At 34.3% G+C, this 110,000-nt stretch overlaps 1 protein-coding gene, 1 long non-coding RNA gene and 1 pseudogene across 6 annotated transcripts; 2 read left to right on the top strand and 1 right to left on the bottom strand.

Annotated features, from left to right (window-relative positions):
* The first annotated feature begins 24,371 nt into the window (after positions 1-24,371).
* Positions 24,372-51,083, top strand: LOC148309912 (nephrin-like). Of its 4 annotated transcripts, XM_088259228.1 has the most exons (15): positions 24,372-24,676; positions 36,012-36,162; positions 36,246-36,601; positions 38,674-39,069; positions 39,449-39,559; positions 39,656-39,847; positions 42,076-42,227; positions 42,603-42,792; positions 42,987-43,117; positions 43,879-44,038; positions 45,200-45,802; positions 46,515-46,655; positions 48,625-48,717; positions 48,800-48,915; positions 49,767-51,083. In XM_088259228.1, the coding sequence occupies exons 3-15, from the start codon at positions 36,511-36,513 to the stop codon at positions 49,836-49,838; spliced, it is 2,448 nt and encodes an 815-aa protein (XP_088115354.1). In that variant the 5' UTR covers positions 24,372-24,676; positions 36,012-36,162; positions 36,246-36,510; the 3' UTR covers positions 49,839-51,083. The 4 variants fall into 4 exon arrangements, with proteins under 4 accessions (XP_088115354.1, XP_088115355.1, XP_088115356.1 ...); XM_088259229.1 differs by lacking the exon at positions 36,012-36,162 and having other exon boundaries at positions 24,372-24,475; XM_088259230.1 differs by lacking the exon at positions 36,012-36,162 and having other exon boundaries at positions 24,372-24,481.
* Positions 51,084-60,114: 9,031 nt separating this feature from the next.
* LOC148309911 (protein PET100 homolog, mitochondrial pseudogene) lies at positions 60,115-61,125 on the bottom strand (annotated as a pseudogene). Its single transcript, XR_015837461.1, has 2 exons — positions 60,985-61,125; positions 60,115-60,472 (listed from the first exon to the last, which is right to left on the bottom strand). The product of XR_015837461.1 is annotated as a protein PET100 homolog, mitochondrial pseudogene (transcript).
* Positions 61,126-63,569: 2,444 nt separating this feature from the next.
* Positions 63,570-88,533, top strand: LOC148309910 (uncharacterized). Its single transcript, XR_015837464.1, has 5 exons — positions 63,570-63,784; positions 72,231-72,352; positions 84,249-84,536; positions 86,094-86,172; positions 88,357-88,533. It is a non-coding gene; the product is annotated as an uncharacterized LOC148309910 (long non-coding RNA).
* The last annotated feature ends 21,467 nt before the right edge of the window (positions 88,534-110,000 follow it).

Below are 110,000 nucleotides of genomic sequence, written 5' to 3'. Positions count from 1 at the left end.
CTCTAATGAGACGAAAGGAGTTGCAATGATGTTCTTTACAATAAATTCCATCGAATTTTCAAATCATTTCAAATCCTAAGCGTTATAAGAGAGGTACTTGTTAATAAAATAAGAGCGGGTATTTGATTCAGGTTCATCAGTAATCGATGTTGTAAAACACTCTTCATATTTAGAATATTTGTCACTCTATTTTATATCCCATACATAAATTATTATTGATAAAACGGAAATATATAATATAACTTTATTGACCCTCTCTTCTTTACTATAATGAGGACAATAATCATTAGTTAATTGACGTAACAAGTTTGTTGCTAATAAATAATAACCTTAATAATATAAGTTAATGGTCCTTAAATGTTGTTTTCTATAACGATTTGTTTAAATGCGTAAAAGTACATTTACATTTTTCAATTTAAAAACTTTATTTAAATTATGTATGGAATAATTTGATTGAAATTAGGTATATTTTTAATATCCTACAAATTTTAAAGTTAAAAGAGTTGTCAATTCAAAGGAAAAAGATTCATTAAAATTGATAAACTTGTATTTTTTATTCGATACATTTTTTAAAAATAATCATAAAAAATACTATGTCATTCTATCAGTTACGTAAAGTAATGATGAATTAAATAACCAATATCAAAGCGTGACAACTAGAAAACTAAATTCAATATTCGTTGATTTCTCTCGAAATCACTTCAAATGATGTCTAATATTTTTTAAATTAAATTGTTTTTGTCGGGAAAAAGGTTTAATGTCACAGGGATCAGGATGAGTAAATTAGGAAGGGTTAAAGTAGATACCAACTGAGCTCTTTATTCAATAAAAATTATTCTTTATACAGACGAAATATTTCACTCGGCTCCGGCCATTTGTAACAAGATTACAAACCATAATGCGCGTTACTTCTAGCAGTACCTACAGTTTTAATTAATTATAATATTTATTTATTGTTTCACCTGAAATTCCAATTCTAAATGGATATCTGAACCTTTGGGCTCCGGAGATGTCGGTGTCGATCATATTCTATATTAAATAATAACTATTATCTGCATGTATTTGCGAGTGGCTGTATCTATTTGACAAAGGTTCCACAGGACATCGCGTCACGTGTAGGGGGTGGGGGTGTGGAGGACTGAGGGCGGAGGGCAGAGGGCGGAGGGCACGCAGGTGTCGTCTCAACGCTCCGATCGTAAACCGGTTTTTATAAACCTGTTATACGCGACAAGATTGTTTATGTATCCCCTCGCTAGGTCGCGTGCTTCTCGAGGATGAAAGGAAATGGTGAAAATCTTCCCGAAGTCTAATTAAAATATTACCCTCGTATCTCCTCATTCCTCACTTCATGACGCAACGAGGAAGACTATCGGTTGAGATCATTTTCCCCATAAGAACAAACGAACGTTTGTTACAATCAATATTATATATTTAGGATGCAAATGAGTCGATGGTCGAAAAGGTTCCTATCCGGTATGTACAATGGAAGTGGAAGAGGAACACTCACTCAGTGTCTGGTGATTTTTAAGAACCTTACTCTAAATGTGAATCGAGATTTCCCCAGTTGACCCCTCTTTCTCCGGTGCTACCCTCTTTCTATTCTCAGACCCCTCCTTGCCATAACTGAGTGTTGACAATTTTGTGGACCAATTAGGTTGCGGAAACTGAAATATAAATATTAATACTCGGAAATTGGGAGAAAGTAACCTATCTAGACCATAAGCTCCCTAGTTATGAATAAGAGCTACAGATTTCTTTATACGACATAATATGTAGATTTATAAAAGATAGTAAGTGAAGGGGTGTACTTTTTGCTAAGTCTAGATGAATAATATTTATTTACGAAATACGTAGCATAATTCTTTTGAATTATTGTACTAACAGATATGTAATATATATATATATATATATATATATATATATATATATATATATATATATATATATATATATATATGTGTACATATATATATATATATATATATATATATATATATATATATATATATATATATATATATAATATATATATATATATATATATATATATATATATATATATATATATATATATATATATATATATATATATATATATATATATATATATGTACATATGATTTTCTTTATTGAAGGGCTGAATATAAACTGAAGCATAAATAATTATCTGCACTGTAAGTGAAGAGGGGTGAGGGTAAGTTAGACCCGAAAATTAAAGCATCTGTATGTTTCAAAACAAGTCGTAAAAATAAATATAACTCAAGTGGTAAAAAACAAGTGCTCTCAGTTACAATGACATATATGAATCCTGGTTCATTAATTCACAATGAGGAAACATTTTTTTGCCTGTGCTAAAATAAATTACCTACAGAGGAGTACCTAAATAGTATAAATCATGCTAAAATAAATTACCTACAGAGGAGTACCTAAATAGTATAAATCAGAATATTCACAAATAATCGTAGCTTTGCCAAAATAAATTTGAAAAACAATAGAATTGTAGTATAAAAATAATCACCTATTGTGAAATATATTTACAATCTTAAATCGTTTATAATAAAAACGAGTTATTTAATAAAATAATTCAATCATAATTAATTAACTGTGTTAATACCCAGTGAAAATATTTTGTTAAATAACGTTTTTGAATAATAAAATATCCTTACATTTGTAATCTAAAGGAAAAGAACCGCTTTGCCCGTGTTGGAGAGACAAAGAAACACTGAATTAATTAAGAAGTGAAAGGAGCTCATTAACCTTTAAATGAAAAGATTGTGAAGGGAGATTTCCCTTTTCTGGGCCCAAGAATCTTTCTTCTATAAATGCTGTAAGTCGATTATAGTTATTATATTTCAGAAAATCGTATATCTATGTTTAGAGTTTTTTGGTCTCGAACCGGTAAAAATTAATCATTTATTTTTAGGAGCATTGAACTATAAAAAAAGTAAAAGGACAAGTTAATTATTTTTAAAAAAAACGATGGAGTCTACAAACTAGAATGCAACGATCTAATGCAATTTAGATACGTGGGACAGACTGGACGCTATATCTTATTTTTTGTAACTGCAGACAGTTGGTAGAATTCCATATTGAATTGTTGGGTAATATATCCAAAATTAAACACGGTTTATTTGATTGAATTCTACATTTATTTATGTATATTTCAATACGTGACGCGTTTCGTCTTCTTTGGACATTATCAAACACTCAAACAGAGTATTTTGGATATATTTTCCAACAATTCAAGTTTTATCTTAACCAGATATTAAGAACACATAACTTCATTCAAAAATAAAAATAAAACAACTCTCAGTTTACCAACCACGTAAATGAAAATAACCATAAAATTTATATCTCAAATAAACCAATTCCCAATACATATTGAAAGAAAGGCCGAAAAATGAATATACTAGAACAATTAGAAATTAAAAAGTATCTTAACAATCCTATTTAAAAATAATTCATTAATAAACCAACCTTATTCTTCACCACATATTTAAATAAACTGTTGTTTTACAACATTACTTTTTATGTAAACGCTTGCACGACACGTTTCTGATAAACAAAGAATTTTCAATAACATTTCTATCTCTATGAATTCATAAAAATAGTTAATGACAATGCATTTGTGTTTATATAAATCCTCGATTATACTTTAGTCATGGATTGGAGTCAAATAATACTAACTAATTAAAATATTACCAACATTTGTCTTAAGCTATAAAAATATTAATTTTCTCACAATGCCATGTCAATAGATTTTTCCTTTCCAGAAAATGAATATAAGTATACGTACCTACATGTCCCATTACCTGTAGGTACTTCAGTCATATATTGGAGTCCAATAATACCAACCTTTTATAATAATATCAACATTTGTCTAAATGTATACAAACATTAATTGTCTCACAATGCCTTGTCAAAAAATCTTCGTTTCCCAGAAAATTAATATAAGTATACGTAGGTACCTACATGTCCCAAAAATCCATAGACACACTTGATACTCAAATAATTCTAGCATATTTTGATATTATCAACAATTGTCTAAAGGTATAAAGACATTAATTTTCTCACAATACCATGTAAAAATAATCTTCCTGTCCCATAAAATGAATATAAGTATACGTAGGTACCTACATGTCCCAAAAACCCATAGAAACACTTGATACTCAAATAATACTAACCTATATTATCAACATTTGTCTAAAGGTACAAAAACATTAATTGTCTCACAATGGCATGTCAAAAAAATCTTCCTTTCGCCGAAAATGAATATTACAAGTATCTACATACATGCCCTATAAACTATTGTTGTCCCCCGTAAATTATTACTGCACATGTTAAAACTATTACTTAAGTAGGGACTCATAGGTATAAGTGTATAGTTATATGAAGACCATCAGTCCATTTGATCTTCATATTCATTTGAAAATGCCAATGTCACAAATTTATCTTTATGTGTTATTTGACAATATAATACAATTATTTTACATAGGTACCTACTGAAAAACGCCTAAAAACACGATTTTCAATTCTTTAATGCAGCTTATTATTTTAACTAGCCAATAACAGATCACAAGCCCTGTAAATACCCATACTCCCATACTCCCATATCTTCATCTACGTTGAGGAGATGTCAAAAAATAATGTAAATAACTTTAAAGTTTATTTCTTATCAACAGAATTCATTAGTATTCTTGATATACGTGAATCCTTGTTGTTATTTAGTTTGACAATATATTTTTTTTAAATACGTTATCAGTAATACGTATTTACTTTTGTGTAATGTTTATAAAGATATCACTGATATACATCACTAAACGTGAATTAGCTTGTTAGAAGAAGAAAAAATCCTATGCATGATCCTCAGTCGAGTCTCGTCGTGTTGCCTCCTGTTCATGATAGAAGATAGATCTTTTCAAATGAAAATGATATTTTTTAAATAAAAAAAAATAAGTTGATCTTTCTTGTAAACAGCGTCAGTTTGAAGTACACGGTACACCCACAATCACTGTTGGCCGCTCAGGAGCTCGGGAGTGTGGGATGGGTGCCGGGTGCCGTGTGCCGTGTGGTGTGCGCTGTGCATTGGAAAGGTACCTACATAACTGTAAAGGGATTGCAATTCGCAAAGCTGCTCCATCGACCTCCACGTACTACAAATGTACGTTATACGCATGTAAATATTTACGAGGGTAAATACAGGATAGGTAAAACTAATAAACTGAAATATTAAAATGTATATATTTTTTCTTTTCTATTACCTATCTAAACTTAAAGGCCTCAAATAAGGGACAATTAAATTAGGTATTTTTGTCCGCCTCCGTGATGGTCAGCGTGTTTAGCTACCGTGCTGGAGGTCCCAGGTTCGATTCCCAGGAGGGGGTGAGAATAAATGCTAGTGATTTTACATTCTAATATTTATTTAATATAACTCCGGACTGGTCCCAGGAGCGCAGGAGTGATCACCTTGCCTTCATATAATTAACGATCAAGATTACATTGCGTCAGTACGATACAGTGCCCTATGCACCATTAAGTGCGGATAAGGGTTAGAATAGTTTTAATTTTGAAACAATTATTCACTTCAATCGGCCTGTTATGCCCACACATATATGAATAACTTATATTTCTTCATTTCAAATAAACCAAAAATAATAATTAAGGTTTTCAAATAGAAAATGAGCTCACAGAAACGTAGAATGCATTTCAATAGTTCAAAAATAATCAACAAAATTTTAGAAGTAAATACATAATCAGATAAAAATGTTAAAAAAAAATAAAAGTATTCATGAAGTGAGTCTTGCTTGTAAACTCTATTACAAAGAATACGCATAATATCATTTTTTATGAAAACCTCAATTGGAGCCTCGTAGGAGATGGTTGCCTTATTTGAAATGAATTCCGCTCGATAAGACCTTCGAGTAAACACCGAAATAACAAACGTCATGTGCAGCTCACACGATATAGACAAATAATAATGTCTCACATCCAAGGACACATACATTTACCCCCTGATATCTTAAAATAGACATGATGGAGCTTAATTGTTTTCAGAAGAAATTGAACGTACACCTCGGAATAGGAGCAGCCATATTCAATAAAATGTGCAGTGTCTAGGACTCAATTTCATACAAAAAGTGGAAATAGAAATGATAAGGAGAGTGTTGTACCATATTCATCAAAAACAAATTGTCGAATGGCCTGCATCTAAACAGCACTACTTTAGGTAAAAGTCTTGAAACTTTTGTCTTAACTAGAATCAAGGACGGGAAAAAGAACCCTGTAAGCACTTACATTTTTAACACTCTCCTTGCCATTCATCGTTCACTTTGTGTAAAAGAAAGTGAACGATAAATAATAAAGAGGGTGTTATTTTACTATACCACAAAGATAATAACGCTTTGAATGTACAAAATATCTTTAGAATTAAAAAAAAGATTGACATAGCTAGGAAACGTTCTGAGAATGCCGCCTAAGAAAAATAAGTCATCTTGTCTTTTTTAATTCTGAGGATTTCACCTCGGAAGACTGATAGTGACTATTGTGACTCAGTAAGCGCTGACAAAACTAGATTAACTTAAGAGGAATCTAAAGAGATGCCATGGGACATAACGGGCTTACGGTGCCCAAATGCTCCAGTTACGGAGAAAACATGGAAAGAATGAGGCAGTATGGACCTATGTATTTTTGTAACATACCATAACTCCTATCATGCGTAAAATAAATAAATTACTTTGATTTTCAGTCCACTTCTATTCATTCTTCGTCGTGTTCTTTATAGTAGGATTTATTTTAAAATAAATAAGTAATTGAGATCCATTTTATATGCGTACTTTAAATATTCAGTTTTAATTTAAAAATAACTTACAATGTAATCTTGAAATACATCCAACGAAAGAAATTGTATTAATGAAATGCAAATAAAGGATTTACCGTAAATAACAAATAACGGTTTGTGAAATTATGTGTCATTACTTACTTATAATTAAAAATCGCTACTGCAGTATTCGAAATCTCCAATAGCTGCTTATTTGCATTTAAATTAAAATCGTGGCTCTCTGCCTATTATTTACGAATTTCAACTGTCGTGTGCGTGCTAACATAATTGAAAAATATGCTAAACTAAAAAATCTACATGTGTGTTATATTGGGAAGATATTAATCCCCGTGGTTTCGGACCGCTTGAGCAATTGTTTGCGAAAATATATAAAAATATATTCCGAGTGACTCACCTTCCGTGTCCTGACAAATTTTCCGTTTAGGAGGTTCCGGTCAGCCGCCCCTGTTCCCCCTCCCCGGCCTCTCGTCCATATCCAATAATATGGTCGGACGGGTTTACGGTCGTCCCTCATCTCATTTCTGCATCTATATGGGAAACAGATTTTTGAACCGTAAAATAAATAATCAAATTTCCAGAACGAAAATTCATAGCGCCATAACACGGCGCGTCTCGAATCCAGACACCCGCTCTCCTTTGTTTCATCATACCTCTTATTTATAATTACACAAAAATAAACTTCACGCTCGAAGCGGGATTATTTTAACATGCCTCTGAATATCCACAGATAGAAGAATAAATGGAGAAAAAAAATGTTTTTGTAAATAAGTATGTAATATATTGATAATTACATAAAATAACAAATAGATGTATATTTCCATATCTGTAGGTATGATATAAATAATCATAACTATCCCAGATTATCAAATGATCGGGAGAGACTTTTTTTGTTAATTTTTTTAAAGTTACATGAAGGAAAGATAATTTTTAAACCACAAAGTTATTATTTTCAGTAATTATCTTGTATTTCCAAAATATAAGTAGGAAAATATTTACAAAAAAAACACTATTAATTACTTTCTCCTGAACTTTCGACCTTCTTTAAAAAACAACAATGATTTTTAATGTAAAAATGTACATTATTACTATTTTATTAAAATAAATTATGCATGATCTCTTATATCGTAAGATTTTTTTATCGTAATATTTTTTAAAAATCTCTTCTTTGAACTTAACTTTGATTTGAATCTTTGAATTGGTGAATCTTTTTTACTATATTTAACATATACCAACAGCAGAATTTTAATTTTTTTACATATTTGATTATAAATAAATAAAAAATACTATTATTACTGCATTTCTGATATGTACAATAGTACGGTTGTATGGAGAAAAAAATGGTCTTATTTCAACCCGACAAAAAAGAAAATAAGTGAAAAATGATATTTTTAGTAAATGTACAAAATTTGATTAACATCAAATATTATTTTTTGTCTCCGGGTCGATTATGAATATTTCTTTGTTTTAATTTTTTTTTTGAGTTATTAGAATAACCATATACTTGAGTAGAGTTTCAAAAAAAATTAACAGTCAGGGTCTCTAAAACATACTAAAATACTAATATTGAGTTTTATTTAAACCTAATAATAAAAAATTCCAAAATGTTATTTATAAAAATATTTTCATCAGACATCAGACATATTAACAATTTTAAAGTTACTGTAATGTCGCCTGACTGTTTTTCCGTGGCGATGGAGCATTTTACAATACTTGTTCCGTAAATTATTTGGGAGCATATTACCGTTACCGTTATCCAATTATTAATAGCTCGTTTATAAATATTTCCGTTATTTAATGATTTTATGGATAATGGCATTAGGTTACAGAGCTTTATTGCAAAACATTCTAAATATATTTGACAAAAGATGTTTTAAGATAGTTAAGAAGATCAGAAAGCCAACTTCATGAATAAACGAGCAATAAATCCGATCTGTGATTAGCTTAGGTTGTGGCGGTAGAATAATTATCTTAGTAAATTGTGCAGACTAGGGACAGTTTAGTCAACTGTGATGATACGATACTACATGCAGAGATAAAGAGTACATATGTAATAATATTATAAACATTTAAAAAGTAATATATAAAACAATAAGCGTTCACCAAGCTTGATTTGTTCTATGAATTGAATTTTAAAGGTGATAGGAGTTTAGTAGGTTAAAAAATAATCTTATTTGGCGATCACTACCTGTAAATACATATAACTTATTGTCATCATTTCTTTCCACAAAACCACATTCTTCAATAAAGTTGAAACTCAATCAAGCAATTTTGTTTCAAAATGATTGACAAAAATGCGTAGTTCTAATGAACTACAGCGTGTTTTAATAGATAATCTTTTTTTATAAACTGTTTAAAGTATTGGAAATAGTTTTATTAAAGACATATATTAACTGCCTTTATCAAGTTTTTTTGTTACTTCGGTAAGTTAGAATAATTTACCATTATTTTTCGGATGATATCCTTGCTTTCTATAATCGGGATATTTGTGAATAGGCTTTTTTATATCAAACGATACAAATTTGAAATGACTTGGAAATTCTTAGTCCATTAAAATGCTTAATCGTACAGAATTTTCAATTGTGTATATTAGTTGAAATGTGCTAGTGTCTTCTTCTTCTTCCTTAGCTAGGACTGCGTCCTATTATTTACCCTGAGATGTGGAAGACCAGCTATCTTTCCATCGTTTAGGTGGTCTTCCTGGATGTCTGTTACCTCTAATGCTGCTGTCTGTTTCTATTCTCACCACTCGATCCGAACTTAGTCTTCCCACGTGATTTCTTCTCTCCATCGCACAACAGATTCTTCTTATTTCAGAGTTTCATACTCTGTCGCGAAATGTTAGTCCTGCAATGAGTCGTAAAACCTTCCTTTCGGTGGTTCTAAGAATGTTTTTCGTTTTCGTGGTGTCAGCTCTTGTTGCTATGCCGTATGTCATGATATGTAATGTATAATATTTGTTACTGAGAACCTTAAACTAAAGACGTCAAATTGTTACTGGAAACTACTGATCTAATTATTTTTTATATTAACTGCTCGCTTATGATAAAGTGTTTAAGAAGAGCATTTTCAATATCTGTAACCAAATATTGAACTGCCTTTTAAATTTTAATTTGATGTTAATTTAGGTTACGTTAAATGCATTCAAAATCATTTTTAAAGTGCGATTTATTTTGATAACAATAAAAAAATAAAAATTACTAAAGGTATAAAATTATTAATTCATCCGCCTCCGTAGTGTAATGGTTAGCACGCTCGGCTACCGTTCTGGAGGTCCCGGGTTCGATTCCAAAGGGGGGTAAAATAAATGTGTTTTTTTCACTGTCATATTTATTCAATATTACCCTGGACTGGTACCTGAAGCGGAGGGCTGATCACCTTTCCTTCATGTGTAAACGATCAAGATAACACTGCGTTTATATGATGCAGTGCCCTATGCACCATAGGGGTGCGGATAAGGGTTTTATAATTATTATTATTAAAGGTATAAGGAATGCCTTAAAAACTGAAAACTTATTCCTTACCAGAGCTGATAAAGAAAACATTAGCTATTTATGGATAAAATAGATTTTGACAATTGAATTCAAGAATTTCTTCAATGCGACAAATATTCTGAAGGATTCAACAAATAAATTTAAAATTATTAAAAAACAATATTTTAGTACAAAAACAACACACAAAAATAAACACTTTTTTAGTACAATAACAACAATTAGCATATCTTATATATCCATAAGGAACATGTAATATACAATATATATATATATATATATATATATATATATATATATATATATATATATATATATATATATATATATTTATATTTATATATATATATATATATATATATATATATATATATATATATATATATATATATATATATATATATATATATATATATATATATATATTAAGTAAATTAAATTATGTACGCGTTTATGCAGGCAATGTTTATCATTCCATTCAATAAAGCCATAGGTCATCTATTCGTCTTCCTACTACAGGACATCAGAGAACACATTTGGTCCAGTGTGTCTACTCCGCCTTTTGTTTGATTATAATATATAATCATTTCTGGTTTACTAGTGTCTAGTAAAAGCTTCTTCTGTGTCGCTCTGGACGTCATCTTCACTTTCGTGGTCCGCTACTTCACTGTCGGTATCTTCACCGGGAAGCTCGTCATCATTTTGCATAAAAGCGGCCAGGATATGGTCTTCGTCCAAGTTTCTACTTCTCATCGAATTATATTTTTACCTCGATCGAGGTTCGATTAGCAACCATCGATGCGCTCTATCGAACTACTACTCTCTACTTTAAATAATGCATTAAGAAAATAATATAATATATTTGAAAGGATACAAATAAAAAATAACTATGAACCGTAAATGAATAGGGAAACGGAGAAGGACTTATTGGTAAGGAAAGCAGAATAGAGATTATGGCACTCGAGGTTGCCTATCCACACTCGTAATAGTTTGTGGACCTGCTTATAAGTAAAAAAAATAAGGGATAGTTAAATAGTCTTTATTTGACCTCCCCTGGGAATTGAACCCGGGACCTCCAGAACGGTAGCCGAGCGAGCTGACCATTACACTACGGAGGCGGACATTCACCATTGGGGTGCGGATAAGGGTTTTTTTATATTTATATTTAATAGTCTTTTCATCGAAGCCTTTCACTTCTCCTAAACGGAAATATTTATTTTAGCTAGAATATCTCGGTGATTGAGTGAATTTTGTGAAATTGTCTTGTCAACGCCAATAAAATACCGCTAGGTGCTTTTACACGTAGTTTCGCACTAGGCGCTAGATTGTATGGAAGATGGGGGGTCCACACCCTTTGTTTCTACCTCCTCACATCCGAAATCTTCCGTACAGAACAGGCCTATAAAACTTTGACGTCGCACTCAATAAAGAATGATGAATGTAGGCATCTCATCATGTAGGTCTCAATATTTGTGGTTACCTGAAATATTGAAGGAGTACCCTATGCGTTTCATTCGAAAAATATTCGTCACCAATATTCGGTTTTTGAATCGGTTTCATGATCGGTTTTTTAACGGTTTATGTTTTTAAAAGCAAATATATATTATATTCAAAATGAGGATATTTTTTGTCACAGCACCAAAAATTGAGTGATATATGTATATGAGCATATTAATGTGCACATGTTACTTGAAAAAATAAATATTTTAACGATTATTTTAAGATCGTATGTTTTTTTATGCATAGCATATACAAGTATGCTGAATAAGCTCATTTTGTATGTATATATATGTTCTACATATGTCTCTGAGGAGTGTTCCGAAGAAACATTATATTACTTTTCGATAAGAGTCTGATATATATATATATATATATATATATATATATATATATATATATATATATATATATATATATATATATATATATATATATATATATATATATATATATATATATATATATATATATATATATATATATATATATATATATATATATATATATATATATATATATATATATATATATATATATATATATATATATATATATATATATATATATATATATATATATATATATATATATATATATATATATATATATATATATATATATATATATATATATATATATATATATATATATATATATATATAACTAACTAACTAACCATCACGCCGCTTCCCCGCAGGGGTAGGCAGAGAGAATAGAGCGCCACACCACTCTGTCCTTACAAACATTCTTCGCCTCTTCCACGTTCATGCATCTCCTCATACATACCCGCCGATTGTTACGACTCCTAACCTGACCACTTTCAAGTATTTGGCATTCCTCTTCCTCTGCTTCTTTTCCCGCTAACATTCGCCTCATAAATTTGTTTAACCGTTCTTTCCTTACTCATTCGTTCTACATGTCCAAACCATCTCAACACACCTTTCTTAATTGTATCGATAATGCTTATCTCAGCTTTGCATTCCATATATATGCATTATATATATATATATATATATATATATATATATATATATATATATATATATATATATATATATATATATATATATATATATATATGTATATATATATATTCAAAAAAATTATTCCATATACGCCATAAAATTAAACGCTTTTGGCAAATGTGTTTTTTACCGTTTTATAAACTACTAGTGATTATCTGAGTACCTATCTCGTGCAATTGAGGATGGTCGGTAAATAGTCGAACCTGCGAACTTCGGTCCATGTTTTATTAATCCGGATGAAAAAATATAACAACTAATTAATTTTTTACTGGCAAGAGGTTTTCGTAACAAAAAAATAGGCTTATCGTCATCCTCGTTCTTTCTGCTGCAGCTACGAGTATTTCAGCGTAAATGGAATGTTGTAACAAGCCGAACCTGATTGCGAGCTCCGTCTCACTTTTCACTTCTCACATGATAAATGGAGTAAAGTTGGTTCCTCGTCCACTGTACTCGGAGTCTCCCACTCTCACTTCCTTCTTCACCTCCTGTTGGAACCATCGTGAAGTGACAAACTTTCGAGTAAACATCGCATGATTGATGATGATTTAAGTCCCTTATTTTCTACGAGAATCTCCGATTTTCAAGCCATTTCACCCTAATGTACTAGAAACAAAATAAAAATATGAACTCTAATCTCCAATAAATGAGAAAGTTTTTTGTTATTGTTAGTTTTACTTGAATTAGTATTTAATTCAGAGTGCAATAATAATTCTCAGGTACTTACATAGGTATAGTCATACTAAGGATTAGTCATTGTTTTCTTTGAATTTACGTCATTTATGTCATTCACGCATACTCATTTTTTGTTAATAAATAAAATAACATAAAAAAAAATATTTACATAATTATAATTAAGAATTTTAACAATGAAATAAATCTTCACCGAAATTTCTTGTGTCAAAAATATATTTTAATACATATAATATGTATTTGTTAATTTTTTTACCATTAATAAGAGATCTTTTTTGAAAAAGTCAAATGAATATAGTACTTATTTTTAAACAAACAACAGATGCATATAAATGTATACTTTAATGATCATGAACCATTACAGATACATATAACTCGCCATTCTCCTAATGTTTATTGAGGGAGTCATAAAATATTGTATCGTAAAGTATCGTAAAATATAGTAGTTTTTACTTAATTAAAATTTAGCACTCACATACACGTACTACGTAGCTTTCGTGAACGTAAATAATATAATCCAAAAATATTGTAGAAACGTTTCAATAGGGTATTGCAAATTATAAACTATGAATTGATTTAAAATAAATAAATGAGCATAGTCTATAATTAAAAGTTTTATCGAAATGAATACAATACAATAAACATATCAAAATGAATATCTTATTTAGAATAACTTTCTATAATTCTATACGGAATATATGTACATTCGTGGATTTATTACATAGAAACAAATATGTTTAAAAAAAACAAAAGCAGGAGAACTGTTCATACAGCTGGTTATACAGCTGTCAAAATTGGAGACCAGGTAGTGTTTGTATATTAGTTAAAATGGAAAAAAAAATGTAATTAATTTCTGGTTTAATAAATAAATAATTACAATATTTTATTAATTTCAAAAGTATGTACAACATCTAATATTTTCGTAAAAACTGTCAATTCGCTGTGACCTGTACTGAAACGTGATTGAAAAGATCAAGTAAGTTATTATAAATTATATAGACATTCAATCAATTAAATACTATTCGTCAGATAATTTTGAAAATAAATGGTAAAATGGAGATAAGACATAAGTCTGTCAGTTGTAAGGGTGATGGTATTTTAAATAGTGAGATTATGTTGGTCATTCTCCATTTCGATGGGAATGAGTATTGAGTCAGTGAAAAATTGATGACGTGCGTGATAATTGGTAAGATGGATTCAATGATAATGGTTGGCATAGGGATATTGATTCCATTGTACCCATTGGAATTTAACTTAACTGTTTCAGTGATGGGAATAAAAGAGTTAAAAAAAACTCCTAATTGGAGATAATTCAGATTTATCAACAAGTATTTGGACACAATCAAATTGCTCAAATTATAAGCTTATAAATTAACTGTTCAAATTATAAGCTTAAATAAAAAACCCAAGTATTTTTCCAAGCGTTTCTTAAATATGTGAATATAATTCAGGATTCGGACCTCAGATACAAATGTCTACCACAGATGTCTCCAGTGAAGTCAAGCACTGTGTTTCGAGTTTGATCAATATATCTAGAAGTTTCGAGAATTTAATATTACAGTTATCAATCATGAGTAGAATTGGTGAATGTTACATGTGAATGTTGTGTGTTAAGTGATCACTTAAACCAGCCTAAGTCGTAAGCTCTGTAAATAATCAAAAACCCAAACATTCATATTCTTCATCTACGTTGAGATGTCAAAACATAATGTAATAAAATGGTTGAGAGTTAGGTAGCAGGAGAAATTGAATGGGAGATGTTGAATTGAATTTTATAGTATCGTTTGGTAAGATAGGAGGTTTAAAAAAATGTTTGTTCAAGGCATTAAAGTCAACAAAAAATTATGCAGCATCTTTATTAGACTTAAAACAAACTTAGTGTGTTCAATAACTGCCAGGAGTCTAATGGACTGGCGTTAAGCAAGGATTTGTTAATGTAACTGCATTTGGCATTATGAAATATCTGATTACATTTATGTCTGAGAGTCCTGTAGGTTTCCCGACTTGCTGTACCAGGATGATTCTTTGCGAAGCTATGAGCTCTGTTTCGCTTGAGCATCAGATTTGTTATATTTGATGTCAACCAAAGGGTAGAAGAGTAACGCGTAACCGGATATTCACAAACCAAATTATTGAATTACACGAATATTTTCTTTTCTAAACGCTTTGCGTATTTGTTTATCTACATAATGTACTAAAATGCAAAAAAAAACCTCGCAGGTCCCGCCGGAGGGCTATTACCTAATTAGGTGAAAACTCGCCGCCAAGTGTTTACTGGAAACTTTTCCCTTCCGTTCTCTCTCTTTCTCACTCACACACTTTCTCCCTATTATCTCTTCCTATTTCTCCCGCTACAAACACCGTCTAGCGCAGTACAACCCTTTCTCTTCCTACAAACCGATATTCTAACTTCGCATATGAAAGCTGTCCACGTGTTTCAACTAGGCGGAGCGATTTTTTTTTAATTATTCATATTCGAAATCAAGTTCTTGCCAGTCTAGGACTTTTTCAAGTTTTTTGTTGTTGTTATGTTTCATATTAAAAAGATATTTGATGTTTCATGACTTGATGTAAAAAATTAAAAATATTATTTTTAAACAAAAATAATAATATAAAATATTTCGATTGTGTCTAAATACTGGTTCATAAATCTGAATTATCCAATATTTTGTAAAAAGTTAACTGGTCAAACTATAAGTTAAAACAATAAAATGAAAAGGATGTTTTCAAGCATTGCTCAATAAAAAGCTTCTTTCATCTCCTCAATAGATGTCTCTAGTGAAAGTCTAGTGATTCAAGCACTATGTTTTAAAATTGAAGCATATATATTTATATATATATATATATATATATATATATATATATATATATATATATATATATATATATATATATATATATAATATATATATATATATATATATATATATATATATATATATATATATATATATATATATATATATATATATATATATATATATATATATATATATATATATATATATATATATATATATATATATATATTGGGAGTATGCATGAATTCGTACGGAGCAAATGGTTTTGCCTAGAATTTTCTCTCGTAAATTACATGAATTACAATTTGTCCGCCTCCGTAGTGTAATGGTCAGCACACTCGGCTACCGTTCTGGAGGTCCCGGGTTCGATTCCCAAGGGGGGTAAAATAAATATAAGTGATTTTTTCACTGTAATATTTATTCAATATTACCATGGACTGCTGCCTGAAGCGGAGGGCTGATCACCCTTCCTTCATGTGTAAACGATCAAGATAACACTGCGTTTAAATGACACAGTGCCCTATGCACCATTGGGGTGCGGATAAGGGTTTTATTATTATATTATTAAATTACATGAAATTATAATAACTTTAAACATAATGAGTATCCACTCACGAGAGTCACTTGGACGTTAGGTAATTTAAAAAAAAATATTTGTGCGGTTTTCTTGGAGGGCGTTACTATTATTATTTCGAGTCATGTTAATTCATGACTATATTAATTTGAAAGTCACTATCCTTTGGTTGAAGCGTAAACAAATTTTTTTCTATTTATTTGAAAATGTCCAACTTTGAGCCAGTTTCAGTTATTTATTTCTTTGCGCTTCACTTCGGAACAGATTATCAAAAATTGGCTCGATCCGTTTTTGGCCGCCAAGCCGGAGAAGATCTTTTGAAATGGAATCCTCAAACTGCCAAAAAGATAGACAAATGTTGTGGCTTCCCATGGACAATACTTTAACATTGAATGCAAACCATTTTTTCATAATATATGCTTAATTTTAAAAATGAGTTAATGCATACTCCCAATAGAAGTTCCAAGAATTTGAGAAGTGTGGTTGTCAAACATGGGTAGAAATGGTGAATGTTACGTGTGTAAAGTGACAACACATCACTTAAATCAGCCTATTACGGCCGAAAGCCCCATAAATACCCAGAAGAAATACCCCATATTTTTCTTCATCTATGTTGAGATGTCAAAAAAATAATATGATTGTATAATCTATTGGAAGATAACTGAATTTGCCTTCACCGTTTAAATTATCTCTCACGGAACTAAAATGAGTTCTAATAAATGCATGATCAAACCATCTCATTCTTCAACTGATAGTGCTGTAACCAAAATACTATATAGTCTGAACTTCATGTTGATTTTCAAGACTTTTTCTGGGAATATACTTTCCATTTTCGACATCACACATCATTCATCAATAGTCTCATCACTGTAGTGTAAACTTGATCATTAATTACATATATGGAGGCAAGGTCAAGTGAATTTTAGTCCTGCTCTCAGATTGCTACATTTGATAAAATTATATTACGTAAGAAAATGAGCTTAAGGTTTTAGGATAAAAGAACTCAATGACAAAGATTTTTTAATTTAATTTTTACGTAATTCAATTAAGCTAATAATGTCAAATTATTATAAAACAAGACATAAACACAGTAAATTGCTGTGAGTATTTATAGACAAACATAAATATTGATAATATAAATATGAAAAAAAAACTCATTGTCAACTATATTTAAATGGTTTTCTGTAGTTATTATTATATTATATAATATAGCAATTATTATATTTGATGACGAAGCCAACTTTAAGAGCAATTCCAAAATCTTGGGTTTGATATCTTTCAATTGCTTTTAAAATAAATAAAGTTGCTTTTTTTCTGATGATGACATGTTGAATGATCGTTTTTATTTTCATCTTCCAATTTCTAGCTCTTAGAGACTTGAGAGATGCTTCTCGGTGAGGTCAATTATGTAGATTGCTAATATATATATATATATATATATATATATATATATATATATATATATATATATATATATATATATATATATATATATATATATATATATATATATATATATATATATATATATATATATATATATATATATATATATATATATATATATATATATATATATATATATATATATATATATATATATATATATATATATATATATATATATATATATATATATATATATATATATATATATATATATATATTTATATATTTATATATATATATATATATATTTATAAATAAACATTTTTTGATTTTTAATTATTTTTAACTATCCAAAATAAATTTACAAGTAAGAAGTGGTAATTTACAGCGAACCCAAGGCAAGTCGAGGATAAACTTTTACATTTGTAACATACGCGTTAGGTAACTATAACATAAATATGTGGTAGTGTGTATAGATAGCTACATGCATAACACATTGGGTTCCTACGGATAATGGGTGACATTCATCAGAAGACACGCAAACATTCCATTACATCTAATGATGGGATTAATTTGGCGAGCAAACTCTTCCACAGCCTTCCTAATCTAATAATGCTGGTGATGTTTATTGAGCATTACAAGTACTTTTGTTCCCTTACTATGCAAGTAATATAACTAATCACGCATGCTTAGTAAGTACCACCCCCCTTCTTGAATCTTAAATTATTTTTTCTGAAGAAATGTGTCCTTGAGATAGCAGCGAGCCTTAAGAAAATGAAGATTAAGTTAAGTTGGTAGATAACATACGAAATACTCTCCGCGTTATGGAAAACAGATCCCGGGCGCGGATGTGACCGAGTGGACTTTTATTGCCCGCCGCGTATTTTTGCTTTTACGTCTATTTAATACAGTTTTATACCCACCCAGTTGGGCTAACACATGGTATCATGTAAACACCGATATCATTTTTATACGGCTAGCATACATTCAATACCGAATGATACAAACAGAAAGAAAGTCATAAATATGCAATATATTATTTTATGATCTTCATTCTTGAAAACAGTCGGGGCCTCTAAAATTGATATTGCTATTGGAAAAATTATATAAATATAATACATTCTTATTTTAGTAAAACTATATTTTTCAAAGTGATGTGTTATATGACTTAATCGTTGGTCATTTGAAAACAGAATGATCAGTTTTGGTGCTGCGAATTCTTATATCTTGGAGTGGAGTGTATCTTTTGGAAAACATATGACAAAAATGAAGAAGTTTAAGGTGAATGACATTACTTTTAAATAAAAAATTAAAATGGAAAGGGATAGAACTAGTTGGCAGCATACACAAAGTTAATTTCCATTGATGGGTTTATTTTTATTATGAAGTTAATTTAACTTGAAAACGAGTTGATATTGGAAATATTTTCTTCTCACAAATATGTTTGCGCATTATTTGTAGATTTATTTTACTGATGAGTTCATTCATGCATCATTTTGATAGATTTTTTTCTGAATACTAAAACATTCCTTATTGCATTTTATTTTTTATATTTTTTGTTGTCTTCTTAACCATGTTCGCACCCTATGTGGAGCATATACACTTCGCAAACTGCTTTCAAGCTCTTCTGTTGGCCGCCAGCTTTTTTTTACTCCTTCATAGGCCCACATCTCGAAATCCAGACGAAACTGCCGACAAACTGTCAGCTGTAGAATAACTTTCAAAGAATTAAATTCACGAGGATGACAAAGAGAAACGGCGCAAGGACACAGTCTTGTCTGGCTCAAGTAGAGACTCTAAACCAATTTATGACAATATCGTCATTTTTTGTTGTACCTCTACATAATGTTATGCATGTTTTAGTTATTTTTTCATTTTTTTAATATATGCATTTAAAACAGCCTTCTTACGAACATGATTGACCCTATTTTTTTAGAGTAAATAATCGTTTTCTCGACAGATTTGCACCTTTTTTTTAATTTTATATTTTATATTAAAATAGAAACAATGTCGTAGTCTAATCCATAAACCCTCACCGCAGCGTTAAATATTTATGAATTTACAGTTGTTTTGTTTCAAAAATCGTTGTATTGAATGCCGATTTTCCTCGTACACGATGACATACATAAATGTCGATAATATACTCTGTTATTCTATAATTAAAGCTATAATTATAAAATCTAGATTTTCAGATATTTTACATCTGATATGCTTTTTTTTATCACAGAAAGAACAAGGTTCCAAATAATACTTACATATTTAAAACATTTGATATACCTCGAATATTATCTTTTGCCTCCATTCGACTTTAAATTATTAATTATTTTTTTTTTTAAGTTTTTGAGTTTTTGCAGTACGGCTAAAAAAGTTTACAAAATAAGGGTCTTTATTTTTTTCTAATTATTAGGGAACCATTTATTTATAACAATAAACATTTTGCCAAAATTCTATTAATAAAAATGTTTTTTGCATCATGCATACCATTTTTTATTTATTTATTGGAAAACCAACAGAATATTTACAGAAAATAACAATTTTGTTATTATGTTATATTTTACTGTACAATTTATAGTACTTAAATTCAAATTCAAATCATATGTTTTCAGTTAAAAGTAATCTAAAAAAATTGTCATGTACATAAGCATAACTATGTATGTATGTAATATTATAGCTTACATTTCTTAATCAAATAATCAAATACTCAAATAGACAGAAAAATATTTCTCTTAAACGTTTTAAAAGAAACGTTATTGATTTGTATTTGATTAAGCATTTCATTGCAATCAAATAGAAATCAATGACATGAAAATGCAATCAATAGAAATCAATGTGCAATGCACATGTCGTAGGCTCTATTTAAAACCGAATTTTGGTAGTACTTTGTATGCATTTTAGGGATTTTGAATGGTGTTTTGTTTCTGGTTTGTGCTACCGGAACTCTAAAATGAATAAGTGATAAATGCATTGGGCAATCCACATAATTATTTAAGATTTTATAAAGGAAAATAAGGTCAGCAGTAATTCTACGGGGTTGAAGTGTTGCAAGCTTGGGTAAATTTACAAATTCATTACTTGGAACCATCCGTTAAGAATTACAATGCGATATAAATTTTGATCGGATAGATTTGATTCGGTTAATGTATTTTTCAGTATTGAGGGCCTCAAACGGGAGATGCAAAATCTATAAAAGATAAAAATAAGAAATCAGATAAAAATTAGCAATTTGAAAGTTGCGAAAATGTGTCCCAACCGGGTTTTGCCGTGCCGAGGGCACGTTTTACAATAAAAGTTGTTTGATAAATTATTTGTGAGCTGTTTGTCAATCATGAGTCATACAATTATAGATGACGTGGCCAAATGACTTGATCTGTTTCGTATCTTACTATTTCCATTATCGTATATAAACATTTTTTTTCTAATTATTAATATTTATGTTATTTGAAGATTTTAAGGATAATGGCAGTAGGTTATGGAGATTTATTGTGAAACACTCGAAAATTCATTGAAAAAACTTCGTATTTATTTGATGGGTTTCTGCATTTTCGATTTTGGGAATCTATGAATGTTTCATATATTCTTATTATTGGTTCGTATTCTGTTTAGCTGAAGGTATTTCCTTGTAATTTATGTGAGAATGTATTAATATAAAGTACAAAAATTATTCTGGCAAAAATCCTTCTTGATTTCGAATTTATTGGTTTTTCTATTCCTTGATCTGAGTTTTTATGAAGCCTCCTCTTTCAGATTTTCTGCATAATGTGGCTGAATCTTTTGTAACAGGCTTTACTGCCCTTTCAACCGCTTGAGTGGAATTTGATTGGTACGAGTTAGACATTGAGTGTGAAATATGTTGCCTGCTGATTCGTTTCCTCAACCATTATAAATACCTACATAGGAACCGCCATCACAATTCCGTATATTTTTTCCTGGTGTATATTGATTTTGATTGGAAACAATAGGTAACTCTGTTAATTGGTTAAAATTGAATATCAGGCATTTTTCATACCTTTTGAAATAATCGCCTATTGTTTCTAAAAATGTCAAGGATTCCTATGCATTTTGCTAATAATTTGTAAAAACAGGTGTCAAACAATATTTTTAACATATACAGAAGGCATTTTATACTGTAATGGATAAAATATCACACAACAATTAACTGAAATGGCAAAATTCGTTTAATCTCTTATTTAGCATTTAAAGGTAGAATTTCAAAACCATTTTTTTTACATTTTACATTTTTTTTTATTGAATAGTAAGAATAGAAGCAATTGACTATATTTCTCCAATTAAAGAAACAACGACGTCCTCTATTTCGTTAAACGTGGATTTATTGTTAATTTTATTAGCACGTTTAAACATATGCCGATGTCACTCGGTAATTTTAATATATCTTCTGAGTTTGGTAATACAAAATATTTAAATCTCTTAAATCGACAAACATACGACACTTTTACTTTGCACGAGTACGATCTATGGCAATAATGATGAAAACGAGCGCAACGCAATTTCTCGTTTATTAGTACATAGAGCTATACTGGAAACGTGTGCAAAAAGTACTCGTACGTCTGCTAGTGTTCCTCAATTTTACTCAACTACCCTTTAAACACCCTTTAACATTGGTCTGAAATCATGACGTGTGTATGAAAAAACTAAACTGTTTAATTGCAAAGTGAAAATCACAAAAAAATCATATCAAACCGGAGACAAAGAGAGTTACCAAAATGAACTGATACTTTACACAAATTTGTATCGCTATTCTACCGATAAAATATCGCAACCTAGTGTTCGAGTGAACACCTCCGTGGACGGGTTTCAAACGCACTCTGACACGAGACAGTTACCGGCCACGTGCGCATATATTGAACCACATCTGGATACTAAATACCGCACCCAAGTTTTGTGAGGCCATCGCATCAAAAAGATGCGGTGTTGTATCGTATAATTATATGATAAGGTGATCAATAAAATGATCTCTACGAGTAATTGGATAAACGAGTAAAAGAGTATAAGGTAAAGGTCAATACTGCAATATAGGCGAGGAAATAGATCGGGAATAGCAGATAGAAAAAGAAAATTGAAAGCAAGAGCTAGTCACTCGGAGTTGCACAAGCTTATGTAATATATACTCGTAGATATCGCTTTTCGTGAATTTGTAGGAGTCGCGATGAATATTTTACCTCACCTTAAAGGTTTTAGTCTTTAAAAAAAATCACAGAAAATAATAAAGATGCGAGTTCATACATGTATAAAATTCATTTTGAATTTTATTAACACTTTGAACGCTCAGTATAAAAGCTCATTTTAAACTTGAGGTTGGTTCTTTTAAGTGGAGTAAATTTCAAACTTTTTGTCTGAAACCAGATTAATGATTGCTTTGTGCGACATGACACGGCACCTGCCTTTTCTAATGAATCCACGACTTCTTCGTAGTTCTCGTCTTTCTCACTCTTTTTTCTATTGTTACGAATAAAATGCTATAATTTTATTTAACATATACATTTAAACATTTTCACTTGTGCACTTAGCTTATTTTCCTATGGAATGGCAATATTATTAATATCTTCTAACTTTGATTCAATAAATATGTATTTTTAGTTGGTTAAGATAGTCCGATGATTCTTTCATACACGACTTTCCCTGCCATTCTCTTCTACTTGCTGTTAAGTGTATTAAAAAACTGCAGTTTTGGTCAGTTTGAATATTTTCGGATAGTAGCTACCACTTTTAATTTTTTTACAAGAGTACTTTACTCACTTGTGCACTTAAATACTTACCGATAGCCAGGCATTTGTCAAAAACTGAAATGTAGAATTTTCATTGTCCAGAATGTATACGCATTAGTAGGTGCTAACAACGCCTTAATGTCTCGTGCGACGGGCACCCTTAGAACAATAATATTTTGCGAAATAACGAAAATTTTACTACGGCATCTTATCAGCATTATGGCTGTATGTTCATCAACATTTATGATTCAATTTTCCGTTATGGCGCGGGGTTCTGTGGAAATGAAATAGGTGGGGGGCGGTCGAGAGAGGGAGCAGTATAGAGCGGGAGAGCACGAACGCCAGTAGCAATCCACGTTCGGTCGCGTCGGGTCGCGTTCGACTGTAACCCGTTTTAGTTCCCCGAAGATCGAGTTTCGAGCGTGCTAATTATTAATTACGAGAAAAGTGGGTGTGCGTTTTTCACCATTCAAGTTTTTGGACTTGTAACACATTTTCCCGTTTCATCATAAATACAACCGAGTGGATCTTACCTTTTCAAGTGCAATAAAGTGACGCTATAAACAATTTACTTTAAATGGAATCATGTGGATTGCTTTCAAAAGGAATTAAAACAAACTCTCCTTTTACTTTGTTGACATGATATAGGTAAAAAGGTTTTAGCAATAAAGTTTCTAAGGCGCTTGTAAACCTTTATTTTGAATCGATATGTCTGAATATTTTACATCGCGCTGCTATTGCGTCTATTTAATAAATTGATCGAGTATCAAAACTATTCTTTCATCATTAAAAGAAAATAACGACCCATTAATGTGCGCTTAAAAAAATTTCAAGCAACTTCGTTTCGTTTTCTAAAACTATTACTTTTATCGTCAAATCAAACTTTTCAGGATTACATTGATTTCCAAACATACAATTGTGTATTTTTACCTATTGACTATACGGATGGGTTCATATTCGTACAATGTTTATTTTTAACCACGGATTTTAGAAAAATCAAAGCAAAACAATGAAATGTTGGCGTAAACGTATATCATTTTACTAAACCTTTTGCAGTTTTGTCAGTACTGAAATTTGATATTTATATCAGGGTTGACATCCTTGAAAAAGATTCCTAGAAAGTTCTTTGTATGTAAAATAAAGATGTAAAAAATAGCTTGCTGAGTTACAGTATTTGTTTACCGAGAAAATGAAAACCTGCAGGTGCTGGTGACTGTACAATGTGTGAAAGGAAAGCGATTTGTTGACAAGTGTTGCGAATCACAAAGTTCTTGTTTTCGTAGAGGTGAATGTACATGTGCAGATTGGGTATGAAAAAATAATAAATGAGAAAATTATGAAGCACGCAGATGACTGTATATATTTGAAAAGTATGTTTTTTTTAGAATGGAAAGGGTAATACAAAATTTAAAAAGCTGAGTGAATACTGAAAACAATGGAAATATAGTGCACTTAAAATCAAAGTAAAACCTGACGGCTCAGCTAAACTGGCAATATACGACAGGGTTCCGATATCAATCCTAAGGCGTCGAAGTGAAAAGTAGAGTTGCAAATGAAGGATAAAATAAGACTAAATGTAGTAGAAATACGATCATTTGGAGGATATTGGCGTAAAATGATGTAAAATAGATGTTCGACTCATAAAAGTAAAAAAGAATGCAAGGTTTAGATTACCACTATAAACAAAAGAAAGGTTTATTGAGAAAGTTTGGTTGTATGTATAAAAAAAATAGGGAGGAAAGAACGCAAACCAAATATGTGAAGCTTATGTAGTACGAAATAGAAGAAAACTACAACATGACATGAACAACTATTTTATATAATTGAAAATAGTACAGTCAATATTCTGAATGATCAGCCTGTAAATACATATATATATGAGGAGCACGGATGCATGAATGTGAATTAGGCGAATGTTTGTAAGGACAGAATGGAGTGGTGTTCTATTTAGAAATAGATCTAGAGATAGATCTCTGCCTATCCCTACTAGGGCAGTGTTCCGCTAACTTTTTCTATTCAAGGTTCACCTGTCAAATCAAGAATTTTTAGAGGTACCTTCACCAAAGAAAAAAACGAAATTTATATCAAATTGACTTATTATTAAATTAATATAATCTGAAAACATATCGTTCGGTCTTTTCAAGAACGTCATAAATCAAAAATCATCAATTTTCAGTTGTGCATGTTTTCGGAATATCCAAAAAATGTACTGTATCCCAGCAAAAGAGACATATTTTAACTTAATATTTACCCGCTGCAGGGCAGAAAGTGTTGTTTTTGCATTTTGAAGAAAAGGTATTGTTTAATAATTTTTAAACATACTAAATATTTTTCAAATGGAGAAAAAAACCTTCATGTTTTACCTAAAAAGATCTATTGCACAGTAAAAAGTTCAATAAGTGGCTTGATATTTATTTTTAAAACATTTTTTTATATTTTTAAACTTTAAAAACGTTCTCCTGAAAAATCAAGTTTTTTGAAATATGACGTTTTTGAAAGGAGTGAGCGATATATAACATATGATGTTTAATGCTAATTGTGACCCTACTTAACTGAGCACGGGTGATTTTGATTGTGAAATTTGAGCAATTCTTGATAAGGCTGCTCTCACCTCTACTTTGATCATCCGCAGGCTTTCTCTTATTATTTAATAGTTCTTTTATTATTTAATAGTGGTAAGAGTCGAAAATCCCAATTCGCACGCCTTTCAGCTATTTCTAAGTGTGTTATCTTCACAAAACTAGACTTTTCCGCGGCACACCAACTAATCATAACGGTACACCAGTGTGCCGTGGCACACACGTGGCGGAACACTGTATTAGGGTACAACTGTCTCCACAGATGCGCTCAAAAATGTAATAGTAACGCAGTAATAATACTAATTTCTATTTTAGCATGTATATTTTTTTGACAAAATTATAATTATTTCATAGCAAATTTGGGTTGTAATTTTAAACTGACCGCAACGTCATCTAAAAGTACTATAAATTTAAAGTCAAAAATGACAAATCACAAATAAAAGTTTAAAAACGTTTAGAACAATTGTTTCATATATTTTTTAAATATAATACTTTGACAATTTTGCGATTTTCTTAGATAATTAAGCAAAAAATATAACTTTAATTGTAATTAAATAAAAACCAGAAAATAGTAAAAATGGATAAAGGAACATTGGAAATATAGATAAACACCTTACGGAACTGCAGAAAACCGCACATGGGAATGCAGGCAGCACAAGAAAATCACCTAGTTTCCAGTATCAGATGACACAAAACGTCTACAAATGCCAAACCTACAACTTAAATATGAAATGTATTTAATTTAAAATTAAAAGATAGTTCAATAGTTGAAAGTACTTAAAAATAACAAATACCAAAAAGCGAAAATCAAGCCAATATTACTAATTTAGCCTTTATAACGCACATACGCTTACAGATGGACTTTACCCACAGTACACACATTGAATTCACCCGAGTTCAATACAACTCCAGACATATATCACATGCCAACACACTTTTTGGTGCCCGCGATTTTTTTAACTGTCCCTAGTTCATTTTTGGCTGCAAATCCGAAATAGCCCTCAGAATTAAAAAAAAAATACATGGATTTATTGCAAAATTTACATACACTCACTTATAACTTCAAATTTCCTTTTTTATGACCTTGACGTCGCCCACCTTATCAAGCTGATATACCTTGGGAATATTGATGGAAGGGTAGGGAGATGAAAGAAAATTCTGCACAAAAAATATACTTAAATTAATTTAATTAAAAATAAAATAATTATACGAAAGCGACTTTAACTTAAACTAATCTTAAATTGCTATCTTAAATTAGCTTAAAATTAATTAACCCTATCTTAAATTAAACTTATTCTAACCTTTGGTGGAAAAGATGCGCCATGATGCTGGTGTGGCCGTGATCCTTTGTGAAAAAGCTGCGCCGTTGGATGCTGGGATGAGGTTCTTCTTATGACGGGCCGCCGTGCGATGATTCTTGCTTCTTATCTTCTTCTTCTCCTAGTAGAGCTTCAGCTCTTAATTTGAGGCTTATGACCCGGCGTGGGTCTGCTTTTGATACTCCGGATGAGTAAATCCCTTTTTTCTATCTTCTCTCTCCCTGCGTAGAGCTCCCGCTCTTCTCCTCACTTAAGTCTTAAAACCTGGTGTAGGTATGCTTCTTCGTCTGATTTCTCCCGACTGCTCGATCCCCCTGATCTCTCCCGACTGCTGCTTACAACTCCTCGATCCCACTGATTTCCCGGATGCGGATTCCGACCAACTCCTCCTTCCAACTAATTATTCCGACCAGTCCGACTGGTCGGTCTTTCCTTTTACGACTGATTCCTCCCAACTGATCCTTCCAACTGTTGGCTTCTAAGAGATTATTCCGACCAACTGCCGGCTTCCAAGAGATCGATCCCACTGATTTCTTCCCGTTATATTCAGTTTCTCTTCTTGAAGATCACGCCCTCGAAACCATTTTTCATTGGCTGACGGTGCGCTTGTATCCACCCCCAAAATTTTCAACGTCTAGACATCAATTAGCAATAATTTTATTTGCGCTATATCGTAAACAAATGATTTTACTATAATCATAAAAACCGCCGGCAAATAATCCCTTTACAGGCCAGCGGGTTGGCGACAGTTTTTTTTTATGATTCAAACCTTTTAAATACATTTTAGTTTTACGACAGGTAAATTATAAAAGGTCGGAGCCATAAAAAAATATTTGAGCGCACAGATTTTTTTTTTTTTCTAAGACTAATTAAATTAAACGATTGATAATTGATTATTTTTGCCAGGCTAGAGGAGAAACGTGGTTTCACCACGTCAATCCACCCCGCCTTGTAATGGCAAAAAAATCAATCTTCAATTAAATTATTAATATTTGTCTATTTCCTAACTTATTTACTACTTCTGTTCGTACATGGTTATACTAGTGGGTAAATATAATATTTAAACTAATTATCCCTAGATTCGGGTGGTTCAGTAACTCCCGGTGCTACGCGTAAGTCGTATACAGATTTATTTCCTCTGTCTACCAAAAATGTTCCTTGCGTTCCGATTTGCATTTGGACTTTAAATCCTATTCCTAATAAATGTATCCGGAGATCTTTCTTTATCTCATTTTCCCAAGCATCTATTTCTCTCTCTTCGTTCTCCCCTTGCTCACGCAACGTGCCGTTTCTAGTTAGAGGCATATTTTTGTTTGTTTACGGTCACGTTAATCGATCAATAAAAAAAAATCGAATTACCTAACACCACACCTGTATTGTATTAAAACAAGAGAGAGCAAAAAAATATATGTAAATGTGCATTTAAAATTAATTTGACAAAAAAAACATATGCATAAAATGTGTAAATATTTACTTTCTTTATCTTCTACAATCTCCTACCCCTTTCTCAAGGTAATCAGCTTAAAATGGGACTGTCAATAAACAAAAAAAATATGTATTCCTATACATATAAATTTTTTTGTAAGTTTTCTCAGGGTCGCGAACCTCGAAATTTACAATATTTCGATGGCCGACACGTTTTGGGCGCCAATTGACGTCGCCCACCTTATCAAGCTGATATACCTTGGGAATATTGATGGAAGGGTAGGGAGATGAAAGAAAATTCTGCACAAAAAATATACTTAAATTAATTTAATTAAAAATAAAATAATTATACGAAAGCGACTTTAACTTAAACTAATCTTAAATTGCTATCTTAAATTAGCTTAAAATTAATTAACCCTATCTTAAATTAAACTTATTCTAACCTTTGGTGGAAAAGATGCGCCATGATGCTGGTGTGGCCGTGATCCTTTGTGAAAAAGCTGCGCCGTTGGATGCTGGGATGAGGTTCTTCTTATGACGGGCCGCCGTGCGATGATTCTTGCTTCTTATCTTCTTCTTCTCCTAGTAGAGCTTCAGCTCTTAATTTGAGGCTTATGACCCGGCGTGGGTCTGCTTTTGATACTCCGGATGAGTAAATCCCTTTTTTCTATCTTCTCTCTCCCTGCGTAGAGCTCCCGCTCTTCTCCTCACTTAAGTCTTAAAACCTGGTGTAGGTATGCTTCTTCGTCTGATTTCTCCCGACTGCTCGATCCCCCTGATCTCTCCCGACTGCTGCTTACAACTCCTCGATCCCACTGATTTCCCGGATGCGGATTCCGACCAACTCCTCCTTCCAACTAATTATTCCGACCAGTCCGACTGGTCGGTCTTTCCTTTTACGACTGATTCCTCCCAACTGATCCTTCCAACTGTTGGCTTCTAAGAGATTATTCCGACCAACTGCCGGCTTCCAAGAGATCGATCCCACTGATTTCTTCCCGTTATATTCAGTTTCTCTTCTTGAAGATCACGCCCTCGAAACCATTTTTCATTGGCTGACGGTGCGCTTGTATCCACCCCCAAAATTTTCAACGTCTAGACATCAATTAGCAATAATTTTATTTGCGCTATATCGTAAACAAATGATTTTACTATAATCATAAAAACCGCCGGCAAATAATCCCTTTACAGGCCAGCGGGTTGGCGACAGTTTTTTTTTATGATTCAAACCTTTTAAATACATTTTAGTTTTACGACAGGTAAATTATAAAAGGTCGGAGCCATAAAAAAATATTTGAGCGCACAGATTTTTTTTTTTTTCTAAGACTAATTAAATTAAACGATTGATAATTGATTATTTTTGCCAGGCTAGAGGAGAAACGTGGTTTCACCACGTCAACCTTTTAGCATGGAGTTTAGTAAGCTAGTTTTGCTGAAGGCTACAACAGTAATCGGCCATCATATGAATATTCCATCATCCTTGATATCGATCTTCCATAGTTTATCATTTAGTCCTGATGGAATCTTTAAGCCCTGTTCTTCACTAAAATAACACAAGTTTTCTGGATAATGATCAAAGGCTGTGGAGGTAGTGAACTTTTATGCTCATGTTACAACCGAGAATTTTATAATTTGAAAGCATAGTTTCAATTAATTAATACGTAATTCTCTGCTTTATGATGCCCAAGAAAATGTTGTACCCCTTGAACCAATGAACACCAGGATTCAGCCGCTTTCATTGAATATAATATGGAAGATCGATATCAAGGATGATGGAATATCCACATGATGGCCGATTACTAAATATATGTGTGTGTGTATATATATATATATATATATATATATATATATATATATATATATATATATATATATATATATATATATATATATATATATATATATATATATATATATATATATATATATATATATATTTATTTATATATATATATATATATATATATGTATATATATATATATATATATATATATATATATATATATATATATATATATATATATATATATATATATATATATATATATATATATATATATATAAATTTCTAGTGAGTCAAGGACAATGTTTCGAAATTGGATCATATATATAGAACTTCCAAGAATTTGAGTAGTGCGGTTGTCAATCATGGGTAGAATTGGTGAATGTTACATGTATGTAAAGTGATCACTTAAACCAGCCCAGTTAATGCCCAGTCTTCCATATTCTTCTTCATCTACATTATGATGTCAAAAAATAATATGAAAAATGACTCCTTTAATTGGAGATTTGTGAACAAGTATTTCGACACACTCTATTATTGTCAATTAAAATCAATTATTTTGTATTTTATTTGAAAAATATACTTTGTAATAGTGAGTATTAATTATTCAAGACACTGTCCTAATACACACTATATTTAACAAAAACTATTAATCTGTTTTACGTAATTTTATCAGTTCTTTAAGGATACATTCTTCATTTTATCCTTGAAAGTATTTTGCTTTAAGTTTTTAATAATTCCAACAAGTGCAATTCAGCTCATACGAGTATAACATCCAAGTGGTATGAATAATGAAGAGTTCTCCTCCGTAGTGAAGATCACACGTCATCGTTTCTCGACATTGTAATACATGACATCAACACGGGACTTCTAGACATTCACTATTACATCCCTCTGGCTGATCTTTTATTTTTAACATTGGTTACTTTGAATACCCGAGTCGAATAGTGATTGCGTAAAATCTATTTTATATGAAAGGTTTGCACCAATTCATATCAGAATTCCTTTCATTCAGAGTAAGTTCATAGAGTCACGTTTTATAACGTATTCAGCTTACGTACAGACTTGACGCAAATGACCCAAAATTATGTGAAATCTGTTACCAATCTCTGCTGTTATTCTTATTTTTAGCCTAGTTGTAGAGAATCCGATTGTACTCTTGCCTTAAATCCATTGTTATAAACTTTTTTCCAGAGTTTGCGTAAATATATATATATATATATATATATATATATATATATATATATATATATATATATATATATATATATATATATATATATATATATATATATATATATATATATATATATATATATATATATATATATATATATATATATATATATATATATATATATATATATATATATATATAAATAAATCGACGATAACTTACGCAAGTTAGTTATATTGAATAATGTATACAATTTTAAACTAGTCCACCATCACAAAATAAAATGAAGTTTAAGGTGGTCTAAGAAGAGCGGTTGTAGGGGGTTATCGTAATATTACTAACCATGGCGTGTGTTACTGTACATACAATTTTTTTTATAGATACTATAAGTAGTTTCACATAAAATAATAAGACAGTTTTTGTAAAAAACCCGTTTTTTATTTTTAAACAACGTATTCTGCTAGTAGGAAATGCTGGTTGACGGCAGCTCGTGCTCCCATCAAAACAGCTCAATCATACGGGCGGCTCCGTACATGGGATTAAAGAATTCTGCGAAACCAAAATTTCCAGCAGTCAATTCTATCGATTAAAAAATATGATCATGTATTATTTAAGCACACTAAATACATAATAATTGAATAATTCAAATAAAGAAAATCAATTAAATAGGGAATTGTAATGAAAAACCTAATTCCTAAACATTGAACATCTCCAACACCATTTCTGATAATACAGATTTCTTATTGCGTAGTAATTTTCTTATAGATATAAACGGGTCAGAGCTAAGAAGAAGTCTGTTTAAAAGATCGGTATTGGTAACAATTCTTGATATTTTTCAAGTATGATCGCGTCTCAATAATTTGATCATTTTATTTCAGGACTCTGCAGCCTCTTCGGAGAGCTCCCCTATTGATAATAACGAATGATCAATCACCTCGGACCCATGAATCAAAACTTTATGCAAGGAAGGTGGTAAATTATACCACGGATAAGCCTAAACAAGTTTTGAGCGGCCGACCTTCTTCCAATATTTTGACAATCTATTACATATATTTGCAACACGGTTTTGCAAGTTGTTGGTATCATTATTTGTGATATCCTGTAATGGTTGTGTCAACGCGTGCAAGACGTGCCGACTCCTCTCTGCCTGGGACTTATGTTCTTTTACGGAGAGTCAAATGTCCAATAGATGCATACGTGTACAAGAGAATTTATAGCATGATAAATAATAAATCCCTTACCGCACCCCGATGGTGCATAGGGCGCTGCTTCATATAAACGCAGTGTTATCTCGATCGATTACACATGAAGGAAAGGTGATCAGCCTTCCACTTCAGGTACCAGTCCAGTGTAATATTGAATAAATATTAGAGTGAAAAAATCACTTATATTTATTAAACCCCCCTGGGAATCGAACCCGGGACCTCCAGAACGGTAGCCGAGCATGCTGACCATTACACTACGGAGGCGGACAAATTTATAGATGGTACCTAAAAAAAAAACAATAAATTAAAATACTAAAAAGTTACACGTGGTATTTTCGTACAGTTTCTACGCGGATACCATTTGGTGCTACGAGTGGGAAAATAGGTTCCCGGCGTAAGTTGGCGCAGACAATTTTTCATGATTCTTAAACTACAGACATAAGCCTACATTTTGAGATAGAAATCGTTAAGGCAGGATAAGTCAAGATAAGTTAAAAGTTTATATAAATAAAAAGTAGGATGAAATTATAAAACAATTTTACGTACTGCGTAGCACCCATGTAATTGATTCAACCTACGAAATAAAAGAAAAAAAAAGTATGTAAAATATTGTACTAACCTTCTTCTTGAAATTCCATTGTTGAACAACCGTCACAATTAAACTTTTTCTAGGAAACGATAAATTGAACGCAGAGTGAGTAATTGCCGCTCGGATAACGCTAATGAGAGCTAATGCAATATGGTCACTTTGAATGCCAAAAAGTGAATAAATAATTTTAAAATCCTAGATTTCTTTTATACCCTCAGGTAGTATGGCTAATGATTATTACTTGGGGGTAGAATGAGGTCGTAATTCAGACATCGATATTTGAAGCCTATGACCTATTACGGGCCCACTGTGCAGTGTATTAGAAATTGACAAATCCGTTTAAAAATTGTGAAAATTTAGTTGGAATCTAGTTTCACAGATTTAATGTACGTATTAGTCGAATTGTATCCCTCACACAATTTGTAAAGCATTTATCATTCTAAATATTTTATGTTATTTCATGTTTCTACTGAGATAGTGACCAAATGTAATTTCAATATTACATACGGTTGAAGTGAAACTATAATCGTTTGAAAGATCCATTAATAAAATTGTTAGAATTGTAATTAGTGTTATAATAACTATATGGTTATTTTCCACAGTTATTTTATTTGACCAATGACCAGATTTTACCGTTACCAATATCATCAGACTAGAAAGAGGCTATTTTTTATGTTTTATAAACACAAGCCGGGGCTGAAAATCATTCATATAATATATATAAATATTAATATATATATATATATATATATATATATATATATATATATATATATATATATATATATATATATATATATAAATATTATATATATATATATATATATATATATATATATATATATATATATATATATATATATATATATATATATATATATATATATATATATATATATATATATATATATATATATATATATATATATATATATATATATATATATATATATAAATATATACAAATATATATATATATATATATATATATATATATATATATATAAATATATATATATATATATATATATATATATATATATATATATATATATATATATATATATATATATATATATATATATATATATATATATATATATATATATATATATATATATATATATATAAATATATATATATATATATATATATATATATATATATATATATATATATATATATATATATATATATATATATATATATTTATATATATATATATATATATATATATATATATATATATATATATATATATATATATATATATATATATATATATATATATTTATAAAAATTTATATATATATATATATATATATATATATATATATATATATATATATATATATATATATATATATATAAATATATATATATATATAAATATAATTTTTCTAAAAAAAAATTTATTTAAATTGAACGATTTTTGTAGTGTATTATAATTATAATGATTAAAGAAAACACTTGTTTTTTACCACTTGAGTTTTATTATAGACTACATGTTTCAGAAGTTGAACTTCCATCATTCAGGTCTGTATAATAACTAAAATATAAATTATAAAATTGTTCTATAAATAAGGAGAGGGGAAAGTAAAGGGAAAGGGTTAGTCAAGGGGTGGAGTTTGAAAACAAAGGAAAAATGGAAAGCAACGGTGAAGAATTTTGAAACAATATATTATTTAATAAATTATGATTAGAATTTAGGTTTTTTTGGATTTCTGAATTTTCAAGATAATTCATAATAAAACTCAAGTGATAAAAAACAAGTGTTTTCTTTAATCATTGTAACATGTCTTACCACAAAGTTAATGCCGAAACAATAAATAAAATATTTTAATAATAATTACAAAAAACTTGTTTTTGGTGTGTTGAGTTAATTTTTTCATAATTTTGTTACAGACATGGATTTTAAAATTCAAAAAAATTTATTGTAGAAATTGACTTTGTATTTAAATTTAAATACTTTATGGGTAAATCAGGAACCATTGGTGGACAACTCCTTCTACTGCACATTTGTATGGGAAGGTCACCCACCAGTCTAATGATTTAGGTAACGACAAAACCCAGTCATTGGTCATATGAAATAAATGTGGATAAAACAAAATATTTTTAATTTAATTGTATAAAATGCAGATCCATCAAGAAATTTCAGTATTAAACATTAAAAATAAAAAAATAATTTAAAAAAAATAATTTAAGTGAACACGCAAGATTTTACGTTACTGTGGTGAATTGTGTAAAGTGTTTTATTTGTAAGTGATGTTGATAAAATAATCAATACTGCATTAATAAAATGTTGTTAGTGAATAATGTGAACGTTCAATGAGTTTATTTCTAACGTAACTGAATCTACCAATAGCAAAGAAAAAGATGATAAAGCATACATGATATAGTAAAAATGTGGTCAAGAGAAGTTCAAGGGATGAGAAAAGGGATAGAAGTTCTTCTTCTTTTACTCGTTTTACTTCGAATATCTGATACCCAAAAAGGTAAGGAAGCTTTCCACTTGTAGTTATTTGTATGTCATAATTAATTTTATGTTTCTCCTTATTCTTTTTTATATTGAAAATATTATTCTTGTGGCTGGTTACTTTTTCTGTTATTATAATTCGATTTTCAAATAATTAATATTGAATGTTTCCACAAAATGTTGAAAGATATATAAAGTGAAAAAATGGTACATTGTTTGAATAAACAAAAAAACTAATTTGAAATGGTGAATGCTCGAATATATGACTTGCAGGAAACCGAGAGTACAATTTTTTTTAATAACTTAAAATGTGAAAGTACCGCAAGCTCTAGTCTCTTTATACTAAGCACTTGTTGAATCTATATTAACGTATGTCCCATCTTTGTAAATAAGAAAATATATACAGCAAATTCTTTAAAACCAGCATAGAAAATAAATTTGAATCTGTATCACCGAATCAGTAGTATTGAAATTACAATCATACCAATGAAAAATTATGATTGTAAAACATACAATGAAGTTTGCTTTGACTGTAGCAAGAAATGAAAAGCGTTAATCGATAATATAAACTGTATTTTTCTCATACATATGCAAGAATATTCTAAAAAATATATCAAAACGTATTTATTTTAACTGACGAATTATTGCATCATTTTAAAATATATTAAAAAGTTTGTCATAGACCACAAATCAAAAATGTATGTATAATTTATAACAACCAGATATTACTGAACATGAATATTAACAAAAAATACCGCTTTTTTTTTAAGTCAAAACCATTAGTAAAACCAAAATAACTCTCGTTTTTGTAGTATATTAATTATGTCATGATTTATTGTACGACACTTTTATAAATTCAAAAAAATATCAAGAAACAAATTCCACCATAAACGCACCTTGCGTCAATTGTAAAATTTACAATTTTTCATTATGGCAGCTGTAAAAAAAATATGATTATTTTTACCATAATTTTTAACATTCAGTCTCGCAATAATTTATTTGACTACAACAAAAACTACTAAACGTACTCGTATCTATAAACTTTAACCGTTGATAAAAAAGAAAGATTTAAAATTCGTTACTACTTGAAAGTATGGCTTTCAAGTAGTAACCTTTCATGCTTGACGTGCACTTATGCTCTTCAAACTATAATAATTATTTGATTTGAACCTCTTAAATGTAATAGATACCTCACAAATATATTTTTCGATGTCGCGTATAGTGTGATTTTTTTCGTAAGGCTTATATGCCCTGCCCTTAATTTAAATTAAACGGCTTCTTATAATAATTTTGGCTGGTTGAAAGATATTGCTTTTTAGCAATAAGCCCGCCAATGTACTTATTTATTTTGTTTACATGAAGTTTAAATAAAATAAAATATAAAATAATTAGAAAAAAAATCAACTTTTATAAATATTTTATATCAAAGATATCTTCATAAAAGCCTTGCAAAAACTTGAATTTTTTATCGTGAATCCGCTAATCCTATCTTCAATTTTTCGAAAAATTACTTCCGTAGGTAACTAGATTTCACGAGATAATATTTACTCGGAAATGATTAATTAAATTTTTTATGTTAAAATATCCACTCACTTTGTACAAATGACGAAAGTATAAAGTTTTTATTTTATTTTATTTAAATAAATTATTTTCAAATTATCATATTTAAGTAGTTATATAATAAAAAAAACTAGATACTTGTGTTTATGTATGTAGAGATAAATTAAAATTCATTCCTTTCACTATACGTGCCGTAGAACGGGGCTACTTGAACTTTGATGTATTACTTGAGCCCAGTACAAAAAACAGATTTAAATCTGTATTTGGTCTACAATAATGAATAAATATATATATAAATATATATATATATATATATATATATATATATATATATATATATATATATATATATATATATATATATATATATATATATATATATATATATATATATATATATATATATATATATATATATATATATATATATATATATATATATATATATATATATATATATATATATATGTGTGTGTGTGTGTGTGATTGTTTTGTACCCATGTAAAGAAAGCATAATTTTAAATTTTTCAGTTATAACAGCAGAAGAAGATGCTATACAGGTGCAAGCGGTGGCCGGAGGTAGCGGGGACTTGCCCTGCGATATATCTCCTCACCAGCACAACGACTCCGTGCTACTGGTCGTGTGGTACCGCGAAGACACCCCTATATATAGCTGGGACGCTCGCGGCAGCCGCAGCGAGGAGGAGGGGGACGAGCTAGCTCTGCTGACGGACGGCGAAGAGGGCGCGGAAGAGCGGGAAGGGGCGCACTGGTCGGGCGCGTGGGGCGGGCGCGCGCGCTGGTCCCCGCTCACGGCGCGCCTCACGCTGCGCCCCGCCACGGCGGCCGACCGCGGCGACTACCGCTGCAGGGCAGACTTCCGAGCTTCCCCCACTCGCAACACTAGAGTGAGCCTTCAGGTTATCGGTGAGATGTTTAACCTTCTGTACAGTCGCTAATGTAATAGTGTTAGTTTCGTAGTTTATCGGTTAAAACGTTTAACTACCTTTCAGAAAGTCCCGAATTTCTTAGGAGGTTCAAAAGCAATAAATACAGTTTCGCATTATATAACATTTAATATGTTTTGCATAACCAAGAAATGCGAGACATATCACTTTTTCTTTATGCAATTATAAATCAAGATAAGCCTGCGTCGATCGGATGCACTCCTTTTTGAAAATTTTGGTGCGGATAAGGGTAAGTAGAAGAAGGCTTAATTGGAAAAGAATCTTTAATAATAAAATAACAACAAAAAAACTTAAATCATTTAAGAACCGTATATCTCATATAGCAAAAATGATTTCAGAGGCCGTCGGAGCACCGATGGTGGCGAATGAAATGGGTGTTCCTATAAACGGACGCGCCGGACCATACAGAGAAGGAGACACGCCATCCCTCGTCTGCACTTCATCAGGAGGTATGGTAATTGATCAGCTAGCGGAAAGTTGTACACGGATTAGGACCGAGTCCATGTACATGTATGTATATATGTATGTGCTGTTCCCGCATCCAGGCTTCCCCGCGGCCACCGTGCGCTGGTACCGCGGGGCGCGGCTGCTGGTGGCGGGCAGCCCCGCGGGCAGCCGGGCGCTGCTGGCGCTGCCGCCGCTCTCCAGGGCGGACCTGCTGGCCCCGCTCGCGTGCCACGCCTCCAACTCCCCGCTCCTTCCGCCGGCCACCACCACCATTCTCATCGACATGCAGTGTAACTATTCATATTCATTAATACACGTACCAATTTAAATTACTTATCAGCTATTTCTATATCTATGCGTAGGTACCTGTTAAATAAACATTTAAGGAATTTGATCAAAGTATCTGCAAAATAAAAAGTGTGACAAAGTTTTCAAATTAAAACATTTTTTCAATCATATTAGGTTGTTGTGTGAATATGTTATAATAACTAGATCATATCAAGTTATTATGTGAAGCGATAACATGAATAATAAGACTTGGCACGATCAGATCAATCAGAACCTATAATCTGGTGATGTTAAAAGTCTGCGTAATCGGAGGGCATGTATGACTAGATGTATGGATGTGAAGGAGGCGAGGAGTGCATGTCAGGACAGAAGAGTGTGGCGTTCCATCCTTTCTGCCTACCCCTGCGGAGAAACGGCATGATGGTAGTAGTAGTAGTAGTAGCATGAATAGTTTAAATATGTATAAAGCTTTATTTAAAACGGTGAGTCAAATAGCATACCTGTATAAAATATTTTATTTGCATGTTTTCCAAATAATCAAAATTATAATTACATTGCAGAGAAGATCTGCAGGCGTTGGTGACAAAAGTGAATAATGTGTGCAAGGAAAGTGATTTATTGATGAATGTTAGCAAATCCAAGATTATGGTTTTTGAAAGAGAAGAATGCAGATCTGAATGTGAAATATTGGTAAACGGAGAGATTTTGGAACAGGTAGATGATTTCGTATATTTGGGTAGTTATTTGGTATGTTTTCTAGGGATGGAAAGATTGATAAAGACATAGAAAGGAGAGTGAATGCTGGGAACAAAGTGAATGGTGCACTGAAATCAGTTATAGCAAATAAAAACCTATCAGCGGAAGCTAAACTGGCAGTGCACAACAGAGTCCTGGTTCCAACTCTAATGTATGAAGTGAAACATGGAGTTGGCAAAAGAAGGATTAAAGTAGACTGAATGCAGTCGAAATGCGATCTCTCAGAAGAATGTGCGACAAAACGATGTATAATAGATGTGCGAATAGTGAAATATGGAAGGAATGCAAAGCTGAGATAAGCATTATCGATAAAATTAAGAAAGGTGTGTTGAGATGGTTTGGACATGTAGAACGAATGAGTGAGGAAAGAACGGTAAAACAAATTTATGAGGCGAATGTTAGTGGGAAAAGAAGCAGAGGAAGACCGAAAAAACATGGCACGATCAGGTTTGCCAAATACTTGAAAGTGGTCAGGTTAGGAGTCGTAACAATCGGCGGGTATGTATGAGGAGATGCATGAACGTGGAAGAGGCGAAGAATGTTTGCAAGGACAGAGTGGTGTGGCGCTCTATTCTCTCTGCCTACCCCTGCGGAGAAGCGGCGTGATGGTTAGTTAGTTAGTTAGTTTATAATAACATTTATGGATATAGATTTTCGATTTTATAAAATAATTTAGGTACATAGAAAAATTGTCTTTTCCACTTTTTCTTTCTCAAAGTTGACTTGTTTATTTTGCTCCTTGTATTGTTTATATAGCATACGTATAAAATGCATTTTACTTTCATGAGATTATTGCTCTGGTCCGCCCACTTCTGTGAATATTTCTATATTAGAAACCCCCAATCTAACTTTATTCTTTTTTTTCTACTGTTAAGGATTAAATTAGATTTTAATAAAAACTAGGTGAAATAAAACCTTATTTTTGACACCTCATCAAAGATGAAGAAGAATATGGAAGTCTGGGCAATTACGGGGCTGACGACCGTCATAGGCTGGTTTAAGTGATCACTTTACACACGTGTAACATTCACCAATTCTACCCATTATTGATAACAACACTACTCAAATTCTTGGAAGTTCTATATATATGAACCAATTTAGAAACCTTGTTCTTGAATCACTAGAACTTCACTAGAGACATCTATTGGTGAGATGTTAAATAAAATAATATAAAATAATATGAAAATAACTCCTGTAATTGGAGATAATCCAGATTTTGTGAACAAGTATTTGGACACACTCAAAATGTTGTAAATAAAACCTTATTTTAATATATGGAATACGTATGTAAGCATATGAATATTACGTATAAATATGTTGCTTTCTTTGACATTGTTATAGAAATCAGTACCTTAAAATTAAGCAATCAAAAGTTTGGACAAATAGTAATCAGGTGAATAGGTAAATCCATACTTAACAAATTAAATTTGTACTTAGATAATTAGATAATAGATTGAATATTTGATGAATCCAGTGGCACCGGTGCAGACGGAGATATGGGTGGCGGAGGGGGAGGCGCTGAGCGCGGGCCGCGAGCAGGAGGTGGGCTGCCGCGCGGTCGGAGGCAGACCGGCGCCAGTTCTCTCTTTATGGCTCAAAGGACAGAAACTGCACGGGGACCAGCAGGTAAATTCTTATTTTGAAGACTAATAACACTTTTATCTGGAATAAAAACATTTTACCATGATGTCTTCAATACATGATATACATATAGGGTCCGAATAGTTAGTTGAAGATTGTTTAGGTAGAAAACGACAAGGAAATCCTGTGCAGGTCTATTTGATTTATCTTAAAACTTGCTTAATTATTTTTACAAAAGGAGCGCATTTAATTTTTAAAAAAACATATTGAAATACTTTATTACAAGTTTACATCAATTAACATTCATTATCTTACTTTTATTGTCTACCAAACTTTATTGTATGTATTCTCTCGAAACAAAGCGCTTACGTTGGTATTGTAAATACCTATTGTAATATGTTGGTTTTCCCCTGTCATTAGGATGTGGTGGATGACAAGCCGCATGAAAGTGAAAGTTCCGATGGCATGAGCAGCGACGGTTCGGGTAGTAGCCTCCTCCGGGTGCGTCTCACGGTCAACAGCTCGCAACACGGACAGAAACTCACCTGCCGCGCCGAACATCCTCTTCTCTCCGATCCATTGGAATCATTCCTCACTCTCAATGTCCTCTGTAAGTTCATTTATCGCAAATAAATATATCAATAGTAATGAACCCTATTCCTACACAAAATACGAGTACATTGCACATAATATAATTAAGCTAAGTTCCTAATGTTCTTAGTGTAATCTATAGTTTAGTTTGTGCGATGATATAAGCAATATAAATAAGCATAACACGAATCGGTATTTATACATATTTTGCAGTTCCACCTTCTGTCAACCTGTCCTTGGGGGCAACCCTGAATCCGCACGACATAGAAGAAGGTGATGACGTTTACTTTGAATGCCATGTCCTTGCTAATCCTCCTCCGTATAAACTTATCTGGGAACACAACGTGAGTACTTTTATTTGTTTTCAAATGTATGTCAATATAGTGTCATACAATTTACATTCATATTGGGCATTATAATTATCTTACGCATTCCGAAAGAGAACATACTTACGCTGAAATAATAAAAAATAGCCTTTAATGCATGAAGGAATGAATGATCTGATAGTTACAGAATAAACTTGCTGTCTTCAACACTGACTTTTAAAATTTTAAAATGTAATTATGAGATGAAACTTAATTGAAAAGTTATATTTCATTTATTGATTTGGCCGTCACTCTGTGGCAAAATCTATCCATTTTTAATTCCAGTTTTACTTAGTCAATTTGATACGGAATGCATCGAAACACGTGTCACAATAGATTTTTAAGAAATAGTTGTATTTACTTAGTAAAACTTGAATAAAAATTAATTGTTTTAAATTGGAAAAAGGATATTTAAAAAAATATATCAAAGAAACAGTATGAAAGTGAATTTTACGGTTTGGACTTTTTTTCAAAATAAGTAAAAGTGTATTAAAAATAATTCAGTAATCTGTGTTTGCAGTTATCTTAAAAACATTTGATTTGTCATTCAATTAGATACACAGAGGTGACACTCTTTTTTTTAAATTCCTTATTTTACTTATATATATAGGAGTACATCACTTTTCGGGGAATACCTGACCTACAATAATATTGGGAATATTCATAGCAATTGATTGAAATTATGCAAATAAAGACTTAAAGAAAGAAAAAACCAAAACACTTAATGGTTTTATTGTCAGGGCCGAGCTTTGAGTGCGGATCCCAAGGCGGGGGTGACCATGTCCGGAGGGAATCTGGTACTGCGCGGGGTTGGAAGGAGTGCAGCGGGAGACTACACGTGCAGCGTGTCCAACGTGGAAGGAGATGCGCGCTCCAAACCTGTGACGTTGCAAGTCATGTGTAAGATAAATCTATTTTCATAATAAACTTTTATCTGCATGCACTTACACATATATTTTGGACGGTTATTAAAAATAAGTTAATTCATACCATAAATAATTCATACAGTTTTAAAAAATTATGGCCTTGGCACGGGAAAACTCAGTGAGGGCACAGTATTGTACATTGTAATTTATAATTATGTTTATTGACTTGGCGTTTATTTTTTAAAAAAATCCATTTTAAACTTTAAATATTTTACTGAAACAATAATTTAAGCCTACTGAAATATTTATTTTATTAAAAAATACTCAGAAGCAACGAAAAAAAATTCGCCTTGTTAGGAGATTTTCAAACTTTCAAACATTTAAATTATATTCCATTATTTTTAAAAATCGGATAAAAAAGTTTTAAAAAAATCATAAAAATAAAAACACAATATATAATAGGTCATATAAAAAGTATCTGCGGTTTTTTGCCACTAGATGATGTTAATGCCCACATATCAAGCAAAACTCACCTGATTATTTCAAATGAACATGTGCTTAAAAGGGAACATTTTAATCTACATTTTTTGAGAAAATTGTTTTCCAATTCATTGCTTTTGTAAAAAGTTATAATGATTTGAAAACGAATTAAATATCTGAAGAAATACGCTTTGTGATGCATTTTTACTATTAAAAGGTAAAAATGTTGCAAAAATTGTGAAGTGTACGGTGAGAATGCTTTGAGTAAACGAAGTACCCAGAAGTTGTTTGCTTTTTCAAACTTTAGGTACAGTAAATGTCCCATTCTCTATTGTATGCCGTATATGTCGATAAGCGTTCTAAATATAATATTTTTTAAAAGAGGTAATGATGCCCTGATCTAGTGGTTGAATTAAGCATGTCGTGTTGGGTGGAAGAAACACTATTTTCACTTTAGATTTTTTATATGAATTCGCATAAAAAAAGACTTGAACCTACAAAGATAAGGGATTAGCTCTATCACATCTGAAAAGCGCATAAAAAAGATCCGCATAAAAACAGACCCAAGTGTAGAAGAATTTGTTGCATTTTTTTGTTATTATGCAAACATACATAGAATATATGTATACAGAATTACTTTCTTCCCTTTTTATTATGTGCATTATTTTAAAGCAGTATTGTCAGCCTAAAAACATGACTCTTATATGAATTTCAGTTAAGCCAGTTTGCTCTACTCATTTGCGGCGAACATACGGCGTAGGCAGACAGGAGCGCGTACAGCTCTTGTGCGAGGTAGAAGCCGTTCCGCCTCCGGATTCGTTCTCGTGGGCTCTCAACAACTCGGCACAGCTGCTGTCGGTAGCCCCCGAGCGCTTCACCTGGAGCGGCGAGCCCGCTCGCTCCGCGCTCGCCTTCACGCCCATCTCGGACGCGGACTACGGCACGGCGCTGTGCTGGGCCAGCAACCTGGTGGGGCGACAGACGGAGCCGTGCGCGCTCACGCTGCTGCCTGCCGCGCGGCCGCACGCGCCCGCCAACTGCTCGCTCGCCAACCTGACCAGCGCCGCGCTGGAGCTGGCGTGTGAGGAAGGCTGGGACGGCGGCCTGCCGCAGCGCTTCCAGCTCGAGGTGTGGGAGCGCGGGGCCGCGGAGGACCGCCTGCTCGCCAACGTGTCGGCGGCGCGCGCCTCCTTCTCCGTGGGCGGATTGCGAGCGGGCCGCTCGCTCCGGCTGCACCTTTACGCGTACAATACTCGCGGGCGGTCTCCACCCCAGACTCTGGATGCGTATACGCTAGAATTGGCAGAAAAACGCACTGGTAAAACCTTTACTTCTAATCTTTTTGTTTTTTTCTGAAAAACCCACATAACAAAATATGAAAAAACGAGAAAATTTTTCTCAAATTTAGAGTGTATTCAAATACTTGTTCACAAATCTGGGTTTTCTCCATTTAGAAGCTATTTTTAAAAATTTTGACATTTATATGAAATATGGAATATAATATAGAAGTCTGGACTGAGACTCGTCTTAATAGGTCGTAGGCCCTGTAAATACCCAGACTTCTATATTTTTCTTTATCTATGTTGAGCCAAAAAATGTAAAAAGACTTTTTAAATTTACTTTTCATTTTTATTTAACCTTTTGTTGCAGTTTAACAAGTTTTTGAATTTGCTATTATCCATCTTTCTTGTGGTTACTAATATCAATTTTTCATATATATTTATATATATATATATATATACATACATATATATATATATATATATATATATATATATATATATATATATATATATATATATATATATATATATATATATATATATATATATATATATATATATATATATATATATATATATATATATATATATATATATATATATATATATATATATATATATATATATATATATGTATATATATATTTATATATATACATATATATTGGTTAAGCTCTTATAAAGGAATATTGTTCAAAATAGGATTTTTTGTGCTTGAAAAGGAAAAACAAATGATCTATTCCACAGATGAAAATGCAGTGGTAGTTGATAGAGTTTGGCTGGCGGGGGTGTGCGGCGGAGTCCTGGCCGCGCTGCTGCTCCTGGTGCTGTGTGCTGCAGCGTTTCTCAAACTGCGACACCGCTCCGAACATCCATCAAACTATAATGGTTAATTGTTATTCCTTAAAACAACCATTAACTTATGTGTAATTTTCGTTTACCTTGGAAACTTTTTATTCAACCCGTAAGCTGCGGATCGCATCTATTGTTGTTTTTTATAGAAGTACAATTGACTGCGCATAGCATGCATAGTCGTTTTTCTACTTTACGTACTTATATCAACACCTCTGGATAATTTTTTGCACTTAAATTTGGTTTGAGGCGTGGATAGTTCTCTTTGATTTAGTGTCATAAAATATAAAAATTATTTCAATTTAGTGTCAACTTTATCGTGAATACTTCCGGTCGGCTCGTGCTCGGCGCGTGCTCTCAGTATCACACAGTCTGTTCAATCAGTTTAGGCGATCTAAATTACCATTAACTATTTTCATAATTATTATATTTATTAACTGTGTGGTGAAAGCGACCATTACCAATGCGCGAGAAAAGGAATAAAGTCACATAATTTTGATGTCCCACATACAAAATGCATTTTTATTCTAATCTCTGCTTTGAAGATTTTCACACAATTTCGAAATATCAATCATGTCCGTTTTTTAATATAAACATTAATTTAAAATATTTTTCTAAATTTCATTTTAATTTACATTAATTTTTTAATATAAAGCATTTTAAAAAAAACTGAGCGCACGCAACGAATGGACTATACGACAGCCGCGTCTTCTATACGCCGCCAAATTTTCGGCCGCGAGACCGTAAATGTTAATGTTTTTGTGTAAATACACTAAAAAAAACATTTTTAGTCAAGTGAATTGTATACTGTGAACATCTATGATGGGTATCCAAACGATTTCCAAAAATTTCACTACAAAAAATAGGCAAAAATATGCTTTTTTTGTCAAAAATATTGTAATGTAAAATAATCCAGCACAGGACGGAAAGTTTGACACTCGAAATCGAGCAGCTTAGAGGTTAAAATAGGATCAAGTTGTTATAAAACATTGCATCGAATCTGAAAATTCTCAATTAGACCCAAAGTTCACGACACTAACCATAGGACCTTAATCATACTTAATTTGAGATTCACTTAATTAAAACTAAGTATTTATTCTACTTGAAAGTTTGGCGATAATTTTGTTTTCGACTAAGCTATGTATAATACAAGGTGCGGAAAAACAGACAGTGCAGTTTGAAAGGCCGGCACATCCCACCGCACACGGTGGGGGTAGGACCTGGGACTGATCTCATTGTATCGGGAAGGTTTTGCCGTTTTCAGTCATTGCTAAGTGTGGTCTGGACAACACCGGGGCTTTGCCGTCCGCACGTTTCTTGAAAATAGCCATTCTGTCAGCGCCACACAGCGGGCCTTTCGGCTGCACTTCAATCTTGGGTGTTGTTATACTGTCCCTCACCGTAATTTAATCGTGACTTGGGTGTACAGATTAGAAGAAACTGGTTCCACACTAAGTCACGGTTCGATGACAAAACATCGACAGATATTCCTTGCGCGCCGCGTCTCCTTGAGGGGTTACGTGGTATGCTCACCTGATTTTAGCATTTACGACTTTTTCCTGAAGGCCTATCTGAAGGAAAATAATAAACATCGGCTTCATACCTTGGAAGAATTAAGGATCGAACTCGGGAGAAAATCGCCGCTATGCCCATCGAGATATGCCAAAATGTAGCTGAAAACTTCAGAAATCGCCTTCATCACGGCTGGGGGCCATCATCTTTCTGATAAATAAAATAAAATTAATCTCATTTCTATAAGTTGCGCTGTTTTTTTAATAGCCCTTCAAAACAGCACCATCTGTTTATCAGTCTAACAGCTGTGAAAAGTCTGTAACTACTGTATTATCATTGCTGTCAAGGGATATTGGAACTGAGATAGGAACTGGATATTGGAGCAAATGAAGCTCTATTTTTTTTATTTCAAATATGTAATATAAATATAATTTCATTGTTTTTGCTTTCTAAAATCATAAAAATTGAGATTATTCCTTTAATGTTTTTACAGTTACGAGTAAACCGAAAGTCACCACGCGATCTGAATTACAGCAGCAAGCTTTACAAGATGAAAAAAATCCAGATGTGGTTCCACTAAACAAAGGTACAAATATTTAGTAGACTAACAGTAGTAGACTAACGTGTTTTAATTTGGATAAAAATCATTAATGAATCAAAAATTTCAGGTGGAGATCATAAAGTGGTTTTAGAAGAACAGTCCGAAAGAGAAGTTGCGGAAAGCTTACTTCCTCGACCCCCTCCTTACTCTAGAGCTCCCCCGCTCCTAACGCATAATCTTCCGGTAAACATATTTTACTTTTTTTTGGAATAATACTTTAAAAGTAATTTGTATTTTATGTATTCGGTCACTTAATAATTCATAAAGCCTCTATTTAAATACTAGGGAAACTAGTGTGCAAGTAGGAGAAAAGATAAATATATTATTTATTGATTCGGCATTAACTTTGTGGAATGACATGATTATTTTATTAAAATTAAACACTTGAATAATCCAGTTTATCGAGTTTTATTTTTATTTACGACTAGTTTCGAAAACGACAATTGTTTTCATCTTCTGGTACAAATTAAAACTAAATTAAAATTAAATTTGGTTTTAATTTGTACCAGAAGATGAAAACAATTTTCGTTTTCGAAACTAGTCGTAAATAAAAATAAAACTCGATAAAGTGGATTATTCGAGTGTTTAATTTTAATAAAATGAAAAGATAAATAACGTAAGTATGGAATAAACATTACAAAACTCAGACCAACTGAAAATTATAATAATATTTGATCACCTAAATGCTCAAATCATAAATGTTTACATTGCATCATAAGACACAATCTACGTATATCTTTTAAGCATAAAAGCTACAAATCATACAATTTCACAGTTATTTTTTCAATCTACTCAAAATAACAATAGAACATTTAAAAATTCAACATTTTGTAGGGTAAGTCAACCCCCACGTCAAATGTCACATAATGACACGACCGGTGAAGCGACAAAAATGCTGACAAGAGTACCAATATAAATTATTTGACGGGTGCAAACAGGATTTATTTTTTTATTTCTAAAGACCGGTGTTATTAGAAGCAAATAAAATTAAAAATTAAAAGTGTATTTTTATATATTATTATTATCTGTAATAGGTGGCACGTGCTGGGAGGGAAGTGGTGACGACTCGAGCCCCGCTGCCCGCCGCCCAAGAGAGTGACGTGTAGTCAGTCTTACTGACTACACTGACGGTTCACAACCCGCTACTGGAGCTGGGGCAGCTGGTGTAGCCACTAAATACTGTCGAGCTAACTGCAAATAACAATTACGACTTCTTACTGTCACATTATTCGTATAATGGCGATCAATTCCAACATTTCACATTCAACATACGATTACTGAACAGTATAAAAAGTGTAAGCCCATTCTATCGTGATATTATACCATTAAGAATAAATTAGATAATAAAATTATTAAAATAGGAAAAAAATGAGAAGAAACTACCAATTTTATTAATACGCAAGTTTTTTTTTATATGAAATTTGTATACAATAACATGAAATTAAAATAATTAGTTAGGTACAAAATATTATTTTGCAGACAGAATAATCCTAGGTCAATGAGTATATTAACGTATATTACAAAAAAAAGTTAAATACGTACAGGTATTCGCATATTATATAATACATTTGCTTTACATAATTTTTTTTATACTTTCATCACTAAACTGACGAATAAATAAAAAATAACGCACTGTTTATAGAATAAGTCTACTTTTGGTGAATTTATTTAACAGGTGAATTTATATTAGGTATTTTTTTTTCTGTAGGTAGAAAATATTTATGTAATATTTTGAACCTTTGTGGACGAAAGCCCATAAAACCCAAAAAGAAAATTTTTATATCTACTTTAAAGGGATATATGGAAGTGCCAATTTATATATAAATGGAAAAAGAGACTATTCTTTTTTCTGAGTTAGCCCGAAACGAATATTTCAATAAGATCATGCCAGTCATTATTTGGTATTTAAGATGTATTTTTTGCAATAGAAAATATTTCGTGTAATATGAAATTTCAATTAACTAACTATTCATCTGACTGAAATAAAAGACTATTGAAATAGGTATTTAGATTATTTTAAATTTTAAATAAAGACCTTCAAACACTTTGTTGTTAAGTTTATTTGTTTGAACATAATTTCTACTATTATTATTTGTTGATTTTCCAAATATTAAACGTTATGTTACTACATATATGTATGTATGTACAAACACATGTTTGCTTCAAAAGCAACGTTAAGTAAATCCACAATTTTAATATTGAAGTTTTCTTTTAGAATTTTTAATACGTACAAATGTTGAAAAGTAAAGTTTATACTGAAAAAATCGGTTTTAATCTGGTTGGTTTCTATATCTTGGGACATGTCTAAATAATATATAAAATTATTCATATACCATAGAAATTTACATATATAAATATATATATATATATATATATATATATATATATATATATATATATATATATATATATATATATATATATATATATATATATATATATATATATATATATATATATATATATATATATATATATATATATATATATATATATATATATATATATATATATATATATATATATTTATATATATATATATATATATATATATATATATATATATATATATATATATATATATATATATATATATATATATATATATATATATATATATATATATATATATATATATATATATATATATATATATATATATATATATATATATATATATATATATATATATATATATATATATATATATATATATATATATTTATTTATTTAATAAAAAATATTGTGAAATTCCATTAGTAATTATTACAATCTGAAATATTCTATTATAATAAGTACAGTAATGGTTAATTTTTATTTAAAAACAAGAAATATTGAAAATTATAAAAGTGTAAATAATATCATTGTTATATGAACCCAAAGAGTTTTATAAAAAATAATCTTGCGAAAATATATTCCTTTGTAATTAATATGCTGTATTATTTTAATATAATAATTGCAAGTACGTTATATGACACACATATTGCGAAAAATCATAATTAGGTAATTCAGATTTTCATAAAGTTTCCCTCAATTAAAAAAAATATTAATATTTATATATACATATTTGAATAAATATTTTTTTAACAGAATTTCGGATTAATAAAATAATAATTAAGATATTTATTTCATGCCCAAAAAACAAGGATATAATATTTGTTTTTTGTCCAGGATTTTTCGTGATAGCGTTATGTCTAAAATACGACTATATATCAATAAAACACACCTAAACCTCAGCAAAACAGTAAATATTTATCAGAGAAAATATTTTAATGTATATGAATAGAATAGCTACCATAAGAAACTATCGGTAATGTACTCGTAACATATCAAAATTTAAGACCTTTAATTTGTCAGCCCTCTACCGAACAATGCTTCAATGTTGAGCAGTTGTGTAAAGTTGTTTTCAAGAAACCCGAAATAATATGAAGAAAACCTACCACATACGGTAATATTGTCACCAAGGATTATTTTAAACCTAGATTTGCTTATCTAGGCTAGCTTTTCTTAATTGGATACTTCAAACAGTGTCAGCAGTAGCGCTGACAATGTTTGAAGGATTTTTTAATTTTTTTTAACAGTTTTACGAGTACTGGCTGTAGCTGTAAGATTAACAGTAAAATTCTAAATAAAAATAAGATTGCGAAAAGAAATGGCGCCAACAACCTACTTGTAGATATATTATTATTACCCTACATATCAACACCAGTTTCCTTACCTTCAAGCAAAGCGTCCATACGGTAACTTACACCAAAATTATATACATACTAGCTGTACCCGGCCACGCGTTGCTATGGCTTAATTTGGTAAAAAGAAAAAAACATGAAGCACACAATTCTTTTATGATTCATTTTACAATGCTTGTGAAGCAATGAAAATAGTAATAACCCATAAAACAACAATGCATTCCAAAACATAGAAAATGCTAAGCGTCAATATTTGTCAAGAAGCACGCAGTCGGCCGTGAGTAACATAGTATGAGTGTCTTGCTCTTACGTCCATCACATGATGCTTTACCCGTGGCAGGATTTAAGATTTGGCACAAATGAAATTTTTTTTATATGTAGGTGCTTGCATGTTTTTATTTATATGCTGATATGCATGAAGAGATAAAGAATTTTTTTCGAAAACAGAGTAAAGTTCTCTCTGCCTATCCCTGAGTTTCTCTTTTCATTTTCAAATCCCTAACATTACCTTGCTAGTGTCCTTTATGTGATATATGGTATTATACAATTATGTCGTTTCATGGTACATTGTCTTTTTCTACATCTTATTCCTTTTTACTGAGGGTTATGACCCTTGTGCAAGCAATGAATCTTCTCCAGGTATCTCTTGACTGTGCCGCTTGAAGCGCTCCAACCACCGAGGTGCCTGCTGCTGCCTTAACTTGATCGATCCATCGTATGGGAATCTTCTTCTCACTCTCTTCCCATCCCATCTACCGATCAAAACCAGGCATTCCAGGCTATCCTCATTGCCACCCGCAACATGTCCAAAGAACTGAAGAACCTGTCGTGTACAGATACTATTGGCCAAAGTCAAGCAATCCACGTGTAGTTCATGGATTCCATCCATGTTCCATGATGAATCCATGACGAATCCAATTCCAAATTCAAATGATGTTTTTAAACTATGGACAGTGTTTATTAAATATGACATTTTAAACTCCCACATTCTTATATATGGTTAAAATACTTTTCAAGTATTGTCATGTGATCGCGAGGATGTAATGAAGATATTTTGAAAGTTTCGAACATTTCCTATGCTTAATATAGCAATGCATCAAATACAAACAGACAAACAAACAAACAAACAGACGGGACATTTTTTATATAAAGATTGCTTTTTTATTACTGGCTCAAGTTCACCAAGGACATGGAAAGAGACCTCTACAGAGCGCAAAGAAAGGTCTAGAGTTTGCTTAGAAAACAAAAGAAACCCATGGACGAGTATACACAGACACACAAAATCTCCATAGAAGAGTGGGAAAACTATTTTGAAACCCTATTTGGCAATACAACGCAAACGCAAACAAGCAATGTAATGCTGGAAGAAGACGCAGGGCTCTCTGTGATCCTTAGTAATGACGAGGTGATCTCAGCCATTAAAAGATTGAAAAATAGAAAATCCCCTGGAATTGATGAGATCCCGAACAAATTAATAAAATGTGGTGGGGAAAAGGTAGCTACAATGCTGAAAAAACAAACCGGCTTACATGTGTTTTGTTGACCTAACTAAAGCTTTTGATAGAGTTCTCCTGGAAGATGTTTTAGACATTCTGAAAGAGAAGAATACACCGAATCCAAAAATCAAAGCAATTAGGAACCTAAATACTGAGAATAAAATGCGCATAAGAGTAGGAAATGATCTCTCAAAGAAAATCCCAGCCGCAGTCGGCATCGGGCAAGGAGACAGTCTTAGCCCTTTCCTATTCAATATTATCATGGAAAGGATAATTGAAGATGTCAAAGATTTGGGGCTGGGCTACACCATAGGGGATAAAAATATTGACATGGTATGCTATGCAGATGACGCTGTTCTTATTGCCAATTCCGAAGACGACCTCCAGAGGCTGCTTTATAGATTCCACCTTTAATCTCAAAAATATAACATGAAAATCTCGATTAACAAAACAAAGAGCATAGTCCCTTTGAGACACCCAATACGATGCAAACTTGCAATAATAATAATGAAAGCATAGAGCAAGTTATGCAATTCAAGTATTTGGGTGTCGAAGTGTCCAGCAGCAATAACCTCTACAATGAAGTAAGAGAGCAAGCAAATAAGGCCTCTGCTGTAGCTGGATGCTTAAAAAATTTTGTATGGAGTAACAAATACATGCTCAAAGAGAGTAAGGTGAGGATCTATAAAACCTGCGTAAGACCGATCCTGACATACGGCACGGAAACAAGAGCCGACACCGCGAGAACAAAAAGCCTTCTTAGAACATCGGAAATGAAGACTCTACACCCCATTGCAGGCCTAACACTTCGCGATAGAGTAAGAAACTCAGATATAAGAAAAATCTGCAATGTTGAAGATGTTGTGCGATGGGGAAGAGAAAGAAGACGTTTCTGGAGAGATCATGTGATAAAAGCGAGTTCGGATCGAGTGGTGAGGGTGGCAGCGGACAGCAACATAAGCGGGATCAGACCCCCAGGAAGACCACCTAAACGATGGAAGGATAGCTGGTCTTCCACCTCCCAGGAGCGACCCGAGAATGACAGGACCTAGTCCTAAAAGAAGAAGAAGAAGAAGCTTTTTTATTTAGCAGGCCACATACCATGTGCGTGTGAGAAGCATGGCTTTTTCAAATTTAATCCACACAGTTGTAGCGATTGTCCCTGTGCTTTGTTGTCAATGCGAATGTACATAAGTCCAATATTTTTACGTTTGGGCGGCATTTTACGATTTGATAATGTATTTGACAAAACTGAAATAGAACCGAAGTGGTTGTTTACTTTAAAATTCCGTAACCTACTTAGTACTAGATTCTCAGTAGATTCATAGAATTCTTAGTAGATTATAAGGATTTTCCACTTTCGACAGTACTGGATTTATTTTTTACCTTAAAATAGCGTCAGATCGAATTGTGGAATGGTTTTAATGATACTAAAACCTTCCCGGATCAAACATATTTACAAAATTTCATCGTGATCGGATAAGCGGTAAAGGGATGCATAAGTAACGAAAAAACAAATATACAGATAGTAACATACTAATCAGTTATATATATATATATATATATATATATATATATATATATATATATATATATATATATATATATATATATATATATATATATATGTACACATATATATATATATATATATATATATATATAGAAATATATATAACTGATTAGTATGTTACTAACTTTGTGGCCCAAATAAAAAAATTATGGGCCAGATGACAGAATATTAAAAAAAAAAACAATTAATTTTTGACGTATTTTTTTTATATATTTTTATATATTTTAACGTATTTTTTTGTGTTTTTAACATTTATAAAATTATACGTAGCAAATATGTGGTGCAAAATGAAGCTATAATGCACATTGCTAATTATATTAATTTCGGAATTCTATCTTCAAACACATTTCAATAACAATTGATGTTTTTGAACCATTTTTCTGAAGGGTTTGTGTTCCAGAATTAAATTAACAATTCCAAAAGTCTATGTTACCATCCAAGGAGCGCCAATATGTATGAAATTTTTCCATTAAACTAATGATTATTCACATATTTGACGATGGGTTTTTTTAATATCTTTTCTGGTAGTTGTATCTTTCAAACTCTCGTGTAACATTTAAATGGTTATAAACATGGCAGGCAGTGGCACGCAACACCCAGGTAAAAACTTTTGTGACAAGGTTTTTTCCAACTTTATTTCACCAATAACAAAATAAATATATAGTTGAAAGCTTTGAAGACCCACACAAAACTCCATTGGACTACACATAGCCATCGGGTTTAGGTTTGGCATGCCTTTTGCCTATCCTTGCCTATCCTTGCCTATATTACACATCATGTAAATTTCTTTTTGACATTAATCAGTTGATTGATACATATTATGATAAAAATCATTAAATACTGTATTATTTTCCTAACCACATATCGAATAATGTAATGGGATCTGGAAGTCTTATTGTGTGCTCAATAAGAAATTTATGGTATATAACTAACTAATCATGCTGTTTCTCCACAGGGGTAGGCAGAGATAGAATAGAACGCCACACTCTGTTATTGCAAACATTCTTCGCCTCTTCCACGTTTATGCATCTCCTCAACATACCCGCCAATTATTTTGACTCCTAACCTGACCACCTTCAAGTATTTGGCACACCTGATCTTTACAAGTTTTTCTCGGCCTTCCTCTGCTCCTTTTTCCAAATATATTCGCCTTATAAAATTGTTTTACCGTTCTTTCATCACTCATTCATTCCACATGTCCCAACCATCTCAACACACCTTTCTTAATTTTATCGATAATGCTTATCTCAGCTTTGCATTTCTTCCATATTTTACTATTCAAACATCTGTCATACATCATTTTGCTGCGCATTCTTCTGGGAGATCGCATTTCGACTGCATTCAGTCTACTTTCATCCTTCTTTTGCCAACTCCATGCTTCACATTTTAACCCTAATGTTTAGACATTAGGGTTAGAACCAGGACTCTGTTGTGCATTGCCAGTTTAGCTTTCGGTGAAAGGTTTTTGTTTACTAGAACTGATTTCAGTGCACCATTCACTGTGTTTCCAGCATTCACTCTCCTTTCTTTATCTTTATCAGTCTTTCCATCCCTTGAAAACATACTTCCCAAGTTTACAAAATCATCGACCAGATCTATAATTTTCCTATTTAACAAAATTTCACACTCAGATCTACATTCATCTCTTTACACTTTACTTGCACACATTTCACCAACGCCTACAGGTCTTCTATGCCATTGGAAAGAAGAACAGTATCGTCAGCATACAAAAGCTAGCTCCAACATTTAAATCTTACCTTTTTTTTCCAATCACGTTGGTTTGAAAATGCCCTAACTAGGTGAAACAATTATCACAATATTATTTTTTTTGTGTTTTGTAATAAAATACAACTTAGTAGACTCAAAAAATCTGTTTGATTTGAAAATTAATACATAAATTAAAATGAAGTTCTGCAAATTAAACACCAAATCAATAAATAAATTTAAATCCTTCATATTATTTTGGGAAATAAAAAGACTTTGTTTTTTGATCCAATCACATAATAATAATTTTTCGGAATTCGCTGACTGCATTTTGTCAAATAATCATTCATTCAATTTTGAAGATAGGATAGAAATTTAAAAAAAATAAAAGTCTTTTATTTCTCAAAATAATATATCACTATGATCCACAAAGTTAATGCTTTCAATATTCAAAATATTAAATCTTTCAGTTCTTTCATGCTTTCATTTATTTATTTAAAACTTCATGTAAAGAAAATAATTACGTACATTGGCGGGCTCATTGCGAAAAAGCAATATCTTCCTACCAACCAAAAACAGACTAGTTATATTGGTCAAAACGTTTGATACCATATATAGCTGTTTGAAATCAGAGGGTAGATAGTATAATACTTGAACAGTAAAAAAAACTTAAATTTCAAATTGATGAAAATAAGGAAGGGAAAGGAAAAACGGAGTTAGGCAAGGAGATAGAGGGAAAAACTAAGGGAGGAGGTATTATTTAAGTATAGGTTAAACAGCCACGGCGACATCCTGGTTTAGCATCTCTAAACAGGGATGTTGTATGAAAGTGAACCACTTACCCTTTTGCATGCAGTGCTATCCTCTTACTAGGTTGCCTTCTGCCTTGGATAAGTTTACTGCTTACTCCTTACTCAGATAATACCTTTCATAGTTTCGTTCTATCGACTCAGTTTTACGCTTTCTGGAAATCCACAAATGCGCAGAAAAGTTTTTGGTTTTTACCCTAAAACTTTTCAGCAAAAATTTGGTCCATACATGTTTTCCCATTCATAAATCCACTCTGGACATCCCGCACTTTGTCCTTTGTTAAGGTTCTCACTCTTTCAATAAGGATTCGACCATACATTTTACTAACAGCACTCAATAGACTGATTCCTCTATAGTTCCACATTCCACCCTACATAGAACCCTTTTCCTTGTAGAGAAGCATTATATCCGCCCTTCTTTAATTGACGGGAGTATAACTCTCCTCTAGACACCGGTTAAAGAGCTAATGCAACCATGTAAGAACTATTTCGCCACCATTATTGATGTATTCTGCAGCAAAGTTGTTGAATCCTATAGCCTTTCCATTTTTCAACGACTTAGTGGCATTCTAATTTATTCCATACTTATCTTTCTTGAATCATCATTCACACAGATTCGAGGAAATGCACTTATTTCACTAACGTTATTAATTGTATGCGTTTCATACACATCCTTGAAACACTCTTTTCGTCTGTCTTTTATTTCTTTTTCATTCGTCACTAGTTTTCCATCCTTCGCTGCAATCGATTTCATACATCCGTACTCTCACTCAGGCTTCGAGAGTTTTTGACTTCTTTTCAGAATTTTTTTATATTTTCATGGAAATTCTTAGTCATTTTTACTCCTTCCTCTCTCAAAAGCAATTTTCATTCACTTACCCCTTGTTTTTCTTTCATTCGGCATTCTTTGTGCACTTTTTGACCGATTCATACTTAGCAAGTTTTTTTATTCTTCACTGCTGTAGACTTTAACCACGCATATTTCTTCTCTTTCACTAATTCTTTGACATCATCATCCCCATTGCATTGCATCACCTTTTTTCCTTCCTTGTACCGCTGTACCACACACTATCTTTGCGGATTCACACACACTACCTTTTAGATGTTCCCACATATCATCTATACTAAGTTCATTTACTTCTTCCACAATCAACCTATTGCTATTGATCTAGTATTACATCTCTCCTTAGTATATTGATGGAGTCCCTTATGTGCGAAAAAAAGTATTTGACACAAAGAGATTCTATTCCAGGCACACCTCTACAATCTCTTCCCATTATCATTCACTCTTGCATCTCCATACAAACCGAGCGATGATTCTAAACCATCTCTCCTAGTACCAACCCACCCATTCAAATCTCCAGCCAGAATTATCTTTTCATTATTCATTTTTCCATTCATCACACTCATTACATTTATCTAAAACTCATCCTTCTCAGACTCTGTGTTGGAGTTAACGGGGGCATATCCTCACAATCAATACAAGAAGTTTTGTTTGTTCGAATTTGAATCTGACGAACATGAGTCTCGCGTTGACAAACACATACTCTTTCATACATGCTACCAGCTTCCTGGGTGATAGAAACGCGGCAACGCCCTGACAAGCTCTATCTGACTCAGGGAGTCCAGATCAGAGAATCAAGGAGCCGTCGCGCTCCACATCTCCTTTTTTAATGGTATATCCTGTCATTTATATATTCAAATAAATACAAGTGATTTTTCACTCTAATATTTATTTAAAATGACCCTGGACTGATATCTGAAGCGGAGGGCTGATCACCTTTCCTTCATGTGTTAACAATCAAGATAACACTGCGTTTATGTGATGCAATGCCCTATGCACCATCGAGTGCAGATAAGGGTTTGAATGAATGAAATATTCAAAATGTAATATCCCGATGTAAAGCATATTTCACATTCTGTTTCTGGATTAGTATATTCTGGAAGATTGATGGATTTTTCACGCATGATTTTTTTTTATAAAATAAAAAATTTGTCCGAGGTAAGGAATTTATCTCCTACAAAAATCAGATATTCAAAACTCAAGTAAACAAACTACATATATTACTTTATCATATCTGCATACTCTTCGCAAAAATAATGAAAAAACTTACTGGTTAATCTAAATATATAATATACTTTGGGTTTAGAATTGTAACATTAAAATAACGCAAATTGAAAATAAACTACTTGTAATGTATGTACATAAATTTAATATGAAAAACATTCATTGCTTCTCCATAATACTGGTAGCTAATAATTCCTCATTATGTCGGCGAGTGAGAGTGAGGTCACGGGCGGCGACTTCCAGCATCCTTTTCTGCGCCTCGTTCTCGGGAGGGAAGATCTCTCGCCGCGTCTTTTTTACCCACTCTTCAAAGTACTCGGGCTGGTTAAAATAGTAAAACAGGCCTACGGGCATGGACATGCATAGGGACATCCGGAACACTTCAAGTTTCCAACCCCCCATTTCTGAAATTTTCAAATTCTAATTCAATAGCTGTTTAGGCTAAACCTCGGGAACTTATTTGTTAAACCTTCACATAGTAATGTAGTAAAAAATGCCGCTGACGTAATATCAATATATCTTTTAATCGAATCTAGAAAATTGAACACTAAACTATTTTGTTCTTATAATTTACTGATTAAATTGACTAAAATATCGCGTGCTTTTAAAGCATGTGTACAATATTACAATATTATTTGCTGACCAGGAAAAGAATATTAGTTTCTATATTTAAATGCATACAAATGAGGTAAGTAACAACCTATTGATTGTACACACTTCTATGTCTACTTCTTTACACTCCGGTGTAACAAACGAAATGTCCAGTTGACTGTATCATCTTTGGAGTAATCAACTTTTAAGCGCGTATAATTATCGACTGTTGCGTAATTAACTATCAATATTATTAATCCAACGGATACACTTAGCGTAAAAAATGTATTAAAAATATTAGCGAAAAACTAAAATAAGCAATTACCTGTTGGTCATTATAGAACACAGCGTTTATTGTTTTGCCGAAATGTTCTTTACAAAAAATAGACTTCAAATTCTCCTTAACATTGAATAAAATGCGAATTATTCGGCGTATTGTCTTGCATATTCCCAGTTTATTTACGTACATTTGACAGTTATAGTCATAGACAATAAATACAGATTACGTAATTGGGTACTTACTTTCATGAATAAGAACTATCATATTATTCTCCCCTCTCTTGAAAACAAGTATGTATTTGAGGGCTTGTGCTAGTGAATCTATGGCAGTTTCAATATCGTTGATATGTGTTTTTTATTCACTTATCCAGCACGCCACATCACCCTTTGAATTTAAAAAGGTTCCATTAATGTATGTTGTCTATTTATATATTTTTTTGTGGATCCCAATCCTCGTTTTACTATATTAAATAACGTTCAAGTAATTAAGCTACAGTTTATGTGACCCTGTTCATCACGTCACTACTTAGGCTTCAAATTTAATAGCTTATTCCAGGGGTAGGGAACTGCGGTGCATTTAAAAAAAATCAAAAATAAATTTTCAATCAAAAATATATTCTATATATTTTTTGGCTTTAGTCAAAAGGCCGTGTCAGAGTAGCCAAGAGGCCACATTCGGCCTAAAGAGCGTAGGTTCCACACTACTGGCCAATAGGCCAGAATTCAGAATACAGTGAATCTCTCATAATGAGCAAAATTCATTTCAGAATCTTATTCGTTAAAGGAAACATTTTCCGTTTTGACTGGCGCGTTTCCCTGCTCACAAGTTTATGTCGTAAAAAGGGGACTTGACCTTTTTCTGTAACTCAAGTAAAATGTCGCTCGTTAAGGGAGCAACTCCACCTTTTTTCACATTTTTTATTATTTTTTTTTGCTTAATGGGAATTGCTCGTTATGAAAGGTTCCTCTGTGCTTAAATGTGAGAAGAATATTTAAACTCTTTATGATTATAGATACATTAATTTCATTTAATTTTAAATGAAAAATACTCTATTCCTTAATGGCACTTGTACAGCAGTAGAAAAAATTAATGCAGCGTCAGATGTCAAATAAAAGCGCACTGCTTTTCCCGTTCTAGCTCTGTTAAATTAGAATGCAATTCGGATAATTAGAGTTTGAATGGTTGGTGTTCTACTGTAAACAGAACATAGGCATAAGCCATTTATTTTATATAAATGGTGTCAGTAGATGAGTTCAACGTGAAAGGAATTAGTAATATTTGTGATAAGTACCAGAGGAGGATCAGTAGATATATTCAATTAAAAAAGTGACAACATTTGGAGTCGCATACTAGTATAAGCTGGACATACAAGCCACCGAGAGTCTGTATCAGTCCCTTGATGTCATTATAATTTTATCAAGATGACTGGATGATACAGCAGCCATTATTATCTGGAATCTGTTACTCATGTTTCAGTATATTTATTTTTTTTGTTTTGCAGCAATGAAGGACCTTGAGAAGGAGAGATCAGACGTCGTATCGCCATCGCCAAAAGTACCATATCTAAGCTAGACAAAATCTGGAAAGACCGGGGTGAGTAACAACACCAAGATAAAGCTTGGTCCACTCCATTTTTTTCTATGCTGCTGAAACATGGACCATAAAATGAAATGTGGTGTTGGAGGCACATGCTCCGAATTCCATGGACAGCTAGACGCACCAACAAGTCCATTCACCGGGATAGGCTTGGATGGCTTAACTCTGGCCAATGTCTGTACCCGACGAATTCTACAGTTCTTTAGACACGTTAGCCTGGAACCACTGGTTGTGATTGGTAGCCTGGAGGGGAAGATAGGGAGAGGAAGATCCCCACACGATGGACTGATCAAATTAAGGCAGCAGCAGGCACCTCGGTGGTTGGAGTGCTACTTACAGCGCAGTCAAGAGATAACGGGAGAAGAGTCTTTGCTTCCACAAGGGTCACAATCCTCAGTAATGAGAAATAAGATGGAGAAGAATATTAAATTATATTCTTGACGCCTAGAATATAATTTAATACTAAATAAACTTCCATTCGTTTGAACAATTTTCTCCTTTCAGTTTCTGTTAACCAGCCGGATAATTGATGTGTCCATTATTATGGATTATCCTATTGGATTATTATGGACACATCAGTTACCTGGCTGGTTAACAGGGTCTTAAAGGAGGTAGAATAACAGTAGAGGAAATTGTTCAAACGAATGGAAGTTTATTGAGTATTTCACTTTGAATTGTACAATTAAGTAATATTATTTAAATGGAATTTCATTGAAATTGAAATACATATATATTGTATCTATTAAAAACGTTTAGAAGAGTTTTCATGTAATTTATTTTTTTAATATTCAGGGTTGCATTTTTGACAAATTTTTATTTGGTGATTTGAAAATGATAACCTTTCAGAAAGCCTTTTAAAAATCATTCTGCCCTACATAATGAAAAGTTCTATTAGACAAAGGTACCCATGTTTAATTTTCATATCTTTGTATAATTTATGATAGCATAATATGCCATAAAAACACTTTAGTGGCCCTTGCATCTCTGTGTGTGGTACATGACAAGAATAAACCATATACTTTATATTTCTTAAATGTTCAAGGTACAACTAGGAAATTTTGATGAAAATTTACAGTAATTTTTGGCTGAGTTGGATTTTGTTATATTTCCAGGTTCGGAATAGTGTCCTATAAAGGTGATTGTTCACGGAGGGAGTAAGCTGCCAGTCGACCCTCCACTTTCAGCGAGAAGAGGGTTCCATGTTGCCTAGATCAGGGGTCAGCAATCTCTTAGACCAAAAGAGCCAAATGTAAGTAGCGAAATGGTTTGGAAATTATTGGGGCGCCAATTATTAATTCATAACAATTACTTTTTTATATTTTTTTTTACAAAAATGTTAGTAATATTAGTATTTAACCACTCACTGAGATTTTTATGTCTACCGGCTTCGAGACATACCCGTCTCTTTGTCAGGACAATCACTTTATAATACATTTTGCTCAACCCGAAGACCAATTGCACGCGTTAAACATTTTGTGTAGTTTTAAGTGTATATGGTAGTAAAGGGTAGTATTGTTTGCATGCTATGGTAGTGATTGTCCTGACGAAGAGGCGGGTACGTCTCGAAACCGGTAGGCATAAAAATCTCGGTGAGTGGTTAACCCTTACTAACTAACTAACTAACTAACCAACTAACCATCACGCCGCTTCCTTGCAGGGGTAGGCAGAGAGAATAGAACGCCACACAACTCTGTCCTTGAAAACATTCTTCGCCTCTTCCACGTTCATGCATCTCCTTATACATACCCGCCGATTGTTACGACTCCTAACCTGACCACTTTCAAGTATTTGGCAAACCTTTGTGCCATGTTTTTCTTGGTTTTCCTCTGCTTCTTTTCCCAATTACATTCGCCTCATAAATTTGTTTTATCGTTCTTTCCTCACTCATTCATTCTACATGTCCAAACCATCTCAACAAATCTTTCTTAATTTTATCGATAATGCTTATCTCAGATGAGATAAGCAACCCTTACTGGTCCAATGTCGAATCTCATTCGACATCGATTTTTTCCTCTTAGGTCCCATGTCGGATGTTATTTGACATTTTTTTCACCATTAGTATTATTTATTTATATTCCAAGCTTACATTTTTGTCACTTGTATCTATTACAACAGTATGTGGAGCAGAGGACAAAAGATTTTTTCTGATTGGAATGTAACTGTCTACCTAGACTTTTTTTTTAATTTCGGGGTACCCAAAAAGGGTTAAATACTAATATTGCAAATATTTTTGTAAAAAAGATATTTAAAAGTAAAAATAACTAACCACAAAGTAAATGCTTTAAATATTAATGATATTGAGAATATTACAATAATTTTTATTTTATTTTATTTATTTCATAACGTGATAATGTCATTTTTCGGCGCACATATATATTTATAATGTTTTTGACAGCGAAGATAGCTGTGTCCGTTCCCGATCTCCGTTTAAATCCAAATTGGTTGTCAGTCGTTTTTAGGTTTTCGATAGCTCTCTCCATCATAATATTTTCTAGGGTTTTTATTGCCATGGTGGAAATTGCTATTGGCCTGTAGTTTTCTGCTGCGGCTGAATTGCCCATAGGGGTTTTTGCAATGGGAACAATTATTAATGTATACAGAGACTCGGGTAGGAACGAGTGCCGGAACATTTGTGTGAAAGCTAGAGCCCACAGTATATTTATTCTCGTGCTAGCATATTTAAGGTACTCGGCACAAATTCCGTCTCCTCTGGCGGCTTTATTACATTTGAGTGACCTAATGGCAGTCTAGATTTCCTTCACTTGTATAATGCAAGGACTCAGTGCGTGTTTATTGCTAACATTATTATCGTTAATATTATAATTTTCTGCACTTCCTGTTTTCTCATACATTGAACTAAATTGGGCTTTCCAAGTTTGCTGATTTTTCTGTCACCCGTTATGTTATGAATTTCTGTGGGTCGTGTAGCTTTGGACGATCTCATTTTATTTGTTGTTTCCAGAATATTTTGAAATCAGCAGTTAGCATATTTTTTTGCGAATATATCGGCTTGTTTCTGTTTTCTGTTCTTCAACACCGCGCATAGATTTGTTTTGAAAATATTTCGCATTTCCGCTCTTCTCTGGGCAGGATTGTCAGACTGGTTTCCCTTTATAAGCCACACTTTGAAGACATTTCGTTGCATTAATATGGCTTTGTTTTACTTGCTCATTCCATCCTGAAATGTTCCCTGTCTTTTGTTTTCCGCTTTTGGCCCCCCTTACATTCACTTTAAATACAAGTTGTGTGTCATTTCGCATAGCGTTTATTGAACTTTTGTAAAATTCTTTAATAATGAATTTATGATGTGGGTATAAACACTGTTCACATGTTAAAGCTTTGTAAGGTATTTTTATTTTCTTAAAGAGCGACTCGGTCTTATCGTAGTATTTCTTCAATTGTATTTGACTGTATTTGTTCCAACGAATTTTTTCTTCATTTATTTAAGTATTAATTTTGGATTGTATTTACACTGGATTTCTACTTGTATGTTTAGTGGAAAATGGTGGGATCTGTTGGTTGTCGTCAATATAGATTTTTGTAATCCGCTGTTCGAGCATACTGGATATTATACAATGACACAACCATGAGGTCATATTATGAGCCTCACTGAAGAACGTAAAGGAGCTGATGTTGAGTTTTTTCACGTCATAAATACTGTACTCGTTTTCCTGAGAAAAGCCATCTAATTCCTCCATAAACCTACTGTGTATGGGCACATTGAAATCTCCCATTAAAATTAACTCATTCATTTGAGTTTCATCTACGATGGCTGTAACTGGGCTCAAGATGTCCACAAAAACAGGCAGGTTTTCATTGCAATATACTGACATGTAGACCTTTACCAATAGAATAACTCCGTGGCTATGTTGTATGGTTATTGCCGCCATCCGATCGTCACCACATTCGATAATATTTATATTAGCAATTTGCTTCCGTACCGGTAAAGCTACAGCTCCGTGTGGTCTTCCCTGAATTATTTTTTCGGAAGAGTTCATTGCTGATGTTTCAGTGACCAAAAACTTTCATTATGCAAAAAGTGTCGGATAAAAAAGTACTGCGGCCAAATATCTCTGTTTAGAACAGTACTATACATGGATTCAGGTACTCCTATTTTAAAAGTCTAAAGGTGGAGACTGACCGGAGCATTTCGGCCAGAGTCAAGCCATCCAAGCGTAGTTCCTGGCGAATGGACTCATTGGTGCGTCTAACTGTCCATGGAATTCGGAGCATGCGCCTCCAACACCATATTTCGAAGGCTACAATTTTTCTCCTTTCTGCTGCTTTTATGGTCCATATTTCAGCAGCATAGAGAAAAATGGAGTGGACCAAGCTCCTTACAAGCTTCATCTTGGTGTTGTTACTCACACCCCGGTCTTTCCAGATTTTGTCTAGCTTAGACATGGCACTTTTAGCAATGGCGATACGATGTCTAATCTCTCCTTCACAAGTTTCTTGATTGCTTATTTGAAATCCAAGGAACTGGAACTTGTTTATTATCTCTAAACCTTCGAGCGAGTTCCCGAGATCACCAAACTTCTTAGATCGATCTATGATCATGATCTTGGTCTTGCTCTGGTTAATTTCTAGTCCCAGTGCCTTGCTCTCAATCTCTACTCGTTTAAGGAGATCTACCATCTCTTTTGGGTCTTTGGCCAAAAGTGTTGTGCTTCTGCATATCGTATATTGGACAGCCTTACGACACCAATGGACACTCCTCCATTCCATTCGTAGAGAGCCCTGCGCATGATTTCCCATAGATGTTAAACAGGTCAGGGGAGAGTATGCATCCCTATCTTACACCTTTCTCAGTGGGGAAGGTTGCAGTGTTTATGCCATTGATTCTTACGATTGCCTTACTTTGGGCATATAGTCCATGGATGAGTTTTATCAAATGGGATGGGACTCCCATCTCCATGAGTACTTTCCACAGATGTTCCCACTTCACGCAATCGAAAGCTTTCTTGTAATTAATAAAGCATAAAACTGTTGGCATCAGGAACTCTCAGCTTTTCTCGATCACTTGGCGGATGTTGAGGATCTGCTCTCTTGTTCCTCTTCCTTTCACAAAACCAGCTTGTTCCTTTGGTATTTGCCATACAATGTAACTGTGTAAACGTGCTTTTAGAACATATAGCAATATCTTTCTGGTGTGAGAGATAAGTGCTATTGTCCTTTAGTTTTCACACTTTTCGGATGAACCTTTTTTGTGAAGAGGAATGAAAACAGATTCTGCCCATTCCTGAGGCCATGTTTCCGTTCTCCATATGAGGTTGCAGAGATCCAGCACTGTTTTTATGCCCTTATCCCCTAGTTCTTTTAGAAGCTTGGCCTGTATGCAGTCATTGCCGGGGGACTTGTTGCATTTTAGTTTTTTCAGTGCATCTCCAATCTCTTCTTCCAAAATGTCGGGTTCCATGGTTTGATTCTCAAAGGAAGGACTTCCTGCTGTTGAGGTCTCGGCATATAGTCCGGAGCAGTAACCTTGCCATCTCTCCAAGACGCTATCAATGTCCGTCAGAACGCTTCCATTGTTGTCCATGTCTGAGGTTTGAAAGCACGGGTTAAGAGTTTAACCTTTTGGAAAAGATCCTTTGTTGTGACGCTATTCGCTTTATCTTCTATCTCAGCACAGATATCCGAAATTTGTTTATTTTTGTTTTGTCGGCAATGTCTTTGTATATCTTTATTGAGCCTAGAGTATTCTTGTCTCGCTTCTGCAGATGAGGTTCCTTTTACTCTCATTGCTTTCCGCTTTGATATCATATCCCATGCGGGGTCTGATATCCAATATAATATCTGATATAAATTTGTTTTACCGTTCTTTCCTCACTCATTCGTTCTACATTTCCAAACCATCTCAACACACCTTTACTAATTTTATCAATAATGTTTATCTCAGCTTTGCATTCCTTCCTTATTTCACTATTCGAACATCTATCATACATCGTTTTGTCATAAATTTTTGAAGATTATTTTAAGTCAATAGTGCCTATCATCATTTTTCTATTGTTTCTATGATTTGACCTGATGGTGCGCCAAATATGGGACAATCTACCTCACTACGTCTATGTTAGTAGCGGGTTTAGCTTATTTCTTGAACATTTTTGGCAGATATTTTGTGGCACATTTTATAAAACTTCTTCTTCTTCTTCTTCTTCTTATTATAGGCCTTGTATATCTTGTATTTCTTTTAAGAGGGATTAGCCTCCTGCGACGTCGATTCCCAGCTATCGACCCATCTCTTTCGATTCCATACGTCATGATGGGTCGGACACAAGTTTTGTAGATCTTGATCTTGCTGCCGATCTTCATCTCAGGGTTTTTCCATATAGCATTTGTTCACTTGCCCCATCTCTTCGCATTGCAGATCCGTTTGACCACACAAGTCCACACCCAGGTATTTAAACTTTTTCACCTGCTCTACCAAGACGCCATCCACAGTCACACTACATCCCACTGAGATCCGAGAGAACACCATGCTCTTGGTCTTTGTGGCGGATATAGCCATATTGAATTTTTGACTAGCAAGGTGGAATGTGTTCAAGAGTAGTTGCAGGTCCCCTTCAGTCTCAGCGAATACGACGGCGTCATCCGCATAGCAAACAACATCGGTGGTTTTCTTTCCCAGTCTGTATCCTTTATGTAGTCCTTTAATATCCTCCACAATCCCATCCATGATGAGATTGAAGAGGAATGGACTCAGACTGTCGCCCTGCCTAATGCCGGTACCGACTCTTACGGAATTTGAGAGATTACCATCTACTCTGATTCTGGTGTTTGTGTTTGAGTTGAGTTGCCTGATTATGTTGACTGTTTCCGGGAGCGCTCCTCTTTCAGCCAGTATTTGCGTTATATCATTAAGTCTGGCTCGGTCAATAAAGCATACGAATGCCGGCCTGTTATATTCAACAGCTTTTTATTTTATTTGTCTCACTATAAATACTGTATCTGTGGTGGAACGATTTTTCCGGAAACCTTGTTGTTCCTCGCTATTTTGAATGGTCACTTCTAGTTTGGACTTCAGGATCTGTGTGAAAAGTTTAAGAGTTGAACATAACAATGATATTCCTCTGTAATTATCCGGGTTACTTTTCTGTCCTTTTTTAATATAGGGGTTATGATACTAGTCTTCCAATCGGCTGGTTTATGAGATGTATCTTGTTGAACAGTTTATATAGTTCTCGACTCAAACTTTCCCCTGCGTATTTCAACATTTCATTGTTAATATTGTCAACTCCGGGTGCCTTTCGGTTTTTAAGTTTTTTGATTGCTGCCATAATTTCCCCTAACTCAATTTCGCTCGCTTCGTTAACACTTGTAATTTCTGATTGATTTTCTCCATCTGTTTCATAGAGGTTTTGGAAATAGTTCTCCCATTCCCCTAAGGATATTTTATTTGTTTGCACATATTCGCTTATTGGTTTCTTTTTATTTCTGAGCATTTTCCATACTTTTTTCTGAGCTCCATATAGATCATTTTCCATGTCTTTTGTGAATTTTGTCCAGTAGTCCCTTTTTTTCTTATTTCTGAATTTATTATATTTCTAATTATTATGTATGTCTGGTATGTCTGTGGAGAGACGGCACTTTTGTATGTCAAATATGCTATTCTTTTTTCTGAAGCTAGTTTAACCTCCTCTGTAAACCAAGGTTTTGTATTTTTTCCTCCATTCAGATTTACTTTCCTTTTTCCTAGTGCATTTTCAGATGCATTGTGAATTTGTGATCTTATTTTACTCCATGCCGTTTCCGCATCGTTATTTTCCGTTATTGGACTATTGGCTGTATATTCTATTATGTTGGTTTTATAATCGGCCCGCTTATCATCGTTTTCAAGGTCTTCTATATTTAATTTTTTAACATAGTTTGGGGGCTTTTTCCGGAAATTTGGTCTTTCCATTCGGATTTTACACATCACAAGTTTATGGTCAGAGCCAATATTTGCTGAGCTTGATGCTCGGATGTCAATAATTTCTGATGGGTGTATTTTTCTATTCGTGATTATGAAGTCAATAACAGATTTTTCTCCTCTAGTGTTTTCAAACGCATACTTGTGCTGTTGCTTATGCGGAAAGAATGTATTGTTGATTCGGAGTTCATTATGGGCACAAAACTGTATCAGTGATTCTCCATTTGCATTATGTGTAATTTCATTGAATCTCTGCATAACTCCGTTTAGCTATTGATTACCTATTCTGGCATTGAAGTCTCCGAAAATAATAATAATAATATAAAATTTTATAAAATAAAACTAAAACTTTGTTTTTAACCACATCCATTATTGGTACTTTTCTCCAACTGGTTTCGACAAAAATCTTGTTGTCTTCTGGAATATACATGTACATGTCTATCCCTGAAGATAACAAAGTTCTTTTTGAAACCGGTTAGAGAAAAATTCCAAAAATAAAAGTCGCTAAAAACCAAAATCTAGTATTATTTTATACGGAGTTTAGATGAACTCATTTCGGTTTTAATTAACATAATAATGTATTTAAAATAACTTTAATCGTTTGTTAAGTTATTTTTTAATCTAAATTATAAAATTCTAACTCGTTTTTAAAGTACAGGGATCTTCTAAAGAAAATTACGGACAGCGCAACCGATTCCTTAGAGCGCCGCGCGCCGGCCGAATACTGATGGATATAATGACTTGCTAAAACAAAGCTACCTATTTATAACAACGTAAAGTGCAACTTTTACCTTTATGTGCTTTTTAAGTAAAGTATATTACATATCGCAACATTTAATTAGACTGTCTATATTACTGAATTACGAAATGACAGCTGGTAAAGCGCAAAAAAATGGCTTTTCCGAAAACTTTGAACTCTGGTTGAGGGCCAAAAGTAGTATCGAATATTTTTTTTAAATATTTGTTTCGTTATGTGTAATCCAAAAAGAAACTTTTTAGACCGCTTTCATTGTTGAATTCGCAAAAAAACGTCATCGGCCACCTAATGTATATATAGGGTATGTATTGGAATTTTGCGAATATTAAAAAAAAAAACTGTTGTCATTTCAAAACTATATATGTATTTCGAATACAAAATCTTTTTTACAAAAACAGTGTTGTAAGCAAAATATACATGTAATTGCGTTCTAAATTTCGGTATCTGGTTGTGGTCCCGTGGTTAGTGTCGCGGACTCTCGAGTCATAGTTTTTGGGTTCGAACTTCGAATCCACTCTACTTGATACTTATTTTTAATAATGAGCCGCTTAGGCTCACAAAAATAGTATGAAATTAAAGTATTTTTGTAAATAATAAAAAACACAAATACATATTTCTGTTTTTTTTTCTATATGACTGTTTATTTCAAATTGAAAAGTTTTTTTTTTTTAATAATGTATTATTTGTATAATAATGTAGCTCTGTAACATGGCTGGATATATATAGTATTTTGTGGGCTCATCTGTAAAGTGATATTTTTTTCAGTAAGCTTTTAAAAATGAATTACGTTTCCTTAGTCATGGTATGTTTTACGTTCGCCACATTTTTCCCTTTCAAATAAGTGTTGGTTTTTTTAGTTGCAATAACTTCTTCATCTTCAAACCCTTATCCGCACCGCAATGGTGCATAGGACCCTGCATCATATAAACGCAGTGTTATCTCGATCGTAATAACTAATATAATAACTATTAATATAATAACTATTTTACCTACTTTATTCATTCATTGTTTGTATTTTTTTTTCAGAAATCACACACCAGATGTTACAAAAAACAACACGTACATATTTGCATTTTTACATACAACGTGGTACACGTGGAATTGAAAAACTTCGCGGTGGTAAAGTTGCAGATCTTCGGTCTTTGAACGTAAGTATTATATGTTTTTAAAGAAATATTTGTGTTTTCTTAATATTATTATATAAATTATGTTTTTAAGTCAATAATATTTCCCGACCTTATAAAAACAATATATGTGTAGGTATACAGTTTTCTCCCTCTGCTACAACTTGATTTAATTTAAAAAAACGATCTGTTTAACTGTTTAGGCCTCACCATCCATAATTTTCTCGTAGTTTTTCGTAAAGTAAATAGCAAATTCTCCTTTAAAATATAAACGTATGATATTTCTACTACAACGACGCAAAAAATGCTGTCAGATATAATGTATATTGAGTAATACCACACTTACAAATAATGAATTCAATTAATGTCACTCAAATCATCAGTTATTTCTTACATAATACACACCCCTATAAATATTCAATACATACATACTTACTGAGAAAAGACTGATCACCTACTACAGGTAGATAAGTCCCGTCAGTGCAGTGATCCTATTCATATATAAATTAAGATCGAATTTCGCAACAACCAGGCCATTTTATTTCTATTGTCAAAACAACGAATTATTTGCGACTGATTTACTTTTAACTCAAGAACACTACCCTCATCTTTATAGGCATGAATACTACCGTGGGATACCTAAGTACCCCGTAGATATTTATGAATTAGAATCAAAACTATAAACTTATCAATGATTTTTTTTTTTTCTCAAATGTACTATAACTTAGGCATACAAATAAAAGAAAATGAAATAGATTTTTTTTTAATTTTGAAACATTTGGTTACAAAGATTGCATATTTTTATTTGATGATCCGCACAAATATGACGACGACAAGAGGAGCACGTGGTCCTCGATTTCCTATATTTTATATGCGGACAGAAGCAGCAGCGACCGGGTTTGGTATCTCGAGGGACCGGTTCAGCATTGCGCACCTCATTTTTTAGGATACCATGTATTCCCGCATATCCCGGGGCAAACTTGGCCATTGTAATTTTTATTGCATATACGGCGCTATAAGAGACTTTGCAATTTCCTTAAAAAATAGACGTCATTTCGGTATGAGTTTCTTGTCTGGACTTCTTGACATAGTACAAAAAAATCCAGGCGTTTACTCCCACCGTATTTAAGAGGGTATAGAAAATACACGAAGGCCATCTTCTCGTTTTTCTACACGTAGAATACTTTTTACTCATTTGGTCAAAAACATTAACCCACATTTTGTTTTATTATAAAATGTTATAATTTCTGGCAGTAGTACTTTATTATCTTCATCGATACGATATCACGAATATCATCTTCATCGCCACTATCAACGTCTTCGCAAGCAACAAGAGTGGAGGTGTGATTTTGAGAACTAACACCAGCCTCTTCTAAATAGCGAAAATCTTGAATGAGGTCATCCGGTTCATCATCTGAAGCACCCCCAGTATTTAACTCATCATTATCCGAATCTTCTAAGAACGCTGCTATTTCACCATCAGTTCTAAGACGCCGATTTGATCTATGAGACATATGACTAACAAAACGTAGATTACTTGTAATGGAAAATAACAAACTTATAAAAATATATAAAATAGAATAATAAAAACACGATTTTAAGTGATAATAAAAACATAACATACCTAAAAAAAGCAGTTAAATATATATTTCAAGAACAATATTTAATTAAACTTACCAATAAATAACCAAGTTTAGCCACCTTCGAATTAAAAAACTTTCACAACTACTACCGTGGGGTTCTAGAGTACCTACCGCGGAACACCCGCCCACACGTCTGTACCTGCACGACACTAGATTGCGATGGACAGGTCGTCGCAGTAAGTAATAATAAGAGATTAGCTCGAATGTCGCAAGTGTGGTCACGATTTTTTTTTAATATTGTGTTTTTTCAATCTTGTGGGGTACTTCAGTACCCATGGTAGCGTTTAAGAGTTAACAGTAAATAAAAATAAGATAAATAACGCCGACCTATTTAGAGATGGTTTATTATTACAATACATACCAATACCAGTTCCCTTAACTGCAAGCAAAATATCCATACAGCATACTTATCAAAATAATATTAACATTTAATACAAATACGTAACCCTAAATAAAATCGGATGGTAAAATATGTCAATAAATAAAAAAGATCAATGCTGTGCCTTGTATTTTCAACTTTGATCGAGGCAATGATTCAACTTTCTTTTGTGGTCTCACCCAGCTTAATTTATTTTTATTCCCAAATGTTGTAGTATTATTTACTGTTTTTGCAAATTCCTAAACATGTGTCATACGAAACTAAACCTAATAACCTCAAAAATGTTCGCATATGTAATCTATATTCGCACGCATTTTTAATTCGCGCTTAAGTGTTTGTTATTCTGCACTTTGGTCATTATTACCCTTCAGAAATATACGCGGGTCATGCACGGATGTCGTGTTTTGTACTACATATACAGTAGAGTGGGCCGTTGGTGTATGAAAAAATTTATTTTTTTAGATATCAAAGACAAATGGGTCTAAAAAGTTGCATTTTTAATTGCACATAACGTAAAAAATATTTAAAAAAATATTCCATACTACTTTTGGCCCTAAACCAGAGCTCAAATTTTTCTGAAAAGCTAGTTTTTTGCGCTTTACCAGCTGCCATTTCGTATTTTAGTAATGTAGGCAGTTTAATTAAATGTTAACATATGTAACACACCTTCCTTAATAAGCACACAAGGTCATAAGTTGCACATTTTGTTGTTATAAATCAGTAGCGTTGATTTAGTAAGTCATTGTTTCCGTCAGTATTAAGCCGGCGCGCGGCGCTCAAAGGGATTGGTTGCGCTCTCCGTGTTTTTTCTTATATCCCGGTACTTTTAAAATGTGTTATAATATTAAGTGTGATTAAGTATAAGTTAAAGATTATCTTTATGAACAATTAAAATTATTTTAAATACATTGTGTTAAATAAAAACGACAAACCAACCAAGATTGAAATTTTTACATTTTGATATTTTTCAACGAAATTCTCAATTCCCACAAAATATAAAATTTCACGTTTATAAGAAAAAAATATATATTGATAAAGAAAAGTCATTCAGCAAGAAAAAAAATTATTTAGAAATTTAGAAATTGGCTTTATATTTATTTTTCAAACCATAAAAATGACGGAATTCACAGATTTTTCTATATAAAGCAGAGTGCGAAAATAAAAGTAATTTTTTTTATTCACACTGTTTCTTACTATCGAATGATGGTTTTTTAGTCCTGTACATTATTTTAGTTCGTATAACACCATCTTTTGCTTTCTGGCCAGTTACTGTTATCGAGGCTTCTGTCACCATTTTAACGCAGCGTTCCATAAGGCCTACATGTGACAAGGGATGGAGGATACAGTAAAAACTGATCTTCGATTTATTAAAATCATCTCTTAAAAGCTGTCCGATATTTTAATTAAGATTGGTGGTTGTGTAACTTATGATTTAGCCCTAATAATTATTTCCATGTAGTTGGTAGCTTGAAAATTGAGCTTCGGTAACTAAAATAACCTTAAGGTTAGCATCTGTCTTCTTCCGAGTTTCGATGATTCTTCTCAAATTTAGGTCCCGATATGGCTTCTGGTATCCGATAACAATGTTGAAACTGAGTTTATAGAATGAACAAAAAATCATTCCTTTGAATGACAGGATCTTTTTTGATTTTAAATCATCCCCAAAGTTCCGGGTAAACTTATTATTTCAATTACATAATTTGCACTATCCTATGGTTTTCTTATTACAATTAACCACACTGAAGTGTAAACTTTGACAATTATTTGTGTATTTTAAAATAAACAGTTGTCAGTTATCGAGAGTGTGCCATTTTTCCAGGTTGTTGGTTTACGATTTCAGGTTAACAATGTTCAATAGTAATAGATTGACACAGATGGTCCCAGCTTAGAATATGTAGTAGGTTTACAGGTACAGTAAAAATGATAATAGATAATCATTCACAAATCTTAAAGCTTTTTCAGTTGGATTAAAATTTCCCCGAAGACCAGATGTAAGTCTTTTACAACAACAAAAGTCAAAGTTGCAGCCCATCGGTCGGAAAAACCAAATCGTTCACACACACTTGTTATAGTTGTAAAGTTTTCCTCTTGAACGATGAAGGATCAGGGAATGATTTTGAACTCACTGATTCTGTAGTTTCTTGTAAATATTTATTCCATTTTCATTTAAACAAAGGTGTTGTAACCTTGTTTTAATATGCGATAATTTTTCGATTTATTTTTGAAGTTCGGCTGTTTTTCCGATGAATTTTTGAAGATTATTTTAAGTCAATAGTGCTTATCATCATTTTTATATCGTTTCTACGATTTGACCTGATGGTACGCCAAATATGGGACAAACAACTTCACTATGTCTATGTTAGTAGCGGGTTAAACTTATTTCTTGAATATTTTTGGCAGATATTTTGTGGCACATTTTATAAAACTGTATAAAATAAAACTAGAACTTGGTTTTTTACCACATCCATTATTGATACTTTTCTCTAACTGGTTTCGACAAAAACCTTGTTATCTTCTGGAATATACATTTATATGTCTATCCCTGAAGATAACAAAGTTCTTTTTGAAACCGGTTCGAGAAAAATTCCAAAAATAAATGAGGCTAAAAACCAAAATCTAGTATTATTTTATACAGGGTTTAGATGAACTCATTTCGGTTTTAATTAACATAATAATGTATTCAAAATAACTTTAATCGTTTGTTAAGATAATTTGTAACCTAAATTTTAAAATATTTTAAAATCTAACTCGTTTTTAAAGTACAGGGATCTAAAGAAAATTACGGACAGCGCAACCGATTCCTTAGAGCGCCGCGCGCCGGCCGAAAACTGATGGATATAAAGACATACTAAAACAACGCTACCTATTTATAACAACGTAAAGTGTAACTTTTGTCTTTATGTGCTATTTAAGTAAAGTATATTACACTTCGTAACATTTAATTAGACTGTCTATATTAATAAATTACGAAATGGCAGCTGGTAAAGCGTAAAAAAATGGCTTTTCCGAAAACTTTGAGCTCTGGTTGAGGGCCAAAAGTAGTATCGAATATTTTTTTAAAAATTTTTCTCGTTATGTTCAATCCAAAATGCAACTTTTTAGACCGCTTTCATTGCTGAATTCGCAAAAAAACGTCATCGGCCCACTCTAATATACAGTATTGTTTTGACAAATTTATTTGACACAATTATCAGCTTCCTTTCACGTCCAATATTTTTTTCATCTAATATCTAATGTTTATAATACTTGTATTTGAAACATTTGTGCATTTTATTTTCATAATACATAATAATATTATTTGTTTTTTTTATGCTTAGTGTGGATATAAAAAAAATTAATTACTTAGTTTTTTTTCATTTGTCCTCTATTATATTCAAATTGGACTTTAATATAGACATTTTAAATAATTGATTAGAAATAATTATTCTTGAGATACTGTAATGGCCTTGCCATTTCTCATTCCCACTTTTATTGTCCTTTTTAGAAAGTCGAGGGACTCGTCACGTGTTGTCCGGCTTTAGATGCGTTCCCATGGCCATCATAAATCGGTACAGCATCTTATGATTCCCTATCCTAAAGGAAGAGGGCTTTTTAACATAGTCTAATTTGGTACTTCGTGAGAGTCGGGTGTAACATAACTTAACAGAGCTGTTTGGAAGCACATGAGTATTGACTGTCGTATTGTTTGTTTTAAATAAACATAAATATAAATAGTCGATACCGTGTTATTATTTAATACTCGCTTCAGTCCAACCTGCCTCCTGACAAAAAGGGGACTAAAGTGTCCTGTTTAACACCTAAAGCGCGATGGCCTCAAACAAAACGCGCCCAGCGGTGGTGGGTCTGATCTGACCCAGTACAGAAATCGCCTTTTAGGCGTTTTTCGTCGGGTTTTTATATTTTATATATTATTCAAAATAGCCTACATAGCAATAGGATAATGTGTCATAAGTTTTGTATGAGAATTTTCAAGTTTTTGATAGTTTTGAAATTAAATTATCCAAGCGCATAATTTTACATCCAAACGCGACCGCGCGCTTCGGCTCACTACCACAGACTAACTAATTTATATACTCACTACTACCGCGGAGCATGTCACACGCGCATGTAGCATGGTTGGCAATGAAGCAGTGATTGTAAACATTTTTATTTTTACTGAATTCAAATAATTTGTGTTTTTAATTTTATAACTATATTTTAAGTCAACATCATAACAGATAGAATTATTAACAAAATGCAACTAAGTAATTATCTTCAAATATAAAACGTGGCAGTAAGCTCCAAAAACCACAAAATGATTCTAGGATTTTGAGTTAATATTTCAAGATAAATTTTTGTCCATAATGCAATTAAAATTCATTTTAAATACAGTGAAAATATTTAAATTTTCATTGAAAAATATATACGGAATTGCCCAAAATGGTGTAAATATTCATTTAAAGTTCGCCATTTCTTACATAAACATTTTGCGGGTTTTAGAAATTATGAATACAATTTTGTACGAAACCAAATAAAACTAATTATTATAAAAATTTTATATACAAGTTCGTTAGACATAATAGGTATGATATTTAATTTTATTATTGACCAATAAATTGTTACCAAAAAATAAGAGGACAATCGGTACTTTTCTTGTTGAAATCGATGTTTTTATCACTTACTGACATTTCTTATAAAACCACGTTTTCCGTTGCACTTTCAAATTCTGAATCTAAGGTTTTTGAATTCTAAATCACTGTCATCTGCGCTATTCTCTCACTTTTCTTTCACTTTTAGAACTGTCCAAAAGTCGTTCAATCTCGTCATGAGATAATTATTTTTTTCCTGCCATTGTGGTAAAGTATCGAAAAGATTTTAAAAAAATAAAACTAGAAATCGTTCAAATATAAAACAGTTTATTGTGAAGGTCTGTGTTTTGTAATATTAATATTTTTTAAATGTAGATTTACCTTATAGTCTATATATATGATATTTAATCCGTCATACAAGTAAACAAATAAATCAGTTAAAAACAAATATAAAAAAAAAACAATAAACGGAAACAATCGCCAAAGATTGACAATGTATGCTTTTGTTTTTGGGATTTCAAAATCACGGCAGACGGCACACTAACACATTGATAGCGATCAACTGACCTTACTCAATATGATTTTTGATATTTTATTTGTTCTTTTTTTTTAAATAACTCATTTGAATCTGGTCCAATAATTTTCGTTTGTATCTCAATTTGTAGGTCATTTTTTGAAGAACGATTACACTCAAGGAAAACGACGTAAACAAATTACCTATTACGTAATCAATAATTTTCCGCGATGGTGGGTCTGACCAGACCCACCATCGCAGAGGAAGTGTTAATGTGGACGTCACCAAGTGCACGCGTACGCTGATCACAAAGTGTCTTCGCGCACGTAGCGCACGCGACGCGTCCGACGATAACATTACAATACCCGTGTATGTCTATTATTGAGTGATTAAAATAATTTCACGTGTAAAAAAAATGTACATTGTATGTTCCTATATTATAATTATTGTGTTTGGTGTTGATCTAAACCAATGATACTCAACCTTTTTTTTCTTCGGGCCACATACATATATTTGTAAAGCTACGCGGGCCGCAACACTATACTGGTGTGACAAAAAATACCATGAAACCCACAACCCCCGTTATTTTGAAAACCATTTGAGATTTATAAAAATATAACCAAAACAGAATAATAATATTACATCACTTATCAGCATACGGTTCGTTAAAAATTACATAAGTGAAAATAATAAAAACTCAAAAGTATCATGTATCCAAGCGTTTATTTTGCAATTAGTGTGATTTTCGACATTGGGATAAATTTTCAACAATTTTAGATAAATCGGGTTTATAATTGCTGCATGCAACCCTCAATACGTCATCAAGGTGAGAATCAGTAAGTCGATTCCTGTATACGTTTTTTGCATATTTCATTTTGGAATATGATGACTCGCAAAGATATGTTGATGCAAACAATGTGAGGAGCAGGCAGGCACAATTTTTTACAATATTGTATTTTTCCGGAACTAATTCCCAAAAATGGATGTACTCCTTCCCCTCTCTTTTTTCTTCAAAAATAGCTTTCAGATTAGTATCGTTCTTAAATTCGATAAATTCATCAAAAAGCACTGCATAATCATATCCCAATGCAGCTAAATGTATTAATGTTGCTATTTCTAGGTGCCAGGGATTTTCTATAAGTAACAAACATTTCTTGATACTACGTAAGTCCTGAAATCTGCTCTTAAATTCCTCAGCTAAGGCAGCTAAATGATTTTAAAATATCTTTTAGTTTTCTTCAGAAACATATATACCATCTTGTTTAGCTTTTATAACAGTTGGAAAGTTATGCAATACTTGGTTCTCTATTTCTTCGTAGTAGATGTTCAATTTCTCTTCAAAAGCAAACACTTTATTCGCCATCTGCGAAATGATTTTATTTTCGCCCTGTAGGCCACGATTGAGTTCATTAAGTTTTTCTGTGATATCACACATAAAAGCTAAAAGACACCACCATCCGTCATTATTGAGTTCGCTGTAAATTTTATTATTTTGTTGTAAAAACAAAATAATTTCATGCCTCAAAGAATAAAACCGTTCCAGAACTTTACCTCGTCTTAGCCATCTCACTGAGGTATGTAAAAGAATGTCACTATAGTTACTATTCAATTCTTCCAAAAGACTTTTAAACTTCCTGTGGTTCAGTTCTTAGGCTCTAATATAATTAACTATACTTATTGCAGTCTTCATCACGGCGTCTATTTCGGCAATGGAGATATGTGCTGATAAGTTCTCTTGGTGTATGATACAGTGGAAAGATAAGAGATTTGTTAAATTATATTTCTCTTTTAAAAAAGCAACAAATCCTCTTTCGGATCCGATCATTGAAGGGCACCCATCCGTGCATACACAAACCAATTTTTTAATATCAATATCATTGTTTTCCAGAAATGTACTGATAGTATTGAGATAGTCCGTGATAGTCGTGCCTCTGGTTTGATTTTTCATAGGAAGAAATTTTAAAAAATCTTCATGAACTGAATTGTGTCCTGTACAATATCGAACAAAAACGGAACATTGTGATGTTGCTGAAATATCGGTGCTAGAATCAAAAGTCAAACTAAAATATTTGCATTTTTTCAGATCTTCTATGATGCGATTGAATATGTGTTTTGCAATGTCTTCAATGCGTCTAGCAAAGGTAGAATCAGAGAGCTGCATACTTTTGATCTGAGATATTTTTTGATTTTTATTGCTAAATTTATCAAATAATACGTTGGAAGCGCTGAGGAAACATTCTTTCACAACCTCTGCGTCGGTAAAGGGTTTCATATATTTACCAAGTATGTAACAAATTTCATACGACGCTCTTGTCTCTGCCGCGTCATGTGATACCGCCATTGATATAATATTTTGTTGATGTTGTAAGGACTTCTTGAAGAATGTTAACTTTTCACGTCTTATTAAAACGATGTTCCATGCGGACACTAGCAACTAGCAACTAGCACCGACTTCGTTACGAATAACGCCGAAGCGTTTGATCCAATCTGTGGTATTGACTCGTTCATCTAAAACTAAATAAAATGGTGCTTCCTATAAAACTTTACATTATGCGCTAATCTTACATTTATCCGCAGATTTTAAATTTGTTACGTGACGTATACTTCAAGGGTGACATATAATTCATTATTGTAGTTACTTGTAACTCCAGCATTCTCGAGAAAAGAATCCTCATTATTCCTACATGAGACCGTTGTGTGCTCGTGATAATTTAAATCATCCATGTTCGATGATTAAATATTATGTAGGAGTTAATTCTTTACTACAACAAAATCAGTCATATTGATGAATATTGAATTTTATTTTCTCACAGTTTAAATCATATTGAACGTCTGTTCTTGTTCAAGAACAAGACAGACATGCATCGCGTCGCCGCGCGCCGCATTGGCCGTCCAACGTCCTCCCGCCAACCGACGAGTCTCCGATCGCGGTTGGATGTTTGCGTTCGTATTTTGTTTATCTGAGTTTAGCCGAGGCGTAATCATTCAAATGTCAACATTACGTCGGACTCGAAGATGTTGCGACGAATTTTGAAGCAGTGAACTAAACCGTATAGATAAGCTCAACAGTGACTTACTATCGACGGTGACTTGTAAGTCACCGCTTTGTTTAACAGCGACTTGGGTCGCTGCTTCATTTCGTCCATCTTCGCGTCTGTCTTTGGTAGGAATCACATTCTTCATAGATTTCTCTTTCTCTCTCTATGTAAAAAATATTTTAAAAAAAATATATATTTCACAATAGTACTTATAATGTCGAAACACGTATTGAGGGCCGAGCTCATTTGTTGTCCGCAGTGATATAACAGTATCTCACTTATATGTGATGTTTATGGCTTAAAATATTTGTGAATTACTTTGATAACCTGTTTTTTAAAATATTTTTTTAGTCATAATATTTGTGATAAAAATTCTCCAGCCTTATCGGTGCTATTTATTCGACGAAAGATTTATCGTTCCGGTAGTAGAGTACGGATTTACTGATGCGGATCATCTAAACTAAATGATCGGATCTTACCCAATATAATCCAAAAGATACTTTTTGGTATCAACCTCAAAAAAATATTTTTCAAGTGCAAAAGTTTTATAAGGTTAGTCGTCTCTAGTCGAGTCACGCTGCCAACACGTGCGCCTTACTAAGCAAGTACGTATACACAATCGCAGTTTTAGCGAGTGTTTTTGCCTAGAATTTTCACTCATGAATTACATGAAATTATAGTAACTTTAAACATAAAGAGTAAATCCACTCACAAGTAGGCACAGGCTATGAAACTTATAAAGTTGAAGCCTGAGTAGGGACATGATAAACAGTGTTGCATAAGCCGTAGCTAGATTTCAGTCACTTGGACGTTAGGTAATTCAAAAAAAAAATCGCAGTTTTAAAATTTTATTTGTCTACATTTTCTTCATGTTTTCGGATTAACGGGGAAATCAATTATACGGGATTTTTACAATATGCATCCCGGAAAATCGGGAGTGTACTGTATAAGAAAACTTATAATATGTAAACACTTTTTTTAGATGGGAGTTGCATAAAGTGACCATACGTCCCGTTTTAAAGTTTTGGAACGTCGAAATGTCCCGTTTTCAAAAAAGAGCAACACACGGTAACAATTTAAAAAAGGGGAAAAATCGACGGTAGTTTGTAGTACATATAGCCGTTTCATATAACTTTGCTGAACAAATCCTAGCTTGATTTCGATGCATATGGCTACAGCAGATGGCTGGTGAGTCGAGTGCAAAAACAAACTAATTTATAAAAGCAAACCCACTTAATAAAATTTATAAAATACTCAAGAAAATTTGTTCATCACAAAAATATAAAACAACATAATTTTTTAATATTCGTCTTATTTATTTATCTTATTTAACTATAAACCAGACGTTAACATTTTTAGCTACTCTGGTTTTGATCCTTATTTCTTCATTTCTTTTTTTTTAATATACAAGGATACGCTTCAGGTATCACCGTGGACTGATACCTGACGCGGAGGGCTGATTACCTTTCCTTCATGTGTCAACGATCAAGATAACACCGAGTTTATATGTTGCAGTGTTATCTTGATCAATACTTACATGAATGTAAGGTGATCACTCCTGCGCTTAAGGGACCAGCCCATGGTAATATTAAATAAATATTAGAGTGTAAAATCACTAGTATTTATTTTCACAAGGGAATCGAACCTAGGACCTCCAACACGGTAGCTAAATACGGTAACCATTACACCCATTTTAATATAATTGTTTATTTATATTATTAACTTTAAAAAAAAATTTTTTCTTCTCAAATAATAATTATTTTATTATTAATTTACAGTGAAGCCTCGCATAACGAACGCTGGGCACAACGATATTTATGTTCGTCCATCACGCCACTCACGGACTGCATTCCGATGCAGGGAGAAGCAGCTGAGGACACTCGAGTGGTTCAGCGCACGAGCTCGTTGAAGAACACTAGGAAGAGCTGACAACTGTAGTGCCAAGTACTAGTAGTCCAGCAACATGATGGAACTCGAAGAAAAGCTGACAACGAGGAGGAGCAATCAAACCAACCAATCTCAACGGCCGCCATCGAGAACATCCTGGTCAAATGGGTTTCTTCGAGGTATCAGAATGTAACATAACCTAACAAATCTTAACTAAACCAAATTAAACCTAACCTAATCTATCTTTACATCAATTACTGGAATCTTACCTAACCCAACAAATTTCCATAAATAAACCAAACTTAACAAGACTCCCTCCCAGCAATGACCAAATGCCGAGAAGTCAATGATTATCTCAAACTAGATTACCCCTCCTGTTCTCAACACAGATTTAAATAAAACAACATTTAAAACCTACGAGTAAAGTACCAAAAACCCACTCACTGATGTATAAACTTCGTACATAATAAAGATAAATAATAATGCAACTCTCATAAAAAAAACCTAATTAAATTAAACTTTATCTTAACCTTACAAAACTTTTTTGTGAATTCTGTGCACTCGACGAGAAGGAAATAAAACTTTAAAAATTTAAGATTTTTAATTTTATGTAACTGTCTTCCAACCATACCGCCAAAAGTTTTTTTTTGTTGGCAATTCAACCCCTCTTATTAATTAATATAATAAAAAAAATCACATCACAGATTACGGTAATGTGCCCTCGCATTACCGTTATCTGTGATTTATAAATATATTTTTTTTTAAATTTAAGTATTATTATTAAAAATTAAAAATTATCAGCGAGGGGATAGGATTCCAAAGTCAGTGGGGACTGATTTAATATCTTAATTAAAAAAAATATATAATAGGATTGATTTTTTACTAGCATGATATAAAATAAGAAAAGGTAGTTAGAAAAAGACAATCATATATTTATAAAATATGAGAAAAGTAGATGAAAAAATATGTAAATAGTCAATGTTTAAGAACATAAGAAATATAAATTTATAAAAAAATGTCCTAACCAATCTCAAATTGTACACAACTGACATAAAAACACATTACGCTTTATATAATAGAAAAAGTATTTATAAAAAATATATTTACTGTTGCATAGATTTGGCAACGTTGTAAAGGGTAAAATCAATCTGTATCGTCGAAGGCAAGCGCGGTGTAATTTTGCGTATCTGTGTTTTAACACACTAAGGACGGGTGTTTTGTACGTCATTTTTTTTTAAAAATATTGATTATACTTATTTTGTAATACAATATTTCAGTAAAATAATAGTTCAGTAAAAATACACCTTACTCTTAATTATTTTATTTATCAATATTTGTCTTTCATTAGGTGTATTTTGTAATACTTTGTCAACAAAAATATACTTCCCTCTTAATTTTTCATAAATTTTCGTTATTCAAAAGTATGGATAAAAAATCACTACTGATATCAATATAACCACAACACGGGACCGATCCTCGCGATAGTCGCGAGTAGGTGCCTTCTTTCTTCGATTATTCGTAGTACAATACCTCGTGGTCCGAGATGTGGTCTCTCCAGGATATCCCAACCATTATTAGGTAGAATTGGTGAATGTTACACGAGTGTAAAGTGATCACTTAAACCAGCCTATGACGGTCGTCAGCCCTGTAAATGCCCAGACTTCCATATTCTTCTTCATCTTTGATGAGATGTGAAAAAATTATAGTTTATTTACATTTGCATTTTTTTTCAACAGCTTCTTCTTCAACTTCGGATATATCTGCAGGCGCTGGATGTATTTCTTCATTATCACGCATCAAATCACATCTCCCCAGGTAATGCAAATCTAGGTACCACCATAATTTACCACACATAATTTATAACAACGCAATTCGATTCATTGTTTTTTTTTTAATGTGAATAAATTTAGAATAAATTTGCGTTATCTATCCGATATGTGTTAGTACATTACTTTTGACATAATGTTTTTTTTTTCATAAACTTATTTTGCGGGCGGTGTATGACATTCTTCATCATCTCATATCAGCTTACGTGCCAAACAATCAAATAACAATAACAAAGCAATAGCGAATGCCGATTTATTTTGAAATTTTAAATAAGGACAAAACTTGCTTATTTTATTTATTATTTAGTTGCTTTTTATTGCAACCACTATAGGTATTGATTATTATTTGTTAGAACAGAAAAAAATCAGTCTCAAAGTTACTCATTCATATCCTCAATCTCACTTGCTCAAATTTTTCACTAGTTAACTTATCAGCCACGTAGAAACGAAATGGCTTATTTTTTTATAATTCACATTAATTTTTCATTTAAAATCACATAAAACAATTTCTAACATATTGTATTCATTCATTCATACTGTATTAATTCATTCATTTTTTAGTCACCTATTAGTAAATAAATTGATAAGCTTAAACATTGCAGCTAGGACATAGCTCTCCAAAATATAGTAAAGCACCAACATACTCAAAGCGACACTGGCGTAATGGGTAAAGTGACCATACGTCCCGTTTTTAGATAGCCTGTCCCTATGTCCCCAAGTAATGTTTCGGGACGTCGAAATGTCCTGTTTTCAAAAAAAGATTAACACACAGTTACAATTTTTTTTAAAGTGCAAAAAATTGACGGTAGTTTTTAGTATAGCCTTATTTTGAGAAATAAAAAGACTGTTTTGATCCACTCACATTTTTATTAACCAACTGGTTTCGGCAACAACCTGTTGCCCTCTTCAGGGTTTAATTTATGACAGGGTTCAATTTGCAATATTCAAAACATGTAGTATAGCCGTTTCATTTTATGCTTGCCCGGAACAAATGCGCTCTTAGAAAGAGTCTTTTCACAGATGAATTAGTTGTGGACGACAAAAAACAAAATTACAAGTCGCAGTACTTAAAGCGATGTTGTTAGTTGAGATATAAATATATTTTTTTAATTTTGCAAAGAATTCCATTCTTATTTAAAAGCCACTTGTACCTAAGAAAATTTGTTCATCAGAAAAATATAAAACAACATAATTTTTTCATATTTATATTATTTATTCCTTTATTTTCTTTATCAATATTCCTTTTCTTTTTATTGATACATAAAAACTATGAAAAATACGCGTTTTCTTGAATAAACTTACTACATAATACGTAAAAATTGGTAGATGTCCCGTTTTGAAGACAAAAATAAATGGTCAGTTTTAGTAATGGGGTACAATGGCTGATCTGAAAACTGGGTGATTTTTTAAAGTAATTATTAAGTAGTTATTTAATTTTATGTTCATCTATCACCGTTTACTCATTCTTGGATTATTTCAAATGATTGAAAATAAAATATAAATAAATATTATAATAAATTGATTGCGTTCTCGTGATCAGATATTTATTAGGGACAAATAGAGTCTTAGGAATTTTTCGACAGGAAAAAACATTCTAATGAATTCGGGGAAAGTAAATACATATTTTTTAATTAGCGCACAAAAATAATTACAAAAATGCATTCCAAATGAGTTATATACCAATATACTTGAAAAATCCAACAAAATTTCGTTCTATGTATATATATATATATATATATATATATATATATATATACATATATATATATATATATATATATATATATATATACATATATATATATATATATATATATATATATATATATATATATATATATATATATATATATATATATATATATATATATATATATATGTATATTTATATATACATATATATATATATATATATATATATATATATATATATATATATATATATATATATATATATATATATATATATATATATATACATATATATATATTGTGGGCTCATCTGTGAAGTGATATTTTTTCATTAGGCTTTTTAAAATATTATAAATAACGTTTACTTAGTTACAGTACATTTTACTCTTAAAACTTTTTTCCCTTTCATAAAAGTGCTTGCTTTTTAGTTGTAATAAGTATTTTAGCTAATTAATTAATTCATTGCTTTTGTTATTTTCAGCAATCACAGACTACACAGACGTTACAAGACCAAAAAAACATTATATATTTACATTTTTACGATGTGGTGCACATGGAAGTGAACAATTTCGCAGTGGTTACTATTTACATACATAGATATTCGGTGTTTGAACGTACGTACATAATGTTTTAAAATAAATATAATATATTGATTCTCTTAATATTTTTATGTGTATTTTATTTTTTTAAATCAAATAATTATTGTTAAATCAATAATATTCTCGACCATTTACAAAAAATACGTGTGTTAGGTATACAGTTTCCCCCATCGACCACAACTTGATTCAATTTTTAATAACGGACTGCTTACGCCTCACCATCCATAATTTTCTCGTGGTTTTAGGTAAAGTAAATAGCAAATTCTCCAAATAATATCTGTATATGATATTCCTACTTTTATACTACAACAACGTAATAAACGCTGTCGAGATATAATATCTATCGACTATTTCCATACTGAATCTAAGAATATGCATTGTGAAAATATTTAAGTATTACATTTGATATCGCATTTGTAGTTCAAATATTTTTAGATAAAAAATGAATTCAATTAATGTCACTCAAATAATCAGTTATTTTCTAATATAATACACACTCCTATATATATTCAATACATACTCGTACACACTGAGAAAAGATTGATCACCTACTACAGTTCTACTACAGGTAGTTAAGTCCTGTCAGTGCAGTAATGATATTAATACATATACATATAACATATTTCGCAACAACAACAAAAACGGGGCCATTTCATTCCTGTCGTCAAATTATAAAGTGCAGAACAACTCTGAATTCTTTTCGACAGACTTGATTTTAAAAGATTAATAGTAAAATAAAATTAAAATAGATGGCGAAAAGAAATGGCGCCGACAACCTATTTGTAGATGATTTATTATTCCCTTACCCTCAAGCAAAACGTCCATACGGCATACATCAAAATTATATACTACATATAAACATTAAATACAAATAACCCTTAATGAAACCGGATGGTAAAATATGTCAATAAGTATAAAAGATCAATGCTGTGCCTTGTATTTTCGATTTTGATCGAGGCAATGTTTATATCTTTTTCTGTGGTCTCCCCTAGCTTAATTTATTTTTCTTCCCAAATGTTGGAGATATTATTTACGGTTTTTGCAAAATCCTAAATATGTGTCATACGAAATTCAACCTAATAACCTCAAAAATGTTTGCCTATGTGATCTATATTCGCACGCATTTTTAATAAGCGTTAGTGCTTGTTTTTCAGCACTTAGGTCATTATTACCCTTCAGAAGTGTACGCGGATCATGCACGGATGCCGGATGTCGTGTTTTGTAAACAATATTTATTTTGACAAATTTATATTACACAATCATCAGCTTCCTTATTCAATCGTGAAAGGAACTTTCACGTCAAATTATTTTTTCATCTGATATATTATATTCGTAAAACTTTTATTAAAAAAGAATGTGCATTGTATTTTATTATAGTAATATTATTTGTTTTAACTAACTAACCATCACGCCGCTTCCCCGCAGGGGTAGGCAGAGAGAATAGAACGCCACACCACTCTGTCCTTGCAAACATTCTTCGCCTCTTCCACGTTCATGCATCTCCTCATACATACCCGCCGATTGTTACGACTCCTAACCTGACCACTTTCAAGTATTTGGCATACCTGATCGTGCCATGTTTTTCTCGGTCTTCCTCTGCCCTTTTTTCCACTTACATTCGCCTCATAAATTTGTTTTACCGTTCTTTCCTCACTCATTCGTTCTACATGTCCAAACCATCTCAACACACCTTTCTGAATTTTATCGATAATGCTTATCTCAGCCTCGCATTCCTTCCTTATTTCACTATTCGCACATCTATCTTACATCGTTTTGTCGCACATTCTTCTGAGAGATTGCATTTTGACTGCATTCAGTCTACTTTCATCCTTCTTTTGCCAACTCCATGTTTCACTTCCATACATTAGAGTTGGAACCAAGACTCCGTTGTGCACTGCCAGTTTAGCTTCCGCTGATAGGTTTTTATTTGCTATAACTGATTTCAGTGCACCATTCACTTTGTTCCCAGCATTCACTCTCCTTTCTATGTCTTTTTCATTTATTTATTTATTTGTTTTTTAAATTTTTAATGTGGATATTAAAATAATGAATTACTTAGTGTTTTTTTTTTAAATTTGTTATTTATTATATTCAAATTAGACAATATAAATATTTTAAGGAATTGATTACAAATAATTGTTTTCAAGATACCCATGTGTGTATCGTGTGATTATAATAATTTAATTTATAAAAAATGTACATGTGTTGTATATTCCTATTATTATTATTGTGTTTTGTGTTGATCTAAACATTGATCTAAACATCTGATTTTTTGTAAAATTGTCGGTGTGAAACAAAGATTTTCCATGTGTGAAATTTCAGTCGCATGTCGCACGCGGCATGCGGACACTAGCTAAACTCTGATCGTTATTCGGCGTTTGATCCAATCTATATGTGGTATCAACTTATTCATCTAAAACTGAATAAAGTACCACGCATGTTGGTTCCTATAGAACTCGCATTAAGTGCTAATTTTACATTTATCCGCAGATTTTAAATTTCATCAGCACGTGTTACGTAACATGCAAGTCATTCTTGTATATTTAGTAAGTATAGCAACTCCAGAAGTACCGAGAAAATAACCCTCATTGCTCCTACATAATTCCGTTGTGTGCTCATGAAATTTAGAGCATTCATGTTTGATGATTATCTTTATCGTGTAGCCTTTAATTCATAAGTACAATGCCTACAGTCAATAATATTAACTAATATTGAGTTTTTTCTCACAGTTCAAATCATAATATGCACCTATTATAACTGATTTTGACAGTTCTCCGTATGTCCCACATAAATTTTAAATTTTCTCGAAGACCGGCTAAATTCGAGTAAAAACGATTTCAATTCGCTAGTAAATTATGGGGCAAATTGAACTAGGTATTTAGAAGAAGAAGAGGGTGATACACCCCAAACTAACAAAAAAGTAGTAAAAATATATAAACAAATAAATATCTTGATTGCAATTCAGAAATTAACTCTGGAGGTGATATTTGTCCGTGATTGTTCCGAATCGGAACAAGAACAGACACGCATCGCGTCGCCGCATCGGCCGTCCGACATCCTCCCGGCTCCCGGCAACCGACGAGTCTCCTATCATAGTTGGATATTTGCGTTCGTTTTTTGTTTATCCGAGCCGTAATCATTCAAATGTCAACATTACGTCGGACTCGGAGATGTTGCGAAATTTTTTGAAGCAGAGAACTAAACCGTATAGATATGCTCAACAGCGACATTGCAAGGATCGGTATACCGTCGACGGTGACTTGTAAGCAGTGTTGCCAGGTCTTTTCCAAATAAATACAGAACAGTGAGCAATTTTTTTAAATCGTATACAGTCGAACTCGGTTATTACGAGCACGGTTATATCGTGATGTAGCGAGGAAACATTCGTTGACATTTTGGTTTCTGATTTTCTCCATACATTTATTCACGATTAAAACTAAGAACTTCTAGGCTATAGGGATAGGGAGCAAAAAGAGATCGTTTTTTTTTTTTAATGTTGAAAATATTTGAATGCTTTAAAACATTTTCGACCTTAAGCAATAAAATCCGACCGGGCAATTAGACCGTTGCCGCCGGGATCGGATTGCGTTTATGACTCTTAAGTACTAATTTGGTGTTGTCACCGACAGTAAAAAAAAGGTTTCACGCATATGGGTTTTGAATTGCATGTTGCAAATTGCAAGCTTTGCCATGTCTGTAAGGACCTACTTTGTTACAATAACTTATTAAATAGTTTTGAACGTCATGTTTTTTTCGGGGATTTTTACGATTGTTTCGTAATTTTGTATGTTCTATCTATGCTTACTATGGACATAGCACAATAAACATTACGAGGTGGGGAATGTCAGATCAATTCTAGAGCAGGCCGTTAAAAACAAATCCTCGAAGTCTCAACAAATGTACTAATAAGAAAAAGCGTCTCTCGTGAACAGGCAATTAAAATTGGAGTGTTTAAAAAGTTTTCGTCATTCTCAGTGTCAATATTGTATTTTTATCTGCATTAAAAAAAAACGTACGGGAACTGTGATCGTACGAATTTTAATCAAACTGCTACAATGGTTTTGTACTCAAACAGCACAAGATTTTCCATTTTTTATAGGAAAACTGGATTGACAGAAAAATATGACATGTGCGTAATGGGTGAATTGTATGAATTATGTTTCGATTATGACATATTGTGTTTATTGACCGTTTCAAATAAAAAAAAACTTCATGTGATAGGTATTTAAAAAAACAATACATATTTTCGGACATAACGAGGAACGGTTATAACGAGCGAAATCAGTCGGTCCCTTCATCCTCGTTATAACCGAGTTCAACTGTATTTATATTATGAATTTAGAAGTATAAAGTACCTACCACAAGAGCAACTAGCTAACCTACCTTTATGCACTGCATCTTGATCAATACTTACATGAAGGTAAGATGATCACTCCTGCGCTTCAGGGACCAGCCCAGGGTAGTATTAAATAAATACTAAAAATATTAATAATATTGAAAATATGTATTTGTGTAATAACAAATAAAGATGACTCTTTAAGTGATCACAATGATCTAGTACTTGATAATCTCATCTCACTCACTACTTCTTCTCCGTCTCCATCTCCGTCTACATCATCATCTTCATATTCATTTCATCTTATTGTTCATTTCATCTTCCATCTCCATCTTCATCTCCGTCCTCATTTCCGTCTTCATTTCGTCATCATCTCAATCTTCATCTCCGTCTTCATCTCCGTGTTCATCTCCGTCTTCATCTCCGTGTTCATCTTGGTGTTCATCTCCGTGTTCAACTCCGTGTTCATCTCCGTTTTCATCTCCGTTTTCATCTCCGTCTTCATCTCCGTGTTCATCTCCGTCTTCATCTCCGTCTTCTTCTCCTTGTTCATCTCCGTGTTCATCTCTGTTTTCATCTCCGTGTTCATCTCCGTCTTCATCTCCGTCTTCTTCTCCTTGTTCATCTCCGTGTTCATCTCTGTTTTCATCTCCGTGTTCATCTCCGTTTCCGTCTTCATAGCGTGTTCATCTCAGTCTTCATCTCTGTCTTCATCTCCGTGTTCATCTCCGTGTTCATCTTCGTGTTCATCTCCATGTTCATATCCGTGTTCATCTCCATGTTCATCTTGGAGTTCATCTCCGTGTTCATCTCCGATTCCGTCTTCATAGCGTGTTCATCTCAGTCTTCATCTCCGTGTTCATCTCCGTGTTCATCTTGGTGTTCATCTCCGTGTTCATCTCCGTGTTCATCTCGGTGTTTATCACCGTGATCGTCTCCATGTTCATCTCCGTGTTCATCTCCGTGTTCATCTCCGTTTTCATCTCCGTTTTCATCTCCGTCTTCATCTCCGTGTTCATCTCCGTCTTCATCTCCGTCTTCTTCTCCTTGTTCATCTCCGTGTTCATCTCTGTTTTCATCTCCGTGTTCATCTCCGTTTCCGTCTTTATAGCGTGTTCATCTCAGTCTTCATCTCCGTGTTCATCTCCGTGTTCATCTCGGTGTTCATCTCCGTTTTCATCTCCGTGTTCATCTCCGTTTTAATCTCGATGTTCATCTCCGTGTTTATCTCCGTGTTCATCTCCATGTTCATCTCCGTGTTCATCTCCGTGTTCATCTTTGTGTTCATCTCCGTTTCCGTCTTCATCTCTGTTTCCGTCTTCATAGCGTGTTCATCTCCGTGTTCATCTCTGTTTTCATCTCCGTGTTCATCTCCGTTTCCGTCTTCATAGCGTGTTCATCTCAGTCATCATCTCTGTCTTCATCTCGGTGTTCATCTCCGTCTTCATCTACGTGTTCATCTCCATTTTCATCTCCGTTTTCATCTCCGTGTTCATCTCCGTGTTCATCGTTGTGTTCATCTCCGTTTCCGTCTTCATCTCTGTTTCCGTCTTCATAGCGTGTTCATCTCCGTGTTTATCTCCGTGTTCATCTCAGTCTTCATCTCTGTCTTCATCTCCGTGTTCATCTCCGTGTTCATATCCGTGTTCATCTCCGAGTTCATTTCCGTGTTCATCTCCGTATTCATCTCCGTTTTCATCTCCGTTTCCATCTTCATAGCGTGTTCATCTCAGTCTTCATCTCCGTGTTCATATTTGTGTTCATCTCCGTTTCCGTCTTCATCTCTATTTCCGTCTTCATAGCGTGTTCATCTCCGTGTTCATCTCGGTGTTCATCTCCGTTTTCATCTCCATGTTCATCTCCGTGTTCATCTCCGTGTTCTTCTCCGTGTTCATCTCCATTTTCATCTCCGTTTCCGTCTTCATAGCGTGTTCATCTCAGTCTTCATCTCCGTGTTCATCTCCGTGTTCATCTTCGTGTTCATCTCCGTGTTCATATCCGTGTTCATCTCCATGTTCATCTCCGTGTTTCATCTCCGTCCTTATCTCCGTGTTCATCTCGGTGTTCATCACCGTTTTCATCTCAGTCTTCATCTCCGTGTTCATCTCTGTGTTCATCTCCGTGTTCATCTCCGTGTTCATCTCCGTGTTCATCTCCGTTTTCATCTCCGATTCCGTCATCATAGCGTGTTCATCTCAGTCTTCATCTCTGTCTTCATCTCCATGTTCATCTCGGTGTTCATCTCCGTCTTCATCTCCGTGTTCATCTCCGTGTTCATCTCCGTTTTCATCTCCGATTCCGTCATCATAGCGTCTTCATCTCAGTCTTCATCTCTGTCTTCATCTCCATGTTCATCTCGGTGTTCATCTCCGTCTTCATCTCCGTGTTCATATCCGTGTTCATCTCCGTGTTCATCTAGGTGTTCATCACCGTGATCGTCACCTTGTTCATCTCCGTGTTCATCTCCGTGTTCATATCCGTGTTCATCTCCGAGTTCATCTCCGTGTTCATATCCGTGTTCATCTCCGTGTTCATCTCCGTGTTCATCAAGGTGTTCATCACCGTGATCGTCACCTTGTTCATCTCCGTGTTCATCTCCGTGTTCATCTCCGTGTTCATCTCCGTGTTCATCTAGGTGTTCATCGACGTGATCGTCACCTTGTTCATCTCCGTGTTCATATCCGTGTTCATCTCCGAGTTCATCTCCGTGTTCATCTCCGTTTTCATCTCCGTGTTCATCTCCGTCTTCATCTCCGTGTTCATCTCCGTCTTCATCTCCTTGTTCATCTCCGTGTTCATCTCTGTTTTCATCTCCGTGGTCATCTCCGTTTCCGTCTTCATAACGTGTTCATCTCAGTCTTCATCTCTGTCTTCATCTCCGTGTTCATCTCGGTGTTCATCTCCGTCTTCATCTACGTGTTCATCTCCATTTTCATCTCCGTTTTCATCTCCGTGTTCATCTCCGTAACATCTTTGTGTTCATCTCCGTTTCCGTCTTCATCTCTGTTTCCGTCTTCATAGCGTGTTCATCTCCGTGTTCATCTCGGTGTTCATCTCCGTCTTCATCTCCGTCTTCATCTCCATTTTCATCTCCGTTTTCATCTCCGTGTTCATTTCCGTTTTCATCTCCATGTTTATCTCCGTGTTCATCTCCGTGTTCATCTCCGTGTTCGTCTAGGTGTTCATCACCGTGACCGTCACCTTGTTCATCTCCGTGTTCATCTTGGTGTTCATCTCCGTGTTCATATCCGTGTTCATCTCCGAGTTCATCTCCGTGTTCATCTCCGTGTTCATCTAGGTGTTCATCACCGTGATCGTCACCTTGTTCATCTCCGTGTTCATCTCCGTTTTCATCTCGGTGTTCATCTCCGTCTTCATCTTCGTGTTCATTTCCGTTTTCATCTCCATGTTTATCTCCGTGTTCATCTCCGTGTTCATCTCCGTTTTCATCTCCATGTTCTTCTCCGTGTTCATCTCCGTGTTCATCTCCGTTTTCATCTAAGTTTTCCATCTCCGTGTTCATCTCAGTCTTCATCTCTGTCTTCATCTCCGTGTTCATTTCCGTGTTCATCTTCGTGTTCATCTCCGTGTTCATATCCGTGTTCATCACCGAGATCATTTCCGTGTTCATCTCCGTGTTCATCTCCGTTTTCATCTCCGTTTCCGTCTTCATAGCGTGTTCATCTCAGTCTTCATCTCCGTGTTCATATTTGTGTTCATCTCCGTTTATTTCCGTTTTCATAGCGTGTTCATCTCCGTGTTCATCTCGGTGTTCATCTCCGTCTTCATCTCCGTCTTCATCTCCGTGTTCATCTCCGTTTTCATCTCCATGTTCATTTCCGTGTTCATCTCCGTGTTCTTCTCCGTGATCATCTCCGTTTTCATCTCCATGTTCTTCTCCGTGTTCATCTCCATGTTCATCTCCGTTTTCATCTCCATGTTCTTCTCCGTGTTCATCTCCGTGTTCATCTCCGTTTGTATCTAAGTTTTCATCTCCGTCTTCATCTCCGTCTTCATCTCCTTGTTCATGTCGTGTTCATCTCCGTCTTCATCTCCATGTTCATCTCCGTGATCATCTCTGTTTTCATCTCCGTGTTCATCTCCATTTTCATCTCCGTTTCCGTCTTCATAGCGTGTTCATCTCAGTCTTCATCTCCGAGTTCATCTCCGTGTTCATCTCCGTGTTCATCTCCGTGTTCATCCTGGTGTTCATCTCCGTGTTCATCTTGGTGTTCATCTCCGTGTTCATCTCCGTTTTCATTTCCGTTTCCGTCTTCACAGCGTGTTCATCTCAGTCTTCATCTCCGTGTGTTCATCTCTGTTTTCATCTAAGTTTTCCATCTCCGAGTTCATCTCAGTCTTCATCTCTGTCTTCATCTCCGTGTTCATCTCCGTGTTCATCTCCGAGTTCATTTCCGTGTTCATCTCCGTGTTCATCTCCGTTTTCATCTCCGTTTCCGTCTTCATAGCGTGTTCATCTCAGTCTTCATCTCCGTGTTCATCTCCGTGTTCATCTTCGTGTTCATCTCCGTGTTCATATCCGTGTTCATCTCCGTGTTCATCTCCGTGTTTCATCTCCGTCCTTATCTCCGTGTTCATCTCGGTGTTCATCACCGTGATCGTCTCCACGTTCATCTCCGTGTTCATCTCCGTGTTCATCTCTGTGTTCATCTCCGTGTTCATCTCCGTGTTCATCTCCGTGTTCATCTCCGTTTTCATCTCCGATTCCGTCATCATAGCGTCTTCATCTCAGTCTTCATCTCTGTCTTCATCTCCATGTTCATCTCGGTGTTCATCTCCGTCTTCATCTCCGTGTTCATATCCGTGTTCATCTCCGTGTTCATCTAGGGTGTTCATCACCGTGATCGTCACCTTGTTCATCTCCGTGTTCATCTCCGTGTTCATCTCCGAGTTCATCTCCGTGTTCATATCCGTGTTCATCTTTGTGTTCATCTCCGTGTTCATCTCCGTTTTCATCTCCGTGTTTATCTCCGTCTTCATCTCCGTGTTCATCTCCGTCTTCATCTCCTTGTTCATCTCCGTGTTCATCTAGGTGTTCATCACCGTGATCGTCACCTTGTTCATCTCCGTGTTCATCTTGGTGTTTATCTCCGAGTTCATTTCCGTGTTCATCTCCGTGTTCATCTCCGTTTTCATCTCCGTTTCCGTCTTCATAGCGTGTTCATCTCAGTCTTCATCTTGGTGTTCATCTCCGTGTTCATCTCCGTTTCCGTCTCCATGTTCATCTCCGTGTTCATCTCCGTCTTCATCTCCGTCTTCATCTCCTTGTTCATGTCGTGTTCATCTCCGTCATCATCTCCGTCTTCATCTCCTTGTTCATCTCCGTGATCATCTCCGTTTTCATCTCCGTGTTCATCTCCATTTTCATCTCCGTTTCCGTCTTCATAGCGTGTTCATCTCAGTCTTCATCTCCGAGTTCATCTCCGTGTTCATCTCCGTGTTCATCTCCGTGTTCATCTTGGTGTTCATCTCCGTGTTCATCTTGGTGTTCATCTCCGTGTTCATCTTGGTGTTCATCTCCGTGTTCATCTCCGTTTTCATTTCCGTTTCCGTCTTCATAGCGTGTTTATCTCAGTCTTCATCTCCGTGTTCATCTCCGTTTTCATCTCCGATTCCGTCTTCATAGCGTGTTTATCTCATCTCCGTGTTCATCTCGGTGTTCATCTCCGTGTTCATCTCCGTGTTCATCTCCGTGTTCATCTCCGTTTTTCCATCTCCGTGTTCATCTCCGTGTTCATCTCCGTGTTCGTCTAGGTGTTCATCACCGTGACCGTCACCTTGTTCATCTCCGTGTTCATCTTGGTGTTCATCTCCGTGTTCATATCCGTGTTCATCTCCGAGTTCATCTCCGTGTTCATCTCCGTGTTCATCTAGGTGTTCATCACCGTGATCGTCACCTTGTTCATCTCCGTGTTCATCTCCGTTTTCATCTCGGTGTTCATCTCCGTCTTCATCTTCGTGTTCATTTCCGTTTTCATCTCCATGTTTATCTCCGTGTTCATCTCCGTGTTCATCTCCGTTTTCATCTCCATGTTCTTCTCCGTGTTCATCTCCGTGTTCATCTCCGTTTTCATCTAAGTTTTCCATCTCCGTGTTCATCTCAGTCTTCATCTCTGTCTTCATCTCCGTGTTCATTTCCGTGTTCATCTTCGTGTTCATCTCCGTGTTCATATCCGTGTTCATCATCGAGATCATTTCCGTGTTCATCTCCGTGTTCATCTCCGTTTTCATCTCCGTTTCCGTCTTCATAGCGTGTTCATCTCAGTCTTCATCTCCGTGTTCATATTTGTGTTCATCTCCGTTTATTTCCGTTTTCATAGCGTGTTCATCTCCGTGTTCATCTCGGTGTTCATCTCCGTCTTCATCTCCGTCTTCATCTCCGTGTTCATCTCCGTTTTCATCTCCATGTTCATTTCCGTGTTCATCTCCGTGTTCTTCTCCGTGATCATCTCCGTTTTCATCTCCATGTTCTTCTCCGTGTTCATCTCCATGTTCATCTCCGTTTTCATCTCCATGTTCTTCTCCGTGTTCATCTCCGTGTTCATCTCCGTTTGTATCTAAGTTTTCATCTCCGTCTTCATCTCCGTCTTCATCTCCTTGTTCATGTCGTGTTCATCTCCGTCTTCATCTCCATGTTCATCTCCGTGATCATCTCTGTTTTCATCTCCGTGTTCATCTCCATTTTCATCTCCGTTTCCGTCTTCATAGCGTGTTCATCTCAGTCTTCATCTCCGAGTTCATCTCCGTGTTCATCTCCGTGTTCATCTCCGTGTTCATCCTGGTGTTCATCTCCGTGTTCATCTTGGTGTTCATCTCCGTGTTCATCTCCGTTTTCATTTCCGTTTCCGTCTTCACAGCGTGTTCATCTCAGTCTTCATCTCCGTGTGTTCATCTCTGTTTTCATCTAAGTTTTCCATCTCCGAGTTCATCTCAGTCTTCATCTCTGTCTTCATCTCCGTGTTCATCTCCGTGTTCATCTCCGAGTTCATTTCCGTGTTCATCTCCGTGTTCATCTCCGTTTTCATCTCCGTTTCCGTCTTCATAGCGTGTTCATCTCAGTCTTCATCTCCGTGTTCATCTCCGTGTTCATCTTCGTGTTCATCTCCGTGTTCATATCCGTGTTCATCTCCGTGTTCATCTCCGTGTTTCATCTCCGTCCTTATCTCCGTGTTCATCTCGGTGTTCATCACCGTGATCGTCTCCACGTTCATCTCCGTGTTCATCTCCGTGTTCATCTCTGTGTTCATCTCCGTGTTCATCTCCGTGTTCATCTCCGTGTTCATCTCCGTTTTCATCTCCGATTCCGTCATCATAGCGTCTTCATCTCAGTCTTCATCTCTGTCTTCATCTCCATGTTCATCTCGGTGTTCATCTCCGTCTTCATCTCCGTGTTCATATCCGTGTTCATCTCCGTGTTCATCTAGGGTGTTCATCACCGTGATCGTCACCTTGTTCATCTCCGTGTTCATCTCCGTGTTCATCTCCGAGTTCATCTCCGTGTTCATATCCGTGTTCATCTTTGTGTTCATCTCCGTGTTCATCTCCGTTTTCATCTCCGTGTTTATCTCCGTCTTCATCTCCGTGTTCATCTCCGTCTTCATCTCCTTGTTCATCTCCGTGTTCATCTAGGTGTTCATCACCGTGATCGTCACCTTGTTCATCTCCGTGTTCATCTTGGTGTTTATCTCCGTGTTCATATCCGTGTTCATCTCCGAGTTCATCTCCGTGTTCGTCTAGGTGTTCATCACCGTGACCGTCACCTTGTTCATCTCCGTGTTCATCTTGGTGTTCATCTCCGTGTTCATATCCGTGTTCATCTCCGAGTTCATCTCCGTGTTCATCTCCGTGTTCATCTAGGTGTTCATCACCGTGATCGTCACCTTGTTCATCTCCGTGTTCATCTCCGTTTTCATCTCGGTGTTCATCTCCGTCTTCATCTTCGTGTTCATTTCCGTTTTCATCTCCATGTTTATCTCCGTGTTCATCTCCGTGTTCATCTCCGTTTTCATCTCCATGTTCTTCTCCGTGTTCATCTCCGTGTTCATCTCCGTTTTCATCTAAGTTTTCCATCTCCGTGTTCATCTCAGTCTTCATCTCTGTCTTCATCTCCGTGTTCATTTCCGTGTTCATCTTCGTGTTCATCTCCGTGTTCATATCCGTGTTCATCACCGAGATCATTTCCGTGTTCATCTCCGTTTTCATCTCCGTTTCCGTCTTCATAGCGTGTTCATCTCAGTCTTCATCTCCGTGTTCATATTTGTGTTCATCTCCGTTTATTTCCGTTTTCATAGCGTGTTCATCTCCGTGTTCATCTCGGTGTTCATCTCCGTCTTCATCTCCGTCTTCATCTCCGTGTTCATCTCCGTTTTCATCTCCATGTTCATTTCCGTGTTCATCTCCGTGTTCTTCTCCGTGATCATCTCCGTTTTCATCTCCATGTTCTTCTCCGTGTTCATCTCCATGTTCATCTCCGTTTTCATCTCCATGTTCTTCTCCGTGTTCATCTCCGTGTTCATCTCCGTTTGTATCTAAGTTTTCATCTCCGTCTTCATCTCCGTCTTCATCTCCTTGTTCATGTCGTGTTCATCTCCGTCTTCATCTCCATGTTCATCTCCGTGATCATCTCTGTTTTCATCTCCGTGTTCATCTCCATTTTCATCTCCGTTTCCGTCTTCATAGCGTGTTCATCTCAGTCTTCATCTCCGAGTTCATCTCCGTGTTCATCTCCGTGTTCATCTCCGTGTTCATCCTGGTGTTCATCTCCGTGTTCATCTTGGTGTTCATCTCCGTGTTCATCTCCGTTTTCATTTCCGTTTCCGTCTTCACAGCGTGTTCATCTCAGTCTTCATCTCCGTGTGTTCATCTCTGTTTTCATCTAAGTTTTCCATCTCCGAGTTCATCTCAGTCTTCATCTCTGTCTTCATCTCCGTGTTCATCTCCGTGTTCATCTCCGAGTTCATTTCCGTGTTCATCTCCGTGTTCATCTCCGTTTTCATCTCCGTTTCCGTCTTCATAGCGTGTTCATCTCAGTCTTCATCTCCGTGTTCATCTCCGTGTTCATCTTCGTGTTCATCTCCGTGTTCATATCCGTGTTCATCTCCGTGTTCATCTCCGTGTTTCATCTCCGTCCTTATCTCCGTGTTCATCTCGGTGTTCATCACCGTGATCGTCTCCACGTTCATCTCCGTGTTCATCTCCGTGTTCATCTCTGTGTTCATCTCCGTGTTCATCTCCGTGTTCATCTCCGTGTTCATCTCCGTTTTCATCTCCGATTCCGTCATCATAGCGTCTTCATCTCAGTCTTCATCTCTGTCTTCATCTCCATGTTCATCTCGGTGTTCATCTCCGTCTTCATCTCCGTGTTCATATCCGTGTTCATCTCCGTGTTCATCTAGGGTGTTCATCACCGTGATCGTCACCTTGTTCATCTCCGTGTTCATCTCCGTGTTCATCTCCGAGTTCATCTCCGTGTTCATATCCGTGTTCATCTTTGTGTTCATCTCCGTGTTCATCTCCGTTTTCATCTCCGTGTTTATCTCCGTCTTCATCTCCGTGTTCATCTCCGTCTTCATCTCCTTGTTCATCTCCGTGTTCATCTAGGTGTTCATCACCGTGATCGTCACCTTGTTCATCTCCGTGTTCATCTTGGTGTTTATCTCCGTGTTCATATCCGTGTTCATCTCCGAGTTCATCTCCGTGTTCATCTAGGTGTTCATCACCGTGATCGTCACCTTGGTCACCATTTTCATCTCCGTTTCCGTCTTCATAACGTGTTCATCTCAGTCTTCATCTCTGTCTTCAACTCCGTGTTCATCTCGGTGTTCATCTCCGTCTTCATCTACGTGTTCATCTCCATTTTCATCTCCGTTTTCATCTCCGTGTTCATCTCCGTGTTCATCTCCGTGTTCATCTTTGTGTTCATCTCCGTTTCCGTCTTCATCTCTGTTTCCGTCTTCATAGCGTGTTCATCTCCGTGTTCATCTCAGTGTTCATCTCCGTCTTCATCTCCGTCTTCATCTCCATTTTCATCTCCGTTTTCATCTCGGTGTTCATCTCCGTCTTCATCTCCGTCTTCATCTCCGTGTTCATTTTCATTTTCATCTCCATGTTTATCTCCGTGTTCATCTCCGTGTTCATCTCCGTTTTCATCTCCATGTTCTTCTCCGTGTTCATCTCCGTGTTCATCTCCGTTTTCATCTAAGTTTTCCATCTCCGTGTTCATCTCAGTCTTCATATCTGTCTTCATCTCCGTGTTCATCTCCGTGTTCATCTTCGTGTTCATCTCCGTGTTCATATCCGTGTTCATCACCGAGTTCATTTCCGTGTTCATCTCCGTGTTCATCTTCGTTTTCATCTCCGTTTCCGTCTTCATAGGGTGTTCATCTAAGTCTTCATCTCGTGTTCATATTTGTGTTCATCTCCGTTTCCGTCTTCATCTCTATTTCCGTTTTCATAGCGTGTTCATCTCCGTGTTCATCTCGGTGTTCATCTCCGTCTTCATCTCCGTCTTCATCTCCGTGTTCATCTCCGTTTTCATCTCCATGTTCATCTCCGTGTTCATCTCCGTGTTCTTCTCCGTGTTCATCTCCATTTTCATCTCCATGTTCTTCTCCGTGTTCATCTCCATGTTCATCTCCGTTTTCATCTCCATGTTCTTCTCCGTGTTCATCTCCGTGTTCATCTCCGTTTGTATCTAAGTTTTCATCTCCGTGTTCATCTCCTTGTTCATGTCGTGTTCATCTCCGTCTTCATCTCCTTGTTCATCTCCGTGATCATCTCCGTTTTCATCTCCGTTTCCGTCTTCATAGCCTGTTCATCTCAGTCTTAATCACCGAGTTTATCTCCGTTTCATCTCCGTGTTCATCTCCGTGTTCATCCTGGTGTTCATCTCCGTGTTCATCTTGGTGTTCATCTCCGTGTTCATCTCCGTTTTCATTGCCGTTTCCGTCTTCACAGCGTGTTCATCTCAGTCTTCATCTCCGTGTTCATCTCCGTTTTCATCTCCATGTTCTTCTCCGTGTTCATCTCCGTGTTCATCTCCGTTTTCATCTAAGTTTTCCATCTCCGAGTTCATCTCAGTCTTCATCTCTGTCTTCATCTCCGTGTTCATCTCCGTGTTCATCTTCGTGTTCATCTCCGTGTTCATATCCGTGTTCATCTCCGAGTTCATTTCCGTGTTCATCTCCGTGTTCATCTCCGTTTTCATCTCCGTTTCCGTCTTCATAGCGTGTTCATCTCAGTCTTCATCTTGGTGTTCATCTCCGTGTTCATCTCCGTTTCCGTCTCCATGTTCATCTCCGTGTTCATCTCCGTCTTCATCTCCGTCTTCATCTCCTTGTTCATGTCGTGTTCATCTCCGTCATCATCTCCGTCTTCATCTCCTTGTTCATCTCCGTGATCATCTCCGTTTTCATCTCCGTGTTCATCTCCATTTTCATCTCCGTTTCCGTCTTCATAGCGTGTTCATCTCAGTCTTCATCTCCGTCTTCATCTCCTTGTTCATGTCGTGTTCATCTCCGTCATCATCTCCGTCTTCATCTCCTTGTTCATCTCCGTGATCATCTCCGTTTTCATCTCCGTGTTCATCTCCATTTTCATCTCCGTTTCCGTCTTCATAGCGTGTTCATCTCAGTCTTCATCTCCGAGTTCATCTCCGTGTTCATCTCCGTGTTCATCTCCGTGTTCATCTTGGTGTTCATCTCCGTGTTCATCTTGGTGTTCATCTCCGTGTTCATCTTGGTGTTCATCTCCGTGTTCATCTCCGTTTTCATTTCCGTTTCCGTCTTCATAGCGTGTTTATCTCAGTCTTCATCTCCGTGTTCATCTCCGTTTTCATCTCCGATTCCGTCTTCATAGCGTGTTTATCTCATCTCCGTGTTCATCTCGGTGTTCATCTCCGTGTTCATCTCCGTGTTCATCTCCGTGTTCATCTCCGTTTTTCCATCTCCGTGTTCATCTCCGTGTTCATCTCCGTGTTCGTCTAGGTGTTCATCACCGTGACCGTCACCTTGTTCATCTCCGTGTTCATCTTGGTGTTCATCTCCGTGTTCATATCCGTGTTCATCTCCGAGTTCATCTCCGTGTTCATCTCCGTGTTCATCTAGGTGTTCATCACCGTGATCGTCACCTTGTTCATCTCCGTGTTCATCTCCGTTTTCATCTCGGTGTTCATCTCCGTCTTCATCTTCGTGTTCATTTCCGTTTTCATCTCCATGTTTATCTCCGTGTTCATCTCCGTGTTCATCTCCGTTTTCATCTCCATGTTCTTCTCCGTGTTCATCTCCGTGTTCATCTCCGTTTTCATCTAAGTTTTCCATCTCCGTGTTCATCTCAGTCTTCATCTCTGTCTTCATCTCCGTGTTCATTTCCGTGTTCATCTTCGTGTTCATCTCCGTGTTCATATCCGTGTTCATCACCGAGATCATTTCCGTGTTCATCTCCGTGTTCATCTCCGTTTTCATCTCCGTTTCCGTCTTCATAGCGTGTTCATCTCAGTCTTCATCTCCGTGTTCATATTTGTGTTCATCTCCGTTTATTTCCGTTTTCATAGCGTGTTCATCTCCGTGTTCATCTCGGTGTTCATCTCCGTCTTCATCTCCGTCTTCATCTCCGTGTTCATCTCCGTTTTCATCTCCATGTTCATTTCCGTGTTCATCTCCGTGTTCTTCTCCGTGATCATCTCCGTTTTCATCTCCATGTTCTTCTCCGTGTTCATCTCCATGTTCATCTCCGTTTTCATCTCCATGTTCTTCTCCGTGTTCATCTCCGTGTTCATCTCCGTTTGTATCTAAGTTTTCATCTCCGTCTTCATCTCCGTCTTCATCTCCTTGTTCATGTCGTGTTCATCTCCGTCTTCATCTCCATGTTCATCTCCGTGATCATCTCTGTTTTCATCTCCGTGTTCATCTCCATTTTCATCTCCGTTTCCGTCTTCATAGCGTGTTCATCTCAGTCTTCATCTCCGAGTTCATCTCCGTGTTCATCTCCGTGTTCATCTCCGTGTTCATCCTGGTGTTCATCTCCGTGTTCATCTTGGTGTTCATCTCCGTGTTCATCTCCGTTTTCATTTCCGTTTCCGTCTTCACAGCGTGTTCATCTCAGTCTTCATCTCCGTGTGTTCATCTCTGTTTTCATCTAAGTTTTCCATCTCCGAGTTCATCTCAGTCTTCATCTCTGTCTTCATCTCCGTGTTCATCTCCGTGTTCATCTCCGAGTTCATTTCCGTGTTCATCTCCGTGTTCATCTCCGTTTTCATCTCCGTTTCCGTCTTCATAGCGTGTTCATCTCAGTCTTCATCTCCGTGTTCATCTCCGTGTTCATCTTCGTGTTCATCTCCGTGTTCATATCCGTGTTCATCTCCGTGTTCATCTCCGTGTTTCATCTCCGTCCTTATCTCCGTGTTCATCTCGGTGTTCATCACCGTGATCGTCTCCACGTTCATCTCCGTGTTCATCTCCGTGTTCATCTCTGTGTTCATCTCCGTGTTCATCTCCGTGTTCATCTCCGTGTTCATCTCCGTTTTCATCTCCGATTCCGTCATCATAGCGTCTTCATCTCAGTCTTCATCTCTGTCTTCATCTCCATGTTCATCTCGGTGTTCATCTCCGTCCTTATCTCCGTGTTCATATCCGTGTTCATCTCCGTGTTCATCTAGGGTGTTCATCACCGTGATCGTCACCTTGTTCATCTCCGTGTTCATCTCCGTGTTCATCTCCGAGTTCATCTCCGTGTTCATATCCGTGTTCATCTTTGTGTTCATCTCCGTGTTCATCTCCGTTTTCATCTCCGTGTTTATCTCCGTCTTCATCTCCGTGTTCATCTCCGTCTTCATCTCCTTGTTCATCTCCGTGTTCATCTAGGTGTTCATCACCGTGATCGTCACCTTGTTCATCTCCGTGTTCATCTTGGTGTTTATCTCCGTGTTCATATCCGTGTTCATCTCCGAGTTCATCTCCGTGTTCGTCTAGGTGTTCATCACCGTGATCGTCACCTTGGTCACCATTTTCATCTCCGTTTCCGTCTTCATAACGTGTTCATCTCAGTCTTCATCTCTGTCTTCAACTCCGTGTTCATCTCGGTGTTCATCTCCGTCTTCATCTACGTGTTCATCTCCATTTTCATCTCCGTTTTCATCTCCGTGTTCATCTCCGTGTTCATCTCCGTGTTCATCTTTGTGTTCATCTCCGTTTCCGTCTTCATCTCTGTTTCCGTCTTCATAGCGTGTTCATCTCCGTGTTCATCTCAGTGTTCATCTCCGTCTTCATCTCCGTCTTCATCTCCATTTTCATCTCCGTTTTCATCTCGGTGTTCATCTCCGTCTTCATCTCCGTCTTCATCTCCGTGTTCATTTTCATTTTCATCTCCATGTTTATCTCCGTGTTCATCTCCGTGTTCATCTCCGTTTTCATCTCCATGTTCTTCTCCGTGTTCATCTCCGTGTTCATCTCCGTTTTCATCTAAGTTTTCCATCTCCGTGTTCATCTCAGTCTTCATATCTGTCTTCATCTCCGTGTTCATCTCCGTGTTCATCTTCGTGTTCATCTCCGTGTTCATATCCGTGTTCATCACCGAGTTCATTTCCGTGTTCATCTCCGTGTTCATCTTCGTTTTCATCTCCGTTTCCGTCTTCATAGGGTGTTCATCTAAGTCTTCATCTCGTGTTCATATTTGTGTTCATCTCCGTTTCCGTCTTCATCTCTATTTCCGTTTTCATAGCGTGTTCATCTCCGTGTTCATCTCGGTGTTCATCTCCGTCTTCATCTCCGTCTTCATCTCCGTGTTCATCTCCGTTTTCATCTCCATGTTCATCTCCGTGTTCATCTCCGTGTTCTTCTCCGTGTTCATCTCCATTTTCATCTCCATGTTCTTCTCCGTGTTCATCTCCATGTTCATCTCCGTTTTCATCTCCATGTTCTTCTCCGTGTTCATCTCCGTGTTCATCTCCGTTTGTATCTAAGTTTTCATCTCCGTGTTCATCTCCTTGTTCATGTCGTGTTCATCTCCGTCTTCATCTCCTTGTTCATCTCCGTGATCATCTCCGTTTTCATCTCCGTTTCCGTCTTCATAGCCTGTTCATCTCAGTCTTAATCACCGAGTTTATCTCCGTTTCATCTCCGTGTTCATCTCCGTGTTCATCCTGGTGTTCATCTCCGTGTTCATCTTGGTGTTCATCTCCGTGTTCATCTCCGTTTTCATTGCCGTTTCCGTCTTCACAGCGTGTTCATCTCAGTCTTCATCTCCGTGTTCATCTCCGTTTTCATCTCCATGTTCTTCTCCGTGTTCATCTCCGTGTTCATCTCCGTTTTCATCTAAGTTTTCCATCTCCGAGTTCATCTCAGTCTTCATCTCTGTCTTCATCTCCGTGTTCATCTCCGTGTTCATCTTCGTGTTCATCTCCGTGTTCATATCCGTGTTCATCTCCGAGTTCATTTCCGTGTTCATCTCCGTGTTCATCTCCGTTTTCATCTCCGTTTCCGTCTTCATAGCGTGTTCATCTCAGTCTTCATCTTGGTGTTCATCTCCGTGTTCATCTCCGTTTCCGTCTCCATGTTCATCTCCGTGTTCATCTCCGTCTTCATCTCCGTCTTCATCTCCTTGTTCATGTCGTGTTCATCTCCGTCATCATCTCCGTCTTCATCTCCTTGTTCATCTCCGTGATCATCTCCGTTTTCATCTCCGTGTTCATCTCCATTTTCATCTCCGTTTCCGTCTTCATAGCGTGTTCATCTCAGTCTTCATCTCCGAGTTCATCTCCGTGTTCATCTCCGTGTTCATCTCCGTGTTCATCTTGGTGTTCATCTCCGTGTTCATCTTGGTGTTCATCTCCGTGTTCATCTTGGTGTTCATCTCCGTGTTCATCTCCGTTTTCATTTCCGTTTCCGTCTTCATAGCGTGTTTATCTCAGTCTTCATCTCCGTGTTCATCTCCGTTTTCATCTCCGATTCCGTCTTCATAGCGTGTTTATCTCATCTCCGTGTTCATCTCGGTGTTCATCTCCGTGTTCATCTCCGTGTTCATCTCCGTGTTCATCTCCGTTTTTCCATCTCGGTGTTCATCTCCGTGTTCATCTCCGTGTTCATCTCCGTTTTCATCTCCGTTTCCGTCTTCATCTCCATCTTCGCCTTCATCTCCGTTTTCATCTCCGTGTTCATCTCCGTGTTCATCTCTGTTTTCATCTCCGTTTACACGTGCAATTACAGGTGCAATTACACGTACAAAAACACGTACAAATATACGTGAATTTACACGTGCAATCACATGTGCATTTACAAGTGTAATTACACATGCATTAACACGTGTATTTACACGTGCAATTAAACGTGCATTTACACGTGCAATCACACGTGCAAATACACGTGTAAATACACGTGTAGTACACGTACAAAAACACTTGCAAATAACACGTGAAATTACATGTGCAATAAACAAAAATGCACTAACACGTGCAAATACACGTGTAATTACACGTGCAACTATACGTGCAAATACACGTGCACTAACACGTGTAATTACACGTGCTGATAAACGTGCATTTACACATGCAAATGCACGTATATTTACACGTGCATTTACACGTGCAATTACAGTGCAATCCACGTGCAATTATACATGCGTTTACACGTGTAATTACAGGTGCAATCACGTACAATTACACGTGCAATTAATCGTGCATTTACACGTGCGTTTACACGTGCATTTACACGTGCATTTACACGTTCATTCACACGTTCAATTACACGTGCAATTATCCGTTCAAATACACGTGCAAGTTTACGGCCAATTGCACGTGGACGCACACGTGCAATTTTAACTTTACAAGAGAAACAAGTGTCACATCACGTTATATTTATAGCATTTTGACATCGGTTATTCGACCTTTGACCTGTGAATTTTGAACGTTGACTTTTGAACGTTGCCTTTGAACTTTGACCTTTGAATTTTGACTTTTGAACTTTGACCTTTGAATTTTGGCTTGTGAACCTTTGAACTTTGCCATTGAACTTTGACCTTTGAATTTCGACTTTTGAACTTTGACCTTTGAACTTTGCCATTGAACTTTGATCTTTGAACTTGGCCTTTGAACAAAGGTCAAAGTTCAAAGGTAAAGTGTTAAACACTTGAGTGTTAAAGTTCAAAGTTCAAAGGTCAAAGTTCAAAAGTCAAAATTCA

This window comes from Brachycentrus maculatus, unplaced genomic scaffold (assembly GCF_059751285.1).
Source record: "Brachycentrus maculatus isolate JH-2025_06_01 unplaced genomic scaffold, ASM5975128v1 h1tg000115l, whole genome shotgun sequence".
Lineage (NCBI taxonomy): Eukaryota > Metazoa > Arthropoda > Insecta > Trichoptera > Brachycentridae > Brachycentrus > Brachycentrus maculatus.
Note: the sequence above shows the minus strand (reverse complement) of the source record. Positions and strands in the feature narration are given on the sequence as shown.

Coding starts and splice junctions, on each gene's coding strand:
- LOC148309912 (XM_088259229.1), top strand. CDS start 36,511: ATGTGGTCAAGAGAAGTTCAAGGGATGAGAAAAGGGATAGAAGTTCTT. Junction 46,656..48,624: donor ACATCCATCAAACTATAATG/GTTAATTGTTAT, acceptor ATGTTTTTACAG/TTACGAGTAAACCGAAAGTC. Junction 48,916..49,766: donor TCCTAACGCATAATCTTCCG/GTAAACATATTT, acceptor TATCTGTAATAG/GTGGCACGTGCTGGGAGGGA.